At 42.4% G+C, this 141,910-nt stretch overlaps 2 protein-coding genes and 1 pseudogene across 2 annotated transcripts; 2 read left to right on the forward strand and 1 right to left on the reverse strand.

Annotated features, from left to right (window-relative positions):
- Positions 1-2,539: 2,539 nt before the first annotated feature.
- Positions 2,540-3,683, reverse strand: LOC139447995 (uncharacterized; annotated as a pseudogene).
- A 3,710-nt stretch (positions 3,684-7,393) lies between these two features.
- On the forward strand, positions 7,394-109,181 carry LOC139454007 (uncharacterized). The gene is made up of 57 exons (XM_071235479.1): positions 7,394-7,682; positions 10,352-10,501; positions 11,459-11,479; positions 32,082-32,165; positions 32,588-32,719; positions 34,024-34,097; positions 35,003-35,117; positions 35,623-35,742; positions 35,917-36,063; positions 37,276-37,359; positions 38,082-38,165; positions 39,059-39,217; positions 40,020-40,082; positions 46,050-46,133; positions 46,605-46,688; positions 50,576-50,650; positions 51,506-51,652; positions 52,288-52,371; positions 52,928-53,086; positions 55,190-55,336; positions 56,106-56,264; positions 56,613-56,696; positions 58,108-58,170; positions 59,335-59,502; positions 60,196-60,279; positions 61,152-61,235; positions 62,129-62,149; positions 65,930-66,025; positions 66,515-66,598; positions 67,156-67,323; positions 67,634-67,717; positions 68,286-68,390; positions 68,618-68,680; positions 73,997-74,239; positions 74,745-74,975; positions 75,416-75,646; positions 76,234-76,317; positions 76,951-77,118; positions 81,028-81,270; positions 81,787-81,870; positions 83,360-83,443; positions 84,162-84,497; positions 85,103-85,270; positions 86,601-86,768; positions 87,634-87,717; positions 88,030-88,197; positions 88,450-88,533; positions 89,474-89,641; positions 90,986-91,158; positions 93,251-93,283; positions 96,062-96,103; positions 98,249-98,342; positions 98,905-98,975; positions 99,792-99,894; positions 100,470-100,670; positions 102,940-103,029; positions 107,104-109,181. Exons 1-57 carry the CDS (start codon positions 7,512-7,514, stop codon positions 107,209-107,211), a joined length of 6,906 nt encoding a protein of 2,301 aa, XP_071091580.1. The 5' UTR covers positions 7,394-7,511; the 3' UTR covers positions 107,212-109,181.
- A 15,850-nt stretch (positions 109,182-125,031) lies between these two features.
- Positions 125,032-139,886, forward strand: LOC139445821 (5-hydroxytryptamine receptor 1A-like). Its single transcript, XM_071227052.1, has 4 exons — positions 125,032-125,325; positions 134,805-134,937; positions 136,432-136,887; positions 139,672-139,886. Exons 1-4 carry the CDS (start codon positions 125,032-125,034, stop codon positions 139,884-139,886), a joined length of 1,098 nt encoding a protein of 365 aa, XP_071083153.1.
- Positions 139,887-141,910: the final 2,024 nt, after the last annotated feature.

Genomic DNA, 141,910 nt, shown 5'->3' on the forward strand with positions numbered 1-141,910 from the left:
CATATATTTTCGGCTGTGTTTGTTTCAGTCTACGTTACAGAAAATAAACAATATATACTGGTTCCTTTCTCTGAAATTGTCCGTATAAGCAAATTTCCGGATTAAAGAAAACTTGGTTTCTAACTTTGCATTTTGATTGCATATCGAGCAGGAAGTTTCTTATACAGCCTCCGTGCCAACAATAATCGCCCGAGTTAATGGGGTTTTGACATAAGGGAATCTCCGCCTCGTGTTGTGTGGGGAATTTTGGGGCTGTTTGTGAAGAAGGTGTTCTGGCATTTTTTGTAATCCTAGTGAATCTTATACTATTACAGTTTCGCAGAGCTATACATGGAAGTGTGATGTAAAAACGTGTTCAGGCCTTATATATTTTAGGGTTTGGATGAAGAAACCGCCCACATTAACAATCGCAAATTCAGAACAAAACAAATCAGAATGACTATGTTATTTTCACACCGCCAACTGTGAAAATCGATTTGACTAATAAATTAATCCAAGAGATTTAGATGACTATGATATGAAACAGATTGTTTTCCAACGATAAATCGTCATTTTGTATGGCCTTACCGATCCAAATGAATCTATGATTTGTGATTAATATAATCTTTGGCAATCAATTTTTTTCGACTGCCACCTAATTTTTCACTTTCAAATTCCGTATGACCTTAGTTTTTTATGTGCTTTTCACACGAGTTTTTTTTTAAGAAACAAAAACAGGGCAGGATAAGCTACGCATATTATCTAATGTGAAAATAATTAACCATCCGGTTCGGATGTGTCTATTGTCCATTTTCTGGACACTTAAAGATTTAAAATTATATAACAAAGTTTTAAACCAAAACTTGTTTGTTTAGTTCCCTGTTCAGACTGAAATAGTATTCATCGTGTAATATTTCACCGTCTAATTATTTGAAATAAAATCTGAAACATTATCTCTGTAAGTCGTTTAGTTCAATTTTTTCAATGATTACTGAATTGTTGGGCAAACGTCCATCACATTTCGTAAATGATGTCTTTCACAGGAAGTGACGTGAGAGACACACCCGCATGAACATCATCACTTCTTAAATTGATCGACCACCTCCGTGGTCTAGTGGTAGAGCGTCCGCCCGGAGAGCGGAAGTTCCGGGGTTCGATCCCCGGCCGCGTCATACCAAAAGACGTTAAAAGATGGTACTTGTTGCTACCCTGTCTGGCGCTCGGCATTAAGGGGCTAAAACAAGGACTGGTCGGCTTGGAGTCAGTATACTGTGTCTGAGTGGGGTATTCATGTTAAACTGCGGCATGGTATCTCAGTGAGCTAGCACTATAAATCGGCATCAGTCCGGACACACACACACACGTACATGCACGTCGCAATATAAGTGCAATAATCTTGAACGCGACGTTAAACCCCTTTTCACCTAACCTCACCTCACATCTTAAATTGATCAGAACGATTCTATACACAAAGCAATTATCAAGGTCGTTAGTGGAGCCATCTGGGAATGACGTTTTCGTCCGAGGACCAATGAGAATGCAGTATTTGCGGCAGTCAGATCCCCGTACATGCCCAATCTCATTAAAATCAGACCTTCAGAACAAAGATCTGAAGACATGCCATTAGGGGTCACGTCAGAACGACCTTTCATCCGACCAATCAGAGCGTCACTTACCAGATCATGAAAGTGACAGTTGGAATGTGATTTCTAATCATGCAACCTCGAAAACTTTAACACGAGGTATTCCGAACGATAGTTACGGGTTTAACGACCGAATCCATACAATCTAGACCATCTATTAGTCATTCCAGAATGTTCTTTTGTTCAGGTTTCAAATTTGGAGAATTTGTCAAAATATGTTTCGAGGCGTAGTCGCCAATTTGAAATTAGTGCCGTAAAGCTGGAGAAAGCTGCCTTCTGATTGGTCATTCCATTGGTCGGTCAAAGTTCGCGCAAGGTCGGTCTGACGTGACCTGTAATGGGATGTCCTCAGATGTTTGTTTAGCGGTAGCGAGAACTAAGATCTGATTTTAATGCTATTGGTACACGCCCTTCTTCTGCTGGGGCTTGTTTTACTGCAAGAGAGTGAGCGAATGTCAGCAACTGGTATGACGTATCATTGTTGACTGTCAATCTGCAGTTAATATCATAATCACAAGCATTTTATTGTAATATTTTACATCGGATGAACCAGTTTCTATTGACGTGTGTATACTGTGAATCTTGAAATTAATGCGAGCGTAAATTAATTTCACATGCGCGAGGTCTTTTCTCGCATTGATTAAACATCGAATTTATATCTCACAATGATTATTTTGGATAGCAGAAATACCAACTTGGACATGAGAGAAAGAAAGTTGGGGATTTTACGTGCGCTTTCCGACTTCAAGCACACTCACAACATGGACATAAGAACAAAGAACTATATATATTCCACATTACTGTTTATTGAGCAGCACTTGTAACAAGTATATAACAATGTCATTCAAACACTAGAAATGGACATCCTCCGAATTGACACTGCTGGGATCAAGAGTTCTACTCACTCGTATGCATCATCACTGTTTATTCAACATTTGAGACCGCAACGGCTGCAACGCCTTCATCATAAGCCATGTTAGCGGCAGCGTCTTCAACGGACAGCTTAGCTGCAGTTGCCTCTCGGCCTCCTGTGCTGCAGGCATGGCAACAGCTACAGATATACATCCGCCTCCTGTGCTGCGGCAGACCGGGACTTCTCCATGGCAACAGCTACAGATATACATCCGCCTCCTGAGCTGCAGCAGACCGGGACTTCTCCATGGCAACAGCTACAGATATACATCCGCCTACTGAGCTGCAGCAGACCGGGACTTCTCCATTGTAACAGCTACAGATATACATCCGCTTCCTGAGCTGCAGCATACCGGGACTTCTCCATGGTAACAGCTACAGATATACATCCGCCTCCTGTGCTGCACAGACCGGGACTTCTCCATGGTAACAGCTGCAGACATTCCTCCCGGTCTCCTGAGCTGCAGCAGACCGGGACTTCTCCATTGTAACAGCTACAGATATACATCCGCTTCCTGAGCTGCAGCAGACCGGGTCTTCTCCATTGTAACAGCTACAGATATACATCCGCTTCCTGAGCTGCAGCAGACCGGGACATCGCCATTGTAACAGCTACAGATATACATCCGCTTCCTGTGCTGCAGCAGACCGGGACTTCTCCATTGTAACAGCTGCAGGTATACCTCCCGGCCTCCTGTGCTACAGCAGACTTGGTCTTTTCCATGGTTACAGCTGCAGTTATACCTCCCGGCCTCCTGTGCTGCAGCAGGCCGGGACTTCTCCATCACGAAAGCTGCAGCTATACCCCCCGGCCTCCTGTGCTGCAACAGACTGTGTCTTCTCGGCGGCAACAGCTGCAGATATTCACCCCGGCCTCCTGTGCTGCAGCAGACCGGGACTTTTCATGGCAACAGCTGCAGCTGTACCTCACGGCCTCCTGTGCTGCAGCAGACTGTGTCTTCTCAATGACAACAGCTGCAGCTGTACCTCACGGCCTCCTGTGCTGAAGCAGACCGGGTCTTCTCCATGGCAACAGCTGCAGCTATACCCCCGGGCTCCTGCTCTGCGGCAGACTGGATCTTATCCATGGCAACAGCTACAGCTATACCTCCCGGCCTTCTGTGCTGAAGCAGACCGGGACTTCTCCATGATAACAGCTGCAGCTATACCTCCCGGCCTCCTGTGCAGCTGCAGGTATACCTCCCGGCCTCCTGTGCTGTAGCACACCGGGACTTCTCCATGGTAACAGCTGCAGACATACCCCCTAAAGACGTATCCCCATGTAGTTTGGGAGAGGATCTTCGTCGACTGATTGTGTTTCTGCCATCATTGTAAACTGTGGATAAAAAAACGTGTATAGACTGGCTGCGTATCAATCTCATTAAAATCAGATATTAGTTTTCGCTACTGCTAAACAAAGATCTGAGGACATCCCATTACGGGTCACGTCAGAATGACCTTTCGCAAATTTTGACTGACCAATGAAATGACTGACAAGAAATCTACATTAGCCAATCAGAAGGCAGCTTTCTCGAGCTTTACGACACTAGTTTCAAATTGGCGACTACGTTTTGAAACATATTTTGACGCATTCTCGATTAAAAAAATTAAAACTGATAACAAGAACATTCTGGAATGGATGGCCTAGATTGTAATGGATATAATCATAAAACCTGTTACTGTCCTTCGTGGTTGCATGATTAGAAAACACATTCCGACTGTCACTTTCATAATCTGGTAAGCGACGCTCTGATTGGTTGGATGAAAGGTCGTTCTGACGTGACCCGTAATGGGATGTCCTCAGATCTTTGTTTAGCGATAGCGAGAACTATTATCTGATTTTAATGAGATTGATACGCAGCCAGTCTATACACGTTTTTTTTGTGCGTTTAATGGAACGTTTTATTTTATGCACGCCTTATTAGTACCTTATTTCGCCACTGTTACAACCGGCCTGTCACTATATGATGTGTGATGTGCTTGTAGTCGGTTAATACACCACTCGGTTGATTTTAGCATATATTTGATTTTCAATTGAAAACATCTTAAGATAGAGATATTATGTCCGAATAATTTAGTCTACTGCCGCTTAGTCAGCACTCAAATAATATTTATTCGTGTTTTTCATTAAAAATATAATCTAATTTCAAACTTTACCCCCAAAAATTAAAAATTGCAAAATACATAACATTTGATGGATACTTAGACCTCTTATCTTTGAAAATCATTCGATTTGCTATTTTCGGCCCACATTTACAACACTTACTTTTTTACCCAAGTCTTCATTGAACCAATTTATTTTTATACAAACTTACCCAGCCACAGATTACTTTTTACAAATTATTGCAGGAATGGGTGATGGTTAAATACACATAACCAAATTTAACAACAGTTCTTTCAATTACATAAAAACAAACTAGGTATCCTTCATTTTTTGCCCTCAGTATATAATTTTATATATTATATAATCATCCCACAGCATCGGAATATCCAGTTCCTGGTCTGTATCAATTTCACTTCGTTTTTTGTATGCGTTATGAACAAACAGAGTAGCTTTTGTTGTTTTTTCTTTGCCACACGCAGCAATATTCCAGCTATATGACGGCGGTCTGTAAATAATCGAGTCTGGACCAGAAAATCCAGTGATTGACATCATGAGCATCGATCTACGCAATTGGCATACGATGACAAGCATCATCTTATTGACCAGGTTTGTTATCACCTGTTAATTTACCTAAATTCTTTGAAGAGATACAACACAAACTACTTCCCCTACAAATCATGTTTTGCATTACTGGTCTAGTGGTTAAAGTATTCGCTCGTCACGCCGAAGACCCGGGTTCGATTCCTCTCGTGGCTGCAATGTATGAAGCCAGTTACTGGTGTTCCCCGCTGTGATATTGCAGGGATATCGGTAAAAGCGGAGTAAAACCATACTCATTCATGCACTCTTTTCTACTTCGGATTCCATGAGCATAGTGTTGAGTGGGTGAGTTGGTCGTGTTTTACTCCTCTCCAGCAATATCCTTCAAACCCGCGGGGACAGAGCAGACTGGGTTTCCTGCTATGCACCAATGTAGGGAATCGAACCAGGGTCATCAGCGTAACGGGCGAACGCCTTCGCCACTAGACTAACAGCCGCCCATTGGAGCATCTGTCGTTTCCTGCTGTTTAATGTAAATAACATATTTTAGGATGCAAATAATATATCAGATTTTGATATATCTTTTTAAACTTGGATAAAACATTTATGAAAAGTCTAGAATAGATGTGCTTGCGTTAAATACTATTAATCGTTATAGTACTAATACAAAATTGAAGTAAAAGGCGACTTTGCTTGTCGTAAGAGGCGACTAACGGGATCGGGTGGTCAGGCTCGCTGACTTGGTTGATGCAAGTCATCGATCCCAATTGCGTTGATCGATGCTCATGATATTAATCACTGGATTGTCTGGTCCAGACTCGATTATTTACAGACCGCCGTCATATAGCTGGAACATTGCTGAGTGCGGCGTTAAACAACAAACAAACAAAAACAAAAAATGAAATAAACTGCCGGGCAAAAATAAGTTTACACTTGAAAATTGAATTCAATTCGAAACGTTACGTGGCAAACATAAGGTCCAAAATACAACTATGATACCCGTATCAAATACATCACTAATAAATAACCCTTTCATTTTAGCTATTATCATACATGGGTGTATACTTTCTTTTGCTCTACAGTTTATTCTAAATTATGCGCCACCGTGAAGATTAACCGAAGCGGTAATAAAATATACTCTTGAGCTGTGTTAGTTTGTCGCTATTTACATGAAGGAGTGAACGAGTGAGTGAATGTTGCGCTTTGCCGCAGTTGGAATATTTCCAACTGCAACAGCTTCTAAGTAATCGAGTGTGAACCAGACAAAGTATATTGATTGATAGTGCGAACGACTAATAACTTAACGTCGGGGTGCGAGAACGCAATCAGCTAGGTCACACATTAATTGTGGAACCACGCCATGCCCGGTTTGGTCACCTCTTGTGGAAAAGCATGGGTCACCGTGGTCATATTCTGGCCAGAAATCCCTTAAGGAAAAATAATTGCTGCAGTTATGTACAGTTGTTAACACGTATTGTTAAATTGTTATCATGATTAATTAAAGTGAGTCCTTTATATCCGAGGAAAATATACAAAATGTATAAAAGTTAGTAAAAAATCGTTTTATGAACTTTTGATTTTAGATTTTATTTGTAACATCCTATTTATTTATAGTTTTATTCATTCATTCACATGATTGTTTTATTATTCGAAATCATTTTTAAAAAGTTTTATTCGGTAAATTAATTATTAATATCTAGATCTACATTTGGAATTTATATTTATCTATATAGCTTTTATCAAAAGAACATTCATTTTTGTAATAGATAATAAATTTCCTCTTTACGTCGTTTTCACTTAAATACCAACAGCTGAAAATATGTTTTGTCAAAAGACAATAGGGTTCCATTATCAGTAGCACCTGTCGATAAACCGTTGATTAGCATGTTGCGTCTTGTTTCGCGGTCTGGGGTGGTGTTCTATAATGAACGGTTAACTGTATAGGGAAGTAAAATATTAATTCGAAACCATACGATTTGTTTAAATGTATGTGTCCTTTTAACTGCTCGTTTATTGTTTAAGGGAAATTCGATTTAGACACCCCTATCTGCTTGTTGAAAACAGCGATTATCTGTTCCATCAAATGTGCAGCAAGGCCAAGAGCGAGATCCGATTAGGTGGACCAATCGCAATGTTCTTTAACAAGGGTACGTCTGACGAATGAACCAACCGGAATCGTCGTAACATATCATCAAGAAAATCTATCATGGCGACGTTAATGTTTACAAATGGAGTCGGTACAGGGTGATGTTTGAAACTGAGCATGTAGTTGATAGCCTTTGAAATACCCTCCACAAATTTCTATGCGTACAACGAATTGAACTTTCACCACAATGTCAGAAAGATACAGCTCGGAAACATCTGTGGTGAGCAGAAGATATGAAAGAAGCGGAGGTACGAATCGTGGCCAAATGCAAAATTTGCTCGGCGAGTTCAGAGGTCTGTACGAAGGAAAACTGAGAAGACTCGAGGAAGCCGAAAAAACAGGAGAGGAAACATCAAAGGTTAGTATTATACTGATACGTACTGACATTTGAGGTCTTATTTGTCACAAGGGTAGGCAATCTTTAGTTTTACACGGTGCATCTTTCATTCATTGCTTGTCAACATACTGATCACTGAACATGACAGATTACTCTACCTGTTTTCCTAGGTTGTAATTGGTAAATATGTTTTGTAAATGTTACTGAAAGTGGAAATCTGCACATGTTACATACATTGGGCAAAGTTTAGGGCAACAGGTCCGTGTTTATTGAAACTTACATGGTAGGATATATTGTTAGCTGTGTTTGTACTTGTCCCCACTTGTACCATGTGTACTGCTGTCGATGTAATCATGGTCATTAGGGCCCATCTTGATAATTAAAGATTACACTGTAAGGGGAGTTTGTAAGGAGACACAATATATTATACGCATTGCTAATAAATTTGATAGTTTAACGTGTATGATTTTTCACACAAATTATGACTTGAATATGGAATTATCAGAGACGTTTTATTGTTCATATGTCACTACATTTTATCAGTTACCTAGATATGGTAATTCAAATTAAACCAGCATTTAACAATTGACCAGTGGTTTCAGCTGGTGTTGAAAAGAATTTGCCTTTCAAAAACCGTATGCTGTGTTTGTGCAAGAAAACACTTTCATGTCACAGATCGGTTTGACATTTTGTGAAAAATTCCAAACCTTTCACTGAACAAACAGGACACATGATAAGGTATTGGCGGAGTTTGGTACCATATGAAACTGTTCCCTCTTTGTTTATCTGTGAAATGCCAGATTGGAGTATTGATCAGTGTGAATCATATTAATCAGCATAGCACTAATACCTGAGTGAGGTTTGCCTCCAACACGTCCAGTACATGAAAAGTGTCTTTAATATCAGAATAAGAATCTGGATCATCAGAACATTGATCACCAGGCCAACAGAATAATTATGAACTCTTAGTTTTACAATAAGAGACTGTCTTGCCACTGGCCGGGGTTAACATTAGTAGACATAGGGGCACCAGTTTGAGTATATGATCATGATGATAAGGCCGTGAAATTAACTCATGAAAATTATAATGAGTGAGTAAGTGAGTTTGGTTTTACGCCGCTTTAAGCAATATTCCAGCAATATTCACGGCGAAGGACCACAGAAATGGGCTTCACACATTGTGCCCATGTCGGGATTCGAACCCGGGTCTTCGGCGTGACGAGCGAACGCTTCAACCACTAGGCTACCCAACTGCCCCCATGAAAATTATAAGAATACCCTAACCAAAAATATTTGTTTTGTCCCTTGTGCAGAAAGTGAGTTTTTCTATCTTAAAGGGAAACAACACTCCATCTTTAAAAGTATTGAAATGGGGATGGGCTTTTCTTCACAGATTCAGAATTTGCTCAGTATGGGCAATGATTTCGACAGGTTTGACTTTTGTGTGAAGCAACAGTTATTGTATGATCAAAGAATGAAAAGCCGTATATCATAACAAAGGATATTATAATAACGAGCTACAGCCAAACTGACGTGTTGTTTTTGATTAGTGCATACACAACTTGAAAGGGTGAAGCTAACGATCAGCAGCATATTATGCAGTCAGTAGAAACGTACATAGTATCTCTTCTGTGAATTCAGGTATACGAACAGGTGATAACAAACCTGGTCAATAAGAATGTTAAGTTTGAGATAAATTGTCACTAGATATGTTTATTTTCCATTTAAATTGCATTTTCTCTTCTGCTGCCCATTGTTTTATAGTCAGAAGTAAAGATTATTGTTTATATTTCTCGTAAACTAAGCCAGAAATAGCAAAAAATGCAGCTTTTACTATATATATGTAAAATAATAATAACCATAAGCATAGCACTCTGGAAAAAATGATTTGCTATTGCTGAATATGTTTTACGTATGGAACAATTTGATCAGTCACCTTTGCGGCCTCACACATATTTGGTACAGCAAATGAATAAAAAGACATTTGAATATCGTCATTACAACTGACAAAAGTTATATGTATAATAACAGGCAAGAGCCTTGTTGCAATGACTGTATGTCAATATCAACATAAAGGAAAAATATCCCATACATCTGTTGTTTTTTGCAATTCAGCTGATGCTGAAGGGGTCATCGTCGGCACAGGTACTTCAGACATGTACCCCAGGTACCCTAGCCAAAATCAAAATACAGAAAATACAATAATGATAGTAATCATGGTAATAGTAAGCATACTTACTGATGATGATGATGATGATGATGATACAGACATGTACCCCAGGTACCCTAGCCAAAATCAAAATACAGAAAATACAATAATAATAGTAATCATGGTAATGCTTAGCATACTTACTGATGATGATGATGAATATGAATGATGATATCCATCAGTAGGTGTTCAGTGGTGCTGTGCATGCTAAATAAATACATGTTAAAGTCAGAGTATGTTGTGAAATGCTTTGTGGAACAGATGGGCTCTTAGTTGTGTCCTAAACTGGGATTTAGAAGATGATGTTCTTATTGAAAGAATATTTCTTATAGTTTATCCTGTCCCACATTCTGTTCTTGAATTACAACTTTGAGTTCACATGGTGCAGGAGATCCAGCTGTAGATATACCATTATTGACGAGTCCCTATTTGCTGCGTCATGTTTCTGATAATGCTGACACCTGGTTGTCTCCCCTGACAGACGAGGGTGCGTATCCTGCAGTCGTACGTGAATGACCTGAGTGAACAGAATCAGGTGCTGGTGCAGACGGTGGAGGAGCTGGAGAGAGAAGCCAACGAGAGAGTCTCCATCCTGGAGTCCAAGTTGGCCAAGACCTCCGGCACTGCGAAGGTCAGTTGCCTTTCTTGTCTACATTGTCTCAGCTATAACAAGAAGCCAGAAAGCTGACATTCAAAGCAATCTCATTAAAATCAGATCTTAGTTCTTGCTACCGCTAAACAAAGGCCTGAGGACATCCCATTACTGGTCACGTCAGACCGACCTTGCACGAACTTTGACCGACCAATGGAATGACCAATCAGAAGGCAGCTTTCTTGTGCTTTACGGCACTAATTTCAAATTGGCGACTACGCTTCGAAACATATTTTGACAAATTCTCAATTACAAATTTGAAACCTGAATATAAGAACATTCTGGAAAGGCTAATAGATGGTCTAGATTGTATGGATTCAGTCGTTGAACCCGTAACTATTGTTTAGCGATAGCAAGAACTAAGGTCTGATTTAAATGAGAATGACATTCAAAGAGGGTCTATGGTGCAAAATCAGATTTGATCAAGAATGAAATATTTTTCTGTGTAATATTTATTTCATATATTCAAGCACTAGGCATTGGCACTAGTCCTGGAGTCCTTGCCAAACTGCCATATGCATGATATGGTTAAGGTATCATAAGGACTACTAGAAATTTCTAATTTTTAAGGGTTCTGCTATATGTTATCACTACGAGGACTAGTGGATTAAAAGTGTTAGTTTCTACCGCTGTATTCTACATTAAGAGGATGTACCTCATCTTGCCCCAAAATTTATTTTTGTTTTTCACACACATTGTGTTCAAGGTCATGACACGGATCATTGATTTACACATAAATACACCTTCGTAGAATCATTCATGTGTATGACAATATTGTCATGATATTTTGGAATTGTTTTCCCCTTAAACAGAACTTGCAAGTCTGATATTGCACCTGTAAGATGAAAGATAATGAAATCATTTTGATTGTTGATGTTGACGTGAACTTGTTGTGACTTGGAGTCTTGTGTTGCAGTCTTGTGTTGTTGTTTTCAGCTTACAGAGACAAAACATCAGGTAGATTGTGTTACTTACATGTTCTTTAGAAAGACCTTCTGGTCACTCACATTTAACCTAGAGGCTCTATCAACATTCAATCTACATTTTCATTCAAGATTTCTTTGGAGAAAAGTAAACATGCTTGAGACTTTATTTTGATTTAAAGCAACTATGTCATATCACATAAAATCTGACATTGTTTTTTTATATTTTGTAATCATATAGAAGATTACTAACTTATCCTGTGCATATAACATATATAATGCAATCTCAAACAAAAGATTATCGAGCACAGCTTATATTAGATCTTGATAATATTGATGAAACTGTAGCTTGATTGTTGGAATGTACAGCACTGTACATCAGCTGTTAACCTGGCTGCACATTGTCATCACTTGTTCTCCTACTGAGAGGTGGGAAACAACCCACTGAACTACATTAACTGTAGAGTTTATATGACTACTTCCAACTAATGTCCATTTTTGCACTCTGTCATTTTCAAAACCTGTACCTGCAGTAGTTCAAAGTTAAGCATGAAAGGCAATGAGTCTCTTATTTTGAAAATTAAAATTTTATGAATTTGATTTTAAATTTAAATTTTATACATTTGAATTTAAATTTTATACATTAGAATGTATAGGCACCAGTGTGTTACCATGGTTATGGTTTTAGAGCTCTGTTAGGAATATTGTGAACACTTGAGCCACTAAACTAAATCATAAGTAAGGTATATTTCAATCTCTCTTGTAAGCTTTATTGTCAATGTTATCTTGGTTTCGAAACTCCTTGTATTAAACCTGAAATGACTGCATTATAATAAATCCTTGGCAAAGTTGAAGATCAGCAAGAAGTCAAGGGGCCATTTTCATAACCCTTATGTTAAATTTAAGGATTTCAATACACAGCAAACTTCAAGGACCCCCGGATCCCCCAATTTCAACACTGCATAGTGCCTGAAGGGTGCTCTTAGAAATAATATTTTTCGATAAGATATTGAATCATCAATACATGAGATACAACTTTAGATGATAGCAACATAGGACATACCCCATTTCTTGTCATGTTGGTCCTAAGTCTTGTCCATGGTGCGTTGACTACCTGTGCACTGAGGGTAGGCCATCACCGTGTCATCTTGAACATGTTGGTCCAAAGTCTTGTAATTGGTGCGTTGACTCCCTGTGCACTGAGGGTAGGCCATCACCGTGTCATCTTGAACATGTTGGTCCCATCCCAAGTCTTGTAATTGGTGCATTGACTTCTTGTGCACTGAGGGTAGGCCATCACCATGTCATCTTGAACATGTTGGTCCTAAGTCTTGTAATTGGTGCATTGACTCCTTGTGCACTGAGGGTAGGCCATCACCGTGTCATCTTGAACATGTTGGTCCTAAGTCTTGTCCATGGTGCGTTGACTCCCTTTGCACTGAGGGTAGGCCATCACCGTGTCATCTTGAACATGTTGGTCCCATCCCAAGTCTTGTAATTGGTGCGTTGACTCCCTGTGCACTGAGGGTAGGCCATCACCATGTTATCTTGAACATGTTGGTCCAAAGTCTTGTAATTGGTGCATTGACTTCTTGTGCACTGAGGGTAGGCCATCACCATGTCATCTTGAACATGTTGATCCCAAGTCTCTCACTTGATGTTCCGAACACCACTGAATGACACAGACCACCTCTAACTCCCTTTCATCCCATGTTGTTGTAAGTCATGTAGAAACCTATTATGTACTCAAGCTGCCCTGCCCTAAACCATGTGTTACTTCACTGGAGTATGGTGTGCCAGGGGTTTCGATATACAGCACTGATCCCATATAGGAGAGCCTCCTCCAAGTGCCACAGCATGAATCCAGTGAGAGTGCTTCACCATCTCCTGGCAATACTGGACAAGGTAGTTTGGTGGTACATACCCTTCCAGGGGAGACACTATTGGTCATATCCAACTGGTCCATGGCTTGTTTTTGGAGAAGTTGGTTATGTAAAGTAATTAGATTTTGTATAAAACGAACAAGTCACTCTTGATTTCCACTAGTCTTGGTCAAACAGGCTCGTAGCCTTGTCTGACCCTGTCCTCCTGGGTTCGTTCGTCCAAGTAGTGACCTGTGACACATTGGGCAAACACCCCATGCCTAGAAGAGAACTCTCTCCTGATATCAGTTGTGTAATATTGCAATAATCCTCACACAACAACCTTCTATATCCCCACTCTCGCCTCCACTCTGCCCCCATACATCACCTCCATGCACATATTGTGACATGAGTCTCGCACAACTCCCGAGTCTTCCTCTCCTGTGGACCGTCTTCCAAGTGACCGTGAAGTCCCTGTGCGTCTAACTCGTGTTTGAGCACTGACATCTTATGAGTTCCCCCAGAACCACCCCCAAAGATTACACAGAACAGCCCCGTCTCCCCACAACTCTCCCAGCCGGGGACAATGCCAGGAAACTGTCAAGAATTGTAGCTAAGAGTTTATGCTTGAGTCTTTTTATGGTTGGAGACTAAACAATGGGATTACAGTAAATGACAGCTTGGTGTGAAGACGTTTTTGTAGTGCTATGTTTTGCCTTGTGCAGATTGGAGATATTTAGCAATGAGTTTGGATCAATTCGAGGTCATGACCCAAGAGGTGAGATCTCTTTTATGTTCAGATTAGGCTAAAAGTGTTTTTTTAATTATTAACATGTGCCTTATTGTTTGGTGCAGATGCTACAGCTTACATCATTTCTTTATTGAATTTAATGTAATTTTTGTGGTGGAAAAACATTACTGTTAGATTACCTGATGATTGTTTTAAAAATAGCTTCATTAGGAGTTTAAGAACATGTATATCAGTTTATCAATAGCTTATTGCTATATTTTTGAAGAATTACTTTCAGCATTCAGTAAGATTTTAGTGTAAACAAATGATTTCATTATCATTAAGGGGGCACAGATGGCCCAGAAGCGTTGCAATTCGCTTTGCAGAGTTGTGTCCCTTGGGCACGCCAGACACCTATGATTGTGGGTTCGAATCCTGTCAGCACCATAGCCGTGCTCGGGTTTCACCAAAGTAATAAACATCTGAGACCTGCATCACTTCGGACTTTCCTCCCATATATAACTGGAATACTGTTTAACGTAGCACGCACTCACTCTTGATTGATTGATTGATTGATTGATTGATTGATTGATTGAGTATTTTAATTAGTATATTACGCCTGTTGTGCTGAGGTAAAATGAGATTCATTTGAATTTTATTTAACTGGAAAACATAGAAAACAGCTTGTTGATTTGTTGTGTGGCGAGTTTGAAGTAAACATAAATTTGGTATGACCATGATTAGTGGTGACATTCAGCATTTGTCGGAGCATTTCCCTCATCGCTGACACTGGTACTCAACTTCCTCAAGGAATAGAACTTGGTTAGTTATAAATTTCCAACTTGTAATGTCCACTGTTGAATGAATGTAAATTGTCGTCCCACCATGATCCATTGTGAAAAATATGCAACATGGTGAGATGAACTGGTGTTTATTTGTTGTTGATTTTTTTCATGAATATTGATATATGAAAGTACTTAATTTTATGACTGAATTATTAATCAATGAATGAAATGTGTGGTTTAATAGCATAAGACAGCTTGATATTTCTTGCACGAGGCTCAAGGACTAGTGATCGCTCATTATAAACTAGTTCTTAAAAATATTCCTTATCCTGAATCCTGATTTTTAACAGAAAAGAATTTCAATGGGATGGTCAGGTTGGAGAATGTGAAACTGACACAAAATGGTTTTTAAATGAAATCCTGCTAATTGCAACTGGAGCACAGGGAACGAATCTTGAGCGCCAGATAAGCTTTTGGTGTTGTGGGTATTTTACCCATGCATTTTAAAATCATTGGGTATCAGTAATTCTATCTGGGTATTCAAATTTCTGTTACACACAAGTTTTTACACATGTGGGTATTTAAGTTAAATATTTTAAAACACTATTCTAATTAAAATCATCTAGTCCCTGCCAACTGGTGTCGTGTGGGTTTCGAGAGCTTTATCATGTTTATAGGACTCAAAAATACCACGATACTTCCACAAGAAAGTGTGATGGCAAATGATAATGATGTAACTGTCATCGTGGAGTTTGACAAGGTTGATGGAATGCCCGTTTATAATTTCAAAATAAGTTGCTGATTTGCTAATCAAATACGCGGGGTTACTTCACAATATTTTGATGATATGCACAAGTTTTATTTTTTTGTAGCGTATCTGTTATGTTCGTTGCGTTTTTGATACGCTTGGATTTTATTTTACTGCTTATTTCTGCATTTCTGATGCGTATTTTACGCAGATCTGGAGCTTATCTGGAGCTCTAATCAATACTTCTTGTATTCACTTGCAAACCTTTCTTAACATCTGTATGGCAAGAAAGTGAGACGTTGCGGACATGGAAGTTTTCTGTTTTCAGTTGTCTCATTAGACTTTAATATTCATAGATATTGTCAGGTTGGTAGGAAAGACATGTTTCTTACTTTCTCATTTCAAGTTGTCTCTTTATTTGTTTATCATGTTTATAATTAAAAAATTTAAAACTAGTGGCTAATTTGACAAAATGCAATATTGATAATTAGTTGGGCCAGTCAATTGAAACCAATTCCAAGAATATAGGTATTGAATATTTTGTCCTACAATGCTATCTATAACTCTTCGGTGTGTATTTTCTGATTTTTACATTTTTCTGTACCAAAATATTACCTTACCAAATATGGCTTGCAAACTCTCTTTAAGACTGTGTAGAAGGCAAAACATTAATGTAAAACATTATATTCATCAGTTCATGAGATCTGGCAAGAACAGTATAGAGTAACAATATATTAAAATATTATCTCTGTTTATCCTAATTATGTGATGTTTTCACATTTTACTGAAAAAAAATCCTCAATCCTCAAGTTCTAAATATTTTTTCAGAGCAGAAAAGTCTCAATTATTTCTCAAAAATAAAGACAGCTGTCAAACATGGGTAGCTTAGTGAATTTGTCTGTAAGGAACTGAACTCCGACCCCAGGTAATCATCCTGATCGTATCCATCAAGAAGTGTTTTTAAACTGGAGTTGTGAAATTAGTGGACAATAAGATCTGCTCATGTGAACAGAGTCACACAGTACATCAAGACGTCAGGTCATCTGTAATTGCTTCAACAAGAGGGTTGGTTGATCATCGATTTTCTGCTTGAATGATGTGGAGGATTATATTATCTGACATGCAAGCATTAAGTTACACATTCCTTAAGTTTTTTCCACTCAAGTTGTCAGCAGGTGGCTGTTGCATATAAATGTATCAGACTGTAAACGTTTGCACTATAAGACACTGTAAGACACTATAAGACACTTCATCATTTACACCTATAACACACAGGTCATTAGACAGCTGAAGGTTAGGGCACCCAGAGGACAGATCTTCACAATACAATACACAGTACTGACATTGGGGGCCATGTTAACATGTCTATTACACAGAGCTAGTGCTGAGAATGTTGACAATCACCAGCCTGGCGGTTATAGAACTACATGCGGGGACCTGTCTGTTCCCCAAGTCAAACTTTCGCGCTCCACAGCTAAGTCCTGATAAGAGAATCAACTTTTAGCCTATTTATCATGGGCATTGAATAGGCGATTCCGAGTCGCCTGTAGCAACAATGGGTCCGGGCTGGAGTAAGAAGGAGAGTCGGTGAAGCCAGGCTAGGGTAGAACTGTAAAGTAAATAGCTTTACTTGTGTGGGGTACTGGTTCATAGCTAAGCCAGGGACATCAACTTAGCCAACGTACATTATGGCTTGAGTGTGGCTGGACACTGGGAGAGGAGGTCTTTGTTGGGAGTGCTAATTAACAGTGGAGTGATCAAGAGTGTGATGGTCAGGTAACAGGAACTACCTCAATGGATCGGGAGGATAGGTATCGGCTGCGGAGCCCGAGCCGGAGCCCGAGCCGGAGCCCGATACGGAGCCCCTGTGGTAGTCCTCTACTAAACAAGCGAGTCACTTGGAAGGAACCCATTGAACAAGCTAATGTAGCAGTGAGTTGTTGCATCGTCACAATGGCTTGTCATCTGAATTATGCTGTCAAATTTATTTCCTTATCAGTTAACAGGATATTGGTTCAAAAATTATTGGCAGCTTTTTATTATCAATATTATATATTTGTATTGTCATTATTAATATAAATATTATCTGTCATAAAAACACTCCTTGAAAAACACTGATAAAATATTTGTAAAAAATATCAATATTTTTAATAAATATTTTATCAGTGTTTTTCAAGGGGTGTTTTTATGACATAAAATTATATTAATAATGACAATACAAATATAAAAAATATCAATATTTTTTACAATTGTTTTATGATACAAGGCCTCTTAAATCATTGAGCAGTAATACTAGGAATATTGACTAGGGCTCTTTGACTTTCCTTTGTTTTGTTTCGGGCTTTCCTCCCACATTAAGCTGACATGCCTTGATATAACTGGAATACTATTAAAGCGGCGTTAAACCCAACCACTCTCCCTCTCCCTTTGTTTTGTATGCATGAAGCAGTACTGAGTCTAGCGTAGTAGACCCAGACCTGTTAGTGTTACACTCATTAACACTGCTGATGTAAGGCAGCCCAGGTGGACTACGCCAGCCCTAATCAGACATGTTCTTACCCCCTAGACCTGTAATTAACATGATTATCCATATGCTTTAGGTGTGCAATGACTGGACTTTGCATCAAATGAATGAATGGTCTGGATAACTTACATTTCTCCATCAGCACATATATAATGGGAAAATTAATGTTATATGTGTGTCCAGAAATACAAAAACACAATCTGTTTACTGTGTGGTTGTATTTTAAGTGTGAATGCTTAAATATGTTGCTGAAATAGATTTGGTTGGCATTGTAAGATGTGAGGAAATGTAATCATGATAATGGTGTGTTGACTTTGAGGACATACTTTGGTCTTTATTCAAACTGATATCACAAGTTGTAGTGACAATCTTGCCATAAATTACCATGTATCACTTACCATGGCGCTAACACTCTATGTCTACGCTAAAACATATATGACCATTCGTCATGTCATTGCTAAACATGCTTAAATTATCCACTGTGCCTCCGCTTATCCAAAATTTATATCTGAACTCCCTGAGGAGAATACACTATATTCATGACCAGGTTATGGTCATGTTAATTTAATTGTTATCACCAGCCCATCCCATTACGTCTCAATGCCTGACTAGCATGGCCAGTGATACCACTGCCAGACCCAATGTAACACTGCAAGTCTGGTCTTGTTATTGTTTTCCTGTTCCTTGAAAGCTTTAATAGTTAAATATCAACAGCAAAAACTTTTTGTTTTGTTTAAGAATTGTGCCATTGTTGTACTTTTAGTAAGCAACATCCTGATACTGAAGTATATAGTTGTATATGGTTATAGTATGCAAGCGTAATGGGACAGATACCCTTGCAAGGGCTTGTGTGGTTGTAGTACTTGTTACATAGAAATCCATATCAATTGAGCATTAGGTGGATATGTCAGCCATGAAATTTCACAAACAGACCGCCTGTTCTGGATCTGCTATAATGACATTTGTATATCTTGTACTGGGTTGCTGTAGTTAGAGCCTCTGGAACTAAGCCACAATTGTAAGTAGCTTCTTATAATCCGGATGATCCTATGTTTGTTGCTGGATATTGCAGGATATTGCTGGATATTGCTGGATATTGCATGCTTTGTTGTGTAGCCCAACCCTGAAAATTGGAAATGGTAATTTAAGTGTCAATGTTCATTACAGCAGGGGCCAATTTAACTCCTGGCCTTTTGGCCCATGGCCAGTTAAAGTTACAAAGGGCTTGCTGAAATGTGTAGTAGAATGCCTGTCTGGCTAGTCAAAAAATCATTCTCTGTGTATGTTTAATTTCTTTAATTGGATCATCTTGGTAGAATGACAACTGGCCGCCATTTTGTTTATGTTATGTACAACAACTTGTTTATTTGCTCATAAATCACCAAGGAATAAGGAAAATGGAAGCCAAGATCTAGTCTTAGAGTGCAGGAAAAACCTTTAAGGAGGTCTACAATTTTCAGAGCCCTGCTAGGTGTCAATGCAACCTCAGGTTCAGCCACTTTGCAGCCCCACCACTTAAATGTAGGCCAGTTAGTTTGGAAAAGGGCCAGTAACTTTTAAAAGGAGCAAGCCCTGCTGGCGACATACACATTTGTTGTTAAATCTACCTGTTACTGCATCAACATGATGTCAACACGGATAGGTTATTACACACGTTTTATCACATCATGTCAACATTTGGGGTGTCATAGTCACCAGACATTCGGTGCACCGAGATTACAAAATGGTAACCAGGTAACCACATTTTTGATTCTATAACTAGAAGAGTTGGTTTTCATCAAGATGCTATGGCACCTACACCAATGTCAGTTTTGTACATTTTGTTGGACAGCCTACTTCTTTAAAAAACGTGTGGAGATCTGGGTTAGAACTGGTCTTCAGCAACCCATGCTTGTCGTAAGATGTGACTAATGGGATTGGGCGGTCAGTCTCACTGCCTTTGTTAATGCATATCATCATATCCCATTTGCGTAGATCAGTGCTCATAGTGTCAATCACTAGATTGTCTGCACCAGATTATTTATGGATAGACATCATATAGCTGGAATATTGCATGAGTGAGATGTTAAACAACAAACAAACAAACAAAAATTCCTTGAAAACAACTTTCCGGCATCAGCTCATTGATAATGATACCTATCGTGATTCTACTAATTGGCTACACTTGGATTATGGCTTAGTGTATCGTCTATTGACATGATCCACAATGCTGTAGAGTATGTAAAGTCATTACATGGAATAGTATGGATGTGTATAAACTCGTCCATCTTGGACAGTGAGAGAGGCAGTTACATATTCTATACCATCATTTATCAGAAACAAAAAGAACGAACGGAAACTGAATGGTATAACAGGATTACAACTGACTGCCACAGTGAACTGACACTCAAGTACACAGGTATAGAGACCCATGAGGATCCATGTTAGAACAGGTCTTCACCAACCCATGCTTGTTGTAAGAGGTGCCTAATGGGATCGGGTGGTCAGGCTCGCTGACTTGGTTGATACATGTCATTGTATCCCAATTGTGTGGATTGATGCTCATGATGTCAATCACTGCATTGTCTGGTCCAGACTTGATTATTTACAGACCGCCATCATATGGCTGGAATATTACTGAGTGTGGCGTTAAACAACAAACAAACAAACAAACAAACAAACAAACAAAGATGTAGAGATTTAAAGCAGAATGTTAAATATGTGTATTTTATGAATTATTTCTTTGAATACATATAATAAGTTACATATTATGATCACCATGATGAATAATGATTATGGTGTCTACAACTTTCTTCAGCTTTGTCGATTTACAATTCAACTAGCATGATCTGTAAGCAAAGAAATGCCCTTAAATATTTGCTTTATGTATCATTATTAAAATCCTAATGCAAATACAACGGCAATATTGAAAATATGTACTCGGAATACCCATTGAATGTAAATCCCTGGGACATATTCATAACACTGGGCAATAAAGTGACTTAGTGGTGATATGATATACTGATTGACTGATCAGTCTCTGGGCACTTGTATAGGAGAATACATAAGTACAGAGCACCCGCCCACTGCTTGGAGCATAGAGGGATTGTGCAAACAACAGCTTTATGATATTATAAAGAGAAAACATTTGTGTGTTTGTTATCCAGGGATTGTGTGTATAGACGATTTATAACCAGGGACACAATGCAGGCCTGTGGAGCGAACCCTTAAACACAGGGGGCGCAAAAGGAATCTGACAATAAATTGTTCCTTTGAATGACCTTGCTTGCCATTGTGTGGAAAGTTAACTAGAAGCCTGTGCGAGATTGGAAGCATATTAGAGCGGCTTATGGCCATTCTGTTGCAGTGACTCTATGATTTATGACAAGACTGTGTGTTTTGAAGAAATGAAAGGACAACACTATAAGATTGAGGTGACATGATTTATGAATGCGAGTAGAATTAGGTTATTGAACAGTGTAGAAAGGAGGTGTCGTGGGGAGTGCGAAATGTATGTATATAAGGCTGTAATAACAGCTGGTGGTGGGCCAGTAGGCATAACTGACAGTGGTACACTAGTTCACATGACAGCGATACACTATGTCTGTATACAACACTTGTGTAACACCTGGTACTGGTCCAACACGAATCACGCCAACAGGACCGCCTCCATGGTCTAGTAGTAGAGTGTCTGCCCAGAGAGGGGAAGGTTCGGGGTTAGATCCCCGGCCGCGTCATACCTAAAGACGTTAAATGATGTACTTGTTGTTACCCTGTCTGATGCTAGGCATAAAGGGGCTAAAACAAGGACTGGTCTGCTCGGAGTCAATATACTGTGTCTGAGTGGGGTATTCATGTTAAACTGACAGCAATACATTGATTCATATGACAACAATACATTGATTCACATGACTGGATTGATGCATGTCATCATATCCCAATTGCGTGGATCGATGCTCATGATGTCAATCACTGGATTGTCTGGTCCAGAGTCGATTATTTACAGACCACCGTCATATAGCTGGAATATTGCCTTGAGACTGCATTTTGACATCGGTCATGAACTCACTTTGTATGCTCAATGCTTATACAGTCCTTGTAACACCGGGTCGCTGTAATTCAGAACCTCTGCTACCAAGTAACAATTGTAAGTGATTCTTATAATCCTGAAGATCCTACATTTGTTGCTGGATATTGCTGGATATTGCACACTCTATTGTATAGGCCCACCCTGAAAATTGGAAATGGTAATTTCACGTCCGCGTTGTGAGTATTGTGTTCCAACCTCGTACAACAAACACATCTGACAAGCCCCCATTGAACAATCCCACACCGTGGTCTCAATCACTTCAAATCCACTCTCACACCCTGGGTATTAGCCCTGTTGATCCCAGCCAATGTCCCCGAGCCCCTGGATTACTGACTTCCTCAAAGGATCACACTCACACCTTGCTCTGCAGGACAACGTCGGCACCGAGGATTCTTCGAGGTTAGAATGGTCTGATAATTGGTGATAAGCATAGCCATTGTTTGTACACTTGACAGTGTGTTGACCAGCGGAGATAGGGTACGTACACACTGGTCAGTCTGGATAGAGGGAGTGACACAAGAACAGGGTATCATCGCAGGGTGCTCAGGGTGGTAATGGCTTTTGAAGAGGATGTATTGATATGTGCTTGGCATACTTGAAACTGCTGGACATTGTGTAGCCTGGAGCTGACAGAGCTCACCATGGCTGAATATTTCTGCCTTTTGCATGTCACTTCTTTGGACTTATAATTATGATATTTGCCAATATGTTTGAAATGATGAGATATTCTGGTAGAGATAAATGATTTAGCAAACACTATATCATGACTCATCATTATTATCCCCCACCTCAAAGTGGAAGGGGGATATAGGAATGGGTGCTGTCGGTCCGTCTTTTCATCCGTCCATCACATTTCGCTTCTGGAACTGAAAAAACATGATAGATATCTTAACCAAACTTGGCACATGGATAGGTCTAGTGGTTACCTGGTGCCTTTTGATAGTTTGGGATTTTTAAAAAATATATTTTTCGAGTTTCCATGGCAACGACTGAAAATGGCGGTAGTGCTTCACACTACCGGACGTGTCATATTGGCGGGGGATATGAGTATTTCAAGCTGGTTATTATTGCTTGTGGTTCTGTATCCTAGATTTTTCCTGATCATGATTGTGGGTTTATTGGTACTACCCATGCTCATCATCAAGTGGAAGCGCATTGAACTGCGTCACTTTGGCTTTCCTCACACGCTAATTTAATGACCATGATGTCACTCACTCACTCACTCACTTACTCACTCAGCTGGAACTGAATCATTACATATCTAAGTAAGACGTGCTGCCTACCTGACTCACTGAAGCTTGACCCTAAACCAATTTGTCAAAGTAATCTGTTCTGACAAGAGGCAATAAGGTATTAATTGCTGTCAGGGGGTATTTGGTTGACAGATCCTCACCTTTATGGTGTCTTCAGTGCGATGTCAACCTGGTCAATAGGACATTACTGTAGTAGTTGCAACACTTACAAACTCCCAATGACACTGACCCTATACAAGTAGACACCTGCCATCCTGTCACGTTATGTGTTGTGGCAGCCCACTTCTACACAGTGAGGCTGGTTGGATAGCCTAGTGGTTAAAGTGTTCGCTTGTCACGCCGAAGACCCGGGTTCGATTCCCGATATGGGTACAATGTGTGAAGCCTATTTCAGGTCTGCCCTGCCATGATATTGCTGGAATATTGCTAAAAGTGGCGTAAAACAATACTCACTCACTCTCACTCACTCACTCACTCATTCACTCACTCACTCACTCACTCACTACACAGTGGGACATAGTAGGACATGACATCCTCCGCTCTGTGTTGTTGGATCTCTTGCACAACTGAGTTGTGCTCTCAGCCGTCTCTGTATGGATTGGACCCATGAAGATCCGTGGTAGAACAGGTCTTCAGCAACCCATTCTTGCCATAAAAGGCGACTATGCTTGTCATAAGAGTCGACTAATCATGCTAACAGGATCGGGTGGTCAGGACTGCTGACTTGGTTGATGCATGTCATTGTATCCCAACTGCATGGATCAATGCTCATGATGTCAATCATTAGATTGTCAGGTCCAGAAGAATATTATTTTGGTGAAAAAGACAGAGTTGAAAGATAAATTTCGTGGTTTATGCTGACAGCTTGAAATGTTTATATAGGAGAGATACATTTTTTCCAGAATTTAAATGCCCATAATTAAGGGTGCATATAACACACGAGTGCGTATTAAACACGAATAAATAAGTGTTGTGTACATTGATCAATCGGAAGGGTGCTAATTGGGATTGTTCACTAGCCAATATATTAGCAAATATTGCCGTGGGCGCTTATTAGAGCAGGGTGCTTATTACGTCGAAAATGGTAGTCCATATGTCAACTTGTTACAAACTTCAGATCTGACAGGTATTTGTAGATAGGTCATCTTGTACCTTTTTTACAAATGTGGTGAAGCATTTGATATTATTTTGCAATGCAGCAATCCACGGTAATTTTTGCTGAATCTGAACTTTTTGGTTTATGGAAAGTTGCTGCTCATTTGCAATTCAAGGAAATATATTTTCACACGTGTTTTGTCCTTTTGGTCCAAAGGAAAAGGTACCACACTGACTTATGGAAATAATGATGTTTAGTGGGCTCAACAAATCACAATGTTGTATCATTGATGGAGTTAAACCTGGACATTCAACATGATGGCTGAACACATGAACCACTGCACCACTGCAGCTTGTTATAAAAGTGGACATATTCATTGTAGACTCCAAACTCTGCAACTCATTTTGAAATCCAGTTTTGGTTTGGTTTGGTTTGTTGTTTTACGCCGCACTCAGCAATATTCCAGCTATATGACGGCAGTCTGTAAATAATCGAGTCTGGACCAGACAATTCAGTGATTTACATCACGAACATCAATCCACGCAATTGGGATCGATGACATGCATCAACCAAGTCAGCGAGCCTGACCACCCGATCCCGTTAGTCGCTTTTTACGACAAGCATAGTCGCCTTTAACAGCAAGCATGGGTTGCTGAAGACCTATTCTACCCTGGATCTTCACGGGTCTTTTAAATCCAGTAGGACAATGGGTCAATATCTGTGATGTCAGGTTTGATATATGGCAGAACAGGAGTAGCGTGTACTGGTCAACCTTCCGCCATAAATATCCAGACATTCTGTTTGGACAAATTAAGGGTTTGTTTTGCAGGTGAATTTGAGTAAATATAATATACCACATGTAGATGTGAGATATTATACAGGATGGGACAACCCACAGTGTGTATGATTCAGGTTACTTGACCCTGCCTTCCTCTTCCTGTATTATTCAGGGGCGTTATGTGTCACTTACAAATGTGTAGGCACAGCCGTCTAACATGTCTAAGGTGGCTGTAGACGTGTCGAAAACCTGTGATTGTGAGTTCAGATCCCGGTTCACCCTGATTATGTTTCTAAGTATAAAGTGAGCACAATATACATGTTCGTTGGGTCTCACCAAAGTGGTAAATCTCTCAGCTTTCCCCCCCTAAGGTCAAGATGACACGCCGTGATATAACTGAAATACTGTTCAAAGCAATGTTAATGTAAACTCACTCACTCACTCACTCACTCACTCACTCACTCACTCACTTACTCATATTTTACATCTTACATTTTACAACCACAAAGTTTGATTAAAATCTTCAATCCACATCCATCCTTAAACACTGGCACATTGTTCCAAATTTTAACCCTTATTTACTCACTGAAATTGTAGTGCTGAAATACATATTATAGTATAGTTTATAAAGTTAAAATGCTGTTAACATGATTGAAACAATAAATGAAAATCAGGTCATGTACCGTTAATCACAGGCCTGTCAGGCCCCATGTCTATATCTTAGATTGCGTCGAGGGCGCTGGGGTTAAACAACAGTTAGTTGCATAAGAACAAAAGAATTGTTACTTTACAGCATTTGTAATTTTAGCCAAGTTCATTTTTCTTTTATTTATTGTGCTGCATGTGACCGACACCCTCAACTACCAAATATTTCATGGCTAATCCAGAACAAGAATTTTCATTTTGTGCTATATGATATATATCATTTTCACAAAGACTCATTATAAAGCATAAGAAATTAATACCCTATAAATATTCCATGATGTAACCATGGTTACAGGTCATGGGGAACCTGAGTTCCAGCAAGACCCCTGTAAGGAGCTTAAAACATGAGATGTATCAGGTGCATGTGACAACAGCACTGCGGTGAGTTGCTGGGGGTGTGATTGACCACTCACAGCTCGGGCTGGAGATTTGATCTGGCCATGTGTACATGGTGTGCACTCAGTCAATATGTGCACAGCATACAGTCACCATAGTCTGCAGTCCTGGTTTGGAGTTACATGCGTTTTCTTTGTTTGTTCATGTAATGGTCTACCACAATTACAGCTTTGTAATCATAAGGGGATCATTACTTGTTAGGAAGCTATTATGCATGCCATCAAAGTATTTAGGCTGAGGTTTGTCTGTTCATTATGACATACAGGGTAGTGTTAGGTTATATAGGCCCTATTTGTCAAAGCGATCTTTGTGCAACAAATGTCAGACCAGCTAAACCTCAGCCACAGATAGTTTTATTGAATATGCCATGGTCCTGACTCAGTATACAAAACAAAAAGATGGGGATCATTATATGTTTGTATCCCCGTCCTACTATCCCATCAGAACTTTTAGTCTACCCTGTCCTAGAATCCCATCACAACATTCAGTCTACCCTGTCCTAGATTCCCATCACAACTTTTAGTCTACCCTGTCCTAGAATCCCTTCACAACTTTTAGTCTACCCTGTCCTAGAATCCCATCACAACATTCAGTCTACCCTGTCCCAGAATCACAGCACAACAGTCTGTCTACCTTATCTCAGAATCCCATCACAACAATCAGTCTACCCTGTCCTAGAATCCCAACACAGCAATCAGCCTACCCTGTCCTAGAATTCCAGCTCATCAATCAGCCTTCCCTGTCCTAGAATCACAGCACAACAATCAGTCTACCTTATCCTAGAATCCCATTACAACCTTAAGTCTATGCTGTCCTAGAATCCCAGCACAACAATCAGTCTGCCCTGTCCTAGAATCACAGCACAACAATCAGTCCACTCTGTTCCAGAATCCCAACACAACAATCAGTCTACCTTATCCTAGAATCCCATCACAACAATCACTCTACCCTGTCCTAGAATCCCAACACAACAATCAGTCTTCCCCGTCCTAAAATCCAAACACAACAATCAGTCTAGCCTGTCCTAGAATTCCAACACAACATTCAGGGATCCTGCCACAACCTCATTGTATATCCTGAGAGGGTCAGAGGTAGAAATTCACCTGAAAACAGTGTCAGTCCGAATACAGAGCAGTGATAACATATTAGGACATCCCCTACAAATGCTGAAGTTCTACTAGTCCTCAAGATATCTTTAACATTAGATACACTGTCTTGGTGCCATTTTCTGTCCATGACTGGATCATCATCATGATTATTGCAAGTATTGGTTTGACTGCAATGTTATAGATGAAAAGCTGACGACAGCGTCAACCATCATTTTCTTTGTAACACACACATGGCTTTGGAATCAGTTGAAACAAGCATGACAAGTGTCAGACTGATTCTTGCAGAAGGCTATTAATGTCAATCTATGGTGGATTTGAATACGTCTCCAACACTCAATTACTTGGTAGGAAGCCAAACTGGATTGGGTGGTCAGGCATGGTAACCTGGATGATTGTGTCATTATGCCCTAACTGTGTGAGTTATTGCTTGTTATGCCCTGACTGTGTGAGATATCGCTTATTATATCCTGACTGTGCGAGATATATTGCTCATTATACCCTGACTGTGAGATATTGCTCATTATACCCTGACTGTGTGAGATATTGTTCATTATACCCTGACTGTGTGAGATATATTGCTCATTATACCCTGACTGTGTGAGATATTGCTCATTATACCCTGACTGTGTGAGATATTGTCCATTATACCCTGACTGTGTGAGATATTGCCCATTATATCCAGACTGTGTGATATATTGCCCATTTTATCCTGTCTGTGTGAGATATTGTCCATTATACCCTGACTGTGTGAGCTTTGCCCATTTTATCCTGACTGTGTGAGATATTGCCCATTTTATCCTGACTGTGTGAGATATTGTCCATTATACTCTGACTGTGTGAGATATTGTCCATTATGTCCTGACTGTGTGAGATATTGCCCATTATGTCCTGACTGTGTGAGATATTGTCCATTATATCCTGACTGTGTGAGATATTGTCCATTATATCCTGATTATGTGAGATATTGCCCATTATACTCTGACTGTGTGAGATATTGCCCATTTTATCCTGACTGTGTGAGATATTGTCCATTATACTCTGACTGTGTGAGATATTGCCCATTATGTCCTGACTGTGTGAGATATTGCCCATTATATCCTGACTGTGTGAGATATTGTCCATTATACTCTGACTGTGTGAGATATTGCCCATTATGTCCTCACTGTGTGAGATATTGTCCATTATATCCTGACTGTGTGAGATATTGTCCATTATACTCTGACTGTGTGAGATATTGCCCATTTTATCCTGACTGTGTGAGATATTGTCCATTATACTCTGACTGTGTGAGATATTGCCCATAATGTCCTGACTGTGTGAGATATTGATCATTATACCCTGACTGATTTATTCCAGGCGTAGCTTGAACATTGTGGCATCATGTCAAATAATTAATATTGGCTGTTAACATGGCTAAGAAGAGATAATTCTGTATTTTGGTGATAGAGAAATGGTAGACTGAAAGATTCTTGATAGATTGTAGGCTCTTCACAGTAAATATTCAATTGAGTGTCCATGGTATTATCATGATAATCATCACCACAATTACCATGAGGTAACTGACAGCAGGCACAGGTAAGGAGCTGAGATTGTAATCTAGATTCTGTACATCCTGATTGTGTGTAGATCATGCAGACAAAGTGGTCCACTGGAGCTCAGTGCACTTACGCTGTTATGTCATTTGGACTGCTTTGTGTGGCCCTACTTTATCGGTGATCGGTGTTTGCTTCAGAATAGCCTTTACAAAAAGAAAGTGAGTCATTTATTACTGCCGGTGAAGTGTGCACTACCATTTAGTTCCCGTACAGGTTTAAACTTGATCCCCTGATAAGACGGGTATTTCTTGGTGGAGGAATATTTGAAATTTGAAAATGTAGATATGCGAGCACTTTCAGCTCATAATGTAATACTTATTTCTTTTTCAAACAGTTGAAGATATGTATCACCCTTGAATGGATTGTTGAGAGATATGTTAGAAATGAACTTTGTGTTTATGAGGATATGCAAGTCTTCATGTTAAGGACATTCAAACTGGTAGCCTTGCACAATACTTTGTCTCATAAGCCATTTTTTTATTTAATTGGATTACCAATACCATGAATACTGTTTACTCCAAAATAACAAATGGTAAAATATTATCTGAAAAGCCCTAGTTTTATTTCCGTCAAAAACATGCTTAATTTTTCACTACAGAAATATTTTACATACCGAACCTTAGACAAAAGACACTGATAAGATAAGCTAAACTAACATTGAACACATGTGACTATGAATTTTAATATGCATATCATTATAGTTTGTCAAGTTGTAAATAAGACTGTGATATAAATGTTATCATTTTTACATTCATTGTGGGGATATGTTTTACATTCATAAAAGACTAATCTTTTGGAAACCAAAAGAGCACAAAATGTTTTTTAGAAAAACCAAAACAAACTCTAAACGAACATAATATGATTTCAAATTTTTGTAATATTCTACATTTGGAATTTAGGGAAGTGTGATAAAATTGTTTTTACATGAAGAAAATGCCATATATATGAACAGTCACCCTGTAAGCCACATATCAGTGAGATGAACTAAATTGATGACATATCACTGCCAAATTGACCGAAATGATGTGCCAAAGTTATCTAATTGTGTGAATGTCATCATATGGTCATGGACAATGTTCAATTTACTATTACCATATTCGATGTAATAAGCTCCCAGGGCGCTCTCCAAATTAGAAATAGGGGGCTCTTATTAGAATATTATTTTGGTGAAAAAAAACAAAGCTGAAAGTTAAATTTCATGGTTATGCTGACAGCCTGAAATGTTTATATACGACATATATTTTTCCAGAATTTAATTGCCCATAATTAAGGGTGCATATCACACACGAGTGCGTATTATACACGAATAATTTAGTCTTGTGTACATTGATCAATCGGAAGGGGTGCTAATTGGGATTGTTCACCAGCCAATATATTAGCAAATGTCACTGTGGGCGTTTATTAGAGCGGGACGCTTATTATGTTGAATACGGTATATGCTTTTAACTCATTTTTAAATGATACATTTTCCGCCTCAAATGTGTCAAGTACTAATCGGGGCGGTCATGTAGCCTAGTGGTTAAAGCATTCGCTTGTCACGCCGAAGACCCGGGTTCAATTTCCGACATGGGTACAATGTGTGAAGCCCATTTCTGGTGTGCCCTGCCATGATATTGCTGGAATATTGCTAAAAGCGGTGTATAACCATACTCATTCAAGTACTGATCATAAAGACTGTAAACAAAAATATATGTGATGCATAGACAAAATGCATGTGGGTGCAGTCTGCTTGAAAAGTGTTGTGTATAAATCCAATATTATGTGTTGTATGAAACTGCTCATACTTTTTGAGATTTCAGATCATGCCTATAATATGTCCTGTTTGTATGTATAGTGAGTGAGTGAGTACGTTTTTACACCGCTTTTAGCAATATTCCAGCAATATCACGGCGGGGGACACCAGAAATGGGCTTCACACATTGTACCCATGTCGGGAATCGAACCCAGGTCTTCAGCTGACAAGCGAACGCTTTAACCACTAGGCTACCCGACCGCCCCTTTTATGTATAAGTTAGATATACTACTCAAAAGAAGTTAAGGAACACTCAATTTTATCTACTATTACTATTGTTAATCCATCAACACATAACAGATTTAAAATAATCATATGAAAAAAGTGTGTGTTCTTTAAGTTTAACTTCTTTTGCGTAGTTTAATATGACCGTTTATCAATTCACATGTAATTCACATGTTTCCCTACTGACCTTGGACCTACTCAAGCTCCGATGACACTAACCTTTACCTTCACATATTTCTTGAAGTTTTTGTCACACTCCCTATTTGTACTGCAAGTAACAATTTTTGATAGTAAAAAGAGTGAAACCGCCCTAATAAAACCTACTGCCTACCTGGGTTTGGAAGGGTTGACATAGGATACATGTATGTTTTGGGCCTGTGGTACTTACCACCGAGACCGCCTCCGTGGTCTTCTGATAGAGCGTCCGCCCGGAGAGCAGAAGGTCTGGGGTTCGATCCCCGGCCGTGTCTTACCAAAAGACGTTAAAAGATGGTACTTGTTGTTACCCTGTCTGGCGCTCGGCATTGAGGGGCTAAAACAAGGACTGGTCGCCTCGGAGTCAGTATACTGTGTCTGAGTGGGGTATTCATGTTAAACTGTGGCATGGTATCTCAGTGGACTAGCACTATAAATCAGCATCAGTCCGGACTAGTACAAGCAGACACACACACACACACACACACACACACACACACACACACACACACACACACACACACACACACACACACACACACATGCATGCACGTCGCTATATAAGTGCAAAAATCTTGGATGCGACGTTAAACCCCATCTCACCTCACCTCACCTCACCTCACCTCACCTCACCTCACCTCACCTACCTTACCACCGAATTGAATGATAGTGCTGTGTCATTTACATAAGGAAAAAGAGATTGGTTTGTTTGAAGTTGACACTTGGATATATCGACAAGGCTGACCTGCTTTTCAATGTCTGCCTCTGTTTTAGGACTATGTTTCAAAGACACGGGACTTGGAGAGAGAGTTGCGGAACTTGGCGGTTGATAAGACGAGAGCGGAGACAATGTTGGAGGTATGACTCTTAGTGTACAGACGACACACGTTACGACAGGTGTAGGTTACAAGGCCAACAAAGGATGTCTGATAAAGGCTCTTTTTGACCCACAAGAAACATAAAAGTTTTCAGTTTAGAATATCGTTATGAGTGTTATAAGATATGTTCAAATAACTATCCTCATTTTTTCTGTCATTTAAAATTTTGATAATACATTTGTTTAAAAAGTGTTAATTTTCTCAAAAAATTCGAACAATTAACCCACCAAAACCCACCAACCATGAAAGATTAACTTTATTCTTTTACTCCTTTTGAGCTAGTAAAATCTACGTCACTTTGGCATTTCATCCCTCGTTCTGAGCTGCCTTACTGTGGTATAATTGAAATGTGATATGACCATTAAACCCCATCACACACTGCTTTACAATTCCTTTCACCAGGAGCTGAAATCCAGATTGTCCCGGCAGGAAGATGTCAATGGCCAGCTCCGGGACGAGAACAGCAACCTCAACCATGACATGGACCAGCTCATGCATGTCATCAGCGTGGCCCGGTCAGCAGGGCGATGGGAGGTACACAAGTGTTCGTGTTCTTAATGGTTGACTCTGTAGCCCAGCGGGTAGTGTATTGCCTGGTCACATATGTCTGGGTTTGATTCCACCCATTGCCACAATGTGTGAGGCCAATTCTTCATGTACATTGCTATGTTGCGATAGGAATACTACTGAGAACAGTAGTCCTTGCTCTGTTTTGTCCAACGATAGTCTTTTGGACTGTGTTTTGAGTAGTATCTTGTTTTAAGCATATTTTAAGATTTACTGATAGGATATATTTCTTGAATAAGAGCTGCGGTGGTGTAGCTTACTGGTTATAGCGTTCGCTTAATGCTGAAGACCTGGGTTTGATTCCCAACAAGGCTAAAATGTGTGAAGTCCATGTCTGGTGTCCCTGGCCGCAGTATTGCTGGAATATTGCTAAAAGTGGCGTAAAACCATACTCACTCACTCACTCTTGAGAAAACTACCTTTAGGACACAAAATACCTATTAAATTTTTTGTTCAAGTCACCTGTTTTTTATGTGAACATTAACTTAAGTTTTGATGGGTTTGGTTCATGTGAAGCATGAATATTCTGTGGGACTAAGTATAATATATGCATCCTCCACCCCAACAATTTGTCTGAATAGCACTATGTGCCACACTTCAGTAACCACATTTTGTCCAAGTTTCGGTATGTTAACGTTGTTTCTCACTAGTAGGCAAGGTTGTTGAGACGCGTGTGAAGTATCTAAGTTGTAACTGTAGGTATTATTTCTTAGCACTGTCTTTACATACACCATAGGCACTAGTTCGAACAACCTACGTGGCCTAGAGGACAGAGTGTCTGACAGGAGAGTGGAAGGTTGGTGGTTCGATCCTGGCTGCTTCATACCAATAGATGATCTTACCCTACAGGGCGCTCGGTGTTAAGGGGGCCGGTTGGGTAGCCTAGTGGTTAAAGCAATCGCTCGTCACGCCGAAGACCTGGGTTCGAATCCCGACATGGGTACAATGTGTGAAGCCCATATCTGGTGCCCCCCACGTGATATTGCTGGAATATTGCTAAAAGCGGCATAAAACCAAACTCACTCACTCACTCGCTCAGCGTTAAGGGGTTAATGCAAGGACTGGTCTGCCCTGTGTCAGTACACTGTGTCTGAGTGTTAAAACAGTGGCATGGTATCTCAGTGGGCGAGCACAAAGACCAGCATCTTTAATTCTTTGGTTCACCAAAATGGTAGACTTCAGACCTTGACTCCCACATAAGGATGACTGGTGACAATGAACCTATTTTATAGTCTTCACTATTGTCAAGCCTTTTCTATGTTTTATTTCAGATTGACACTGTTAGGTTTCGTGAGCTCACTGTAGATCAAGTTTTTGGTTCAATGCATGAAACTTACACCAAGAGGTATGTATGTGCACTGTTACACTCTCCACTCATACCTTGCCATGTTGCATGTGTGTTATGACTGAGACAGTACTACATTATTTCTGGCATGAGTGAACATTGTCATTGTTTTGATACAAGACACGTGTGATGTATCTAAGTTGCAACTGCAGGTATTATTTCTTAGCACTGTCTTCACATACACCATAGGCACTAGTTTGATCCACCTCCGTGGCCTAGAGGACAGAGTGTCGGACAGGAGAGTGGATGGTCGCTGGTTCGATCCTGGCTGTGTCGAACCCAACTAGACTATAGACCTTTCCTCCCACACCAGGATGACAGATTGTAATGATGTTCTGAAAAAACTGAAATAATGTTCAGCTCACTTGCTCATTCGAAAATAGTACAGGCTCTTTATTAGGACAGATCAAACTTTGATGGAGTGAGAGTGTCAGTGTTTCTGCCACCACTGGTGTTTTGAACACCAAAAGTGGAAAGAATCACAAGATGGAAATGGCATAAATTCCCTTGAATTTAAGATATTGATAGACTACATTATTTAACATCCTCTTTGAGATTCGGCGATTTCAAAACTGTGCTAGGCCCCTGGGCGATCTTAGTGCTACGATGATTGCAACAACCATGTAATATTGAATTATGACATTCGTATTCCTAAAGTCACTTTGCTGACCTAGTTTGTTGCATTTCATCTTATCCCAATTACGTAGATCGATGCTCATGATGTCAATCACTGGATTGTCTGGCCCCAACTCAATTATTTACAGACCACCGTCATATAGCTGGAATGTTGCTGAGTGCGGTGTTAAACAACAAAGTAACAAACAAACACTATCACCTAGCTTTGGCAGGTGAAACTTGTGGAAAGGGGTGAGATTTTGGCACGTCTTGATCGTGTATTGATGCAGGCATCTGGAGGACACCAGCAGCAGCAGCAGCTCGGGGCGTGTCCAGGACCTGCAGGACCAGCTGCGGAGGAAGGAAGACGTCATCCAGGCCATGCAGCTGGAGCTGCAGGACAAGGTGACTAGCCCTCCATGTGTAACCCCTACACGTCGTGTGCCATACTTCCCAGTCACTGTTGGTATCCCGGATAGAACTAGTTCCTAGCAACCTAGGCTGGTCGTAACAGGGTTAGAAGTTAATGCTAGCCCGGGGCTAGGACAAATTCCCAAGTGCACCATTGTGTTAACATTAGGCGACATTTATTTATTTCTTGGTTTAGGGATTTCAAACTCATTTCAAAAGTGAGGTAGGCCAATTTTTAAAAAACAAAACATAAAGCCTCAGAGATTTTTGTTACTTGATTTTTGTCCTAAAAAGTAAGGTAGGTATAACAAAAATATTCTGGTGTAACAAAATTAAAACAACTCAATTATTCAGCAACATTTTATCATATCCCTGACAATCAGTTTGTGTTCCTCATACTGTGATGGCATGTAGAAGTTGGACCTGTAGAAACTGGTAGAGTTTCCGCCACCTTCAAGCTAGCTTTGCAAGATGTGTAACCTGGCGAGTTTGTTTCCAGCGTTCCACCGACTCCCGTCTGGACCAGTATTCTAGTCAGTCCGACCGAGATTACGCTGTGAGCAAGGTCAAGGCCGACCTCAGGAAGTCTGAACAGAAGTTAGATGACTTGCAGTACGAGGTAGGTTCCTGCAGGGGAGATGGCTGCTGAAATCCAAGCTTGTGCATCAGGCTTATAAGCCTCGGAGGGGGACTGTGATTTTTGTTTGCAACCTTGAACAATCCCAGGAACCACCCCACTTGAATATCAATTGTTTGCTTTACCATGCTTACACCTCTTGATGGTGAATTTCAGATGCAGAACCGAGAACGGAAGATCCTGTCCCTCCAGAGCCAACTGACAGACCTGCACAACGAGCTGGCCGTAAAGGAGGCGGAGAACACCAACCACGTGCAGACCATCAAGATGCTGCAGGACAAGCACAGGATGGCTGCCGGCGAGGTCAGACACACCTTCCTTATCACGGGGGTCAGACATGCCTTCCCTGTCCTGGGGGTCAGACACATCTTCCTTACCCTGGGGGTCAGACACACCTTCCTTATCGTGGGGGTCAGACATGGCTTCCTTAACCTGGGGGATTTTATCCAAAAAATATATTTCCCCCCCAAAAAATTGTAAATAGTTATTATGCTTCAAGCTGTTGTAAAAAAAATGCCTGCCACAAACATACCATTCTTGCAAGGTGTTTTCCTGTTATAAAAGAAAGTCATGCTTGTAGTTTTAAGAAAAAAATATCTGATTTTGTAACTGTAATTGAAAAAATATCTAATCTCGCTACAAAATCCCAGGGCCCCCCTAGAATATGGAATGCCTGGTCCCTTACCTTGTCGCCCCATGGTTATCCCTGGGCAGTACCTCATGCTTATGAGAAGTGAGCTAAAACCTACCCTTTGAGGATTTCGGGTTAGAATTGGTCCCCAGCAACCAATACTGATTATTGAAGTGACTTGATAGATGAGGTGGTCAGACCCTGTGACTTGGTTGGTTGTATGCCATTGTACCCTGACGACATAGACTCAGTTATTTAAGACCGACATCATGTAGCTGGAATATTGCCAAGTGCAGCATTAATCAAACAAATATACAACACTGAGGATTTGGTGGTCATCGTACCTCAGTGTATCATCACCCTTGCTATCAACTAATGTAGAGGCCACGGGTGGCCAAGTTGTCTAAGGCACTGCAGGTCATTTATGCAGAGTTGCATCCCTTGGGTGCACCAGAAACCTGTGATCATGTGTTCAAATCCCTTGCTTGTGGGTTTCACTAAAATGGTAAATGTCTGAGACCTGCATCGCTTTGTGCTTTCCTCCCACAGTAAGCTGACACTCTGTGATATCACTGGAGTACTGTTTAAAGCTGCCTTAAAAACAAACTCACTTAACACTCACCAAGTGTAATCAACGATCTTAGCGCTACGATTGTCGTAAGTCAGTGTCAAAGAATGGGAGCTACGATCGACTTAGCTCTAAGATCACTTTGTGGAACGGGGCCCTGGCCCAAATTTGAATGTTGCCAGGCACCATGATCCAACTAGGGTATATCTGATTGTTGCGTGAGAGATTCAGTAACACAATCAGCACGATGATATCAGTACACACTAGACACAACTAGCGTCTGTGTTTCCCAACATGGTAACATGTCTGTGTGCAGGTGGGCAAGTATGAAGACGTGGTGCGCCAACTTCGGAGCGAGATGACGGCAGTCAAAGACCAGCATTCACAGTCCAGCCAAGATGTAAGCAGTACCATGATTCACCTCATCCCCTGATCTTGTTGAACAATCATAGAGTCTTCCTTGACATGTAAACAGAAACAAGTATATCCAAGAAAATAAATAAAAGATGCATGATCATGTATATAATTATATACCATGTATTCTAAACCTAGATAGGGGGCACGGGTGTCCCAGTCGTCTAAGGCACCACAATTTGCCATGCAGAGTTGCGTCCCTTGGGCACGCCAGAAACTTGTGATTGTGGGTTTGAATCCCGGTTCGCCCCAATTATGTTTCTAGGTTTATCAGCACCATACCCGTGCTTGTGGGTTTCACGGAAGTGGTGAACGTCTGAAACCTGCATCACTTCGGACTTTCCTCCAACATTAAGCTGACATGCCGTGTTATAACTGGAATATTGTGAAAAGCGGCATTTAAACCAAACTCACTCACTCACTAAACCTAGATAGTCCCAGTGTTTTACATGTTGCCACAACACAATGAAAAGAAGGTAGGCAGATATGACTCCCAACAATGTTGAGCGTACTAAATAACATCTAAACTTAACCAACTGCACAGACTGGAAGTGACATCAAAGACCAAGTTCTGTGACGGAATAATCGTGTGTCGGTGTGTGAAACTACCATCCGCTACGATCATTATGACATCATGATGTTAAACTGTTTGTGCACCCAATGTGCATATAGTCGTTTTAAGGATACTAATATATTTTGGGTTTTCAGGTATCTCATTTTGAAAGAAGAATAAGGTCGTTAGAAAGTGAGCTCCGTGAAAGTAAAGAATACAGAAGAAAGTCTCTTGATGAGGTAATTTTGTGTCTGTCACAGATGTAATATTACTAATAATAATTCAGCGCTTCAAGAATACATTTTGACCATTTGCTTTACAAGCAGAGGTTATTTATTTATTTATTTATTTTTTTATTATCATTATTATTATTTTTTTTTTTTTTTTTATTATTATTATTATTTCCTGGCATTCCAGAAACACTCGTTTTAGAGTTGGATATGATTAATGGCTAGTAATGGTACAATACACTGCACTGGTGGATCGTGATATTTTACTTCTCGATACAAGTCTTTCTCTAAGTAAAAGATATCGATTCTTTCCTAATGATTGGTGAAATTTAGTGGAGAAAATGTAAATAAACATATATCCCACAGATGAGAGCACATGCAAATATATTGATACGTATCAGATCGCATAATCGATGTATCGTCCCAGCCCTATTAATGGCAGACATGCTGACCTACGCAGGAGAGGTGTGCATTGAATGGGTCAAATTGTTGCAAAGTCCAAATTGACTGAATCTAGCATGGAATATATCAGCCTCTGAGCAGGTCGAGAGAAATATTTGATACCTGTGAAGATCCAGGTTAGAAAAGGTCTTCAGCAACCCATGCTTGCACCGAGAGGCGACTGTGCTTGTCGTAAGAGGATCAGGTGGTCAGGCTTGCTGACTTGGTTGATGCTTGTCATCGTATCCCAATTGTGTGGATGGATGCTCATGATGTCAATCACTGGATTGTCTGGTACAGACTTTATTATTTACAGACTACCGTCATATAGCTAGGATATTGCTGAGTGTGTCATTAAACAACAGACAAACTAGATAAATATTTGAATTGTCTTTGAACACTGATAGATGAGATGCACATACATGTCATGCAGTCTATAAATGTCTGCATGTACTGCACAGATTGGCGCACTGCAGGAACGTTTGCGAGATGGGCAGGTGTCAACCCAAGACCACCATGAAATCCTCAAGTCTGAGCTGGCTCGACGAGATGAGACAATTCAAAAACTCCGTCGGGACGTGTTGTCTTTACAAGAGAAGAGGGATGCAGCTGTAGCCGAGGTAGGAGAGTTGTCTGCTCCTGTTTTCATTACTTCCAACAGATGCCAATCAAGTTCATAACAGAAAAATAGACGTTTGATTCATTCAACAAACATTTGGGTGTCATTTTGAATCCTTAATTAATACATAGTTGTAACCACGGACGATGATTGGCACCCAGGAAAACGGCTTGCAAATAGATGTTCAATCAGTTTCTTTTTACCCCTGTTTTTACAATGACCCTGCACGATCCTTGCCACAATTTACTAACATCAAAATCAGATTTATGGAGCATAGTTATCTATCCTCGTATTATCTTCAAGTGGAAAATATGTAATCGACCAAGTCGCCACAAGATCCACACAAATTGTGCAAGAAAACTTGAGAAAGTCTGTTTTATTTCATATAACATGTAATTGAGAGGTTTTATAGGTATTTAAAAGTTGGATTTAAACATGGCAGGGAGTGTTATTATGGATAACAACTTCTTTATTAGCTCTGAAACTGTGTGTATGATTAAGAAGTTGTTATCCATAGTAATAGTCCTTGTCATGCAATTCTTGGTTTTTGGAGAAAAAAAATCAAGATTGTGTACTAACTACCCATGTAATCTATCCATTGTCTGTAGAAGTATATATATATATATATATATGCATGGATGTCCTATTATCCCCCTTCGTGTAATATTTACCTTGCATGGTATGAGTAGAGAGCATATCCTAGAAGGCCTATTTCCAAGACGGAGTGGTTGATCAGTGGACGACTGCCATCGGTCTCCCTCGTCTCTCCTAGATATCCTCTTTTACAACTATTTGATTTCTAGCTTGACGACAATGTACATCTACTCCACAACTTTGAAGGTCAACATAAGCGCCACCAAGAGGAGGTAACTCTAAGCGGTTTGCCTTAATAACACCCGCACTTCACCCTTTCTTGCTGAGAGCTACTTATTTCACCTTGTCAGTTTAGGAGTCCATTGTTAGTTGTTTCATGTTTCAGACTGCATGTGCTCGTGGTTTCTGTCCAGATGCTTCTTAGGTTGCTGTCACCATGGTAACACATGTCTATGGATGCTATGAAGGCATTGGCAGTATTTCAGTTAGTTTTCTTACACATGGAATGAATCTTGTGAAGATTATTTCAGTTTTTGTCATAAGGGACAACTAACAGGATCGGGTGGTCGGGCTCGCTGACTTGGTTGATGCATGTCCCAATTGCGTTGATCGATGATCATGATGTCAATCACTGGATTGTCTGGTCCAGACTTGATTATTTACAGACCGCTGTCATACAGCTTGAATGTTGCCGAGTGCGGTTATAAACAACAAACAAACAAACAAAAATCAAAAACTGGCTACCACAGGAGATACCACTTGGATGATATCAATGGATATATCCTTGGAGAAATATGAAATTGCATCACACTGCATTGCCGACCTTCGTTAGGTCACAATCAAATGACATCTCTACTTTCCCTGCCATTGAAGCTGGTTATTTGTACTTTATTCACTCCAGACACTGGTTACAAATGTTTACAAGCTGTAAAAGTTGGAAGAATGATTTGGATATTAAATATAATCTCACTGTTGTGTCTTTGATATCAAATCAATAGGAGTCAATAAAAGTTTAAACCTCCAAGGCTTGTTGAGCCAATCCCGCGAGATTCTCAATTTGTTTCCTTCAGCATGGACAGAAACCACGATGTGTTAACATTTTACTTCCAGACTAGACGGGAATGGATCACTTGTAGATAGTTCCAGCACCTTATTCTCATAGACACCCAGGCCACTTGCCACTACAATTCACCCAAGTTGACCGATAGCATGTTGTCAGCTAGTTCCATCACTAGGTGTTGTCCTCACTATCACCGTCACATAGTATGCTCGTCGAGGTGACTAACGGGATCGGGTGGTCAGGCTTGCTGACTTGGTGGATGCTTACCATCGTATCCCAATTGCATAGATCGATGCTCATGATGTCAATCACTGGATTATTTGGTCCAGACTCCATTATTTACAGACCGCTGTCATATAGCTGGAATATTGCTGAGGGTGGCATTAAACAACAAACAAGCAAACACTGTCACATAGCTTTAGGAGGTGCAGTTGTACACACGCTGGTGGAGGAGGATAGGAATAGATTAGACGTCGTGGTGGGTGTCATGATGATGGCTGGTAGCAAGGGGTCCGTTCGACAAAGTGAAGGTAGCACTAAGGTGTACATCACTCCCATACTTGTTGTGGCTTGATCACTTTGTGGAATGGGGCCCTAACTTATACATTCAGGGTATAGTGGGTTGGAGTAGTGTAGTACATTCTTTTTCAACATTTGGATAATGACACAGATGAGTAGAGTAGTTTCAAATACTGATGTCAACTATTTCGCTGGTAGGAATCAATCTGGTTCATGATGAAGATAAAGAAGTGTTTGCTACTTTGCATCTATGGGATTATTGGGATCATATATCCTTGTGCTGATTAAAGCAAAGCTTTGATATGATGGCTAATATTTGTAAATCTCTCAGCAAGAGTGTATCTCCCTGGAAGGTGGTCGGTCAGGAGTGACAATGCTTGCAGATATATCTCAGCTGTAACCTCCATTATCCCACCAGCCCTTATCCTGGTAGTTGACCCAATCGCAATCCTGGCAACAGTCTCAGAACCCTGAGGTTCAATCCCTGGTATAGGTGTCTTCTCCATTATCCCTGCCTCTACCTTGCCCTCAAAGCCGTTTCAGCCATAAACAAGTATGTGATACCCTCCACTGAAGTGATAACACCTAGCACCCTGATTCCACCCCTACCTTGCCCACAAATCTGCTTCAGCCAAGTATGTGATCCCCTCCACCTGTGACACCCAAAACCCAACACCCTGATCCCACCTCTCCCTTGCCCACAGACCTGCTTCAGCCAAGTATGTGATACCCTCCACCTATGACACCCAAAACCCAAAACCCAACACCCCGATCCCACCTCTCCCTTGCCCACAGACCTGCTTCAGCCAAGTATGTGATACCCTCCACCTATGACACCCAACACCCAACACCCAATACCCAATACCCAACACCCAACACCCCGATCCCACCTCTCCCTTGCCCACAGATCTGCTTCAGCCAAGTATGTGATACCCTCCACCTATGACACCCAACACCCAACACCCAAAACCCAACACCCCGATCCCACCTCTCCCTTGCCCACAGACCTGCTTCAGCCAAGTATGTGATACCCTCCACCTATGACACCCAACACCCAACACCCCGATCCCACCTCTCCCTTGCCCACAGACCTGCAGCCAAGTATGTGATACCCTCCACCTATGACACCCAACACCCAACACCCAACACCCCGATCCCACCTCTCCCTTGCCCTCAGATCTGCTTCAGCCAAGTATGTGATACCCTCCACCTATGACACCCAACACCCAACACCCAACACCCCGATCCCACCTCTCCCTTGCCCACAGATCTGCTTCAGCGGAGTATGTGATCCCCTCCACCTATGACACCCAACACCCAACACCCCGATCCCACCTCTCCCTTGCCCACAGACCTGCAGCCAAGTATGTGATACCCTCCACCTACGACACCCAACACCAACACCCAACACCCCGATCCCACCTCTCCCTTGCCCACAGATCTGCTTTCACCATAGTATTGATACACTGGATATGGAACCTGTTTGAACCCCTCAATCCTCCTGAAATATTTGGTTGTATGTCATCTATAACATATCTTACGTCTTTACGACATGTAGCCACTATTTGTGTTGATGAAGTTGTATTTGGAAAATATTTAGTTTTGTTGAAGATAACAAAATCTAACATGATTTAAGGATGCCTGCTGTCTGTTGAAAATATTCAACTTTCCTAAGTGAGAAATGTTTAGAAACATGTTAATCATGCAAGATTAGCACTTCAAGATAGTTTTTCTGTTGAAAACACAGGAAAAAGGTTGATCGTTTCTGAAGAGACTCTATTTGTTCATTTAACCTTTGTCTGTGACTTTTGGCTACATAAAATGTACGCGAGGTACTGATGTTCAGGGTAGTTTATAGACTGAACCTACACTCAGGAGAGTTGACCAGGTGGTCGGGAAGACCAGGGGTTAAAGTTTTTTCTTGTCACGCTGAAGACCCGGGTTCGATTCCCGACATGGGTACAATGTGTGAAGCCCATTTCTGGTGTCCCCTGCCATGATATTGCTGGAATATTGCTAAAAGCAGTGTAAAACGATAGTCACTCACTTACTCAGAAGAGTTGACCAACAAATACAGACTAGCATGCATCCTTTAATGTCCATTCCCTAACATTTTGTAATTTTTCTGAGTTGAAATGATCAGCTGAGTAACCTGCCGTATTCGACATAATAAGCACCCAGGGCGCTCTCAAAATTAGAATTAGGGGGCTCTTATTGGTATATATATAAGTTGAAAGATAAATTATATGGTTTATGCTGACTGCCTGAAATGTTTATATACGACATATATTTTTCAGAATTTAATTGCCCATAATTAAGGGTGCATATAACACACGAGTGGGTATTATACGAGAATAAAAAAAGTCTTTTGTACATTGATCAATTGGAAGGGGTGCTAATTGGGATTGTTCACTAGCTAATATATTAGCAAATATCGCTGTGGGCGCTTTTTAGAGCGGGGCGCTCATTACGTTGAATATGGTATTCGCAGTTTTTAGATATCTGTAGCTTAGATATAAGAGCTCCTTTACGGGTACTCACACCAAATATTTTCGGAAGACCATCAGATTAGATCAAGGATCACTATTAACAAAGCGATCGTAGAGTATGACTGTCATAACTCATATACATTAACATGACACGCCTACGACAGTCATGGCACTTAGATCACTTTGTGAATATGGCCCCTGTTCCCTAGATAAACCTATGAGTGAGACCTTATTTATATGTTGTGTAGACAATTTATCTTTTGTCAGATATATTTTTTAGAGATAACACATTAGCATATTTCTCAATCGTCATTCAAGCATTTCAATCATATCTAATACGATTGTATTTTATATCCATGTTGTGTTTTTTTACTGTTTACATTTTGCTTTGTTTATTGTTTTGTTTGTTGTGTATGGTGTATCACACTGCATGCACACCTGTATTGCATGCACACCTGTATTGCATGTATGTATACTGCACTGGTTGGTCCCCATTGATGTGTCTGTGACGATGCATGTGTCACATTCTGTGTGTGCCCTGAAGGGGTGCAACGAGGTTGCGATGTAGGAGTTATGATAAATTATAAAAATTCTGATGTTTTGGGTCAGTATTCTGCTGTATTATACCAAATATTGAATGTTTTTCACACATGCAGCGATGGAAACTAACCGTTTTAGTCCACTAGTCCTTATAATGATTACATAAAGAAAAATCTTAAAAAAGGGCAAATTTCTACTTGTCTTTAGGATACCTTAACTATTGGGAAGTTTGGTAAGGACTATAGTAGAAGTGCCAAATTCTACCCTGACATGTTTAATAATCTTTGAGAAGTGATGTATCTTTTCTGATGAATAGTTTCAGTTAGGGAGTTTCATGAAGGACTCATGATATAAACGTATATCGCACTGTCGTTACACCCCTTGTATCCTTTATATCACCGCTGAGTATATTATGAATATTCCTGATAAACATCCCTCAGATATATGGACAAGTCACATTGTTTTCAGTGAGGTGCATCATTATGTTAGCTTTGTTACCATTGGTTACAGATCTGTAAGACTGTATTTTTTTATGATATTTTTATACGTACAGTGAAAGTCAGTTAATAATGACAGTACCATCACTGGTGAAATAATTAGTCTAACAAATGCCCTGATTAGCCAACCATGGGTACAGGTTGTCACTTGGTATTTGGACAGGCTTGAGGCAGTTCATACAGACTGTTGTCATTGTGTTACATCTGACTGAGACAATTCATACTGACTGTCGTTATTGTGTTACATCTGACTGAGACAGTTCATACTGACTGTTGTCATTGTGTTACATCTGACTGAGACAGTTCATACTGACTTGTCATTGTGTTACATCTGACTGAGACAGTTCATAGTGACTTGTCATTGTGTTACATCTGACTGAGACAGTTCATAGTGACTGTTGTCATTGTGTTACATCTGACTGAGACAGTTCATACTGACTGTTGTCATTGTGTTACATCTGACTGAGACAGTTCATACTGACGGTTGTCATTGTGTTACATCTGACTGAGACAGTTCATACTGACTGTTGTCATTGTGTTACATCTGACTGAGACAGTTCATACTGACGGTTGTCATTGTGTTACATCTGACTGAGACAGTTCATACTGACGGTTGTCATTGTGTTACATCTGATTGAGACAGTTCATACTGACTGTTGTCATTGTGTTACATCTGACTGAGACAGTTCATACTGACTGTTGTCATTGTGTTACATCTGACTGAGACAGTTCATACTGACTGTTGCCATTGTGTTACATCTGACTGAAACAGTTCATAGTGACTGTTGTCATTGTGTTACATCTGACTGAGACAGTTCATACTGACTGTTGTCATTGTGTTACATCTGACTGAGACAGTTCATAGTGACTGTTGTCATTGTGTTACATCTGACTGAGGCAGTTCATAGTGACTGTTGTCATTGTGTTACATCTGACTGAGACAGTTCATAGTGACTGTTGTCATTGTGTTACATCTGACTGAGACAGTTCATAGTGACTGTTGTCATTGTGTTACATCTGACAAGGGCAGTAGGAGACAGTTCATTGTGTCATATCCGACAGAGACAGGTCGGAGAAAGCTAGGAGTGGAGTCAGTTCATTGTCTCACTGTGTCATTGTGTCATTGTGTTACAGATGCATCGCTACGAGACACGTATGAAGGCTCAGGAAGATGAGATCAGCCATCTGAGACGTCAACTTGATGATGGTGACAATGAGGTAGGAGAAACATTGAAAGCTTTAACAAATCTCACCGAGCACATTAGCTGTGCTTGGAACAAACAAATCACTTGGCAAGATTTTATTGTACTTGGAATGCAGATCTGTCATAATTGTAAAAATATGAAAGGAGAGAAATATTTAAGAAATGACTTTTTTCTTTCCGTCCAGTCTGTGGAGAAATGTCAGTGAAAATAATCACTCTAAACTAGATTTGAATGGATCATACTCTCATTAAAGAAATATTCAAAGCAACAAGGATTCTTATTTTTGTTCTGTTCATCCTTTGGAAGAAATTGAATATTTTTGTAGTTTTTGTTTCAGTTTTATTCCAACCACTCACCCTGTGGTTTTGAAGAGTAAATCTATACATACTTATTATATAGAAAAAGCTATTTGATTGTAATTTTTCTACCTTGACGTTTGCTCCCGTTGTGAAGGTGGTATAGCATGTAATGTGTTGTGCTGTAGGCCAGTGGACTGAGAAACAAGGTGACCAGGTTAGAGGGGGAAATCCAAACCCTAAGGAGCCAGAGCTCGGAGGCGCAGACACAGGTACCGGGACAGTGCTGTCATGCTCTGTTCTAGATGCTTGCTATAGTGCTCCCTGTCTGCTAGCAGAGAGCTCTGCTCGGTGTTGCTTACCCTAATGCTTGTTGCCTACCCCATTGTTTCCTTACCAGTGAATGTGGAGCTGAGCATGCTTGGTGAAGTGATGCCTGTGATCCCTGTCTGTCAGAACTCTGCTCAGTGTTGCTTACCCTAATGCTTGTAGCTCTACCCCATTGCTTTGTGGAGTTCACTGATGCCTGTTAGTGGAGAATTTTGTTCCAGATGGATGCTCTTGTGCTCCCAAGCTGATAGCGGAGAGCTCCGCTCAGAGCTGCTTACCCTTATGCTTCTAGCCATACCCAGAGTTGCTTACCTTACTGCCTGTAGCCATATTTATATTAGGTTTGAATGAATAGCTTCCCAACAATGCATGCCTACAGTTGTATGTTAATTTTATGTAGTTCTATATACTGCTTATGTCACTTGAGTGAAAGATGCTCAGTCTTTTAGGCTGCCATCCTTCGTCAGGCAGTTAATGGAAGACCTCGGGCTTCTGCAAATGATAATGCCCTGAAAAATAGCATTACCGTTATTATAGCTAAAATGGATGGAATTTTCTATCAAATAAAAAGAAACAACAATATCAGGTTTGAAACATTTACTGCAATCAACACAAATGTCACTGACCCACTTTTACAAACATGGAAACGTCATAGAACAAACCAGATGACGTCACTATTGAACGTGATGTCACCTATCCTATCCTATCCTATCCTATCCTATGACGTCACCTATCCCTATCCTATGACGTCACCTAACAATGGGTGTGATAATGGCCCGTCGTCAAGCAATATGAGGGCATTATCAAGTTACAGTGGCCCGCTCATTTCTGATAACATGCATGCGGTTTAATGATCATTCTATCCATTTTAGCTATAATACATGGTAATGAATCTCTGTGAAGACTTCCCCTAATGCTTTTTAGTATGTGATGTAGCTATTATAGAATAGAGCCTGAATGATGCTTTACCCTATGTTATTAGTTAGGTAGCTTACCCGGATGTAGAATACTCATTGATGGAACAGGACATCTTCAACACAGTGCTAAGCATATGGGCCAACCTATTGTCCCCTTATCCTCCACCTTGCTTTTCATCCCGTTCCACAAAGCGATCGTAGAGCTACGACTGTTGTAAGCCTATGTTTTAGAATAGGAGTTACGATCATCTTAGCGCTAAGATTACTTTGTGGAACGGGACCCTGGACTGTTCTGTCAGCAGGGTAGAGGGGGATTTATTTGTAATGTCAGTGCAACCAGATAAGGTTGTGATTTGTGTTAGTTATTGTGTCCTCAGAATTCCAAATCAGTTCTTGTAAGTTGAAGTTTTCAAATTTGGCACACATATTTTGAGCTGTTTCATTTTATTTTGCACAAATCACATGCAAATGTAAAGATACTTTAAACGATTTCTGATTCACAGGTTTGGTGTGAAGTTTTATTTTTTGGCGTGTTTATCACATATTTTTCACACGATCTCATGTACCACTGTGTATCCTTGCTGATCAGTGATCAGGGACCTGCTACTGTACCATTCAAGATCAATAGGGGGGCACGGGTGCCCCAGTTGTATAAGGCGCCACAATTCGCTGTGCAGGGTTTGTCCCTTAGGCATGCCAGTACTTGTTTTGATCGTGGGTTCAAATCCCGGTTTGCCCCGATTATGATTCTAGGTTTGTCAGCACCATACCCGTGCTCGTGGGTTTCACCGAAGTGGTAAATGTCTAAGACCTGCATCACTTCAGGATTTCCTCCCACATTAAGATGACACTCCGTGATATAACTGGAATACTATTCAAAAACTCACTCACTCTCACATTCAAGACAAAAATCTTTATCTAAACATGCTAAACTATGCCACAAATTCCAGTTCAGTTTATGAAAAGTTGCTGCTGAAGGATTATGATAAGGATTGTTATGGATAACAACTTCTTTATTATACGAGGGGCGGTCGGGTAGCCTAGTGGTTAAAGCGTTCACTCGTTAAGCCGAAGACCCGGGTTCGATTCCCGACATGGGTACAATGTGTGAAGCCCATTTCTGGTGTCCCCTGCTGTGATATTGCTGGCATATTGCTAAAAGCGGCGTAAAACCATACTCACTCACTCACTCACCTTATTATATGTACACAACATTTCAAGTGATTTGGCAAGAAGTAGCCCCACACATTTTGTATGTATAATAAAGAAGTTGGTACGTCCAACTTCAAAGTGCCTATACAGACACTCATCCGTGCTGAAGGATTAGTGAGAGACGGCAACTCTGATCCTAGTTGAGCACTAGAGTCTAGACTGTGGACACAAGCCCTCAAGTAATATGTTCAACGCCCTTGTCAAATCCTGGATGTGTGGGTAGTTTGAATATCAGTTAGTGTCAGTATTTGTGTTTAGAACTGAGTCCTGGGTCCACTTGCACAAAGGGATCTTAGCGCTACGACTATTGTAAGCCTATGTTAAAGCATGGGAGTTACGATCATCTTAGCGCTAAGATCGCTATGTGCAAGTGAGACCCGGTGTATCATGTTGGAAAGTTATGTGTAACATTTATTGAATTATGAAACGTCAGGTTAAATATTTTTGTATGCTAGTATTTTGACACATAAAGCCATGATGAGTCTCTAGCCTGCTTGTACAGTCAACCCAGGCCGCAACAAACCTTACATGTCAACAAATAATTTCTGTTTACTTGATTGATGAAGCTACAGATTATCAATGATCAATGTTCGAACTTAAACGTGGTCCTAACTATGTCAAGTTATCTGACATAGTTTTTGAACAATTTTCAATCCAGTCAGCACTATATGTTTAAATTGTAACACTAGGACTCTTCAGACTTTAAACATGAGAGGAATCCTTGTCACAACCCAATAGCTGACAGTTCTGCATTTAAGGCATCCCTAGATTCAACACTACAGCAACAGTTATCACAACCATTGTGACAAGGACTCTTCACTTTCGACATTCATTTAGAACAATGTTAGTGTGCACTCAGTGGTTGTCCTGAACCTAAGTTTGTTGTGACCTGGGGCCCGTTCCACAAAGCGAACGTAGCACTTAGATAACCGTAACTCCCATACTTTAACATAGACTTACGACAATCGTAGCGCTACAATCGCTTTGGGTCCCAGGGTCCCATTCCACTAAGCAATTATAGCGCTACGACTTTAGTAAGCCTGTGGGAATAACAGTTGTCTTAACCCTATGATCGCTTGGTGGAACAGGCCCCTGGGTTGGCTGTTGTGTTGTAGCTGTGTGTTGCTTGACCTTGACATTCCTTGACCGTGTGAAGATGTGCAGTAGCTAATGGTATCCACCTCCCTTGTTCCTTGTGCCGTATCCTGCATGACCTTGCTCTCTGTGTTCCCCTGCAGTGGTTACTGTCTCCCCTTCTAGACTGTATCAAGTCATTATTTTTTTATTTTTTTTAAATTGAGTTGTATGTGACACTTTTAGGAATTTTATCTTCAATTATATTTTGATGCAACTAAATTTGTAGCTCTGAATTAAAATTATGAACATTCCTGGAGACACTATTTCATGGTAAAATGGACGAACTGTAAGTAAAAAAAGCATTTGCGTTTAGATTTTTCCATCCCACATTATGTTAATCCCTGTCATACTCACTTGTGTTAATATGGACTCTTGAGTTGCCTCCCTTATGTAGCTCTCTTTCCCCTGGCTCTCGTGCGCAAACCCTGTATTCGTTTGTATTGTCTGTTTGGTACTTTATGAAGATATTTTTTTGAAAAATATGCCCAAATTTACTAAGCATGGCGTCAAGTTTTAGAGTTGTTCAGTCCACCTCTGACCGTTCCCTGCCCTCTACTCCCCAGGTCAACAAATTGACCGCCAGTCTACAACGACTACAAAACTCATCCAAAGATACTCGTGATGCCCTGACCTCTGAGGTGAGTTTGACAGGTCAAGGTCAAGGACAGGGTCAGGGTCAGGGTTGTAGAGCATTCATAATGCTTGGGATAGCGTTGATGCGGCTTGCATTAGCTTTAGTAACAGCTCTTCTATAGACTATTTTTTTGTAGACTTTTTTCATTTTCAGGCTTAATAATTTTGGTTGTAAGAATTGACAGCAAAGTAGCAAAGATCGTAGCCCATTTCTGAAAATGATTGATTGCTATTTTGCCTTGAAGCTTTACAATTGGGTAACTGCACCTTGTAAAATAACAAAACAAATTAGTGCAGATTGTGATCTGGGTCGTCAGAAAATGAAGATAAAGATAAACATTTGTACATCGATCGAGTGGTCGAGTGAATAGAGCGTCCACCCAGGGGAGTGAAAGGTCATGTTTTTTTCCCGGCCACGTCAAACCTTTTAAATATGGCGCTTGTTTTTACCCTGCCTGACATTCGACATCAAGGGGATAAAACAAGGACTTGTTGGCTCGGAGTCATTATGCTGTGTCTGAGTGGGGTATCCATGTTAAACTGCAGCATGGTATCTTAGTTGGCTAGCACTATATAAGCAGCATTAGTCCTGGCTTGTACAAGCAGCCACACACACATTCTCACACATACACTCATACACATTGCATGCATGTCGCTGCATCAGTGCCATAATCTTGACAGCAGCATTAAACTCCTATCACCTCTCCTTGTACATCATGTCATAGAGTAGGTCGGGGAAGACAGCTTCTTTAGTTTGACATTGAAAGCACTGGCACTGTCATTAAGTGTGTAACAGGTCTTTCATTAAGTGTGTTATATGTACTTTGTTTAATGTTTTGAACTAATCGTGTGATCAACAGGTGTCCGAGAGACATGATGCAATTGTCAAACTCCGCAATGAAAACTGTGAGATTGATGACAAACTCCGAGAGGCTATCTCAACAGCACAACACAGAGGAGAGGTTGTCAAGCAACTCAAGGACGAGATCAAAATAGCTAGTGCCAAGGTAGGTCGTGGACGAGGTCAAAACATCTAGTGTCAATGTAGGTAATTTACTTGATTAAAACATGTAGTAGTGAAGTGGGTCATGGTGACATCAAGACATCTAATGCGGAGGTGTGTCATGGACGAGACCGAAACATCTAGTGCCGAGGTAGGTCATTTATGAGATCAAAACATCTAGTGGCGAAGTGGGTCATGGACGAGATCAATACATCTAGTGCTGAGGTGGGTCGTGGACGAGATCGAAACATCTAGTGCTGAGGCAGGTCATTTACGAAATTGAAACATCTAGAGCCATTGTAGGTCATGGACGAGATCTAAACATCAAATGCTGAGGTGGGTCATGGCTGAGAACATAGCCTTACTCACTGCACAAGGCTGGTGACAGTCAGGGGTCCTGGTTTGTGGGAAAGAATATAGTGTCTGTGTGTATGTGATGCCATTGCTAATGTACTGGAAATAGTGTTTCTTTCCTCTGGGAGGAGCACCTTCATTAAACAGTAGGGAGTTAGTGTTCAGGCAGGAAATCGGTTACGGGTTCTTGCAAAATATTCAATATATGTGGAAAGTAACTCCCTACGCTAAACGTGCCTGAAGTTGTAATGAACACTGCATGTAATCACTACATGTGTCCACCAGACCCAGGACACCCAGCTGAAGATGGATGAGTTGGAGAGGGAGTTGCAGCAGATGCAGAGTCGATACGCTGCCCAAGCCAGGGAGGTAGGTCACAGCGTACATCCCAAGTACCCCATGCTTGTCACGTCACCAGTACCCCATGCTTGTCACAGAGTACATCCCCAGTATCCCATGCTTGTCACATCCCCAGTACCCAATGCTTGTCAGAGAGTGAGTCACTAGTACCCCATGCTTGTCACTGAGTACATCCCAAGTACCCCATCCTTGTCACAGAGTACATCCCCAGTACCCCATCCTTGTCACAGAGTACATCCCCAGTACCCCATCCTTGTCACAGAGTACATCCCCAGTATCCCATGCTTGTCACGTCCCCAGTACACCATGCTCGTCACAGAGTACATCCCCAGTACCCCATGCTTGTCACAGAGTACATCCCCAGTATCCCATGCTTGTCACAGAGTACATCTCCAGTACCCCATGCTTGTCACATCCCCAGTACACCATGCTTGTCACAGAGTATGCCATGATATAGCTGTAGTGTTGCTGCCTGATGTGTACAACAGACACTACCATGGTGTTTCCTTCTGGTAATATTGTAGTTCTAGGAATGTGTTACAGTAAGCTCTCTGTCCTGCTCCAGATTGACCGCCTCCAGACGGAGGTTCAGGAGCGAGACCTGGGAGCCTCCCAGCAGGAGACCATGTTCAAGTCCGAGATGGCCGACAAGGATGAGGAGGTGATGCGCCTCAAGACCGACCTCAACGTGCTTCACGAGAGGTTCTCCCAGAACGAGGGGCAGGTATGTCTGGGCGGGATGACATTGGAAATCGGCTTCAGTACAAAGCTGCAAATCCGCAACCCATGCTTGCCATAAAAGGCTACTGTGCATATCATAAGAGGGAACAAACAGGATTGGGTGATCAGGCTCGCTGACTTGGTTGATGCATGTCATTGTATCTGAATTGCATGCAACGATGCTCATGATATCAAACATTGGATTGTCTGGTCTACACTCAATTATTTACAGACCGCTGTCATATAGCTGGAATATTGCTGAGGGTGGTGTTAAAAAACAAACAAACAAACAATCAAACACTGTCACATAGCTTTAGGAGGTGCAGCTGTACACATGCTGGTGGAGAAGGATGGGAATAGATTAGACGTCATGGAGATGGCTGGTAGCAAGGGGTTCCGTTCAACAAAGCGATTGTAGCACCAAGGTGAGAGTTACTCTCATGCTTTATCATAGACTTACAACTGTATCCCAATTGCATGGACCGATGCTCATGATATCAAACACTGGATTGTCTGGTCCAGACTCAAATATTTATTTACAGATGGCCGTCATATAGGTGGAATATTGCCGGGTGCGTCGATAAACAAGAAACAAACAAACAAATAAATACAAAGCTGCAAAGTGCATAGCTCTAGGTCTGATTCTAGGTCATAGGTTTGAGTCTGTTCAGATGCCATTTACTGGATATAACTAATGTTGCTAATACAGTGTAGATACAAGCAACCAAACCACTACTATAATCATAAAAAATCTCATCTAAAAGCAAAGGCCATTATACAATTCCAACTTTTTCATGAATGGGTTGATGAATCACTATCAAGTAATGATGATACTGGGTGTTCGTTGTCCTGCTCCAATGGTGGCACCCGTGAAAACATTCACTTGTGCTGAAAGCATTCACTCATAATGTGTCCCTTGCATCAGTCCGTTGCATAGTCTTGGTGCTTTGAGCCTGCCTCCGTGGTCTAGTGGTAGAGCGTCTGCCCGGAGAGCGAAGGTCCGTGGTTCGAGCCCCAGCCACCCCATTTCACCTCACCTCACCTTGGTGCTTTGAATTGTGATAGAGTTGGAATATTGCTATAGGCAGTAGGGCTGGGACGGGTAACTCGGGTACTCGGGTCGGGTGGGTACTGAGTAGGGCCCGGGTACCCACAGGACAACCCGGACCTGTGGTTAGTCACGTGATATATTGTTTAATGACAAAAAATATCTAAAACTCTATGGTGACACTACAAGTCACTGATGTTCCCATTTCTTTCTGATAATGCACACATTCCTTCTGACCTTTATAGGTTTGAATAAAGATAAAACTTCAGTCAACTTCAGTGTATGCATGACCAGATCGTTTTATACGTGTATCTAAATACATTTTACCAGGGCTACGGTCAAATTATTCCCAATCGCACATTTTACACCCAAGTCTTGAGACATATAGTGGGTATCCGGGTAGGGTCGGGTAATGCCGTGGTGGGTACCCGGGTAGTAAATTTGGACTTGTCCCAACCCTAATAGGCAGGGGTAACAACTTCCATAGTCAGATCAGTGACAACCGTGGACAACAGCACTATCACTGTCAGTGTGTTGGGTCCACCGAAGGAGGGTATGGAAAGCTCAGATTATCTGGAATCCATTTAATTATGGAATTATATTTTGGCTGGACTAACTAATCTATGCATAGTCCAATGAAAATCGCGTACCAAAATCAACATCCGGTTTGTACACTGCCGTGCAAAGCATGTGTACCAGCATCCACAGATATTTTCCAAATCTTTTCATGATTTTTATCAAGGTGTTCACATGATTTGATGCACTTCACAAAGTAAGACGTTTTATTACAATAAAGACCTTGATCATCAATCAGATCATCTTCACTGAGCTGACACTTTGTATGAAGCTAATTCAAGTGATATGAGAGGTGGAATCTGATTGGTCAATAGGAGGGACATAGAATGGACATAATTCGTAATAGCCACTGGTGGCACTATGATCAAACCCAGAAATTCAGGCCATATTCAGCAAGGGTTGAAACTTAACTTTTACAGTCAGTTAACTCTCTTGCCTCGGTAAGATGGAAACAAAGTGACTTTAATCCTCTCTTTCCTACAGCTGATGTCGCGAGACGAGCAGATCAGCCGGGTCCATCGCCAGCTACATGAGATCCAGGATGAGCTCACCAACAAGGAGACGACGCTGCAGAAGACTGACATTGATCTCATGAATGTTGCCGAGGACAGGCGCAAACTGGAGGACAATGTGAGTGAACCGGCGTTTGGATTCATGATGTCTTGTACTGCTTGGCTGCAAGTTACTAGCAGTTATTGTGGGGATGGGTGGCCGTTATAGAAACAGGTGGTCATGTCACGAAGACATGCTTTGAAGAAGAAGGGCTATGAAAATATTGTTCTATCACTGTACTGCTGAATTATTTATTTTAGAGGACTTGAATGTTCATGAGAAGTGCTTAAAAATATGACCCCAGAAAGGCTGTTTCTTGTATTGTGTATTCACAGAGATAGTAAACGTCAAATATACAGGTCCTATGATAAGTGACTAGTTTATGAATCCTTTGTAGAAATCTTTAAAAATTATTATTCCCCCACCTCAATATGGAAGGGGATATAGAAATGGGTGCTGTTGGTCCGTCCTTCCATCCTTCCGTCTTTTCATCCTTCAATCCATCACGTTTCATTTCCAGAGCAGAACCAAAAAATCGTGAGAGATTTCTTAACCAATCTTGGCATATAGATAGGTCTAATTGTGAACTGGTGCCTTTTGATAGTCTGGGATTTTTTGAAAATTCATTCAAGTTTCCTTTTCAACGACTTTGACTTAGCATGAAAGTGGCGGTAGTGCTCCTTGCCAGAAAAGAACTTAAAAAACCCGACAGCATTTATTGCCTTGCACACAACTGGACATGTCATATTGGCAGGGGCTATGATTGTTTCATGCTTGTTTATGATTATGATATGACTGCAAAATCTGACATCAAGAAATGTAATCATATCTTCCATCTATGTTGTAGTTGTCAAGAAAGGAGATAACTCTTCAACAGTTGTCCCAGGATCTGTCCCACGCCAAGGAGCTGTACAAGGAGGCCGTGGAGGAGAACGGGCGCCTCGAGGCCCGGATACAGGCCTTCGCCATCAACGCTCAGAGTGAACAGGATGTACTCAACACTGAGGTGGGAAAAATACCAGTGTTGTACCTTTTGGCTGTTATTAGGCATGTGTTGTATTGACCCGCATGCTGGCCTTCACTGTGTAGATGTGGAGACAGGTAGAGAGTTATCACATATCCCCATTGTCCTTGGCCCGTGAAGATCCGGGCTGGAATAGCTCTTCAGCAACCCATGCTTGTCGTAAAAGGTGATGAATGGGATCTGGTGGTCAGGCTTGCTGACTTGCTTGATGACAACATGGATTGTCTGGTCCAGACTCGATTACTTACAGACCAATATCATATAGCTGGAATACTGCAGAGTGTGGCGTTAAACAACAAACAAACAAATAAGCAAACTATTATCCTGCAGGTGAAGCGCCGTGAGGAAGCCATCAAGAAGCTGAAGATGGAGCAGCTCAGTCTACAGGAAGTCAACAGTAGATACGAGGAGAAGGTGAGCTTCAGTGACTGGACACAGCTACTATGTTAAACTCTGTGCCTTCCCAGTGGAAATATGCCATACATTTGGTGTTGGTAGTTATTTCCTCAGAATCATCCGCCCGATGAGCGGAAGGTCTGGGGTTTAATCCCCGGCCGCTTCATACCAAAAGACATTAAAAGATGGTACTTGTTGTTACCCTGTCTGGCGCTTGGCATTAAGGGGCTAAAGCAAGGACTGGTTGGCTCTGAGTCAGTATACTGTGTCTGAGTGGGGTATTCATGTTAAACTGTGGCATGGTATCTCAGTGAGCTAGCACTATAAATCGGCATCAGTCCGGACTAGTACAAGCAGCCACACAAACACACACACGTACATGCACGTCGCTATATAAGTGCAATAATCTTGGACGCGACGTTAAACCCAATTTCACCTCACCTCACCCCCTCAGAATCAATTCTTTTGAATCAACACCACATAAGTACAGAGGAAAGAAGTCATGGTACTTCATATTCTGATAACGACCTTATTGCTTGTTTCCCCGTGTGGAGATTATTGGGGGTACTATGGTTGCGAGGTATTACCGGTATATTGGTAAATTGAGATTCATTCTTTCCACAATACATATCACAATATCATTTTTTCATGCTTAATATATCAGCTGATTTCAAATATGGGTTTTTATCATGTGTTTAATGTTATATACTTGCCAAAAGCCTTCACTGCCCAGGAGCAAACATCAGGGTCCCAAAGATGGCTGTGTATTTATTGAATGAGTAAACATTCTGTTGTTCCAGCATCTTGTTTTGTTCCATTTATGAACTTCAGTTTACACCTTAGTGTATCAGATTGATCTGAATTAAGAATTTAGAATTATACAATGTATCGTGATACATATCGCAATACAGCCTTGTGCATTGCAAAATATGGATACACTTCAAACCTCCAATGCCCATCCCTAGGGGGTGCTATACATTATTCATGACTGAACATGAGTGGATCAGATGGTCACAATGGATGATGCATGTTCTCACACTATCAACCAGTGGTTTGCCTGGCCAATGCTCTATGGTCTTTATATCCCACTATGATGTAGACCAGTAAAGATCCGGGGTAGAAAAGGTCTTCAGCAACCCATGCTAGCCGTAAAAGGTGTCGTAAGAGGTGACTGTCGGGATCAGGTGGTTGATGCATGTCATCGTATCCCAATAGCGTGGAATGATGCTCATGATGTCAATCACTGGATTGTCTGGTCCAGACTCGATTATTTAAGGGACGGCCGTCATATGGCTGGAATATTGCTGAGTGCGGCGTTAAACAACCAACCAACCAACACTATGATGTAATTGGGATATTGCTGACTATTTGAAGCCATCCACCATTCACTTGTTCACTTACATTATGTGTCTGTCCTTTTCATCATCAGGTGTCCCAGATGAGCAGAGAGATCGAACAACTGAAGGTACAGCTTCGGTCAGCAAATAATGAGGTATGTACCATGAATCATGTTCCATTTAGTCTTACTTTGACTGGACCGCCTCCGTGGTCTAGTGGTAGAGCGTCCGCCCGGAGAGCGGAAGGTCCGGGGTCTGATCCCCGGTCGTGTCATACCAAAAGACGTTGAAAGATGGTACTTGTTGTTACCCTGTCTGGCGCTCGACATTAAGGGGCTAAGACAAGGACTGGTCGGCTCGGAGTCAGTATACTGTGTCTGAGTGGGGTATTCATGTTAAACTGTGGCATGGTATCTCAGTGAGCTGCCATCGGCATCAGTCAGGACTAGTACAAGCAGCCACACAAACACACACACACACATGCACGTCGCTATATAAGTGCAATAATCTTGGACACGACGTTAAACCCAATTTCACCTCACCTCTAGGCCTAGAACCCCCTATGGACATGATAAGAAGAGGCTGCTTGATGTATTTGCTTGAAGTTTTTGCAGCAAAATTTGTAAGAGATTTCATTCCTGTTATTCCTCTCTTATATACATACCCCTGGGGAACGTTTCTTACACGTAATTGGGTGACATTGAAGGTCAAGGTGACTCAATGAAACAGGCATCAGCAAAGCTTGTATGCATGATGACTTGGGTATTTATGATTGCTACTTTCAACCTAATCCCGAGGGTGGGCTCTCCGTCGCATCAGTTTTTATACCTATATATAAAGTCAAGGTCACCAGAGTTCCCATCGCAAAACTTTGCTCAAACCTCAGGAATATTCAGATTAAATCACAAGTAAATAAGACAATATTACAGTGAAAATTTAACTTTAATGGCTAAGTCAATGCTTGTCATATGTCATAGTTGTGTTGAATGTCAAGGTTACACTATAGATCGTTCCCTATAATGAAATGACTTCTAAACAGTTTATAGCAGATAGTATTGGCATTATGGTATTGAGACTTCAGATGTGTAGAACCTCATATTTTTGCTTTAAGGAACTGTTCTGGCATCTGATTGGTGAATGTTGAAGGTCAGGGTCACTCCTAACACCCAAACCCTGTCTTTGCATACTGCAACATCCCTCACTGACTGTACCAGAAATAATGAGGCTACTGTAATATATGTCTGTCAGATTTCTGTGATATCGCTCACTGACGCCCGCAGCAACATTCCGTCACTCACTCACTCTACTGTTGTGTTCAGATTGACACGAAGAAGGCGGCGATGCAGAACCTGGAAACGAGTCTGGAGGAGGCCAAGAAGCGGAACGTAGCTCACCTGGACGAGGTGGCTCGCCTGGAGGACAGGGTCCGGGAACTAAGCATAGAGCTCACTTCCATCAATGCTCAGGTCGACAACTTCAGCCATACAGTAAGTTGCTTCAGCTCTACAGCAGTCGCATCCTACCTAACTAAGAAAGTGACCTAGTTGCACCTCTGATGTATTCTGCATGTGAAGTATGTGTTTGTTGATACACTGACCATGTAGAAAGTATTGATTTACGTTGCATCTTTACATTTGGGCTAGACAATGAATACAAACATCACAAGACACAAGAAATAATATATTCAGTGGCAACATGACAGCTGTGTTCTGCTTTTCATGTGTATGTCTAAGCATATATCCAATAATAACATATTACAAATTACCAATATTTACAAATTTCAGGGGCAGTGGGTTAGCCTAGTGGTTAAAGTGTTCGCTTGTCACACTGAAGGCCCGGGTTCGATTACCCACATAGGTACAATGTGGGAAGCCCATTTCTGGTGTCCCTCTTCGTGATATTGCTGAAATATTGATAAAAGTGGAATAAAACCATACTTTCTCTCTCTTTCTCACCCATTTCACCTGCTACCAATTTTTGACCAATTTGCTTGTCAATATGGATTGTCCTAGTGTTGGAGGTGAAGGTGTGTTGGTCCTAGTGTTGGAGGTGAACATGTGTTGGTCCTAGTGTTGGAGGTGAACATGTGTTGGAGGTGAATGTGTGTTGGTCCTAGTGTTGGTGGTGAAGATGTGTTGGTCCTAGTGTTGGTGGTGACCCGGTGTTGTTGGTGTTATCAGATTGACACAAAGGACAACGTTATCCAGCAGCTGCGCGGGGATGTGGAGGTGCTGCAGCGGCAGCAGAAGGAGACGGTCAACAAGGTAGGCATCACAGCGTCTCCTGATGACGCATCTTGCTTTAGGTTTCTGTCTTACCATCTGATATCCTTCAGTGTTGGAGCCTGGGCTTTTTTGTCGGCAAATTATTTTTTTAGTAAATAAAATATTAAAGGCTCAGGTGTTACCCAAAAAAGAAGTTCAGTGGATGTTCTAATAAAAAATGTGTTGTGGGTAAAAAAACAGATTTTTTTGGAAGCTCCTTGCTGAAAAGCAATGTCTATCATGAAGCAGTGACCAAAACGAACAACCTGTAGGAAACATCCAATAATCCGTAAGTCATTATGAAGTACTGCTCAGGGAAAAATCTATAATACCAAATATCTGACATGACAAGCCTGAAGGTACCCCGATGTGGCTGGAGTTTCTGCCCCTTAATGTCAAAGTTGCATTGTCTCGTAAATCATCGCAGAAGCAATTCTTTATGCAAAGTAGCAACTTTTGATGGAAACGTAGTCTTGCTACTGCATTACAAGGTTCCAGAAATACTTCTTACATTCTAGTACAAACATTAAACTGGTTGGCAATGATAAAAAAAAATATGAAAAAATATTTATATTACTTTTGCATTTTCTCAGTATTTTGGGTCAGAGGATCCGCAAACCAATTAAACAAAAGGCCTCATGTTACAAGAGTTTCCTCTGTGTAAGGGTGACCAAGTTGTCTCCCGTACTCATGCCAGGATCCGCTATTCATAGGTTCGAGTCCAATATCCACTCTGTTTGACACCATCACGGCTGTCAGTCTGGGTCTAACCTAAGTACTAAACCTCTACAACCTGGCTCACTTTCAAGCTTGCCTCCCCCGTGAGAGTAATTCAACTCATTATGGTTCACTAATTCAACTTTGAATCCCAGGTGTTGGTCCGAGATGAAAACATCCAGAGACTGAATGCAGACATCGGCAAGTTGAAGGCAAAACACCAGGAGAAAGTCAGCGAGGTATGTGTCATTAACCGTAATGTAGAGAAATGGCTGGCTGTGTTATGGACACTATTTGACTCTATTTGTGTCTATTTGACACTATTTAAATCTATTTGACACTATATGAGTCTATTGGACACTATTTGAGTCTATTTGACACTATATGAGTCTATTGGACACTATTTGAGTCTATTTGACACTATATCACATTCAAGCATCAAAGTGTCCTACAGCAGGTTTACCAAATTAAATGCAAGAATTACTGAAAATAAGTTTTGAAGGGTTTTAAGCGTAGGTTTTAGACAAAAGATACTTGTATTTAAGTTTTGATTTAATATTTCAGAGAGTAGATAGGGAAGAACCATTTTCAGTGAGAATTTTTATGAAACATTATTGGCTGTTTTCAAAATCATGTTGCTGTTTTTATATTCTTGTTGCTGATTTCCAATTCATGTTGTTGTTTTCAAATTCATGTTATTAGTTTTAAATTTATGTTCATGTTTTCAAAGATCAATTTACCAAATCAATATGATCAATGGGATTGTTGTAATTGACTCAATAGGATGGTTTAATCAAAAATAATTCTGCATAACATCTGCGCGAAGTGTTTCTTTATCCTTCACTGTCATGATGATTTTGGGGAATTCTAAGTTCCTAGAGATGATCCTTCATAGACACATTTCCTGAGTGTGGACTTTGTAACGATTATGTTGAGATCCACTCAACCTGCTGATCTGTCAGTCAGTCCACCTGAAGGACTTGACCATTGCTACTGGTTTGTCTGGTCCAGACTGGGTTACTGGTAGCTGTGATGTATTGACTGTCACTCACTGTGTATCACTTAATGGGACAGTCAAACCTGTAGGTGCATGTAGAAGCTTCCCCTGGTTAACGTCAACTCTTGATTCCAGTTACATTCATGCTCGACGGAGGTACGTGTGGTTTACTTAGATTGCCATGTATGTGTGTCCATGTTTAATCACCATGCAATACTGACCACTCACCCAGCTGCCACAGTGGCACCTTCTCTGCACAAAGCATTGTCACATGTATGGTAACTCAAGCACTTAGTCTTCACCTAGCATTGTCACATGTATGGTAATCAAGCACTTTGCCTTCACCTAGCATGTCACATGTATGGTAACTCAAGCACTCCCACAGCTTTGCCTTCACAAAGCTTTGTCACATGTATGGTAACTCAAGCACTTTGCCTTCACCAAGCATGCCACATGTATGGTAACAAGCACTCCCACAGCTTTGCCTTCACAAAGCATTGTCACATGTATGGTAACTCAAGCACACCCACAGCTTTGCCTTCACAAAGCATTGTCACATGTATGGTAACTCAAGCACTCCCACAGCTTTGCCTTCACAAAGCATTGTCACATGTATGGTAACTCAAGCACTTTGCCTTCACCAAGCATTGTCACATGTATGGTAACTCAAGCACGTCCACAGCTTTGCCTTCACAAAAATGTCACACAGATGGTAGTAAAAACACAGCCTAAGCTTTGCCCTCATATTAAAACACCGAATGATATTGGTAGCTTGAGCACTCTCACAGCTTTGCCCTCATTAAAACACCCCATGACATTGGTAGCTCAAGCATGCCTACAGCTTTGCCCTCATTATAACACCCAATGACATTGGTAGCTCGAGCACGCCTACAGCTTTGCCCTCATATTAAAACACCCCATGACATTGGTAGCTCGAGCACGCCTACAGCTTTGCCCTCATATTAAAACACCCTATGACATTGGTAGCTCGAGCACGCCTACAGCTTTGCCCTTATATTAAAACACCCCATGACATTGGTAGCTCAAGCACTCCCATAGCTTTGCCTTCATATTAAAACACCCTATCACATTGGTAGCTCGAGCACGCCTACAGCTTTGCCCTCATATTAAAACACCCTATCACATTGGTAGCTCGAGCATGCCTACAGTTTTGCCCTCATATTAAAACACCCCATGACATTGGTAGCTCGAGCATGCCTACAGCTTTGCCCTCATATTAAAACACCCCATGACATTGGTAGCTCGAGCACGCCTACAGCTTTGCCCTCATATTAAAACACCCCATGACATTGGTAGCTCGAGCACGCCTACAGCTTTGCCCTCATTATAACACCCCATGACATTGGTAGCTCAAGCACGCCCACAGCTTTGCCACCACAAAGCATTGTCACCTGTATGGTATCGCAAACACTCCCATAGCTTTGCCCTCATTAAAACACCCCATGTCATTGGTACCTCAAGCACTCCCATAGCTTTGCCCTCATTAACGCACCCCATGTCAATGGTAACTCCAGCACTCCCAAAGCTTTTCCCTCATTTAAGCACGCCCATTTCAGTCTCATCTACCAGAAATATTTGAACATTCTTTAAAATCTATGTTCTTCAGCAGAGATGTACTCATTTTTTTGGCCATGAGCATTACTGTTTTGATTTGGCTGTTTCTAAGAGAATCCAATAAAAAAAAATATAATCTTACACAAACAGGAAAAACTAGATACCAAATCTCACATGAACTATTTGATCATGTAGTTCTGGATCTATATCTGTGTGTCACATGAACACAAGAATGGCCCCTGGTCATAGTCCGTCACTTGGTCCCAGTTTCCACACAATGGTGTTTCCCAAAGTCCTTGAACCCATGGTGATGGTTAGACATTTCAAATTGTTTGTTTGCAATATGTATTCATTATACCTGTATTGTAGTGATTGAGAGTATATATATGGTTACAGCATGTAGTTAGATGATAACGGTTGCTGCAGTATGTTAGATCATTAAAACAGTTGACTCTTGTTATTACAGAAGTAGTTGTCTCGAACTTATTATTTTGTCTCCACACAAACTGACCCCCATGGGGATTCTAGAGAGAGTTGGTCCACAGCAACCCACACTTGTTGTACAAGGCGACGGTCAGACTCGCTGACTGCTTTTATAGAATCACGAAGATCCGGGGTAGAATAGGTTCTCAGCAACCCATGCTTGTCGGAAAAGGCGAATATGCTTGTTGTAAAAGGCGACTAACGGGATCGAAGGTCAGACTCGCTGACTTGGTTGATGCATGTCATCGGTCCCAATTGCGTGGATCGATGCTCATAATGTCAATCACTGGATTGTCTGGTCCAGACTCGATTATTTACAGACTGCCATCATATAGCTGGAATATTGCTGATTGTGGCGTGAAACAACCAACCAACCAACCAACAGCTTTTATAGGGTGTCAATGTTCCCGATTGTGTGGATCGTGGCTCAAAATATTTATCACTGGTTTGTCTTGTCAAGACTTTATTATTTACAGGCCGTTGTCATATAGCTGGAATATTGCGCTGTTGTACAACAAACAAACAAAATGATGGTCCTATCTGCATTCAAATTTAACAAACTTGAGTCCACTGGTTCGAAGGTATCTTGTTAAAAACATATTTAGTGAAAACTTTAATTTTGAATTAATTAACAACTAGATATATTTAGCCTCTGTCACATACGTTTTTGGTATGCAATTTCTAACACAAATGATATATGTGTTTGAGGTAACTTGTTTTGGTTCTGGTCCATGTTGATACCCTGTAGACAGACAGGCTTGTGGTGGGGGAATTACTGCATGTACTAACCGTGTCACAGTATTGCTTGGCCTTTGTCATCTTGTGTCAGTCTCATCCTTGTCTTCACCATATTTATCGTAAGCCTATGTTAAGTATGGGAGTTATGATCACTTTACTGCTAAGATAGCTTTGCAGCATTAGAAATTGGCACTAGTCCTGTAGTCCTTGCCAAACTGCCCAATAGTAAAGGTATCATAAGGAGTAGTAGACATTTGCCATTTTAAGGGTTTTGCTATATGTTATCATTATAAGGACTAGTGGACTAAAAATGTTAGTTATCAATGGCTTCGTGGAACGGGGCCTTTGATGATCCAGGTTAGAATTGGTCTTCCACAATCCTCCATGCTTTTTCTAAGAGGCAACTAACTGGCTAGGACTTGCTGTTTTAGTTGACATCATTATCTTGTGTAAGGGTTTGGTGTCCAGTGTAACTGACGTGACCACTTGAACATAATACGTGTGGTAACAGGGATGTAAGAATAGACATTTGAGAAGGCGTCCATGAAACTGAATATGTCCATGAAGTATGTACTGTATAGTGTTACAACTATTGGCAAATGCTTGTATGTACAGGTAATGGTCATGCTGCCACCTTGATCTCAATGTCATGTAATCAGCTTCTGAGGAGTGAATGTTCTACTACATTTCAGTATTTTTCTGTTGGAGATTAGTTCAGTTATATTAATTCACCTGACTGAAAGTCAAGTGACCTCATTGCCTTTGTTAACATTGTAAACAGTTGAATACATATAGGTGAGCTACAGAACCAGGGCACTTTCATGCCACAACTTTTAAGTCATTGTCATAAAAGTCATTTAATGATACCATGTGTGTAAATTCTGTAATGGAATAGTTAACCCTTAAGGCTTTGGTAACCCAGAATGTTCTTCAATGAACCGGCTTTATGTTTAGTTCAGGAAGGACATTACTGTTTGTTGCATTATTTGTTAATCCAGAAATTTGGAAGATTCCAAAGGCAATGTGTGTTTCAGTGGCAAATGTCCCCTATAAGTGTTTTGATGTGAAGCGCCTGTCTTCATCTGGTTGCCAGGGAGACAGGTGTGTGGAGGAGAGACTGTATTATTTGTTGTGTTTCAGATTCAGAAGAGTTCCGACCTGATCAAGAAGCTGCAGGACACGGTGACCCACTGTCACATCGACCTGGACGACACGCGCAAGAGGGCCGAGGATGATGTGAGTAGAAGTAGAAGTTCTGGGGTTTGAAAATAAATACTACTTGAGGGAGTAAAGAGAAACACATGCCTAGGAATTATGAGTCCCCAGTACCCATGTTTGTCATTAAGGCTGATTGATGACACCCAGTTGCAGTTTGTACCCAGGCTGATTGTGTCATTATATTACCGCCGTTAGGATGGTTGCTCATGCTATCAGTCACTGGGTTACCTTGCTCACTTCCAGGGTGTTAGAATATTGCTGGAATAATGCTGACTATGATGTCATACAGCATTTGCTCATTCAATAATGTCACAATATAGCTGAAATATGGCTGAATCCGCACTCATGGCTTCAAACTCACTAACTCATCTATTAAAAAATTATATCCTCCACATTTTTGGGAGAGCCATATTCTTTACGAGGTCCTGTGGATCAAATATTTTAAAATGCTGCTCCACGCGTGGCCCTGTTGTGTATCACGTGGCTAGTACTGTGTGTGTGCTGCAGGTGCGGGGGAGGGAGATGACCATCAAGCAGCTGCAGGAGGACCTCATGGAGTCCCAGACACAGTACTCCTCCTGCTACAACGAGGTGAGGCCATGCACGCACACATGCACTCATACACACACATACACATGAACATACACACACACACGAACATACACACACGCACATGCACACACATACACTCGAACATACACACACGCACATACACATACACACGCTACAAAGACAGACACACACACACATACATACACACACGCACATACGCATACACACACTACACACACATACATGCACGCACTCTATACGCACACACATATACACATGCACAAGCACACACATGTCTAAGGTGCAGCAATTCACTGTGCAGAGTTAATCATGGGTTCGAATCCTGGTTTGCCCCGATTATGTTTCTGGGTTTGTCAGCACCATAATCATGTTTGTGGGTTTCACCAAAGTGATAAACGTCTGAGACCTGCATCACTTCGGTCTTTCCTCCTACATCAAGCTGACACGCCGCGATATGACTGGAATACTGTTAAAAACGACATTCACTCACTCACTCCAACCTTCTCGCACATTGTAGATGACTATGATACAACTTAGATGTATACGCCACTCACTCTGTGTTTTCTGTGTGGCAGATGTTGAAGCAGGAGGATGACATTGTGAAACTGAAGACGGAGAACTCCCAGCTGAATGACACCACACATCGCAGCAGCCAGGACATCAGCCAGCTGCAGGAACAGCTGCATCAGATAGAGCTGGACCTCACCATCTCCCAGGAGAAACACAGGACCTGCCAGAAAGAGGTAAGGGGCAGTGAGTGAGGGAGGGAGGGAGGGAAGGGGGAAATGGAGGGAGGGAGTTAGAAGATGCATCAAATAGAGCTGGACCTCACCATCTCCCAGGAGAAACACAGGACCTGCCAGAAGGAGGTGAGGGGCAGTGAGTGAGGGAGGGAGGGAGGGAAGGGGGAGATGGAGGGAGGGAGTTAGAAAATGCATCAGATGGAGCTGGACTTTTTACCATCCCCTGGAAGATTGTGGGATCAGATATGATCAGCTAGTATTTCATGATAATGTCATGGATTTTGAATTCTGATTTGTGATTTTGTTACAGGTTGCAAATCGTGACCAGGTAATCCTGAGACTTCAGACAGATCTGGACACCACACAACAAAAATACAGCGGAACCACGGATGAGGTGAGATATCAGACACTCTCTCACACTGTAACACCTACGTGCATGTAGACATAGGAAATCTCAGCAAAAAATTAGAAATGAACTACCTACCTTATTTAGGAGGCGGAACCGCAAGAGAAAGGAACTTCTAAATCTAAGTGTAACACGACTGCAAGTAACTCACCCACACACCACACAGCTGTGACTCACCCGCACACTATACAGCTGTAACTCACCAACACAACACACAGCTGTGACTCACCCACACAACACACAGCTGTGACTCACCCACACACTACACAGCTGGAACTCACCCACACACCACACAGCTGGAACTCACCCACACACCACACAGCTGTAAGTAACTCACCCACACACCACACGGATGTAACTCACCCACACAGCTGTAAGTAACTCACCCACACACTACACAGCTGTAAGTAACTCACCCACACACCACACAACTGTAAATAACTCACCCACACACCACACAGCTGTAAGTAGCTCACCCATACACCTCACAGCTGTAAATAACTCACCCACACACCACACAGCTGTAAATAACTCACCCACTCTTGTATTTCCGCAGCTGAACATCAGGGAGGACGAGGTTCAGCGGCTCAACGCGAAGATCAAACAGCTGCAGCAGGAGATCAGGGGACTTAACTCTCACATAGAAGCCAACGAGCAGCGGGTATGGACCAACTCTGTCCACACATTATGTGTCCTGTATGTTGGATTACCGTATGATTGACAACACAATTACTTGCATTAAGGTGTCCTGGAGAAGATCATGTCAAAATGGTAAAATAATTTGGTGGAGCACCCAGCATGAGATCTGCTTTTTGGGAGGGTTATGTATTACTAGTCATGCCTCGCCTACCTTGTTTGTAGAATCCAAGTACTTGATGTGTGTTTCAGATTGCTAATGATGAGAAGAAGGTGCAGAAACTCCAGCATGACCAGGAGATCACACTGCAGGAGGTAGGTGTTGGGTTGGGTCGGGGTCTCCTCAAGGAGGTTGTGCTCAGTAGGTTTGGGGTAACCTCAAGGAGGTCGAGCTCAATTAGTTGTGTCAGGGGTTGCCTCAAGGAGGGTACCTACAGGGGGTAGTGCTCAGTTGAATCATGGGTACCTTCAAGGAGGTAGTGTTTAGTTGGATAAGGGGTAGCTATAGGTGGTAGTGCTCAGTTGAATCATGGGTACGTACAGATGGTAGTGCTCAGTTGGGATGGTCAGGGTCAACGGCAGCACAATCTCAGGATATGTACATGTCATACAAGACTTTCAACCTTTGGACACACTTTGTTACCAAGGGTGACTGAGTTACTAGCATCTAAACTTGTGCTACGAGGTGAGTTAAATGGGAAATTGTGTGTCATTGTACCCTCTTCGCCACTCTGACCTTGACCTTCTGTTTCCCCTTGTAGGCAGATGAGGCGAATTGAGCTGACTTCAGCATCACTTGCCTCATGCCCTCTTGACTTCAGTTTGTACTTTGTAGATAAATATATATTCTTAATAAATTATTTCTTGTATATGAAAGTGTTTCTTTATTGGCTAAAGAAGTTGCAGTATGATTGTTTTTACCCGAAAGCCCTATCCCTGACACAAGGTTATGGAAACTGCAGATGAGCATGTACAACACTACAGCTATAAGCTACATACCATCAGTCTAGGCTAGCCGGGAACACGGGTGGCCCAGTCGTCTGAGGCCTACATCACTTAGGGCTTTCCTCCCATTTTTAGCTGACAAGCTGTAATGTAACTGGAATACTGTTCAAAGCGACATTAGAAACCCAACTCACTCACTCACTCTTGATAGCCATGCGCTGGTGGCCCTTGTGGTTAGAGGGTGCTCCTTTACGTGCAGAGTTGCATCCCTGCTGTGTCTGAGTCTGGTAAATAGAGGTTCAAATCCCAGATTTACCTCCATTTTGGATCATGATATGCACTCATAGGTAAATTGGTAAATTTTGACAACTTGGGCTTTTGTCCTACTCCATACCACCTCTGTGATCTAGTGGTAGAGCGTTCACCCAGAGAGCGGAAGGGTTATGATCCCCTGCCCATCATACCAAACGACGTTAAAAGATGGTACTTATTGTTATCCTGTCTGGCGCTCGGCATTAAGGGGCTAAAACAAGAACTGGTCGTCTCAGAGTCACTGTTCTGTGTCTGAGTGGGAGTAATAATGTTAAACTGCAGCATGGTATCTGAGTGGGCTAGCACTATAAACTGGTATCAGTCCGGACTAGTACAAGCAATATTATTTCTTTCTGTCTGTGAAATAGAGATATGAATGACCTGATGACTATCCCTGGTGTACCTGGATGTCAGGTCAGACACACCCTTCCTTTCTTCCTTACTTCTCTGAAAACCCACAAAGAACCGGGTTAGACTTGGGTCTTCAGCAACCCATGCTGGTCCCCCATGAAGATTTGGGTTAGAATAGGTCTTCAGGAACCCATGCTGGTCCCCCGTGAAGATTCGGGTTAGAATAGGTCTTCAGCAACCCATGCTTGTCATAAGAGGCGACTAATGGGTTTGGGTGGTCAGGCTAGCTGTCTTGGTTGGTGCATGTCATCGTATCCCTATTGTGTGGATCGATGCTCATGATATCAATCACTGGATTGTTTGGTCCAGACTCAGTTTTGTACAGCCCACCATAATATGGAAGGAACATTGCTGAGTGCTGAACAAACAAAACTTCTCTTAACCAATACAGACAAATAGATACCTATTTCAAGATATTTCATCACCTTTGGTTTGGGCTGATCAACATATTAAGAAAGTATTGTTTTACATCAAGGTCGGTGTGAAATTACTCAACAGGCATTTATACAATCAAATATGGCATTACTGTGGTGTATCATTTAGTAATCATCATCATCATCATCATCATCATCAGCTGTTGATTTGCTTCAACTGTTGTGAGTGCTTGTACCTGCTTAATTAACTTGCACCAAAACGCTGAATTGATTTCTTGGGCAGTAATTGTGTTTTACCTGTGTCCAAATTTCATGTGTTCCTTAACTGTGAAACCTTCAAGCGAAACAACCTTACTTTTATGTAGGGGTGGGGCACGGGTGGGGCACGGGTGGCCAGGTCCACTGGGGTGCAGCAATCCACTGTTATGTCTCTGGGTTTCTCTTCACTGTACTTTTTCACCAAATGTTAAAGGTTAAGTACCTGCATCACTTTGGGATTCCCCCTACCTTAAGCTGACCTTAAATCACAACCATAAACAGGAACTGATGTTGTGGGGACTTGTGGCTGTTTGCCTATTGCAGTAGTAGTGATTATATTGTACTAGACAGTATGATGAAAATCACCATCACAGTAGATTTGAAAACCTCCAACACGGGGTAGATGTTCCTCCATTATTCAACATAATGACAACCAGTGAGAATTGATCCCCAGTAACCTAGGGGTGGTCGGGTAGCCCAGTGGTTAAAGCGTTAGCTCGTCACGCCGAAGGCCCGGGTTCGATTCCCGACATGGGTACAATGAGTGAAGCCCATATCTGGTGTCCCTTGCCATGATATTGCTGGAATATTGCTAAAAGCGGCGTAAACCCAGTAACCAATGCTGGTCGTAGATGAGACCAAATGGATCAGGTGGTCAGGCATGGTGACTTGGTTGACTGTGTGTCATCATACCCTGATCGAGTGGATCATTGCTCACAATACCAGCAACTGGATTGTCTGGTCAAGACTTGATTATTTACAGGCTGCTATCATATAGCAGGAATAGTTCTGTGTGCAGTGTTAAACAACAAAGAAACACTGATGTATTGCAATGAGCCTGGGGACTTTTGTAATGTGTTGGTATAGTTTGGTCAATCATTACACCAATAGTCACGTGTCAGTGAAAGATACTGACTGATAATGTAGGGGTAAGGACAAGCAGAGGGCATGACAGGCAATGTGTGCTGAGAATCTCTGACAGGTAACGTTGTCTACTGCATCCTCCATATGTCTGTCTCACTGCTTGCAATGGTAAAGGCTTGGTTCATGTGGATACTGGTTAGAGTTGTCTCCCCTCATCCTTGTTTGTCCAAGACCTGCATGGACCTGGTTGGCGTACTTGCTATTCTTGGAATCTTTTGATATTACTAATGATATATCTAAATTTCATAGAAATGTGCCCCAGTGAGAAAATGGGGTAGTGTGTCCCCAGCATCCCATAGCCTGTCGTCAGAGGTGACTAATTTGGGAACCCATGGGTATTCAAGGTTAGGATTGGTCCCAAGCAACCAGTGCTGGTCGTAAGATGTGACCAAATGGATCGGGTGGTCAGGCACAGTGACTTGGTTCAATGCGTGTCATTGTACCTCAATCGTTGTGCACAATATCACTCACTGGATTGTCTGGTCCAGACTTTTTTTTACAAGCTGTCTCCATATAGCTGAAATATTGCCGAGTGCAGCATTAAACAACAAATCCCAAAGCAAACAAATCAAAGAAATATATTTTCATTTAGTTTTACTGTTTGGAATATTTTGTTTTGGAGGATGAAACGTATTAGTAGTAATATTTTGCTTTTGCAGTATTACTGAATATTCTCATCTTTCTGAGGCAGGTTAGTTAACTGACTATAAAAGTCCAGTTTCCACCCTTGCCAAACTAGGCTGGTATTATTGAGTTACGTTTTGGCTGGACTAACGAGTCTATGCACAGTCCAATCAAAATCGTGCAACGAAATCGAAATCCGGTTCATAAACTGTCATGCAGATTTTGGTCGATTGCAGGATTTGCAAAGCATGTGTACCGCAGATATTTTCCAAATCTTTTCATGTTTTTAGTCAAGGTGCTCACGTGATTTGATGCGATGTAAGACCCATTTTATCACAATATAGGTCTTGATTATCGATCAGAACGTCCTGACTTGGTGCCGCCATTTTGTTTGAAGCAAATGCAAGTGATACGAGAGGTGAAATCTGATTGGCCAATAGGAGAGGCTTAGAAGGTACATAACTGGTAACAGCCTACGATCGAGCCCAGTAATTCCAGCCTAGTTCGACAAGGGTGGAAACTGGACTTTTAAAGTCAGTTAACTCTCTTGCCCCGGGAAAAAGGAATATTCTTTAACCTGATGATTATGTGATTATTTATACACATAAATTGTGCAGGTCAGAATGAACGGTCAGACAGGACAATCTTCCGCAGAATGTCACTTATGTCCTTATATGCGTTGGTCATTGTGACCTGGTTGTTACTGAACTATATATCAGCCTTTGTGATCCCAGTCATGAACTGCACAGCGCTGAATCAAGCCTAATGTACGTCCAGCACTGGTGTGTCACTGTGAGTGTCCAGCTTTGCCATGCATGCTGTAGGTGCAGTGTATGGAGACGTGAGGTGTTAGGAGGAGACACATGTGTAGCACTCGATGTTGGTGTGTGGATTTTTGTAGCTTATGAGTTTTGTCCTTTTTTTCTTTTGTTTTGGTTTTTATCTTTTACAGTAGTCGTGCATGTGGTGCTATTCATTTCATTCATTTTTTTCATATTGCTGCCAAAATGTCTGAATGAAATGATTTTTTCTAGGGTTGCAAGTCTTGCATGGTTTGGGAATGTTTTCCATATAATTTACCATGTATATGATAAAGTACAGGAAACTGTTCATTATGTCCAGTATATACACAAGTTATCTGATCATGGCATAATCCTTGATATAGGAACACTCATTTTATCTAATCATGGTATAATCCTTGATATAGGAACACTCATTTTATCTAATCATGGTATAATCCTTGATATAGGAAGCGGATCAAGCACAAGCTACTGAATACAAATATGCCTTCAGATATATTATACAGCATAATCCGCACTTTATATATCTGATTTAAAGTACAGCAGATTACACACAGAAACATCTGCAGTATTTTTTTGTCCATAGAAGTAACGTTGAGGGTGATGACTGTAAGCCACTTATTTAGAGGAAGACAACTCTTGCATGATGGATTGTGTCAGTGGATATTTGTACATTCCATTTTAAGGCATTCTCAGTCCTCTGGGAGGATACAATAAAAACTAGATAGCTAAAAATTATACAGAATTTGTAATGCATCATGATTAATATTCCATCCTGATCCTTGTAATAATTGATATATTATTTTTTCTGTTTATCAAATTATGAATCAAAAACCAATATGTAAATTCCGTGTCAAAAAAATGTTGACGAAGTATGATTTAATTAGTTTCTGCTTGTCAATACACCAGTTTTGTAGACAGGTTTTGGATTGGTTTGTATGATTGGAAGTTTTCTGTCAATCACAAAGAACTGTGTTCTCCAGGTGAAGAACCATCTGCGGACCATCGAGCAGCTGAAGTCCGACCTCCAGATGGCCCGCAGTGGCCATTCCCAGGAGGTGAAGCGCCTGAACCAGGACATGGAGCACCTCAGGGAGGACCTCGAGGTCACCCGGGGCGAGCTCACCGCCAGCCAGAACCACAACTCAGAATACCGGGCCACCATCGACACACTCAACGACGAGCTGGACAGGTTCCGCAAGATGCAGGAGGAAGCGTCCATGGAGGTGAGGAGAGTTTGTAGCAGTGTAGTATCAAGTTAGTATCAGATTATCATAGGGCATGTTTGAGACCTCTCAAGGATGAAACACATTCTGGAAATTGAATGTATTGATGAGAAACAGGTCCTGCCTGAATAATGATAGAACTGGAACTATACCATGAACAACATACTCAGCGGGTTACCTAACATCTTCCATAAGAAATTATGAGCTACTCCCAGAATTGATTCTTTGAAATATTTAATTGTTGAGATGTGTTATTTGGTCAGCTTTGCAGCTTACCTGTTGTGTATATGACCATGATAGCCTTGTCCAGTATGTGTGTCAGATGTACAGGATCTGAATTGGAGGATGAGGATTTTGAATTGCTGTAGCCCTGTGAGGTGTGTGTTCACTAGTCCTGCATAAGATGTAGGTTTGATTCTCAATATGTTTACTCTTAACTCTTGTCCCATGTCTGCCATCTTGCTGTAAGAACGTGAAGTAAAACCATCTCTCACTTCCTCCTCAGCTGCGGCGTCAGGCCGATTCCATTGCGGAGCAGGATGTGTGTTTGTCGGAGAGTCGGCAGCAGCTTGTGGTGCTGGAGAGCCAGCTGGACACGGCGAAGCATGACGGCGACCAGCTGCTGCTCAGTCTGGAGAGCTACAAGATGAAGTACAACCAGTGCATGACGCAGATCGACCATCTGGAGACATCGATGAAGGGGCTGCAGGACAAGTTACAGGACAGCAGGGGCAGGGTGAGTGTACAGATGATAGTCAGGAATAAGTAGGACATAAAAAGAGGATATTATATTCGTGTTCATGTCATGGTATGTTACAACATGAGTGTCTAAATACCGGAATTTAGGCACGAGTGTCGTAAACATAGTATGACATGAACGCGAAGATTAATGTTCGCGAACGCGAATAATTAATTTATAACCGAAAAAGATGTCTACATAGATTATAGTGTTTATTATAAAGACGTCAATTTGTTGCATGATGTCAACAATCTTCAGCTATGACGTTGTTTCTAGTGTGACGTCATTCCAACTCACGTCACAATAAGATTCGAATAACGTCAACAATGCCATCCGGATGACGGAAACAATACTCTGTTGTTTTGTGACCCTAGGGCACAACTGATTTTTGTGAACCCTGATATGTTAGCATACAAACAAACTGCATCTTTGTGCAGGAACTGGAGAAGGAGCAGAACATTGACCGCCTCAAGTCGGATCTGGACAACCTGGACAAGATGTACAGCGAGGCCAAGCGGGAGGTGCAGAAGTGTGAGGACGTCATCGAGCAGCTCACCCAGGAGCTGAACGCCACGCAGGAGGACCTCTCCGTCTCCCACAACCGCGTCCGGGAGAGCGAGGAGAACGTCCGTAACCTCAGAGAGAGGCTCCAGGACTCCCAGAATGAGGTGAGTAGTGTACAGCAAGAAGTAGATACATTCCTCATGGAGTATTGGGCATCATAGACCACCTGCACAAAGTGAATGTCTTGCTACCATTTTAACTTCCATTCTCACAACTACAACAGTCACAGCACAAAGAGCACTTTATCAATGTCCAATTGCATAGATCGATGCTCATGATGCCAATCACTGGATTGTCTGGTCCAGATTTGATTATTTACAGACGGCCGTCATATAGCTGGAATATGGCTGAGCACGGTGCTAAACAACAAACAAACAATCTTTGGTCCAAATCCTTCATGCGTATGGTTGCAATGACTCTGATGGCCAAATTTCCTGAAGAGAGATTCCTGGATAGTCAACAGATTCCTTCGACAGCCTTGATACTTAGTGTGTCCTTGACCCTGAGGTTTGATGCACTGCCCTTACTGACCCAGGGTCTCTGATGGCTAAGGTCCCCAAGGTGCTGCAGTTTTCTGTGTAGAGTTATGTCCCTTAGTATGCTCAGGAGCAGGTGAGTTTGAATCCTGGATCCCCCCAGATAAAGTCTTAGAGAGTCTGGAGAGTTATTTGATTGTGTTGTGGTATTTCAGGCTCATCAGAACGAGGAGAAGGCGAGGAACTTGGAGAATGATCTGCTGTCTTACCAGGGAGAACACAGCCACACTGACCAGGAGGTAATGCCTTACTTTCAGTTGATGGTATCAGGCACCTTGTCTTCATACTTGGTTACTTATTACTTGTAGGAATGGGTGCTATTCATCTGTCCGTCATGTTTCATTTCCGGAGAAGAACTCAAAAAGCAGTAGAGATATCTGAACCAAAATAAGCCTGGTGGTGAACTGCTGCCTTTTGACAGTTTGGGATTTTTGAAAAATTTAATTTTTGAGTTTCCATGACAACAACTTGGACTAAAACGGAAAATGGCAGTTGTGCTTTCAGGAGCAGATCTTGAAAACGTCTGATATTTCTTCACCAAACTTGGAACATGGATAGGTCTAGTCGTAAACTGATGCCTTTTGATAGTTTGGGATTTTTGAAAAAATTATTTTTGAGTTTCCATAGCAACCAGACTTTATATGGGCAGGGGATATGTTTATTTCATGCTTGTGCAGGTTGTATTTGGGTGATGAAAAGGGGGAATGGCTTTGTCAGTTTACTTGATGAGAAAACATAAATATCAGAACTCTATCTAACTCATGCTGTATATTGTATAGACTATATATCTCTGTGTTGTGCATAGATATGCATTTAACTCACGCTGCAGTGTATATATCCTCTATATATCCAACCCCTGCTGTGTTGTTCAGTTCCAAGAGCGAGAGGAGCGAATCTCCCGCCTGGAGTACGACCTGGATGACACAAGGAACAACCTGGACAGCAAGGCCCGACACATCGCAGACCTTCAGAATGAGATCAGCGACCTCCAGTCAGAACTCACCATCACGAAGGACCAGAAGGCTAGTGCCAATATGGAGGTAGGCCCTACATACTTTTGTCTCTGTAGTATGTTTTGTGTCACAGATGTGCCAGTATATCCTTGTGTTGATCCTCTTTTCAGCCATCAGTATATCCTTGTGTTGACCCTCTTTTTCAGTCATCAGTATATCCTTGTGGGGACCCCCTTTTCAGACATCAGTATATCCTTTTTTTGGACCCCCTTTTCAGCCATCAGTATATCCTTGTGGGGAATCTCTTTACCGTCATCAGTATATCCTTGTGGGGACCCCCTTTTCAGCCATCAGTATATCCTTGTGGGGACTCCCTTTTCAGTCATCAGTATATCCTTGTGGGACCCCCTTTTCAGCCATCAGTATATCCTTGTGGGGAATCTCTTTACCGTCATCAGTATATCCTTGTGGGGACCCCCTTTTCAGCCATCAGTATATCCTTGTGGGGACTCCCTTTTCAGTCATCAGTATATCCTTGTGGGACCCCCTTTTCAGCCATCAGTATATCCTTGTGGGGACTCCCTTTTCAGCCATCAGTATATCCTTTTGGGACCATCTGGCAGTGATTCATAATATCAACCATTGTTTTTTTCCAACTTTGTTCTTTAATGGCCATCGTGATATAGCTGATATTGCTAACCGTAATGTTTCAATGTCGGAATTCAACACCATGCATTAACGTTTCAATTGGTTAGTGGAATGTAGAAGGATATTTCAACATCACAGTGTTTGACAAGAATGTGGGGTTGACCAGAGTAGCAGGGTCCGAACTAAGAAGGTTTCACTGTACAGAGAGAGGTTGAGAGAGGTTTCAGTGTCAGTAATAAGTATGGATGTGTTTATCAGAAAAATCACACTTGAGGCTACAAGGCATCATTTTGAAATGTTGGGTTTTTTTTGTTATTTTTAGCTTTGAGTGTTGCTGTGATCTAGCTGATGCATTTGTTTTGGGAAATATTGCATTCCAATAGAAGATTGTAAATATGGGATGGATGGATCCTAATTCATGACAGTGTCCTAGTCACTTAACCAGTACAGCTGGCATACTAGGCAAATCTCATGAGACAGTTGAGATTCTGAGGAATGAATTGAGCATGACAAAGTTTTAGGGGCTTCTGACTCCTATTCAGAAACACTCCAAGTGCGTTATCTCATGTGAGAATTCATGTTATTTTGAAGAATACCCAGCTGATATCGCTGAGAGATTTGTAACCATGGATGAGTCTTGGGTTCACCACTATCAGTGGAAGCTGAGCAATCCAATGTCTCCCTGAAGATGACAAAGTCTGTTCCATCAGCTGACAAGGTGATGGCTTTCGTTTTCTGGGATTCCAAAGAAATCCTACTGATGGACTACCTCCTGAAAGATCCGAACATTTATGGCCGATATTGTGCTAAACTGCTCAGGCAACTGCGTGAGAATATCAAGGCCAAATGTCATGGAAAATGTGTTGATTGACGAGGACAGTGCACTTGTGTATATGTCTGTTGTCACCATGGCTGCAGTGCATGAGTGTGGCTTTGAACATCCTCCGTGTTCACCAGAGTTTTCACTGTCACTGCATGATTTCTAGCTCTTCGAAAAGAACTGTCTTGTAGGCATTTACAAATATTAAGGAAATTTCAAGTATTATGGAAATCTCAAATATTAAGGAAATCTCAAGTATAAAGGAAATCTCAAATATTAAGGAAATCTCAAGTATTACGGAAATCTCAAGTATTAGGGAAATCTCAAATATTTCAATATTTTCAACAGTCATAGCACTGTGACTTTTTCATGGTGTCTGTATGGAATCGCCTTTTTGTCTTTCATGTAACAAGCTAACCAAAAGCCTACCCACCACCTGACTCTTAGTCTCAGTAGAAATAAGCTGACTAGTGTCTGTAGATTAATCAAGCCTTCTTCCTTTGTTGTGTTATAATGTGGCACTCGACAGCCCTCCATGCAGCATAATGAGGCCCTTTCCTTCCAGAGGGAGAGGGCATGTTTGACTGGTCATACCCAGTGTCTGGAAAGCAATGATCAGGTTTCCTTACAACTCCCTGGTCATTGAAAACATTCCTTTAACATTCTCACTTATATCTGGCACTGCCGTGACTGAGAAGCGTCCACTGCACCTCATGAATAAGAAAGTGTAGTTACTCCTTGTGGCAGTGTCAATAGAGGAACATTAACACTGCCACTGCCTGTATGGCTGACCTACATCCTTCCCATTGACAAGACAGGGGGGTAGGCAGGTGTTTGTGGTCTGTCATCAAGCAGACAAGAGTGAGATAACAGTCACTGGCTGAAGCACATTAAACAGGGGATATACTGTGTGGATTTATGACAGTTATCACCTTCATATCTGTCACCGATCTCGCTGCTCAAACGTGTCTGGTCTTGCTCACAACCTGACACCCCCTTGTGTTAAATGGTCTTTCCCTAGTATTCAGGAGTTAGTATGAGAATGTGTTTGAAGGCTGGGTCCATTGTTGGTTGTTGGGCAATTGGGATACCAAAATATTTTTTTGCCGAGGTGAACATGTGTGAAAGATGGAACTGGAAATATTTAAAGCTGAAGCTCTGATAACGGTTGGTAGAGCCTCCTCTGCACTCTATTTACACTTTAATGTGAGAAGAAGTTGACTTTAAGACTTCATTTGGTTTGGAAAAGCAACTCTCCAAGGAGTACTTTGTAAACAAAGTGTGTATGTGGGGTTAGCATTGAAGATGTTAGTGTATTCAGGCATGTAGAGTTGTTGAAAACAAGTGTAGTGGTTGCATGGTATCGTGGTTGTTCTCAGTGTTTCCTCTGATGTAGGATTACTTCATGGTAATGACATGTCACACACAGCAGAAAGTGTATTGTGTCTGTGGATGCTGATATTACAACATGACTCTTTTGGGATGTCATTGCTAGTTATGGAGATTCTGTAAGTATTGACGGTGTACATTGTCCCAGAAAATGTATGACAGTATGTTTTGTGTTGTGTTTACTGGCTTTTCCAGGAGGGTAATAGCGTCATCTGTGATGTGTTTACTGACTATTCTCGGGTAATAGCGTCATCTGTGATGTGTTTACTGACTATTCTCGGGTAATAGCGTCATCTGTGTTGTGTTTACTCGCTATTCCAGGAGGGTAATAGCGTCAACTGTGTTGTGTTTACTGGCTATTCCAGGAGGGTAATAGCGTCATCTGTGTTGTGTTTACTTGCTATTCCAGAAAGGTAATAGCGTCATCTGTGTTGTGTTTACTGGCTATTCCAGGAGGGTAATAGCGTCATCTGTGTTGTGTTTACTGGCTATTCCAGGAGGGTAATAGCGTCATCTGCGTTGTGTTTACTGGCTATTCCAGGAGGGTAATAGCGTCATCTGTGTTATGTGTACTGGCTATTCCAGGAGAGTAATAGCGTCATCTGTGTTGTGTTTACTGGCTATTCCAGGAGGGTAATAGCGTCAACTGTGTTGTGTTTACTGGCTATTCCAGGAGGGTAATAGCGTCATCTGCGTTGTGTTTACTGGCTATTCCAGGAGGGTAATAGCGTCATCTGTGTTGTGTTTACTGGCTATTCCAGGAGGGTAATAGCGTCAACTGTGTTGTGTTTACTGGCTATTCCAGGAGGGTAATAGCGTCATCTGCGTTGTGTTTACTGGCTATTCCAGGAGGGTAATAGCGTCATCTGCGTTGTGTTTACTGGCTATTCCAGGAGGGTAATAGCGTCATCTGCGTTGTGTTTACTGGCTATTCCAGGAGGGTACTAGCATCGTCTGTGTTATGTTTACTGGCTATTCCAGAAGGGTACTAGCATCGTCTGTGTGGTGTTTACTGGCTATTCCAGGAGGGTAATAGCGTCATCTGTGATGTGTTTCTATCAAGAATGACATGGTAGTATGTTCCATGTTGTGTTTCCACCAGAAGTGTCATGTATATGTTCCGTTGCTCCGGGTTACAGATCACCCGTCTGGAACAGAACATCCAGCAGCTGCAGCTGAGTTTGGCGTCTGCTCACCAGCGCCACAAGACGGACACGGAGAGGTTAGAGGACACCATCACGTCACTGCAGCGACAGCTCTCAGAAGCCCAGAGCCGTGTCGAGTCGCTGGACCATGAAGTCAACAGGAAGGAGGAACAGATCAAGCGGAACGAGGGCGAGATCCTGGCATGTCGGGATGACATCAAGAACAAGGTGGACGAGGTAGGACATGCTGCTGTCAACTGGGGGGATCAGGTGGCCACAATGGCTACCTAGTGTGGACACTAGATATGCACTTGACATCGATGAAGTTGTTTGTCTCTCATGCTCATGTTTGTTGTTTTGGTTTGAGAACTACATCTATATCACATTAATTGCAGTAATGAAGACATCCATACTAACTTGTCATAAGTTGATACTAACTTCAGTGAAAACGTATTGATATGTTTTTTGGACATCACTCAGTTTAGAGGCCCAATAATCACTGACATCAGATTGCTTTAGGTTGAGGTAGTGCTATCCATGTTGAACACATCTGCTTTGCATTATGAACTTGAATCTGAAACTATGGCCTTGAAGTACCTCTTATTAGAGGTTCAGTCTTGTTTTGTAATTTTGTGAAAAAACATCCTCGTCACATTGTATTCCTTGCTCTGGCAATGGGCATGATGTGGAAGTCATACATTTTACCGGTGTGCTGCTGCCTCCTTGCTGACTGACGGAGTGATGGTGTTGTAGATTGAGAAGCTGGAGCTGGCCATCCATGAACTGAAGATCAGCCTGAACCAGGTGAAGACGGCACGGAGACAGGCGGAGAGCACGGTCAGTACCAGATCCAGTATCACACTCAAACAGTACCACACCCAGTGTACAAGACACCCCTACAGCTCAGCTTCTGTAGCTGTAACACTACCGAATATGGCATAGTGCCCGGAACATACATTCACTCACTCACTCACCCACTCACTCCATCATGCTCTGGGTACTACAGCCAGTGTCATGAACATGCCTACACCACACCTTCTGTAGCAGTACTGCCCTGTACACACACTCACTCACTCACTCCATCATGCTCTGGGTACTACAGCCAGTGTCAGGAACGTGCCTACACCACACCTTCTGTAGCTGTACTGCCCTGTACACACACTCACTCACTCACTCCATCATGCTCTGGGTACTACAGCCAGTGTCAGGAACATGCCTACACCACACCTTCTGTAGCAGTACTGCCCAGTACACACACTCACTCACTCACTCACTCCATCATGCTCTGGGTACTACAGACAGTGTCATGAACATGCCTACACCACACCTTCTGTAGCAGTACTGCCCAGTACACACACTCACTCATACACTCACTCCATCATGCTCTGGGTACTACAGACAGTGTCATGAACATGCCTACACCACACCTTCTGTAGCAGTACTGCCCAGTACACACACTCTCACTCACTCACTCACTCACTCACTCACTCACTCACTCACTCATGCTCTGGGTACTACAGACAGTGTCATGAACATGCCTACACCACACCTTCTGTAGCAGTACTGCCCAGTACACACACTCACTCACTTACTCACTCACTCACTCCATCATGCTCTGGGTACTACAGCCAGTGTCATGAACATGCCTACACCACACCTTCTGTAGCTGTACTGCCCAGTACACACACTCACTCACTTTAAAACAGACAATCTCATTAAAATCAAATCTTAGTTCTCGCTACCGCTAAACAAAGATCTGAGGACATCCCATTATGGGTCACGTCAGACCGACCTTGTGCGAACTTTGACCGACCAATGGAATGACCAATCAGAAGGCAGCTTTCTCCAGCTTTACGGCACTAATTTCAAATTGGCGACTACGCTTCAAAACATATTTTGACAAATTCTCCATTACAAATTTGAAACCTGAACAAAAGAACATTCTGCAATGGCTAATAGATAGTCTAGATTGTATGGATTGGGTCGTTAAACCCGTAACTATCGTTCGGAATACCCCGGGGGTGTTAATGTTTTCGAGGTGATTAGAAATCACATTCTGACTGTCACTTTCATAATCTGGTAAGTCTGAATGGTCGGATGAAAGGTCGTTGTGACTCACCCTTTGTGGGACCCCTAATGGGATGTCTCCAGATTATTGTTTAGCGTTAGTGAACTAAGGTCTGATTTTAATGAGATTGTAAAACAGATGACTCCACACCCTGCTACATACAAATACTGACATTGCCGTAGTTCTTGCCATGGACCTCCTTGTGGGGATGCAACAGTGATGTAACAGTGACATGATGAGAACTGTGTTTGTCTTCAGATCGAGGAGCTGCAGAGTGATGTGGACCGGCTGAAGACGGACATGACGGAGGCCAGGTCCCAGTACAGAGACTGTGCTCAAGAGGTGAGGTCGTGGACCTTTACAGAGTCCACATACCTGTGTGACCTCATTCTGGAGAACTAACTTTGATATACTTCTTCTACTGTCTTTACACAACTAACATACATCCATTTTGTCAGGTACTTGTCAGAGCCTGTGAAGTCAAGTTAATCCATGGAACAACATAATTATTTCACAAGAAGAATGGAAATTTATTAGACCCTGTTTATCTGTTCCAAGTAGACATGTTTCCAGATTAATGAATCAAGGATGTCCTGTAATGTTAAATCATGTCTCGTAAGGGTTTCAGGGTTTTCGTTGCATCTTATTTAGGAGCTCAGCTCAATTACTCAATAGCAATGGTTTAAGCTAGAAGTTTTATTGAGACAATTTCAGTGATGATTATATCGTCACAGAGTAGCAGTATTTTTAGTTCCAAGAGGCAGATCTGGTGATGTAGTGTCCTCTGTTTACCAGTTTGTCAATTATGTTGGGCCCACCTGCCACATCATGCTGTGACGCAACTGAAGTACTGCTCAAACACTCTCTCACCCCTCTTGCCCATGTTGTAGGGCTATCCTCAAACTGAATTTTTGTGATATAAAAGATATTCTGCACTCAGTCTTTCGCGTTGCAGCTCACCCATGACTTTGAGCTTTCTCACACATTTTGATGAGAGACTGTGATGTGCTGCTGAAATGCACTATTAACCATGCACTCCCTCACTTGTATTTGTCCCCAGCTTGCCCATCACGAGGAGAAGCTGATGCTGATGGAGCAGAGCCTCCAGACCACTCAGGACCAGCTGAGTCAGCGCGTCACTGAGGTCGTCCGACACGAGCAGGTCAACAGGAAGCTGCAGGCCGAGCTGAAGACACTGCGAGAACGCTGCGCCAGCTATGAGGAGGAGATCGCGGAGCAGAAGTCTGTGATCGACAAGCTGCGGAAGGACCTGATGGTGTCGAAGGAGGAGCATCATACGGCGGTGCAGGAAGGGCTGGCGTACAAGCAGCAGGCGCACAAGGTGGAGGTGGAGCTAGAGGGGTCGCGGGAACAGGAGAAGATGCTGTCCGATCAGGTGAGCTACTCGTTACTGGGGAGCCACATTTCAGGGTTAGAAATTGACACTAATCCTATGGTCCTTGCCAAATTGCCTTATAGATGTATCATGAGAACTGGTAGAAATTTGCTATAAATTAGGGTTTTGCTATATGTTATCATTATGACTAGTGGACTTGGGCTAGTGGACTGTTAGTTTCAATCACAGGCATTCACTCTTCACCAGCTGGATACACTGGTCACTTGGGTCTCCTGAACTCCTGAACAACTCTTAAATACTTGATATGGTGCTTAAGAATATGTCTCTTCATGGCAGAGTACTAACTGATATTTGACCCTGTTGTAGTCGAAGATGGAGGAGTTAGTTGATCAGATAGAAGGGTGTTATGTTGTATGTTTCAAACTAATAATTTCTTAATCTCAGCTTTCAAAGCGGTGCTAAATCCAACTCACTCACTCATAATCTCAACAGTACCCAGTCTTCAACTTCTATGGTATGTTTCATTTGCTCCCAAAATGGTTAGTGCAGTCACTTGTCATTCATTAGAGTAGAATTTGAATACTCATGATTCAAAATATGTTTCTGTGTACCTTGTCTGGATCTTGAGTTGACTCTTCCACCAGGTGGAGCAGCAGGACGTGATCCTGGGTCAGCTTCAGACGGAACTCCGGGGGGAGAGGGACCGTCACCAGGACACCAGCAGGCAGTTGGGGCAGAGCAAGAAGATGGGGGCCGAGCTGCAGGAGGACATTGACCAGTACCAGAAGCAGGCTCGTGACATGGCACAGAGGGTGAGTGGGAGGTCGGTGACATGGCACAGAGGATGAGTGGGAGGGGCTGTGACTTGGCACAGAGGATGAGTGGGAGGGACTGTGACATGGCACAGAGGTTGAGTGGGAGGTCGGTGACATGGCACAGAGGATGAGTGGGAGGGGCTCGCGACATGGCACAGAGGATGAATGGGAGGGGCTGTGACATGGCACAGAGGGTGAGTGGGAGGGGCTGTGACATGGCACAGAGGATGAGTGGGAGGGGCTGTGACATGGCATAGAGGGTGAGTGGGAGGGGCTGTGACATGGCACAGGTTGAGTGGGAGGGCCATGACATGGCACAGAGGGTGCGTAGAAGGGGCCGCCACATGGCACAGAGGATGAGTGGGAGGGGCGTGACATGGTACAGAGGATGAGTGGGAGGGCCGTGACATGGCACAGAGGGTGAGTGGGAGGGGCCGCCACATGGCACAGAGTGTGAGTGGGAGGGCCGTGACATGGCACAGAGGGTGTGTGGAAGGGGCCGCCACATGGCACAGAGGGTGAGTGGGAGGGCCGCCACATGGCACAGAGGGTGAGTGGGAGGGCCGTGACATGGCACAGAGGGTGAGTGGGAGGGGCCGCCACATGGCACAGAGGGTGAGTGGGAGGGCCGTGACATGGTACAGAGGATGAGTGGGAGGGGCCGCCACATGGCACAGAGGGTGAGTGGGAGGGCCATGACATGGCACAGAGGGTGAGTGGGAGGGGCCGCCACATGGCACAGAGGGTGAGTGGGAGGGCCATGACATGGCACAGAGGGTGAGTGGGAGGGGCCGCCACATGGCACAGAGGGTGAGTGGGAGGGCCGTGACATGGTACAGAGGATGAGTGGGAGGGGCGTGACATGGTACAGAGGGTGAGTGGGAGGGCCGTGATATGGCACAGAGGGTGAGTGGAAGGGGCCGCCACATGGCACAGAGGGTGAGTGGGAGGGCCGTGATATGGCACAGAGGGTGAGTGGGAGGGCCATGACATGGCACAGAGGGTGAGTTGAGGGGCTGTGACACAGCACAGAGCATGAGTGGGCAATGTGTTGCAGAGGATGAGTGGGAGGGCCGTGACATGGCGCAGATGATGAATTGGGGCAGCAACATCAGACAGGGTTGAGTGCCATGACATGGCACAGAGGGTTAGTTGGGAGCCTGTTTATGGTACAGAGGGTGAGCATTGTCTTACACATGTGATATGAAAGTTATCATTACTATTACAGATGTAAATGCTGGGGCACTACATCCCTGTGCTACGATGTACCTGTCATTAGGCAACTAAGTGTGGTTTCAAATATTATTTTCCCCATCTCTCCTCACAGCTCCAGGAGAAAGATGAGATGAACCTGCGACTGCGGGCAGAGATAGACGACCTCCAGCAGAAGTTGCGTGGGCTGAAGGAGGAGCTAGCAGAGCGAGAAGGCCAGCTCCGTGTGGCCAAGATGAACCTCCAGACTGCCCAGAAGCAGAGCGTCCATCACTCACACGAGGTAGGTAGTCCGGCCAGAGACAGAAAAGCAAGCCCACATGGTACCTGATGGGAACAGATCTCTCAGGCCACTAGGCTGGCAACATTAGCCAGACCCTGTCAGAAAGGTTTCAGTCCTTCTAGAAGGGTATCAGCTTACAGCTGGGAAGGTGCTGACTGTAATGCTTGTAACATGAACAGGTGTCAGTCTGCCAGAAGAGGACCCTGTATCATGCCAGTGGCCCTGTCTCATGCATGTGGCCCTGTATCGGGCAAGTGGCCCTGTCTCATGCATTTGGCCCTATATCATGGAAGTGGCCCTGTATCATGCATGTGGCCCTGTATCAGGCAAGTGGCCCTGTCTCATGCATTTGGCCCTATATCATGGAAGTGGCCCTGTATCATGCATGTGGCCCTGTCTCATGCATGTGGCCCTGTATCAGGCAAGTGGGGGGCGATCGGGTAGCCTAGTGGTTAAAGCGTTCGCTCGTCACGCCAAATACCCGGGTTCGATTCCCGACATGGATACAATGTGTGAAGCCCGTTTCTGGTGTCCCCCGCCGTGATATTGCTGTAATATTGCTAAAAGCGGTGTAAAACTATACTCACTCACTCACTCACTCAGGCAAGTGGCCCCTGTCTCCTGCATCTGGGCCCTGTCCCATGCCAGAGGCCCTGTCTCATGCATGTGGTCTCATGCCTGTCTCATGCATGTGGGCATTGCTAATTTTCAACACAGCTGTTTCTGTTGTAAAGTGTCATACATATGGCTTTCCATCTCTGTTATGATATTTGCTTAAAATATTTTTATTAAATGCTGACTAAAGGCTTGTGAAGCCTGAGTGAAGAGGATGGCTATTTATGGTTATACTCATGATTGTGTGCAGGTGACGAAGTACGAGGAGACTCTGTCTCAGCTTCAGTCGGACCTGGAGAAGATACAGGAGCAGTACAGAAGAGCTCATGCAGAGGTGAGGCATCCACATCTACCTGTACCAGAGGATAAGGTCAAACGTAGATCCTCAAACAAGTATCTCACAGGTTGAACCGCCAACCTGATGGTGTTTCAGTGTGTAAGCTTTCATATTCTGGTTTCGGCTTATCATGCGCCTTTTTTGACCAGCTACATACATAAAGATTAAGTCGGACTGAGACTTCATGAACATGTGCATGTGCTCTGAAGGCATCAGGTGTGAACAATAATGAGAACCCTGCTTTTGTTGGTATGATGTTGATTGATTTGTATGGAAGGAAGGTCTAGGTTAGATTGTGTGTTGTTGCAGCTGATGGACAACGAGCAGAGGGTGCATGACCTGAAGGTGCAGCTGACCACAGTTCAGGGCAACCACAAGGAGTCCATGGACCAGTTGGGGGAGAAGTCCCGCCTCGTGGCATCGCTTAAGACGGAGGTGGCCAAACTCCAGCAGCAGAACCAGTCTATGACAGAGGAGGTACACTTACTGGTCACTCTATATTCGTGGGACATTGATACACTTAGAGTTTGCTCAACAAGCAGAATTTCTTATTGACAGAGTTTGATGGCACTGTATGTATGAGATGCACTGCCTTGCTCATATGTGATCCTGGTTAGAGGTGGCTCGTGGGTCCAAGGAGTCATGTGTGATGCGCTGTTCAAAGATGTGATATTCAGTGATATATCTGAATGTTTGCAAAGCCAACTCACTGAGACTGTTCCTCCTCAGATCGCCTTCTATGAAGACCGGATGCGGAAGCTTCAGCATGAGCTGAGGAAGATGCAGGAACTCAACAAGGCCACCGAGGATGAGGTAAGTCCATCTCCACCTGTATCTGACGCACGTCTGGCACTGCCTACATCTGAAGCACATCCGGTATTTGCCGTACTTGAGGCTTGTTCAGACACCGAGCCACATCCAAGACATGTCCAGCACCGCCTGTATCTGACGCACATCTGGCACTGCCTACATCTGAGGCACATCCAGTATTGGCCATACTTGAGGCTTGTTCAGACACAGAACCACATCCTACACAGACTGTATTTACAACATGTATCTGACGCTACGCTGTCACGCATTGTAGAGCTGATATGTTATGATATGATTTCTTCAGCTTGTGAGATATGATAGATCCTCATTGTTATACTTCAAAAATCTATTTCTTTTGAAAAGCTCAAATGGAGCTGGAAGAGATTTCTTAATAGCATCAGAGTTCCTAGAACTTCTAAGGCATCTGAAGGATGTATTGGGTGGTCAGGATGACTGCCAAGGCTGACTAGTACAATGCTTGATGACTGCCTTCAGGTTTCGTCTCAATCTTTCTCTGCCAGTGTGCTTCAATAAGTTGCTGAAATACTGCTGATGCGATGATAAATTTTAGCAACAGAAAGCACTCACACTATCAACAACTATCAGCGGTAGAAACTAACAGGTTTAATCCACTAGTCCTTATAATGATAACGTATAGCAAAACCCTTAAAAAGGGCAAATTTAGTCTTTATGATACCTTAACTATTGGGCAGTATGGCAAGGACTACAGGACTAGTGCCAATATCTACCGCTCTGTGTCATCCAAACAGTGTATCTGTTGGTGGACAGCTTGACTCTGTATAAGATGAGTTGATGAACCTGGAAACAGGTGGGTGAAGGGGTAAAGAGGGGTCAGCCAAGTGGCTGGTTATTGCTGAGGTGGGAATAGGTCACAGGGACAATGATTGTAGTGTCTAGTGTGTTAACACACTGGTGTTCACAGCTTCAGCACTTCGAGGAGCGGTACACTAGTCTGCAGACGGATCTGTACTCTAGTCAGGAAAAGCAGAAGCAGTCGCTCCAGGAACTTTCATCGAAGGAGGAGGAGTCCGTTGTCATCAAGGTGGAGCTGGCCAGTCTACAGGAGAAGTACAAGAACATGATGGACGAGGTGGGTGATTCCTGGGTACATGATGGGGTGAACTGTGGTAGATAGGTCTTGATGGCCAGTCTACAGAAGTACAAGAACATGATGGACGAGGTGGGTGATTCCTGGGTACATGATGGGATGGACTGGGGTAGATAGGTCTTAATGGCCAGTCTACAGGAGAAGTATAAGAACATGATGGATGAGGTGGGTGATTCCTGGGTACATTATGGGGTGGACTGGGGTAGATAGGTCTTGATGGCCTGTCTACAGGAGAAGTACAAGAACATGATGGACGAGGTGGGTGATTCCTGGGTACATGATGGGGTGAACTGGGGTAGATAGGTCTTGATGGCCAGTCTACAGAAGTACAAGAACATGATGGACGAGGTGGGTGATTCCAGGTACATGATGGGGTGGACTGGGGTAGATAGGTCTTGATGGCCAGTCTACAGGAGAAGTACAAGAACATGATGGACGAGGTGGGTGATCCCTGGGTACATGATGGGGTGGACTGGGGTAGATAGGTCTTGATGGCCAGTCTACAGAAGTAGAAGAACATGATGGACGAGGTGGGTGATTCCTGGGTACATGATGGGGTGGACTGGGGTAGATAGGTCTTGATGGCCTGTCTACAGGAGAAGTACAAGAACATGATGGACGAGGTTGGTGATCCCTGGGTACATGATGGGGTGGACTGGGGTAGATAGGTCTTGATGGCCAGTCTACAGAAGTACAAGAACATGATGGACGAGGTGGGTGATTCCTGGGTACATGATGGGGTGGACTGGGGTAGATAGGTCTTGATGGCCAGTCTACAGAAGTACAAGAACATGATGGACGAGGTGGGTGATTCCTGGGTACATGATAGGGTGGACTGGGGTAGATAGGCCTTGATGGCCAGTCTACAGGAGAAGTACAAGAACATGATGGACGAGGTGGGTGATTCCTGGGTACATGATAGGGTGGACTGGGGTAGATAGGCCTTGATGGCCAGTCTACAGAAGTACAAGAACATGATGGACGAGGTGGGTGATTCCTGGGTACATGATGGGGTGGACTAAGTCTTGATAGCCAGTGTGGCCCGTAGATGATGGGATGGTTCACTTCAGGGGTGTTGTGTGTGGGTATGTTACATCTTGATAGCTATAGATTCTGGGTTGGTTAAATTAGTCAGGGATATCAGACCTTGTTCCTTGATTGGATTAATCCTCAGGACATGTAAAACAATTTTGCACCATTCCCCATTTAGTGCTGTTCAGTCTGTTACAGATTACGATGTGACTTTGCAGAACAAAATGTCAACAAACGTCAGTAGGTATTCGCAAGGATGACAGCTCCCCCTAAACCCCACATCCTCTGTTCCAGTCACACAAGCTGAAGAGCGAGCTGCAGCTGATGAAGCAGAACTACCGCAGTGCCAATGAGGAGATCACGGGTCTGCGTGTGGCGTTGGAGGAGTCACGGTCGAACGGAGACCGCCTGCATCGGGAGAGTGAGCTGGTGGTGCAGAACGTCAACACCTGGGTGCAGGAGCAGAAGTGAGTGTCATGCAGCGCGGCCGTGGATGTCAGAAATCAGACTCTTGTTATTCTCTTAGTCTGAAACCTCTCAATTCCCCTTCCATCCTTTTAGAGCAGGAAACTCCCCTTCCTTCTTCCAGAGAAGTGAACTCCAAATTGCCCTTCCTTCTTCCAGAGAAGTGAACTCCAAATTGCCCTTCCTTCTTCCAGAGAAGTGAACTCCAAATTGCCCTTCCTTCTTCCAGAGAAGTGAATTTCAAATTGCCCTTCCTTCTTCCAGAGAAGTGAATTTCAAATTGCCCTTCCTTCTTCCAGAGAAGTGAACTCCAAATTGCCCTTCCTTCTTCCAGAGAAGTGAATGTCAAATTGCCCTTCCTTCTTCCAGAGAAGCGAACTCCAAATTGCCCTTCCTTCTTCCAGAGAAGTGAACTCCAAATTGCCCTTCCTTCTCCCAAATTGCCCTGTAGTCCTTCAATAAACAACGTTAATGTGCCTACACACAGTGTAGGCATGCCATGAAGGTGTGTTTGGTTCAGAGTAACCAGTGTCTGCTGCAGTTTGTTGAATTGTGTAAGAATACGACTTGTAAACCAAACTATGCTACACCTACTGATAACCCAGTAGGAACAGAATACACTACAGTAGTCATCATTTTTGTCTGGCTTTACAAAAATTCAAAATATACTACTCAAAAAAAGTTAAGGAACACCCGATTTCTTCACATGACTGTAGTTAATCTGTCATGACATGACAGATTAACTATATACCCCTATGAAAAAAATTGGAAAAAATAACATGTCATATTAACTAGTCATATGAAAGAAATGGGTGTGAACTTTTGAATAGTAAATAAAAAGTTTAAAACTATGCTGATTTCTCTCACTGTGCTTTCATAAATTATTGCTTAAAAAACAATTTCTAAACCAAGACTTATTCCATTCTCAGCTGTTGATAGTAGAGTGTAAGCTGAAAGGTGTTGTTTAGGGGTGAAACCTTTGGGAACATGTTTGTAAATACAAATGGTTCCTTCTAAATTAACAGGGAACAAAGAATAAACCTGTCTTCTTTCCTTCTTTTTTTGTCTTATTAGGTACATGTAGTCTGTAGTTGATATTTTATGTGAAGGCAGGGTTTGGTGTACAAAGCGGATGTTGAGATGGATTTAGCATGTGTTGGCATCATGGAATGGTTTGAATTTTTCCCCTTGTTTATTAAGAATGAGAGTTTGTTGCAGTTTAAAGCTGATTTTCATGTTTTTATTTTGTTTGTCAGTCCCTGACTGATGGCGAGGTCAGTTGTAATTTGTGTATATATTTTATATTTGCCATGTTAGACTTCTGTTTGTGATACTGGTTCTGAAAACATTTATTTATGTGGTGTTTGCTTGAAATGTTTTATGTTGATTTCTTAGTGGGTGTTTGTGTGAAACTTCAACCATATGCTTTGTTGACTTTAACATTCTCTGCCAAACAGCCTTACTTGGAGCACAGAATCTTGTTATCCTACTCGAAAATTGTAAAGTCCAAATTCTTAATCACTTTGTGATTATATTAATAGATGTTATTATTATTATTCTCCCTGTGAGGATTGTGGGTCTGATTGAGCGGTGGGGTAGCCTAGTGGTTAAAGCCATTAGCTCTTCACGCCAAAGACCCGGGTTCGATTCCCCACGTGGGTACAATGTGTGAAGCCATTTCTTTTGTCCCCGCCTTGATATTGCTGGAATATTGCTAAGTGTGGCATAAAACCATACTCACTTACTTATGGGTGTGATAGGTCCCTAGTACACAGACATGGCTCCCAGAGAGGATCTGGGGTATATCTCATGAACCTCTGCTTGGACTACAAAGATGGCCATCTTGTTTCAATGTGTGAACTGACTGACAGTGTGACACAGATCAGCTCTCACCCAAGGGAATATTGCTAAGGTTTAGGACAACATTAACAGACACCCACTAATCCTGGTGGATCACTAGTTAAGCTCTGTGTAATACTGAACCCATGTAATGGCCGCTGGTTGAAGTTTCCCACCCATTCCTACTAGGCATGCCTTGTGTTCACCTACTGTGTAGGTCTGTTCCTGTGTTGACTCACCTGTGTTGTGTTGCAGAGCTGCCAATGAGAAACTGGGCAACAAGATTAGGTAACTCTCGCTACCATCCTTGTCACTCTGGCTACCCTCCTTGTCATTCTGGCTACCCTCCTTGTCACTCTGGCTACCCTCCTTGTCACTCTGGCTACCCTCCTGTCACTCTGGCTACCATCCTGTTCCTCTGGCTACCCTCCTTGTCACTCTCAATAACCTTTTTGTCACTCTGGCTACCCTCCTGTAAAACTGGCTACCCTCCTTGTCACTCTGTCTACCCTCCTTGTCACTCTTTCTACCCTCCTTGTCACTCTCGCTACCCTCCTTGTCACTCTTGCTACCCTCCTTGTCATTTTCGCTACCCTCCTTGTCACTCTGGCTACCCTCTTTATCATTCTCGCTACCCTCCTTGTCACTCTGGCTACCCTCCTTGTCATTCTGGCTACCCTCCTTGTAACTCTGGCTACACTCCTTGTCATTCTCCCTACCCTCCTTGTCACTCTGGCTACCTTCCTTGTCACTCTGGCTACCCTCCTTGTCACTCTGGCTACACTCCTTGTCACTCTGGCTACCCTCTTTGTCACTCTGGCTCCCCTCCTGTCACTCTGGCTACCATCCTGTTACTCTGGCTACCCTCCTTGTCACTCTGGCTACCCTCCTTGTCATTCTGGCTACCCTCCTTGTAACTCTGGCTACACTCCTTGTCATTCTCCCTACCCTCCTTGTCACTCTGGCTACCCTCCTTGTCACTCTGGCTACCCTCCTTGTCACTCTGGCTACACTCCTTGTCACTCTGGCTACCCTCCTTGTCACTCTGGCTACACTCCTTGTCATTCTCGCTACCCCCTTGTCACCCTCGCTACACTCCTTGTCACTCTCACTACCCCCTTGTCACTCTCACTACCCCCTTGTCACACTCGCTACCCTCTTTGTCACACTCGCTACCCTCCTTGTCACACTCCCTACCCTCCTTGTCACACTCACTAACCTCTTTGGCACTCTCACGACCCTCCTTGTCATTCTCGCTACCCTCCTTGTCACTCTGGCTACCCCCCTTGTTACACTCTCTACCCTCCTCGTCATTCTCGCTACCTTCCTCGTCATTCTCACTACCCTCCTTGTCACTCCTGGTCACCATACTTCCTTCACTGTCTCCTGCATGGCTGTATTGATGTCTGTCATTCTGCTAGTGCTGCCCGGTTGATGTATAGACATGTGCCATCTAGCTGAGTGACATGGGTTGATGGGTTTCTGTGTTGTGGGGGCTGTGGATCCAATGGTGTTTCACCTGTCATTGTGTTCTAGTTTCACTGAAGCACTGAATGTCATTGTTAGAAGTATTTAACATGTTTCTGAACCAAGTAGAACCAAGATTTTTTGATGGAAAGAAATATGGAAATGACATGGTTGTGTATGTCATCTCTGCACCTACTCTTGTCTCACATTTACATCACCATCAAGTCATCGTCACACCATCATTTGACCATCGTCACACCAATATTTCATAATCATCACTAACTTTGCATCACACTTTCGTCATACCATCATCACACATCATCAGACCAATGTCACACCATCATCACACCATCGTCACACCCTCACCACGCCATCACCACACCATTGCTACACCATCACCACACCATTGCCACACCATCACCACACCCTCACCACACCATCACCACACCATTGCTACACCATCACCACACCATCACCACACCATCACCACACCCTCACCACACCATTGCTACACCATCACCACACCATCACCACACCATCACCACACCATTGCTACACCATCACCACACCATTGCCACACCATCACCACACCATCACCACACCATCACCACACCATTGCTACACCATCACCACACCATCACCACACCATCACCACACCATCGCCACACCATCACCACACCACACCACAGCCTCGCCACACCATCACCACACCATCACCACACCATCGCCACATCATCACCACACCATCGCCACACCATCGCCACACCATCACCACACCACACCACAGCCTCGCCACACCACACCACACCATCGCCACACCATCATCAAACTGAGATAAGGTTACAGCAGCAGCTTCAGCTTCAGCTTCAGGAGATGATGATGTTCCTTGGCATCACGTCAGTTGCAGACATACTCTGCACAAATACTGCACATTTACTGCATATGCTTTCTTAACTTCTGTTTCCATTGTATTCTTTCATTTCTTTTACTTGTACCATTTAATCAACCTGATTTAATATTGCCATTTTATAAAAGCAGTGTTAATTCTAACTTGTAAAAGGACTACTTTATCTTAATCGTAATAACAAACCATTTGTGAGAATATTTTCCTGTACACATCTATTTTTTCTATAAGATGTTTTTTGAAAGTATACAGAATAATAGTTGTAGGAGTGCGTTATATTTATATAAACTCATAGTAAGTACATGTGTACCAGGCTAGCTGTCATTATGTCAGTGTACCCATGGGGATTCAATGTGTGAAGCCCATTTCTGGTGTCCCCCGCCGTGATATTGCTGGAATATTGCTAAAAGCGGCCTAAAGCCATACTCGCTCACTCACTCCCCCATGGGGATTCAGGGTTAGAATTGGTCCCCAGCAACCTATGCTTGTTGTAAAAGGCGACCGAATGGATCAGTTTGGTCAGGCTCGGTGACTTTGTTGATTGCATGTGTATCGTTGCTCACAATATCATTAAATGCTTTGTCTGGACCCTCTCGATTGACATTGTCATATAAATGGAAGGTTACTGAGTGCTGGTTAGACAACAAAGAAATGAACTGTGTGGGATGGTGGCTCATGTTGTGATGTGTTTGCAGGGAGCAGAGTAAAGCCATCATGAACCTGACAGCCGAGAAGGAGTAAGTACCTCCATCACCTCAATTCATACCCTCATCACTTAATTAGTGTCAGTAGACCGCAAACCTAATGTCATAGTTTAAATATATTCTTACCTTTTGGTTATGTGCCACTGTGAAATAACTGTATGTAGGTCAATGGTTAATGTGCTGACTGATCTCACAGTAGACTCCAGGTTGACCTGCGATGTTGGTTGAATTTGTCAAGCTCATTTTCTGTTGCCTATTCATGAAAATAGCTAATGCTTGAACACTTGTCATATATGAATATTGTGTCAAGTGGCGCCCTCTCTGAGTGATACGGTTCCCTCTCTGAGTGATACGGTTCCCTCTCTGAATCATGTGGCGCCCTCTCTGAATCATGGGCGCCCTCTCTGAATCATGTGGCGCCCTCTCTGAATCATGTGGCGCCCTCTCAAAATCATGTGGCGCCCACTGAATCATGTGGCACCCTCTCTGAATCATGTGGCATGAGTCAAGATTTGTGTGTATCCAGCAAGGCTTGCACCTTTTAAGAGTTACTGGCCCTTCTCAAAACCTACTGGCCTACAACAAAATGGTGGAGGCCATGAAGTGGCCGAACCTGAGCTCGTGTTCCATCTAGTGGGGTTCTGAAAATTGAACTCCTTACTCTCCATGACGGAGATTAAATCTTGGCTTCCATTTGCCTCATTTGATGGCGATTTTTTATCAAATAAAGAAGTTGTTGTACACAACATAACGAAATGGCAGCCAGTTGTCATTCTACTGAGATGATCCCATTAAAAAAAATTAAACATACACGGAGAAGACTAGCCACACAGGCCATCTACCTTACGTGTCAGCAAGCCCTTTGTTATTTTAACTGGCCACGGTCCTACTGGACAGCAGTTAACTCGACCCCTGTGCCCTCTGTGTCATTTGGCTCCCTCTGTAATGAGGTGCCCCCTGTGTCATATGGCGCCCCCTGTGTCATGTGGTGCCCTCTGTGTCATGTGGTGTCATGTAGTGCCCCCTGTGTCATATAGCGCCCTCTGTGTCATGTGGTGCCCCCTGTGTCATATGGTGCCCCCTGTGTCATGTGGTGCCCTCTGTGTCATGTGGTGCCCTCTGTGTCATGTGGTGCCCCGTGTCATATAGCACCCTCTGTGTCATGTGGTGCCCCCTATGTCAGTTGGTGCCCCCTGTGTCATGTGGTGCCCCCTGTGTCATGTGGTGCCCTCTGTGTCATGTGGTGCCCCCTGTGTCATATAGCACCCTCTGTGTCATGTGGTGCCCTCTTTGTCATGTGGTGCCCCCTGTGTCATGTGGTGCCCTCTGTGTCATGTGGTGCCCTCTGTGTCATGTGGTGCCCCCTGTGTCATGTGGTGCCCCCTGTGTCATATAGCGCCCTCTGTGTCATGTGGTGCCCCCTATGTCATATGGTGCCCCCTGTGTCATGTGGTGCCCTCTGTGTCATGTGGTGCCCCCTGTGTCATATAGCACCCTCTGTGTCATGTGGTGCCCCCTATGTCATATGGTGCCCCCTGTGTCATATGGTGCCCCCTGTGTCATATAGCACCCTCTGTGTCATGTGGTGCCCCCTGTGTCATATAGCACCCTCTGTGTCATGTGGTGCCCTCTGTGTCATATAGCACCCTCTGTGTCATGTGGTGCCCCCTATGTCATATAGCACCCTCTGTGTCATGTGGTGCCCCCTGTGTCATATAGCACCCTCTGTGTCATGTGGTGCCCCCTATGTTATATGGTGCCCCCTGTGTCATATGGTGCCCTCTGTGTCATATAGCACCCTCTGTGTCACGTGGTGCCCCCTGTGTCATGTGGTGCCCCCTGTGTCATATGGTGCCCTCTGTGTCATGTGGTGCCCCCTGTGTCATATGGTGCCCCCTGTGTCATGTGGTGCCCCCTGTGTCATATGGCAACCCTCTGTGTCATGTGGTGCCCTCTGTGTCATGTGGTGCCTTCTGTGTCATGTGGCGCCCCCTCTGTGTTATGTGGCGCCCTCTGTGTCATATGGTGCCTTCTGTGTCATGTGGCGCCCCCTCTGTGTCATGTGGCGCCCTCTGTGTCATGTGGTGCCCCCTGTGTCATGTGGCGCCCTCTGTGTCATGTGGCGCCCTCTGTGTCATGTGGCTCCCTCTGTGTCATGTGGCGCCCTCTGTGTTACAGGCAGCTGCTGGAGCAGGTACAGAAGTATCAGAAGCAGAACAACAAGATCCGGATAGAACTGGAGGAGAGGCGAGCAGAGGGAGACAAGTTCAAGGTCAGTCATGTGATCACAGAGCAGAAGTACGATTGATGTTAAACACACTGTGTTTCAATGTAGAGCAAGGTCACATATAGATTGAAACTTTTAAAACTGAATTTGGAATCATACAGTATCAGAAGTATAATGTAGGTTATTTACTACTACTTATCATTGTTGAGTATCGAGGGATATGCCTGACTGTTCTTGTCCACAAGTTTGTCCACACTCTGTGTCACGCAGGCAGGAAGATTTGAATGTATATTGATGGAAACAAATAAGGGAACAATGAGAAATATAGGGATAGCTCTACTGTCAGTACATTTGAAATAGCGTGCATACAAATTCACCATGTCAAAATCAAAAGTTGAGATGCGATAGTGTGCATTGTTTCCAGCTGCAAACATGACAGCATATCAATTTACTGTGTCTAAACTAAGTGTTTCCTTATTCTTTCCCTAAGTATATTTTCGCTGTTTATCTGTATGTGTATGCATGATCAGCTCGTTTTATGCATGTATCTAAATAGCTAGTGTCCCGACCTGACAGTTAATGTGACCCTGACCTTTGTGTGCTGCAGGCTCTCCAGAGTCACTCCACCCACCAACAGGTGCTCCTCAACCAGCTCAAGTCACGCCTCGAGGAACACGAGTGAGTACAAGCACTTGTCAAGTAGCAGTACCAAACAGTTGTAATTCGTCCAGCCAGTATGAAATAGTTCTCAAGTTGACAGTACCAAGCATTCATCAGCCAAACAGGATTAATTTTCATGAAGCCGACATGATAAAGCATTTGCCAAACCATCTAATGTTTGTCAAGCTGTCCGTTCCAAATGTTTCTCAAGCTGCCTGTTCCAAATGTTTGTCAAGCTGCCCGTTCCTAATGTTTCTCAAGCTGTCCGTTCCAAATGTTTGTCAACCTGTCTGTTCCAAATGTTTGTCAAGCTGCCTGTTCCAAATGTTTGTCAACCTGTCTGTTCCAAATGTTTCTCAAGCTGCCCGTTCCAAATGTTTCTCAAGCTGTCCATTCCAAATGTTTGTCAACCTGTCTGTTCCAAATGTTTGTCAAGCTGCCTGTTCCAAATGTTTGTCAAGCTGCCCGTTCCAAATGTTTGTCAAGCCATTGTATCAAGCATTTGTCAAACTGTAATTACCAAAGATTTGTCAAACCATCATTACTAAGATTCGTCAAGCTTTCAGTAGCCAAACATTTCTTAAGCTTTCAGTAACCAAACATTTCTTAAGCTTTCAGTTCCAAACGTTTGTCCAGCCATAAATACATAACTATGTCAAATTTGTAACTTTGCCTATCCTTTCCATTTTTACCCAACTGTAAGTGGTTTCAACACAAAGAAGCCATTTAATAAACCAATAATGATGTAAACCAAAAATGGAATAGCCTTATGACCCCATCTCTGAACCACATCTCATGATGAATAGAGTTGTGACTTTGTTTCTTTTCTTGCAGAATTGAACAAGATCAAGAACTCAAATCTAAAGTATACACAATAGAAGACCTCCATGCAAGATTAAAATCAAACATAGAAAATATTCAACAACTCAGTCAGCAGGTAGGTGGCACAAGCAACAGGACATGATTACCTGTCTTGTAAGGAGTTGACAGGTCTATTGTACTCACGTTTTATCTGTGTTCCTGCTTACAGGGGGCATGGTGAAGTTGCCTGAGGTGCAGCGTCCCTTAGGCATGCCAGAAATCTGTGATTTGGGGTTTGGATCCCAGGTTTTCCCTGATTAGGTGGTGAGGTTTGTCAGCACCATACCCATGCTCGTGGGTTTCACCGTAGTGGTAAACGTCCGAGACCTGCATCACTTTGGGCTTTCCTCCCACATGAAGCAGACTAGCTGTGTATGACTGAAATACCGTTCACAGCACCCTGTGGGGATACTGGGTTGGTATTGGTTGCCAGCAGCCTATGCTGGTCAAGAGGCGGCAGACTCTGTGACTTGGTTGATTGTATGTCATCTCATCTCGACCGCATGATTGTTGTTCACAATAATGATTTCTGGATTGTCTGGTCCAGACTCGATAATTTACAGGCTGCTGTGAGAGAGCTAGAATATTGTTAAGAGCAGCGTTAAACAACAAACACACTAACTGTTGAAAACACATCCTCCTTGCCTACAGTTGAGTGCGGTCCAGAAGGAGAATGTGCGACTGCGTGGTGAGCTGGACCGCGAGGTGGCGACGAGGCAGACCCTGGAGCTGCAGGTGGAGAGCAAGGAGCAGATGCTGAGCAGCATCAAGTCACACAACGACACCAAGATGCATCAGCGGATGATTGGAGAGCAAGGCCTGCTGTACCGCGGCAGCGACATCGAGAAGGCGGTGAGTACCTTACAGGGATCAGCTGCTAGTCCTTGAATACTGCTACATGGGAAGAAGTACCTTTAATTGTTGGGGTAGGATTTCAGGGAGTCATGCTTGTGTCATGATGTATGTTCCTACTGCGTCTTCCTGACAGGTTTTGTGATAAGTGTGACCATGATGAACTGACAGCCAAACCTTTTTGAGAATGGATTATCAGACTATCACAGAACTCAAGTAGTAGCCAAACAATCTCAAATGTTGGACCTAGGTCACATTATTTTGGGGCCTATGTCCGGTTAATGTTACGTCTATATCAGGCTTATGTTGAGCCTATGTCAGGCTTATGATTGATCTATGACAGGCTCATGAGGGCCTATGTCAGGCTTATGTTGAGCCTATTTCAGGCTTATGATGGGCCTATGTCAGGCTTATGATGGGCCTATGACAGGCTTATGAGGGCCTTTGACAGGCTCATGTTGGGCCTATGTCAGGCTCATGTTGGGCCTATGTCAGGCTTATGTTGGGCCTATACAAGACTTATGTTAGGCCAATGTCAGGCTTATGTTGAGCCTATGTCAGACTTATGTTGGGCCTATGTCAGGCTTATGTTGGGCTTATGTCAGGCCTATGTCCGTCCTGTGTTGGGTCTGTGTCAGGCCTATTTCTGGCCAATGTCGGGTGTACATCAAGCCTATGTCAGTTCTGTGCGAGTAAATAGAGGGGCCGGGGTACATGTAACAGCTATGTATTTCAGGAGAGACTCACAGACGGAATCCATGTGTCCCCAGCAGAACGGGACTGGGAGGACAGACAGGTAGAGAGGGAGTTGTTGCTATGGTAACACTAGGCTGCTAGAGGGAACTCCCTAACCTATGTGAACGCTGTCCAACTCTCTGATCTCTGATTAACCTTCAACCAGAGCTTGTCACTTGTCACTTGAAACTCATTGTGTGTTTTTTCATTAATACTTCATATATGAGGGGGAATATGCTGGAATAAGGGTACCTTTCTGTAAAATGGCTTGCATGACTGTGGAACCATTAAAAACGATTGCTAGGAATAATGGTATTATTTTGTATAATGGGTTGCATGACAATGGTACCATTTGAATCATTGTCTCACTCTGTCATTGCTTCACATACAGTTGTACCAAAAAGTGAGTGAGTATGGTTTTACGCCACTTTTATCAATATTCCAGCAATATCATGGCGGGTGACACCAGAAATGGGCTTCACACATTGTAACCATGTGGGGAATCAAACCCAGGTCTTTGACGTGACAAGGGGGGCACAGGTGGCCCAGTCGTCTAAGGCACCGCGATCTGCTGTGCAGAGTTGCATCCCTTGGGCACGCCAGAAACCTATGACTGTGGTTTGGAATCCCGGTTCGCCCAAATTATGTTTCTAGGTTTGTCAGCACCATACCCGTGCACGTGGGTTTCACAGAAGTGGTAAACGTCTGAGACCTGCATCGCTTCGGGCTTTCCTCCCACATTAAGCTGACACGCCGTGATATAACTGGAATACAGTTAAAAGCGGCGTTAAACCCAACTCACTCACTTGGACGTGACAAGCGAACACTTTAACCACCAGGCTACCCTCTTGCCCATTGTACTAAATAAGACATAATGTCTGTTCTATGTTAGCCTGAATCAAATGCTGCTATATTTGATCAAGACTTGATTACTTTCCAGCTGCTGAGATATGGTATCACATGTGAATGGTATCTATATGTGTCCTGTCTGGTTGTTATGGTAACTTAATAGTGTAGATATCCGCTCCCACCGTCAACCATTCCTTTTATCAAGACTAGAAAAATTTCAAGCTGCTGTGGTATGACTGTAATATCGCTGACTAAGCACTATGGGTGGGACGGGTAACTTGGGTACCCAGGTCGGGTGGGTACTGAGTAGGACCCGGGTTACCACAGGACTACCCGGATCCCTGATTAGTCATGTGATATATTGTTTAATGACAAAAATTATCTGGAATTCTAATGGTTACACTACACGTCACTAATGTTCGCATTTCTTTCTGATCATGCACACATTCCTTCTGACTTTTCATATGGTTGAATAAAGACACTTCAGTGTTTGCATGACTGGATTATTTGAGACATACGTTTTGCCAGGGCTATGGTAAAAAAATACCCAATCGGACATTTTGTACCTATTTCTTGAGACCTACCGTGGGTAACCGGGTAGGGTCGGGTAATAAGGTGATGGGTACCCAGATATTGAATTTGGACTCGTCCCAGTCCTATTAAGCACATTGTTAAACCTTTGCAGACCCAGGCAGCGCTGAGTCGTGCAGCAGACGAGATGGGGGCCGACCCCCACAGTTTGGACAAGGCCTACTGGATACAGAGAGTGGGCGAGGTAGGTCCAACTCCCTAGTTCACACCTTGTCACATTAACATCTATTATAGATCGCCATCAGGTCCATTGCTAGATGGCTTCATGAGAAGTTGCTAGTTTGTAATTTGGAGTTTGGAAATTTAGAAGTAGCAGTATTATTATAAATATTATTAATCAGTATATGATTATTTTCATTGTATATACGTGTTTGTTGAGCCTGCAAGCTGTCATATTGTATTAATGGCCTCCCAAGTACTCCTGTGTGATAACCAGCTTGCTTCTTGTTTACCTCAGTGCAGATGTTAGATGTATGCTTAAAGGTGTGTAATGTAACCAATGCTTCTAAATTATATACTTCTATTTTGAAAAATTATTTATGTTCCTGTAAAATATGGCTATATTTCTATGGTCATGTTGTTTGTTGTTCACTTTTAATTGTACACTGGTGTTTTCTAGAGAAATAAGTACAATTTTTGTTATAAGAATAACATTGTCACTTAACATGATTTTTTCAACTAGATATTAACATGTTGTTTGATTTGTTTTCTGCACAGAAACATAGCCCATCAGGGAAATAATGTCTAGGTTAGTGCAATGTCTGTCTGTCTGTTGTGTTGTCTGTTGTGTTGTTGTGTTGTGGTGTTGTGGGGTGGCATGGTGTGAATGCTGTCAACTAAAACGCCATTCCTCTGTCGGACATCGCCTGTACTTCACTAACAGCTATTACTCATGTTATGTGCTACTCGCACTAATGTCGACCTTTCCCTGTCTGTGCCTTTAACTCACCTGGAGGTTACACACCACCAAATGTTTTCCCATAAACTTCTGTGGTAATGTTATGTTTTAAAAAAGATATATTTAGGGATTCAACAGCCAATCCATGTATGCATAGCCTGGCCTTAAAGCTGCAATAAAATATTGGTATTGTTTACCAGCTCGAAGCTAAACACACCAACCCCAGTACCAATTTAAATGCCACTTACCTGAAACTATCTGTGGACACACTGAGTATAAGTAATAATTTTAAAGAAAACAAAGACTAAATACAGAAAAACATGGTCTGTTTTAATTACTGGATGGATGTATATTTGAAAAACATAAATGTTACACAATATCATCCAATCACAGCTGCAGTTTCTCACTGCACTTTCTACGAAGGCAGCTGGCCGAACAACTGATTCTGATTTGGTGGAGTGGAACCTGAATACCGTATTTGACGTAATAAGCGCCCAGGGCGCTCTCTAAATTAGAAATAGGGGGCCCTTATTAGAATATAATTTTCAGGAGAGAAAAAAAAACAGAGTTGAAAGATCGTAAATTTCATGGTTTATGCTAACAGCCTGAAATGATACAAAAGAAAAGTCTGTGCGTATTATACATGACAGATATTTTTTCCAGAAATTAATTGCCCATAATTAAGGGTGCATATACCACACGAGTGCGTATTATACACGAATAGATAAATCTTGTGTACATTGATCAATCGGAAGGGGTGCTAATTGGGATTGTGCACTAGCTATTCAATATATTAGCAAATATGGGCGCTTATTAGAGCGGGGCGCTCATTACGTCAAATACGGTATGTCAGTAGGCTGTAATCTGAACATTTGGACAATAACTGGTAGATCTTACCTGACCATAATAAATTAAGCTAGGCCCATGCTACAGACTAGTGGCTAAAGTCACAGACTGATATCATATATAACTGTTTATGGAAGAGGTCATGCTCCTGAAGTAAAAACTACACTAAAATGTCTGCATTGTTCTATACAAGAAGAAGGCAAAAAAGGCTGTCTCCTAGATTTTACTGCATGCATCAAGTCTTCTGTTGATGGGACTGCAGCACCTTCTCCCCCTTGTCCCATCATCATCCACGATTATGTTTCTAGGTTTGTCAGCACCATACCCGTGCTCATGGGTTTCACCGAAGTGGTAAACGTCTGAGACCTGGATCACTTTGGGCTTTCCTCCAAAATTTGGCTGATATGCCTCGATACAACTGGAATACTGTTCAAAGCGGCGTTAAACCTAACTCACTCACTCACTCTTGGTTGAATGTAGCTCATCCAGTATGTTTGATTATTAAGGCCGACTTGACTTACATAGAAGCTCCCACTCCTGTAGTACACTGGTGCTGTACTCTCCAGAATGAAGGAAGGTTGTCATCTGTTTTAGAAGGTGTAACTTCTATCTTGTCGTATAGTCTAACCATGTAACAGATTTGGCCCAGGCATATTGCTGTGTGCTTGACCTTGTGAGGAGTCCAGCTCTGAATACGTCTCTGGTCACTGATGCTTGCCGACTAGATGTTTGGTGGTCAGTCTTAGTGACTTGGCTGATTGTGTGGTGAGGCTTGTTGACTTGGCTGATTGTGTGGTGAGGCTTGTTGACTTGGCTGATTGTGTGGTGAGGCTTGTTGACTTGGCTGATAGTGTGGTGAGGCTTGTTGACTTGGCTGATTGTGTGGTGAGGCTTGTTGACTTGGCTGATTGTGTGGTGAGGCTTGTTGACTTGGCTGATTGTGTGGTGAGGCTTGTTGACGTGGCTGATTGTGTGGTGAGGCTTGTTGACTTGGCTGATTGTGTGATGAGGCTTGTTGACTTGGCTGATTGTGTGATGAGGCTTGTTGACTTGGCTGATTGTGTGGTGAGGCTTGTTGACTTGGCTGATTGTGTGGTGAGGCTTGTTGACTTGGCTGATTGTGTGATGAGGCTTGTTGACTTGGCTGATTGTGTGATGAGGCTTGTTGACTTGGCTGATTGTGTGGTGAGGCTTGTTGACTTGGCTGATTGTGTGATGAGGCTTGTTGACTTGGCTGATTGTGTGATGAGGCTTGTTGACTTGGCTGATCCCGTTAGTCGCCTCTTACGACAAGCATGGGTTGCTGAAGACTTATTCTACCCCGGATCTTCATTTGCCTTCAGTTTGACTGCTTATTTCAGACCAGTAGTTTATGAAACAAAATTATATTTAGGCCAAAACAATTAGTCCCTCAGTAATCACAGGCTAACAGACTAGTTGTAGTCTTTCAATTAATTTTTTGTCCATGACTAACCAACCTACCAACCTACTATCCCGTCATTTCTTTTAAAACTTTAACATTGAGACTAAAGCTAGTGTGTAGACAATTTGTTTCAAAACAGGTTGAAATCAAGTTGTATGATGTGTGTAGGTAGTGTCATGGCTTCTGTGATCCTGGAGCTGTCCCTCTCACAGGAAATGCTTCAACTGTTCTCACTCCCTGCTTTTCTGTCCTGTGGTGGTTTTTGCATGATCAGCTGGTGAATATTGTGGCTTGATGCTTTCTTGCAGAGTGTAACCAATGTGTATACTAGTTCAGCCTCTCCGTTTCAATATATTTCACCTCCATTTCAAACAGAAACCTGGAATATAGCGTAGAATCATATGTAGAATTCTGGGAGACTGACATATGAAAAGTGGAATTAATTTAGACTTTGTTCATTAGTAACTTTACTGTATTGGGATTGAAACTGGAAATGATACAATGAAATATCAGTGTGACCACTGTGCTAGTTACCTTGGAAAACACTCTCTTTTAATAGTTGAATAAACTTGCATTAAAAGTATCATGTTTGCCAGATAGAAGGGACTGTGTGACTCACTACTTGTATCGTGGCCAGAAGCACCAGCTGCGGGACCGAGTGGCCGAGTTCGTGGAGTAGTAGTAGTATCTTCCTTTGTTACATCGTTATGTTCCCTTATTTGTTCCATCAGTATATGGGTTGTTCATTTTCAAATTTTCTAAATGATCATATATAACATGACAAAATAAATCTGACTGACCTGCAGTTCATGTGAGGGTTGAGAGTGTTTAAGGTGGGATTAAGCACACTCTATTATGTTGCCTGTGTGAAAGGAGTGTCAGGATGACCTCTGTTGTACTGACTAACCTCTGTTATACTAACTGACCTCCGTTGTACTGACTGACCTGTGCTGTACTGACAGACCTCCTTCATACATACTGACCTCTGTTACACTCACTCACTGTTGTACTGATTGATCTCTGTTTACTGAGAGACTTCTTTCATACATACTGACCTCTGTTATACTGACTGACCTCTGTTTTCACTCCAGTTGTCCATCCAGCTCCAGGAGAGCAGCGAGTACTGGTCAGACAAAGTCCGCGACCTCACCTGCCAGGTGGAGAAACACAGTCTCGCCCGCTCACCCAAACCTCGATGAGCCATCACCCATCTGGTCATGTCTGTCCGTCCATCCATCCGTCCATCAGTTGGCCTGTCCAAGCAGAAGCAGTGGACCAGTGTTGTTTTACAAGACTTCATGCTGACCTGTGTAACTATGGTAACCCATGCCAAGTTGTCATGGTTACATGCTTACATAATGTAATACCGGAGCATATCATCATATAAATGTATTATTTTCATTCAACCCAATGTATATAGCATTGTATAGAATATGTTTCTAAGTATTATTATTCTTGAAGGATGTTCAAGTTGAATCCTCATTCTATGCACAGCCATAATCAAGGACTGAAAATTTGAGGGGAAAGATTTGGGCCATTTTCTGTCTGTTTTTTGGCCTTAGAGACTTCCTATGGCTATGTATGGCTTGTATTGGTTGTATGACACGTGTTATTGTGCACCATACCAAAGCCATTATCTATGTCAGTAGAAACCTCTCTAGCTAAGTGTAGAAATGTGTATATTTATTTATTTTCATATTGGTGACTGTAGTATGGTTATGACCATGTGTCTCATATGAACAAATGCATCTTGTGTCATCTTTCGAAGTTTCGACTATTTTCAAGAAGTTAGGTATCTTGTTTTAATCCAGTGCTATGCCCACAGACACGTATCAGTTGATCCTGGGATGTTCTCCAGGCTTGTCTACCATCCATGCACATAGACAAAGTGTTCTTCCTTTTGAATGAGTACATCTACTGCTTTAGATGACTCGCATTACTATTAGAAGGAAAACTGAATTCATTCAAATGGGGCAACATTTCTGTTTTGGCTTGTTGAGGAGGAATAACCTTAGAGTCCTCCGGAAAGTCTGACAGTTATGAAGAGGAACCAAACTAGGAAAGCCATCTTTCCCTAACTATTTTCAGAATAAACAACATTTATGAAGAAGACACTCCATTGTTTCAAATGGATTTAATCTTGGTACTGTCGTCTTTTCTTTCTCAGAAATATTTTCATTGTTGGCAGGAATGAAAATACTTTCTATTTTAATTTTACATTAAGTAAAATGTTGAAAAACAGAAACACTAATAATAATAAACCCAGTTCCTTATGCCAGCTAAGTCTGGATGTGTGCTAGGATAGCAAGATGTATGTGTTCATATGGGACTTGAATGATGTTCTACTAGAATGTTGTATGCTAGTTGTGTATAGAGACTCTGCTGTATATTCATCTGTGTTATTTATATTGGAGGACCCTTCAGTATTGTAGTGCCCAGCAGCGGGCCATGCAGTCCTCTTTCACCAGCTCTTGCTGAAGTGTTCAGTAAGGGCTGAAGTGTTCAGTAAGGGCTGAAGCAGGAGAGATGACTGCTGCAGTGCTGCTGCTGGATTAGCAGGACTGGTGCCAGGTACGCTACACTGGAGGAGAAGAACTTGATTCACTGCCAGTCAGTAATTGGGAAATGTTACTGTGTTACTATAACTTGTAATCAGTTGACCATGGGAATAAGTGGTACACTTTACTCTGATAACAGTAATCTCAACTCACCACTTCTAAAGAAAAACCTTGAAAGATTGAACCTCAATTCACCGCTTCATAGCAAAATCCTTGAAAGATGGTATCTCAGTTCACTACTTCATTGCAAAAGCCTTGAAAGATGGTACCTCAGTTCACCACTTCATTGCAAAAACCTTGAAAGATGGTACCTCAGTTCACCACCTCATTGCAAAAACCTTGAAAGATGGTACCTCAGTTCACTACTTCATTGCAAAAACCTTGAAAGATGGTCCTTCAGCAAAGTTTGAACATATCCATGTCATGAGAGCAGCCATGTGACACAGTGTCTCTTTTGTGAGATACTGTTCTGTGTGAGGTGGCTATGCGTTGAGGTTTTGACTCAGAAGTGGCAAGTTGGGATAACTCGTTGGTGTAAGAAGGAAGTATGTGATATAACAGAGAATCCAGAAAGTTTTCAGTTTTACCTTACAAGGAGAGACTTGATTGAAGGTTTGGGACAGCTGACAGCCATTTTAGATCATCTGAGGACAATGAATTAAATGCTGCTTCGTCTGTGATTTGTTAGTTTGTTGATGTCCTCAGTCACTTTTGGTTTTAACTTCTACACAATCATGCTTTAATCTTGTCATTTCTTAGACTTTCCTTTTGGAAGTGTGCTCTTAATGTGTAATGAAATAATGTCAGACAAGGAATATTAAACTAAGATGTGCTCTCAAGCTGGATCTGATGCCTTCTTTGCCACTAGTTTTAGAAGGGAGTGGAATTCAGTGTTGATTTTGTCCTGATCCAAGTACAAAGTATTTATGTTGGCATCTACCATTCCATTCTATGTGATATCAGCCAGCTGTTGTGATGTATCGTACTGCTGACAGTGCTGGGCTCTTGTACCAGTGTCTGGTAGACTAGTCCTTGTAGCGGACGACGGTGGCTGTCCGACATAGCTCATGCATGTACATACGGATGCTAGGATGTCCGTGGTCTGTCGTGAGTGAATCTGCACTGTGATATTGCCATTATTATATATACTATACAATAAAAACTTAAATGTTGATATTGTTGTTTTGTGTTTGAATGCGGAAAATGGTGGTTTGGTTTGAGCCTGTACAGCTCCTGTGTGATTTGAAAGGGTTGTGATAGCTAGAGTGAGTGAGTGAGTGAGTATGGTTTTACGCTGCTTTTACCAATATTCCAGCAATATCACGGCGGGGGACACCAGAAATGGGCTTCACACATTGTACCCATGTCGGAATCGAACCCGGGTCTTCGGCGTGATGAGCGAACGCTTTAACCACTAGGCTACCCGACCGCCCCAGGTGATAGCTGGAAGTCACCATGATATTATTATGCTGTTCCTCTGGAGTGTCATATGGAGGGCAGGTCCAGATGGCCCAACAGATTAATAGGTGGAAACAATGTGCAGAGTTGCATCCCTTAGTTGCTCAGATCCGAAGCTCCTCACAGCAACGGTCATTCGGGGGAGCTCTCTGTACAATCCCTGCCATCGGTCACAGCTCCCAAAAGTGATTTGCGCCCATAAAAGGCATTGAGTTGAATTCGCAACGGACAGACCATAATAAACTATGCAAAAAATGTACGGGATATTTTGTTTTGAGATGAAACTACAGGAAGATACACCAATGTCAATGAAAGTGATTTATTTGTCAACAACATTTCCGAAGAAATAAAGCCCCCAAACATGACCTTACAACAGTGATGAAGCACATGACCTCAGACATCATGTGCAAGTGACCATTGTCACTCGGTTGTGGGGGCGGTTGGGTAGCCTAGTGGTTATCGCTTGTCACGCCAAAGACCTGAGTTTGAAGCCCATTTCTGGTGTCCCAGTCGTGATATTGCTAGAGTATTGCTAAAAGCGATGTGAAAACCATACTCACTCGGGTGTGAGCTTACGCATATTGTTTTCTTGGAACCAAATGCTTAAGACACTTGATTCAACCCATTTAATCATTAACTAAGCAACAGCATCGATCATGTGACGTTTACAACGTGCTGAACCTTTACGTGACATGGGCATGTTGCAGGTGGGCACACGTCAGAACATTGTTACCCAAACACTGCATATTTCTCAATCTGTCAACAGCAGATTGTGGGCCTGATCCATGATGCCAACAAACACGACAAATGATCGACCCCACTCTGTTTGGTTGGTTGGTTTGTTATTTAACGCCGCACTCAGCAATATTCAACCTTTATGACAGCGGTCTGTAAATAATTGAGTCTGGACCAGACAATCCAGTGATTGACATCGTGAGCATCGATCCACGCAATTGGGACAGATGACATGCATCAACCAAGTCAGCGAGCCTGACCACTCGACCCCGTTAGTCGCCTTTTACGACAAGCATAGTCGCTGTTTACGGCAGGCATGGGTTGCTGAAGACCTATTCTACCCCGGATCTTCACGGGTCACCCTAATCTGGACGCCCAAGGGCAACAACTCCAGCCCAGGACAGATTAGTCAGAACGATTGCATCAGGCAACTGGTGTAAGAGTACATGACCAGACGGTGCGAAATCGTCTGCGGAATTTTACAAAGGACTGTATAGAACATTGTGCGATATACTTTATACCTTAGAGATGAAACGCATCCTCTAGTAAATGTAAATTACATTTGGCACATAAGCGCTGAATCTTATTTACACCGGCATATATTCCTTGTTCCACATTTAATTTGGACACACCTGTACGGAATTTTGTCAACTCGCGACGACATAACTCATATGAACGATCTATGCCATAGAACTCAGGTTCTAACTAAATGCCGAGTAAAAATCATAGCTACTACTAGATTGTAGACAACATAACCACTCTTGAGGTAACATATCGCTAACTCTTTGTTTTAAGGGGACACGGGTGGCCCGGTCGTCTAAGGAGCCGCAATTCACTGTGCAGAGTTGCGTCCCTTGGACACGCCAGAACATATGATTGTGGGTTCGAATCCCGGTTCGACCCGATTATGTTTCTAGGTTTGTCAGCACCATACCCGTGCTGGTGGGTTTCACCAAAGTGGTAAACGTCTGAGAACTGCATCACTTTGGGCTTTCCTACCACATTAAGCTGACACGCAGTGATATAACTGGAATAATGTTAAAAGCGGCATTAAACCCAACTCACTCACTCACTCATTCATTTTGTTTAAAATCCATCAGAACACTGTCCACTTCCTGGAAGATTCAAACAAAACGGAAACTGTACAACACATCCTTGACAGAGTGAGTGAGTATATCTATTGCTGGGCATATGTATAACCCTTATCCAAAGCTTAATACACCTCCGTAAAGAAGTATTACATATAGGGTATATATAGGGCATTTAATGCCTTTTTTACACATTTTTTATGGGGCGACAATGCGACAACGCGACATATTTTGACCTTGACAAATGTCGCGTTGTCGCGCTTTGGTAAAATAAAAAAGATTACTCAAAGCGCGACAATGCGACAAATGGCCAAAATGTCGTGTTGTGGCATTGTCGCAATGTCGCGCTTTTGCTAATTTTGACACTTTTTGCTTGTTTTTGGAAGGGCGACAATGCGACAATGTCCCTTGTAGTATTCCATATAATTGGGTAGATACTCATCTTACACCAGAGCCAAACGTTGATGACCCTCGGTGTTTATTATTCAGTAAACGTATTTATCCTTCTAATTCACGATATTGATTAGCAGATGACTTCAAACAACTTAATCGAAAATAACAGTTTGTAATTATGGTGCTGCTGCATGGTAAAATAACGTCTCTTGTTTCGCGTGGCTTCTACATCCTGAGGTAGATTGTTTATGTGACCTAAGAGCGTATGCAAAGGACTTGTGTTTGTAACATCTGTGTACATTAATGGCTTATCCGACAATACAACAATGCTGATTTACCTGCACCACGGCACGGGCGCGTTTGTTCAAACACTCTTTGCGAAAGCCTTCCGTCAATTACAAAACTTGAAAACTTGACGTTTCCATAATGACGCTGCAACGCATCAAAGCCAGCGCCGGACTTGCATGAACATGGCGACAATTACAGTGCCCTGTGTTGCAATCTAAGACATGTTGTCTTGCTACAAGTATAATGAGTCTTCAAAGAAACACCCATTGAATAAGTTCAAAGAGTGTCTACGTCATACATCTGACCCGTACATCGCCGAGTTTGACGTCTTTGTGTGCCAAGAAGCTAGTAGGTACATAATTATTTAAAAAAACACTGAACTTCTCAGATGTACTTATAAAGAGAAGCATTGCACCTTTCGCTCTTCTATTACAGAAGAAAATATCAGAAAATTACAAGAAGCACTGATTGTTGGTTAACGTTATTCAATTAAGAGGGGTGGTGGGTGGCCTTGTGGTTAACGCGTTCGCTCGTCACGCCTAAGACCCGGTTTCTATTCCCAACATGGGTACAATGTGTGAAGCATGTTTCTGGGGTCCCCCGTCCTGATATTGCTGGAATAATGCTAAATTCGAGCAATCAGTCGATGGTAAGCACGAAATTTTATCAACGGGCCGGTGATGCCAGCATCACTTTTTATATTCATGAAAACATGTCATGAAAACAATCAGACAGCGGGATGTCTGCAGTAGCGACATTTCAGCAGACAATTCAAAATTATTGTAAACCGTTGACCGCATCGTGACAACTTTGTTACCACATCATAAACATACTGTTAACTATTTACAGCACCATGACCAGATTGTTATCCATCAACCGCATCGTGACATCAGTGTCAGGCATTGATACCAACCTTCCAATTTTTCGTTAAAATGAGGTCGTTACCTCCAATACCATACTTCTCTGCGCAAAGATCTGACAAACAATTCAGAGGAGGTCGTGTCAGGGGAACCTAAAGCAAACTTTGACAGTCCAATCTTTATGAAGAGTGCGTAAAATTTGTTTAACCAATCAGCTTTCAGGGTTTTTTTCCCTTCTTTTTCCCTTTTTGCCCACACAGAACACAACTCGATAGTACACCCTTTCAGTGTAGATGCCATGGCGCTCAGAAACGACAACATATCCTCAACAATGTTATAGCACGGCCTTTGTTATCTTCCCTTCGGAACTTCCCGTTTACGTTTTCTAAACACAAAAATATGATGTGCTGCACTCTCGTGTTGAGATTAAAGAATCATCGACGCTGATGTTGAGAGAAAGTTCTCTCAACGCGACCTCTTACGGGAAGTTTGTCAGATCCTCCCGCAGAGAGGTATCGTATCAGACTAAAAGACGTGATGATAGATACCTAGAAGATGCAAAGATATTGACTTATTATAATTATTGCATATTATTCATACGTCCATGAGGGCAAATAACAAGGCCCAAAACGTCATCTGAAAAAGAAGTACGGAATACGGAATAAGAAGTATGGAATACGGAATAAGAAGTACGGAATACGGAATAAGAAGAACGGAATAAGAAGTACGGAATACGGAATAAGAAGAACGGAATAAGAAGAACGGAATAAGGAATAAGAAGAACGGAATACGGAATAAGAAGTACGAAATACGGAATAAGAAGAACGGAATACGGAATAAGAAGTACGAAATACGGAATAAGAAGAACGGAATACGGAAAATAAGAAGTACGGAATACGGAATAAGAAGAACGGAATACGGAATTTGAAGTACGGAATAAGAAGTACGAAATACGGAAAATAAGAAGTACGGAATACGGAATAAGAAGAACGGAATACGGAATAAGAAGAACGGAATACGGAATAAGAAGTACGGAAAACGGAATAAGAAGTACGGAATACGGAATAAGTACTTGAGAGTTGCCCGGTACCTATTGTTCTCTAGTTAGATGATGGGTAGATGGGATAACACCTAAACAATAGCATGCGGGGTATAGTCCATTCCACTTAACATACACAAAACACTTGTACAAGGTAAAGTGACAGCATTTGGTTATTTGTTTAGCCATTTATTCTTACATTTATTTCATCTTCACTTTTTATATCATGCAAGTGTGGGTTCGAATCCCGGACGGGACTCAACCCAAAAAAGTACGAGAATCCTTACTTTTCTAAAAAAGTATTATCCCAAATATAACATTTGTTACATTTGACCATATTCTAAATGGCATTGTATGTTCGTGAATGGCACCTGCTGGATGTTTCGCACAGTTTAGTCATCCAATAATGGCCGTCATATTCATCACTATCAGCTAATGAAACACACGTTCGGTATATTCCGATTACATATTGTATCATTTATACATGTTGATATAAAATGGTAATCATTTATCAATAATGCTCGCTGGTTCATATCGACTGAGCCACTCCTGTGTCCTGCTTGATTAAAGCTGAGGGGTAGACAGCAAAATATTGACTTCAACCAACATGAATATTGACAAACAAAGAACCATGACGTACATCCATTGCCAGATAACGAAGTGCAGTTTAGTCACTAATGCATGTTCAATTCCACTGTATAAACAGTTTATTACAAAAAGCACTATATGATCAGCAACACTCCATTGATACGCCACTGTTTCGTTAATCATTGTACTGACGATGTAAGCGGGCCATTACGACTCATGAACAAGGCTTAATGGCTTGCACTGTGTCACTTAACGCTGCTCATCACCGTACTGGTGATAGCCTGGCCGTAGTCTGTAGTTTTCTGGGGTCCCGTTTTCTGGTCTATCAAGTTAGGGTTGTTTTATTGGGTGGATAAATTCGACCAAAGTTCAAAGCCTGTTTCTTCCATAGTGGTGTGTTCAATTGCTAGCGGTTATGAGGAAAGAGTTTGTATTTGACGGAGTGACGTCCGAGTACGAGGAAAGGGCTTGTATTTGAGGCAGTGTCGCCCGGGTATGAGGAAAGGGCTTGTATTTGAGGCAGTGTCGCCCGGGTATGAGGGAAGGGCTTGTATTTGAGGCAGTGACGCCCGGGTATGAGGAAAGGGCTTGTATTTGAGGCAGTGGCGTCCGAGTACGAGGGAAGGGCTTGTATTTGAGGCAGTGACGCCCGGGTATGAGGGAAGGGCTTGTATTTGAGGCAGTGACGCCCGGGTATGAGGAAAGGGCTTGTATTTGAGGCAGTGACGCCCGGGTATGAGGGAAGGGCTTTTATTTGAGGCAGTGACGCCCGGGTATGAGGAAAGGGCTTGTATTTGAGGCAGTGTCGCCCGGGTATGAGGGAAGGGCTTGTATTTGAGGCAGTGACGCCCGGGTATGAGGAAAGGGCTTGTATTTGAGGCAGTGACGCCCGGGTATGAGGGAAGGGCTTGTATTTGAGGCAGTGGCGTCCGAGTACGAGGGAAGGGCTTGTATTTGAGGCAGTGACGTCCAGGTATGAGGAAAGGGTGTGCATTTGACGGAGTGACGTCCGGGTATGAAGAAAGGGCTTGTATTTGACGGAGTGACGTCCTGGTATGAAGAAAGGGCTAGTATTTGAGGCAGTGACGTCCGGGTATGAAGAAAGGGCTTGTATTTGACGGAGTGATGTCCGGGCATGAGGAAAGGGTTTGTATTTGACGAAGTGACGTCCAGGTATGAAGAAAGGGCTTGTATTTGACGGTGTGACGTCCTGGTATAAAGAAGGGGTGTGTATATGACGGAGTGACGTCCTGGTATGAAGAAAGGGTTTGTATTTGACGGAGTGACGTCCGGGTATGAAGAAAGGGCTTGGATTTGACGGAGTGACGTCATGGTATGAAGAAAGGGCTTGTTTTTGACGCAGTGACGTCCAGGTATAAAGAAAGGGCTTGTATTTGACGGAGTGACGTCCGGGTATGAAGAAAGGGTGTGTATTTGACGGAGTGACGTCCTGGTATGAAGAAAGGGCTTGTATTTGACGGAGTGACGTCCTGGTATGAAGAAAGGGTTTGTATTTGACGGAGTGACGTCCTGGTATGAAGAAAGGGTGTGTATATGACGGAGTGACGTCCGGGTATGAAGAAAGGGCTTGTATTTGACGGAGTGACGTCCTGGTATGAAGAAAGGGTGTGTATTTGACGGAGTGACGTCCTGGTATGAAGAAAGGGTTTGTATTTGACGGAGTGACGTCCAGGTATGAAGAAAGGGTGTGTATATGACGGAGTGACGTCCGGGTATGAAGAAAGGGATTGTATTTGACGGAGTGACGTCCTGGTACGAAGAAAGGGCTTGTATTTGACGGAGTGACGTCAAGGTATGAAGAAAGGGCTTGTATTTGACGGAGTGACGTCCTGGTATGAAGAAAGGGCTTGTATTTGACGGAGTGACGTCCAGATATGAAGAAAGGGCTTGTATTTGACGAAGTGACGTCCGGGTATGAAGAAAGGGCTTGTATTTGACGAAGTGACGTCCGGGTATGAAGAAAGGGTGTGTATATGACGGAGTGACGTCCAGGTATAAAGAAAGGGCTTGTATTTGACGGAGTGACGTCCTGGTATGAGGAAAGGCTTTGTATTTGACGGAGTGACGTCCAAGTATGAGGAAAGGGTGTGTATTTGACGGAGTGACGTCCAGGTATGAAGAAAGGGTTTGTATTTGAGACAGTGACGTCCGGGTATGAAGAAAGGGCTTGTATTTGAGACAGTGACGTCCTGGTATGAAGAAAGGGCTTGTATTTGACGGAGTGACGTCCTGATATGAAGAAAGGGCTTGCATTTGACGGAGTGACGTCCAGGTATGAAGAAAGGGCTTGTATTTGAGGCAGTGACGTCCTGGTATGAAGAAAGGGTGTGTATTTGACGGAGTGACGTCCAGGTATGAAGAAAGGGTGTGTATTTGACGGAGTGACGTCCTGGTATGAAGAAAGGGCTTATATTTGACAGTGTGACGTCCAGGTATGAAGAAAGGGCTTGTATTTGACGCTGTGACGTCCAGATATGAGGTAGGTGTCCGTCATAGCAGCAGCACATCACCCCACCCTATTATACATAATCATATTAGAAATAAATTCAAGATATCTTAAATTCAAATTCAAGATGTCTTGAAAAAAGTTATACATATCCACAAATGCATTACAGATATCATTAATTCGTTTCAGATATCTTTAATTCAGTTTGAGATATCTTTAATTCAATTCAAGATATCATTAATAATTTTGAAGATATCTTTATATCAACTGTTGATATCTATAATATTATTTAAGTCACACGAAGGAACGGCAAAAGAATTATTCCGATCCCCTAAATGATTCACAGATATCTTCAAATACTTCCGGTCTGGCTACATATATCCGTAAATTCTTCCGGTTCCAAAATGGCGGCAAACCATGCCCCACTTGTGCAGGATCTAGTCTCAACGGCACGCCAAGCAGTTCGCGGAGGAGTTGAGGGGATGGCCTATGACAGCAGTGATCAATTTCAAAACATGGTCTCCGAAGTAAGAAGAAATTTTCCGCCATGGTCAGAAACATTACCCACAGACGGAAGTATTTGAAGATATCTATAAATAAGCGGAAGTCTTTAATAATGGCAACAGTTGTATTTATTTCCAAAATATCAGGAACTGAATTACTGATATCATAACAAAACATGACTTTTTGATATCTTTAAATCATATTTTGATATCATTAATCGAATTTAAAATATCAGTAATAACCTTCACCATATCCTTAATTCATTTTGTAATATCTTACATTTTATTGCAGATATCTACTATTATCTGTATTTAAGATTTCTTCAATTCCATTCAAGATATCTTCAATTCCATTCAAGATATCTTCAATTCCATTCAAGATATCTTGAAAACAATTGAAGATATCAGTAATTCCATGATAAATGTGAAAACGGCTTGCCATACTTCCGTTCTCAGGGCGGACGACCTACCACTAGACCACGGAGGCGGTCTCAATAGATTAAGAAACAAATGATGGGTTTGTATAATTCTGTATAAATCCATGTCTAGCAATCTGTACAATATAAACACTGGTCTAAATACCGAAGAAGATTAATCATTGGAGAGAATTGGCTGTGTTGATACAACTTTCCCCAGTGTTGTTTCACGCAGGAAGACCTTGATAGATGGCAAATATCCGAGTTTTTTCGCTGAAAACATTTCCCAGATTGCTTCCTGACTGAGTATACCTACCGGAAATCCTTATCCATCTTGATTATCGATCGAAGGACAACGGCGCGAATAGATCACACGTGCCAGTTGTCACACGATGACGGAGTAAGTTAACTAGACTTTATCAAACCTGGATGTGGAGTGGAACAATGGCCGCCTTAGTATGGCAGTATTCCTGTGCGGATTTAGACAATAAACACTTAATAGGTTTCGGCCATGGGAGCCTGGGCCGGTGTGTGTGTGTGTGTGTGTGTGTGTGTGTGTGTGTGTGTGTGTGTGTGTGCGTGCGAATGGGGGGGGGGGGGGGGAGCCTCGTTTGCTGAGTGGGTTAGATAGCTGACTTTGTGTGCTGGCGATTAAGTGCCTTATTCTGGGAGTGTGGGTTCGAAAGTACGTGATCTTGGCAATCACTTTCGTGGAAGCCTCGTTTGCTGAGTGGGTTAGATAGCTGACTTTGTGTGCTGGCGATTAAGTGCCTTATTCTGGGAGTGTGGGTTCGAATCCCGGATGAGATTCAACCCAAAACAAGAACTAGAATCTGTACTTTAATGAGTGGAGGTCAGAGGTCAAAGTTGTGTAAGTATGGCCTGTCAACCAGCGAAACGTAAGCGACACGCAGCTACAGCACGCGAAAAAAGGGAAATTTGTCTGTTTAAGGAAAAACACCCGTCAGCAAGTTTAGAAACCATCAGTAAGCATTATGGCACTGAATTTGGACATACCATAGGAAAATCGACAATGGGTGACATTTTAAAAGACAACACAGGCGATCTGGACAATTTGGTATTATTGTTTAAAATTCAAACCTCAAAATGTGTTAAAGTTCAAACTTCCATGACAGACTTTTTGAAACGTGTATGAATAAAGATTGAGTGGATGTATCTGTTTGTTCTGTCATGAGTTGCATAATTGAAGGGAAGTAACTCTTCCAGTAAGAAGCTGGTTTCAGTTATACGGAAATTCGTTTATACGGACGAATTGTGAAATGACGCAAGTGTCCGTATAAACGAGGCACGACTGTATTCCAGTTATATCACGGCGTGTCAGCTTAATGTGGGAGGAAAGCCCGAAGTGATGCAGGTCTCAGACGTTTACCACTTCGGTGAAACCCACGAGCACAAACCTAGAAACATAATCGGGGCGAACCGGGATTCGAACCCACAATCATAGGTTACTGGCGTGCCCAAGGGACGCAACCCTGCAGAGCGAATCGCGGCTCCTTAGACGACTGGGGTCCCTGTACTTTAATAAGAAAGTGTTATCCCAATTACTCGTCTCACATTTGTTAAATATTTACGGTTTTTTATGAAAGTTGTGTGAGCGAGGGGTGTTGCCTCAAGATCAGGACATCCTCTTCGCGAACACCGGGTGTCAACACTGATTTTCAATGATCAATTAATATATAACTTATACCACTATTTTGGCTGTTACGACCATTCGGCAGATAATCGCGATTGATTATTCTCTGGTGTTGACGTTTTATAGTCCTTGGTCTGAAGCGTGTTCCGGTGTTGTTTATAGACAGTGGTAGTCAATATATGTACGAGAGTTGTATTCTCGTGTCAAATAACATGTTTGTCTAATCGAATGACCTGATGAAAGTTGATGTTTCATACGTGAAATGTCAGATTTGTTAGGTCCCGATATAAAAAGCTTTACTTGAAAAGAAAACATACGTTACATTTATCATGTTTTTTGTTACTAAACGTCACGTCTTTACTCCATGACTTTAACCACTTTCCTCCATGACTTTAACCACTTTACTCCATGACTTTAACCACTTTACTCCATGACTTTAACCACTTTAAACCATGACTTTAACGACTTTACTCCATCACTCCATAACTTTAACACTTTACTCCATGACTTTAACCACTTTAATCCATGACTTTAACCACTTTTTTCCATGACTTTAACCACTTTACTCCATGACTTTTACCACTTTACTCCATGACTTTAACCACTTTACTCCATGACTCCATAACTTTAACCACTTTATTCCATGTCCTTACCCACTTTACTCCATGACTTTTACCACTTTACTCCATGACTTTACCCACTTTAAACCATGACTTTTACCACTTTACTCCATCACTCCATAACTTTAACCACTTTACTCCATGACTTTAACCACTTTAAACCATGACTTTAACCACTTTATTCCATGACTTTAACCTCTTAAACCATGACTTTTACCACTTTACTCCATGACTCCATAACTTTAACCACTTTACTCCATGACTTTAACCACTTTAATCCATCACTCCATAACTTTAACCACTTTACTCCATAACTTTAACCACTTTACTCCATGACTTTAACCACTTTACTCCATGACTTTAACTACTTTACTCCATCACTCCATAACTTTAACACTTTACTCCATAACTTTAACCACTTTACTCCATGACTTTAACCACTTTAATCCATGACTTTAACGACTTTACTCCATCACTCCATAACTTTAACACTTTACTCCATGACTTTAACCACTTTAATCCATGACTTTAACCACTTTTTTCCATGACTTTAACCACTTTACTCCATGACTTTTACCACTTTACTCCATGACTTTAACCACTTTACTCCATGACTCCATAACTTTAACCACTTTATTCCATGTCCTTACCCACTTTACTCCATGACTTTTACCACTTTACTCCATGACTTTACCCACTTTAAACCATGACTTTTACCACTTTACTCCATCACTCCATAACTTTAACCACTTTACTCCATGACTTTAACCACTTTAAACCATGACTTTAACCACTTTATTCCATGACTTTAACCTCTTAAACCATGACTTTTACCACTTTACTCCATGACTCCATAACTTTAACCACTTTACTCCATGACTTTAACCACTTTAATCCATCACTCCATAACTTTAACCACTTTACTCCATAACTTTAACCACTTTACTCCATGACTTTAACGACTTTACTCCATGACTTTAACTACTTTACTCCATCACTCCATAACTTTAACACTTTACTCCATAACTTTAACCACTTTACTCCATGACTTTAACCACTTTAATCCATGACTTTAACCACTTTACTCCATCACTCCATAACTTTAACCACTTTACTCCATAACTTTAACCACTTTACTCCATGGCTTTAACCACTTTAATCCATGACTTTAACCACTTTATTCCATGACTTTAACCTCTTTAAACCATGACTTTTACCACTTTACTCCTTGACTTTAACCACTTTACTCCATGACTCCATAACTTTAACCACTGTATTCCATGTCCTTACCCACTTTACTCCATGACTTTTACCACTTTACTCCATGACTTTACCCACTTTAAACCATGACTTTAACCACTTTACTCCATGACTTTACCCACTTTAAACCATGACTTTTACCACTTTACTCCATGACTTTAACCACTTTCCTCCATGACTTTTACCACTTTAAACCATGACTTTAACCACTTTACTCCATGACTTTAACCACTTTACTCCATGACTTTAACCACTTTACTCCATGACTTTTACCACTTTCCTCCATGACTTTACCCACTTTACTCCATGACTTTTACCACTTTACTCCATGACTTTTACCACTTTACTCCATGACTTTTACCACTGTAAACCATGACTTTTACCACTTTGAACCATGACTTTTACCACTTTACTCCATGACTTTAATCACTTTACTCCATGCCTTTAACCACTTTACTCTATGACTTTAACCACTTTAAACCATAGTGTCACATAGCTGTCGGAAGTAGTTTCACATTGTATTTATTCAGATGAATACGGTATTTCATTATTAAAGACATAATAAATGGTTTTAAGACGCGTTGTTTAGCATTGTACCTATGTCGTGTAACCAAACCCAGGACCTCGGCTTGATGAGTTGACGCTTTAACCTCTGGCATACCCAACCACCCACAGACAATATTTGACCGCCACCGTGGTCTAATGGTAGAGCGTCCGCCCGGACAGCGGAAGCGTTCGATCCCGACCGCGTCATACCAAAAGACTTTAAAATATTGTTGTTTCCCTACCAGGCGCTCGGCATTAATGGGCTTAAAATTTAAACAAGGACTTGTTGGCTCGGAGTCAGTATACTGTGTCTGAGTGGGGTATTCATGTTAAACTGCGACATGGTATCTCAGTGAGCTAGCACTATAAATAGGCATCAGTTCGGACTAGTACAAGCAGCCACACACACACACGTGCATGTACGTCGCTATTAAAGTGCAATAATCTTTGACGCGGCGTTAAACCCCATCTCACCTCACCTCACAGACAATAAATAGGAAAACCTGTTAATTATGTTGAAAATTATATTAAGTTATTGTATATAAATGATGAAAAAATGCAATTTATCCTCGTATGTAGTAAAATAGTATATTAACGTGTATTGTCTGTTATTTATGATTTTACTATTTGACACGGAATGTGTAACTATGTAACCTGTATGGAAATGGCTTCGTTTTCACTTTGAGACAATGATTTTACCTATTGACATGAAATGTGTGGCCACGGACTTAAAGGGAAATGAGTTCGATTTCACTTGAAGACGTTAATTACATGTAGATCAATTTGTATATCCTGTCTACACATTCAGTAATGCTGTATCTATTTCCCCAACTCCAGTGTTACCCCTCACCACGGGGACGGCATTCTGTGCCGGCAACTGCAACATCGCAGCGGCGAGGAACTGCCTCGTGAGATGAAACAACGCGCACCTGCAGTGTCCGACACAGGTATTCGCTTCCAGACACTAGCGCTGTGACGTGCTGGGAGTGTGTACGGCACCAATGGAGTAGCGCTAGTCTGTAATGGGTAGGTAGGCAGAGGTGACCGTCCTGGGCGGAGTCGGTTACAGTGGTGCATGCAGTTGGGCTGCTCTGTAACAGTTAGCTAATGCAGAGGCATTATGGTGTAGATGCCAGGCCGACGGTGTCCTTTCTTGGAAATATATTTGGGATACGGACCTTCCCAGCTGATATCGAACGGTACGTATATCGGATGTCTGACGACGTCTATGTGGAATAAGACATATAGAACTGATATCAAGCAATACGAATGTGGAACATCAATGATATATACTGATACGAGTGTAGAATGAGGACATATATCTATTATATATAATGACACGGTTGTAAAATAAGGACATATATCAGTTATATATGCCCACACGAATGTGGAATAAGGACATATATCAATTATCTATACTGACCCGGGTGTGGAATAAGGACATATATAAATGATAGATACTATCAAGAACGTGCAATAAGATATATACCAATGATAGATACTGACACGAGTATGGAATAAGGACATATATCTATTATCTATACTGACGCGAGTGCAGAATAAGGACATATATAAATAAATAGATACTAACAAGAACGTGCAATAAGATATATACCAATGATAGATACTGACACGAGTTTGGAATAAGGACATATATCTATTATCTATACTGACCCGAGTGCAGAATAAGGACATATATAAATGATAGATATTACCAAGAACGTGGAATAAGGACATATATTAATGATATATACTGACACGAGTATGGAATAAGGACATATATCAATTATCTATTCTGACCCGAGTGTGGAATAAGGACACACATAAATGATAGATATTACCAAGAATGTGGAATAAGGACATATATCAATTATCTATTCTGACCCGAGTGAGGAATAAGACATATATTAATTATTTATTCTGACCCGAGTGTGGAATAAGGACATATATAAATAATAGATACTGACCCGAGTGTGGAATAAGGACATATATCAATGATAGATACTTAGAAGAACGTGTAATAAGGACATATATCAATTATCTATTCTGACCCGAGTGTGGAATAAGGACACATATAAATGATAGATACTAACAAGAACGTGGAATAAGGACATATATCAATTATCTATTCTGACCCGAGTGTGGAATAAGGACATATATCAATGATAGATACTGACACGAGTGTGGAATAAGGACACATATAAATGATAGATATTAACAAGAACGTGGAATAAGGACATATATCAATTATCTATACTGACCCGAGTGTGGAATAAGGACATATATCAATGATAGATACTGACACGAGTGTGGAATAAGGACATATATCAATGATAGATACTAACAAGAACGCGGAATAAGGGCACATATAGAACTGGCGTCAAGTGACATGCATTTTACGTGTATCCTTGTGATGCATGAGGAAATGGAAACTGATACCAAGACAACGTTATGTGGAGAATCGTTGTTTTAACGCGTGGTGTGCCAACGTATAAAGGATGAGAAGTTTCTGTTTGGGATGACTTTCCCCTGAGGACATAGTCACCATGTCTAACGTGACGACGACAGTAACGACAGACGGGGAAAGCACGGCACAGAAGTACCTTCAGACGGTAACACTGGCACTTCTCATCCTGTTTGGTCTGGGCTTGAATCTCATCGTCATCGTCACCTACATCTCCAGCAAGCTGCTGCGGCACAGTAAACACAACGTCTTCATCATACACTTGATGCTGTGCGACATGATCTACGTGCTGTGGGTGATGCCGGTGTCGGGGGCGGTGGTGGTCTGTCCACACGACGCCTGCTTCCCCGCGCTCAGACAAGGATTCTTGTGTGAGGTAAGCATTTAATTTTGTATCGTTTGTATTTTAACAGTCAAAACTGTATTCATGCATAAACATGGATCCCTGGCGCTTGCTCTTTGAAGGTGTTGGGTTGGCGGTAAGATAACCGCCACTTTTGACTTTGAATGGGGTAACTGTGACACAAAACATGGGATTGTAGATTGTAGAAACTGTAGGCGGGCTGAAATTATATGAGCAAGACTGGCATTCGTCTTTCGCAAATTTGCTAGAAAATATTCAAACATATTTTTGTAGTTGAACCATAATCCAACATTGTAAAATGAATAGACATGGACAGGCTTTTCCTTAATGTAGAGACCGTGAAGATCCGGGGTAGAGCAGGCCTTAAGCAACCCATGCTTGCCGTAAAAGGCGACTATGCTTGTCGTAAAAGGCGACTATGCTTGTCGTAAAAGGCGACTATGCTTGTCGTAAAAGGCGACTAAAGGGATCGGGTGGTCAGGCTCGCTGACTTGGTTGAAGCATGTCATCGATCCCAATGGATTGTCTGATCCAGACTCGATTATTTACAGACCGCCGTCAGCTGGAATATTGCTGAGTGCGGCGTAAAACAACAAACCAACCAACCAACCTCAATGCAGGAGTATGTAGTATTGTCGTATAAGCTCAGGATAGAGTCCTGCAGATATATTGGGGAAACAGGACTGTTATACTGGTAGACTGGTAGACAGGACTGATAGACTGGTAGACAGGACTGATAGACAGGACTGATCGACTGATAGACAGGACTGATAGACTGGTAGACAGGACTGATAGACAGGTAGACAGGTAGACAGGACTGATAGACTGGTAGACAGGACTGATAGACTGATAGACTATGTATTTTATGTAAGAAAAGCATATGTTGAAGATGAATATCATGTTTTACTTGTTTGTGATGCAGGTATCTGTTCAGGGGGAACATATTCCCTGAGCCTTTCTTTCATGATAATGGTCCATATGTGGGATTCGGATAAAAACACATTTTTCCTTGTGGAGGCTGTTGGTAAAGCCAATTTCAAATTGATAACATTTTTGTGATGTTTTTTGTAGTTAATCGTTGTTGTTATTTATTTTGTATTGTTTAGATTTTTACATACTTTTCAGGTGGTTTCTTTAGGATAAATATACATATTTAATATGAATCCACTAAAGTTCCTTATCGGAGAAATATGACATTCACAAGAAGTGCCAAAACAGCACTATCTCTTATCTTAAAGTACATTCATTGTTTTGCTACATGCAACCTTGGCACTTTTAGTACAAGGGACATACGCCACTGGGAATAATAGAAAATGTGATCTCTTGGAATACTCCTTCATCGTTTAAGTCTGCCTTTTTGGTCAAGTGAATAGGGCGCCAGCAGCACGGTGTCAGCTAGTATACTGTGTCTGAGTTGCAATTTGGTATCAAAGTTATACTATGGCATATCGGCACCATAAAACCGGCATAAATCTGAGAACCCATCATTTACGTTTGCTGTACTGAGTTGCGTCCCTCAGATATGCCAGGATCCGATGACCAAATCCCAGATTATGATCCTTGGATTGTCAGCAAGTTATAAACATTTTAGATAAGCGTCCCCTCTGCTGACACGCTGTGATAGAATTGTAATAGTGACCCAAGCACCAATAACTCGCAATGTTCCTCGGTGAAATATACCTATTGTAAGTACTCGCAACCGTGTTAATCTCTCAACCACTATACACTTAACACTGTCTAAGAGAAATCATCGACTATAGGAGCTGTCAAAATATATCTATTGATTGCATGCATCTTAATGCTGCACATTGTTGTTCTATATAGGATAAATAGCAAAGAACAATATTGACAGTACTTATATAGCAGCTGACCTCGCCTAGGTGAACACTAGCTGACTGTCGTTCATTTCTCGATGGACGTCAGTAACGTCAGTATGTCACGTGATTACGTTGTCAATCGAGCGGAGACATACAAAACTGCTTTAGGGGAATTCAGTGTCTAAAAATAACGCCAAATGGGGAGGGTAACATCTTTTAGATTGTGCACATTCCACCCAAAGGTTTCATGGCTGAGGTTTCCAAATGTTCAAAGTGTTCAAAACGGTACACAGCCCACAGTCTGAGATTCAGGCTATGAATGATGCAGGCTTTGAAGCCAAACAGATCATGTATATGTCGGGGCACCGAAATGAAGCGTCGATTCGAAGCTTATTTATAACAGAGAATACTCGACACACCAATAGAAATCACTGAGCTCCACACTGTCGTGTATTGCTTCGGGAAATCCGAATGACTCAAACACACACCCAAAGGTCACAGAACGTTAATATCAATCCATTTTCGGCATCAGCCGGTCTGGATTTCTTTCCAACGGCAACTTTACCGGGTGAAACTTTTATTTCAAGTGAATGACATTGCCGTAGCCGCCATTTTCTGCCGTTTGTTAAACAAAGGGATGTCACTCCAAATGGAGTTTGGGACGGATGACGTCACGACCCTACGCGTTGATATAGTTCCATTTAAATTTAAAAAATAAAGTTTGGATTAATGGATTCTTTGTTATGATCTATAGTTTCTGTCAGTATAAGGATTGAAGGTGCATTTGTTGACGTTCATCAGCTGATGAAGACAGTGACGTCATATCCTGGACGACGTTATTTTTTAGAGGGATGTGTCTGGTAAGTTGTTCCATATAGATGTAACTGGGCTACGAAGACATATACGCAGTGGCCAAACGGTCGAAGCCAAACATTGGAGATATATGACAATCGGTATTAGGAGAAAGGGTACAGATAATCGATGTGAGGATAATGACAATATGAGGGAAATACCAAACTTAACCCACCTGTTTATAAAATGGACTCGTCTGACATTGCCAAGGTCGGATTCTACTCATGGAGTCATCCTTTTTTAAAGCTTGTACATTTTAGCATTAAAAACATCCTTAAAGATGCTGTACATAATATTGATATATCATATAAGAATTAATCCATTCATTGTCTTTGTTTATCGTACAATAAAACACTGAAGAGAATGAAGCACTCTGGTCTGCAACCCTCATGGCCTACAACTATTACTCGTGGATTTATTTCTTAAATAAAGGCCACATCGATGTCTGTCCGAGAACTGTGTATCCATTACCATGGCCCACAGTGTACAAGACGGTGATTAAACTCTTTTGTTGACTTTTTTTTAACTACAAGAAGTCATCGACATCAAAAGACTCCAACCGTTAATCAACCGGTAATCAAGCCAATTACATACCCCGGAGTACCATCAACCCATCAAAGACCCCGATCAGTCACAATCCCTTTGTTTATATTCCTGGCTTCACCTGTTAAGATGTTTACCGTATATCCCCCCTTTTGTGTACATACAGGCTTCTCCACTCCAGTGTAACTACATTCCAATCTACTCAACTGTATAAACACTGCCTCATACCTCACTAAACTCCAAACAGGACACACCAACCTAAATAACCACCTAAAAAAATTAAAAAACACACTACAGGTAACTGCCCACACTGCAAACAACCAGAAACCCCAGAACACGCACTCATCCACTGCACACACTACCTAACACATCGAACCGCATTACAAACCACCCTCAATCTAAACAAGGCTCTCACTCTAGAAGCAATACTAAACCCACAAAATAAACTAGAAAACTTCAAGGCCTTAGGCGTATTCTTAATAAAAACGGAACTAATAAAACGCATCTAAAACCATAATAACCTACCAAATCAAAATCACATAAACAAACAATCATCCACCATACCCAGCTCCCTTAGTTCTCCTCCCCAACCCCATCGGCATCTGTTCCAAATCTCAAAATTCCCAAATTCTATATAAGCAACCCTTAAAGCCCCCTCTTGGGTTGCACAGACCACCCTCGCCCCTTTCGGAAACACATTAAATGGCCTGGCCGGGCCCGTGTGCGAAATACGCATCAGTCGGAAAGCGCACGTTAAATCTCCAAAGTAAGTAAGTAAGTAAGTAAGTAAGTAAGTAAGTAAGTAAGTAAGTAAACGATGTTGTAAACTTCTAAATGCCACTCAGAGAAGTTGTGTAATCGTTATTTTTCAAACTAAACACATCATCCGAAGATATCCATTTCACTGAGATAACAGAATGTTTCGATCAATGGTCATTCATACAAATTAAATAAATGAGTTGATATTAAACAAACCCCATGTTGTGTTTTTTTCTTTACTTAGTCCTCCAACTTCTAAATGCCACTCAAAGAAGGCATGGAATTATTATTATCACCCGAAGGTAATCCATTTCAAGGAGTTCAAATCGACTGATTCGATCAATGGCCATTGTAACTAAATAAATATCTGCGGGTCACCTGATGCCTTGCATGTTGTTGTAGAGTATTAAGTTGGTACTAACATATATCATGTATCACACCCAATACACAGGCACATGATGTAGGTCGGTGATATACATGAAAAGGCATGGGTTCACGCGTGGGTGCCTCGATCGATTTATCGATCCGAATAGAGAGATCAATCATCAAAGAGACACTGATATTTTTTCGAAGGAATCAATTTTTGCCACGCTGTGCGGGTAGTAGCCTCATTCACTGGAGGACAATCAGACATTGTATCAGCTTTAATAAACGTCACAACAACACTGGTATGAACAACTTTGAATGAATGAGCGGTTCTTGTGTCAGGTGTTGCATTGCGCCTGTGATGAGGTATTGGTAATTAAAATAAAAATACCGTGAAACGCAATGCTCACCGGTACGCATCCAGTTACGACCGCTCTGAATAAAGTGGTAAAGCTGGCCTTGGAGCGATGGAATTTGTAATCTGTATTACCAGGTTACAGGTTCCAGGTTACAGGTTACAAGTACTCAATCTGTAACTGTGACCTTCATCAATACAAAAATATGAAATAATACCTGACATGCATGTTTGTGAGCATTTATCACCTGAAATAAAAAGGAAGTCGTCTTCAGAACGTCATAATGTGAGAAACCTTTTTCAAGGGGTGCAGGTAATAGGACGTTGATCAGATGCTAGATCAATAAATGACGAGTCACAATTACAGCATAAGCAAGCCTAATAAAACTGCCAACACACTTTAAGTACTCCAGGTCGGAGGTGTATATAGTAGGTATCTTAGTTCGCTAAGTGCATCAAATCATGTGAGTGAGTTGGGTTTAACGCCGCTTTTAACGGTATTCCAGTTATATCAGGAAAGCCCGAAGTGATGCAGGTCTCGGACGTTTACCACTTCGTTGAAACCCACCAGCACGGGTATGGTGCTGACAAACCTAGAAACATAATCGGGGCGAACCAGGATTCGAACCCGCAATCATAGGTTTCTGGCGTTCCCAAGGGACGCAACTCTGCACAGCGAATCGCGGCACCTTAGACGACTGGGCCACCCGTGCTCTCTGGGGAACAACTCACTAGACATTTCACTTCAACAATAACGTCGTCCAATATATGATGTCATCAAGTTACGAGCGCATGCGAATCTCCAGAAATGAGGTCATAATAGAACATATAGGATATTTCAAGTGTCGAAAATATCTCCTTTCCCCCGCCACTCGATGTGAGAAACATGATATTTCACATGGAATATCCTATTTATTATATACTTATACACTTTCATATTATAAATTCTTTCTCATACATTTGGACGGATTACATACAAAATCAAACAAAAAATATTCTTGAAATCCACAAGACCGCTGTTGGAAGCGAAAGCATACACGCTGGTCAAGTAACAAAACATGGGGCTTTAAGAAACGATCAGTCTCGATTGACGAATTGAATGAGAAATTTACAGTTTATTACGAAACATTTTCAAGAAAATGACACACGGCAAGAAGCGACATTAACTGCATAATTGACCATCTGCGATTATTTTCATTGTCAACGTGGAACTAACTTTAAAAAGAAGTCAACAGTTTGTGTACGGGCTAGACATTGACGATGAAGGGAGACAATTTGCAGGGAGGTAACTCTTGTATGCCAATAGTTCCGCCCAAGTGTAGAAGTGTAATGTTCACTGCAGTGACATATCAAGTGTTATGTTCTGTGCAATGAAAATATTACTTTTCTCAAAACTCAATCTTTCACACTGAAGTATATATATATACTCACACGCAAAAGAAATGCAAGTCGAGTATGCAGTATACATGTTATAATATCAGTATAGACAAGAAATACTAATAGGGCAAGATTGACAAAAATGTGACTGAAGACAGTTTAATGGATTAAAAGGCAGATGACATATTGACTTTTTCAAATGTTAAGGACTTACACAGTTTCGGGTCAATACCCAAAATGTCAGTCAATACCTGGTGTGACCACCATTAGCATTGATCACTGCCACACATCTCCTGTACATTGAGTGGATCAGACGATTTGTGAAGGCCCTTGGGATACTCCTGCACACATACAGAGCAGCTGTGCGTAGTTCATCGGCAGTTGTAGGGACTGGGCGCACATTGTGCAGACGCCTTTGAACCTCATCCCACAAGTGTTCGATGGGGTTCAGATCAGGGCTGAGGGCTGGCCATGGTAGAACACGGATGTTGTGTTTTTGCAGAAAGGCCATGGTAGTTCTCGCAACATGGGGACGAGCGTTGTCCTGCTGGAAAATGTGTTCTTGATATTGTGCAAAAAATGGAACAACGTGGGGTCTGATCACTTGGTCGATATACCACTAACCAGTGACGCCGTGTCCCCGACCTTGACCAACATTCAGAAAGCACATGGGTCCAAGTCTCGCATTAAGTCCAATCCCTGCCCATATCATGACGCAAGGTCCACCCTATGGGTCCCTTTCCACAACGTTTCTGTCAGCGAAACGATCACCTCGACGCCGCCAAATTTTTACTCTTCCGTCTGCATGGGAAGCACAAAAGCGACCTTTATCAGAGAAGATGACACGCCTCCACTCACGATGACGCCAATTGCGATGACCCTGTGCCCACTGAAGTCGTGCTTGTCGATGCCGTGCTTGGAGAACAGGACGACGTGCTGGTCGGCGACATCTGAGGTTGTTTGAACGGAGACGTCGGATCACAGTGTCCCGGCTAATGTGTCGATTATGTGTTCCTATGGTCTGTCGAGCACTTTCACTTGCAGTTAGGAACGGATGTCGCTGGTGTTGACGGATAATCTGCCGGTCTTGTCGAGTTGTGGTGACCCTAGGACGACCGCTCCGAGGAAGGTCATCTGTGATCTGTGTAGCATTGTATCGATGCAGGAGACGGTAAATTGTGGTTATGTTAACGTTGAAATGACGGGCTACATCTTGGACAGACTCTCCAGCTTCCAAACGTCCGATAGCCTGGTTTCTCTGAATTTGAGTTGGGCGTGGCATTGTTAACCAAGGTGTGGTAGGTCCAAGAATCGGCCACAGTTTTATACCCACTACAGTTCGTGACAGTACGTGCATTTTCGATTTCGCGAGAAATGGGTACATGATACCCACATATTCATTGAAATGGTGCGTTTTGGCGATTCGTTTTTTATGTTGCGTTTTTACTCGGGGCTTCCAAAATGCAACCAAAACCAATGCAACACCATCAGGTTTCACTACATGCTAAAACTCGTATCAATTTATGGTTCCGTGTTTGTTACCTATTTGCATAAAACCACTTACGTTTTTTTGCGTGTGAGTATATATATGTACATAATAAAATGTTTTAATCGAAACAAACCACGCTTCGTTATTCATTGTTCTTTGCGATTTTTCGCGTAGCTAACCTATAAAGAAGATAAAATCAATAATCCATTTTAATTACACATGTGTTTACTTGAGTGTAACTCCACACTGAATAAAATACATCAATAGAAATGTTAGGATAAAATAAACAAGGTTAATCTGAAAACACTAAGTATGTCTACAATGAATACATCATTTCGAGTAAACGCCAGGACGTAATTTTCTTTCAGACACATTTTAACCACGGCGTTTAATCGAATCCCAGCGTCTAATCGGGGAAATACGGTTATATTTGTATGAAGCATAACTATGTGAAATTATTTCAAAACATAGCTATCCCACGGGTGCGGATTTATACTGTAAATCAAAGCCACATCAGCATAAAAAAAATCTATGCTAAAAGTAGAGTCGTTGTACGATTCCGACTATATCATAAGCATGCGTGTTCTATGTAGAGTGTTGTATTCAGTACTAACTGTAACTATATAATATATGTGTAACACTGACGTTAATATCAATTTATAGCGGATGTTTCCGCGTGAAGATCCGGGTTGGAATTGTTCTTCACCAACCCATGCTTCTCATAAGAGGCTATTAATGGGATCGGGTGGTCAGGCTTGCTGACTTGATACATGTCATCGTATCCAAATTGCTTTGATCGATGCTCTTGATGTGAGTCCCTGTATTGTCTGGTGGTGACCCGTTCATAATTTTACAAAAGAACGACCAATTTACTGGATTTTAATTGTGGAAATGGAGATTCCTTCTTGTGGCATCTCTGATGGAAGAGCCTATTGAACCACCGGAAGAGCTTTACATTGATAGGTTTTAGCAACTCAATTCAAATGTAGAATTTAAGTGTGTTTAAGAGTTCAGTGTTTAAGTGCTTGAGCCAAGCAAGTGAAGGTGTGGTTTGGTTACGAACTTCTCAAGAATTTCTACCTTAAGATCTTAAACCATTTCGTAAGGAGAACCCTTGCAATGGTGTTATTGAAACCCAGTAAGGATAACACTTGCTATGGCGCTATTGAGACCCAGTAAGGGGAACCCTTGCAATGTGGTTATTGAAACTCAGTAAGGGGAACCCTTGCAATGGTGTTATTGAAACTCAGTAAGAACCCTTGCAATGGTGTTATTGAGACTCAGTAAGGAGAACCCTGGCAATGGTGTTATTGAAACTCAGTAAGGAGAACCCTTGCAATGATGTTATTGAAACTCAGTAAGGAGAACCCTTGCAATGGTGTTATTGAGACCCAGTACGGAGAACCCTTGCAATGGTGTTATTGAGACCCAGTACGGAGAACCCTTGCAATGGTGTTATTGAGACCCAGTAAGGAGAACCCCTGCAATGGTCTTATTGAAACTCAGTAACGAGAACCCCTGCAATGGTGTTGAAACTCGATCGGATTTTACACATGGCCACAGCGGTTGCCATCTTGAAAATATTTGCGAAGTGATGTCTCTTTCGAAGTAAAACAACGGACGTAAATAAAAGCGACGAATCCCTTTCCACAATCATATCTGCTAAAAGCAGATTCGATTGTACTATTTGGACTATATCATGAGCATGTGTGTATCTATACCAGTGATGTGTTCGCGAAAAGGTGAGCGTATCCTGCCTTACCTGTGGCACCCATCACACACACACACATGCAAAGACAAGTCAATTGTTCATATAAAAATCTGCTCATACAGCTGACGTTAGCATCAGTAAAAGTAATCATAGCATACAGTAGCATCTTGTTCACGAATATAGTTATGTACACTACATCAGTAATATCCCTCTTATTGCTAGGTGACGGGCTTCCTGTCCGTGTTCCAATGTACACTAGCCAGCCTGACGCTGGCCGCCATTGCCATGGACCGCTACGTCGCCGTTCTCCACCCCGTGGGCTACATCACCGACTTCACCAAGAACAAGTGTTTAGGTAGGTATATGCACTGTCAACACTCCTGTGTAAACCTAAACTCGAGTTCAGCAGCTGAGCGGCTCACATTGCTTGTTGTATGTAGCTCAAGAGAGTATTGGATGGTCACAATGAGTGTCATGGCTGACTGCGTCATCGTAGCCCGGTGAGGTGGTTCGTTGCTCTTTAAGACCGCCTCCGTGGTCTAATGGTAGAGCGTCCGCCCGGAGAGCGGAAGGTCCGGGGTTCGATCCCCAGCCGCGTCATACCAAAAGACGTTAAAAGATGGTACTTGTTGTTACCCTGTCTGGCGCTCGGCATTAAAGGGCTAAAACAAGGACTGGTCGGCTCGGAGTCAGAATACTGTGTCTTAGTGGGGTATTCATGTTAAACTATGGCATGGTATCTCAGTGTGCTAGCACTATAAATCGGCATCAGTCCGGACTAGTACAAGCAGCCACACACACATACATACACGTGCATGCACGTCGCTATATAAGTGCAATAATCTTGGACACGACGTTAAACCCCATTTCACCTCACCTCACCGTTGCTCTTCATATCAACCACGAGTTTGCCTTGTTTAAATCTGGACTGCACTTAGCAGCTGGAATATGGTTGTTAAAGAACATTACCTCACTCACTAACTTGGTATGTCAAATATACGATGCGAAAAAGTAGAGAATAGTTGGTATCATCAAGACATATCTTGTGATCTATATGGTATTGGCGAATTGAAATGATATGGTCATATCTACTGGGCATTTTGCAGCCAACGTCACCAATCGGGTAAAACCACCTCTGTTGGCCAGACATACAGGAATTCTTCGAGGCATGCTTCTGATGAGTCGACCAATGTCAGCTTGACTCATGTTGTTTTACTCAATAGGGAAAGCATCACCGAGTTCAATGAGAGTGGTGGGTAGATTTTGACGTTGACGTACACGTCTGCAATGACGTCCCAGACGTGTTTGGTGGTGCATAGGTCGGGACTGAGTGCTTGCCATGGCGTGGTATGGGTATTTTGCTGTTGGAGGAATTGGGTCACACTTCTGGCACGATGACCACAAGCATTATCACCTGAAAGGACAAAACGTTGTCCAAAACGTTGTGCAAATGGCACAACTCGATTCCTTCGGTCATGGAAGTCAAGAGTGAACCTCGATTCAGAAAACATGACATTAGCCCAACTGTCTTTTTTATCCCAGGTCTGACGTTCCCCAAGGCCACTGACGCCTCTGAACGACCCGTGAACATCAAGCTTAGAATTGGTCTTCAGCAACCCATGCTTGCCAAAGAGGCGACTAACGAGATCGGGTGGTCAGGTTCGCAGACTTGGTTGATGCATGTCATCGTATCCCATTTGCATGGATCGATGCTCATGATGTCAGTCACTGGATAGTCTGGTCCATACTCGATTATTTACAGGCCACCGTCATATAGCTGGAATATTGCTGAGCGCGGCGTTAAAAAACAAACAAACATATCATACAACTGATCATTTCTTCCAACAAGGTCTTTTAACCATCTGCTGGCTGTGGGCGGGCCTGACCGCCATGCCGCCATTGTTGCCGACCAGAACTGCCTACTATTACTTCGAAGATGGCACCAAGCACTGTTCGCCTTCCTTCAGAGTCAGCTGCTGGTACTTCTGGTACGCCATTGTCATGGGATACGGCATCCCGTTACCTACAATGGCGTTCTGCTATTTCAAAGTGTCCAGGACTCTTCGTGCTCACAAGATGAAGATATTTGCAGCGTCAGTTGTCCGCCCGAGGTCGGTGAAGGGAGGCGCTGAGGTCATCGGTGTTAAGGAGATATCCGTGTGCCCAAACACTGCCATAACCCATGCTGTGACTGTCAACGATGGCGGCACGATGTACAGCGACAACCACAACAACGATGAACACACGCCGTTACCTGCAAAGAAGGCACAGATAAGCGTCATAGACAAGCAGATTGCAAAACGAGGTAAAACGTTCAAATGGTAGTGTTTGCTTTAGGTCAGATTCAGAAAATCAGAAAATATTTGTTCCAAAAATAGCACCTACAATAGTCAGGCTGAAAAGCGTTTTGTGTATGGGTGAGTGCGTGCGTGCTTGCGTACGTGCGTGTGTGCGGGAGGGCGATAGAGCACTGAGATACCATGCCGCAGTTTAAGATGAAAAACATGCAAGACAACATACACGTCGCGGTCAAGATTTTTGCATTTCTTTTCTGTTATCAATATTCCTTGAACGGCGCGCGCGTGTGTGTGTGCATGTTGTGTGTGTGTGTGTGTGTGTTTATATGTGCGGGTGTGTTTTGTGTGTGTTTGTTGAGTGTATATGTGGTGTGTGTGTGTGTGTGTGTGTGTGTGTGTGTGTGTGTGTGTGTGTGTGTGTGTGTGTGTGTGTGTGTGTGTGTGTGTGTGGTTGTGTGTGTGTGTGTGTGTGTTTATATGTGCGGGTGTGTTTTGTGTGTGTTTGTTGAGTGTATATGTGGTGTGTGTGTGTGTGTGTGTGTGTGTGTGTGTGTGTGTGTGTGTGTGTGTGTGTGTGTGTGTGTGTGTGGTTGTGTGTGTGTGTGTGTGTGTTTATATGTGCGGGTGTGTTTTGTGTGTGTTTGTTGAGTGTATATGTGGTGTGTGTGTGTGTGTGTGTGTGTGTGTGTGTGTGTGTGTGTGTGTGTGTGTGTGTGTGTGTGTGTGTGTGTGTGTGTTATAGTGCTAGCCCACAGAGATACAACATGGACAGCTCACTCAGACGATGTATACCGACTCAAGTCCATGTTTTACTCCCTGAGTGCAACAACGCGTCGGGAGGACATCAGAAATGAACTTTACACATTGTTTTCATATTGGGAATCGAACCTGGCTCTTCAGGCGCGTCGAGTCAACACCTTTACCATTAACCTACTCCACCAACCCTCAATGTTTCATCAAACATATTCGAAGTGGAACACAATAATTCTACGCGACTACAACATTACAAAAGTTGCCTGGAAATAAGGGAGGAAAAGATATTTAGTCCAAATTTCTAAAGAAAACAAACTGTAAAATCCCGTTATAGCAATTCAGTTGACGTGAGGCTTCGCAAATTTCTTTTCTGGCTTTAACTGAATCTTGTTGGCATACGAATAACATCGCCAGCCTTTATTTTGCTTTGGAAAAACAAACCTTGGAAGCAAATTATCGATGTTTTGGTAGGACTGTTTCTTAAAACCTGTTAGCACTGAAATAACCGAGACGTATAAATGATGCTATTCCAGCAGCAATGAGGCCCTATGACGTTGATGCGGCGTTCTTACGTATGTTCATTTGTACTGAGCTGATCGGATCGATATTGGTTGATTAAGAAATCACGTCATGGACAATTTGTAATAGGTCTGTAAATGTGATCGATAGATAATTACAAACATGTGGTAGCAAGATGTTAGAAGTTTTGGGACGCTAATATTTGTCGACGATAGCACTTATTGCATTACTATCGAGGTCTTCAGCAATCCATAATTGTTGTAGGATGTGACTTGTTTGTTTGTTTGTTTGTTTGTTGTTTAACAGCAATATTCCAGCTATATGACAGCGGTCTGTAAATAATCGCGTCTGGACCAGACAACCCAGTGATTAACATCATGACCATTGGTCATTAACATCATGACGCAATTGAGATACGAAGACATGCAACAACCAAGTCAGTGGGCCTGACCACCCGATCCCTTTAGTCGCCTTTTACGACAAGTATAGTCGCCTTTTGCGGCAAGCATGAATTGCTAAAGACTCGTTTCAACCTGGATGTTCACGGGATGGTCTTTGCATGAATTTATTGGAGATTTTCTATAGTGCGCCATGTTTGTAGTAAGATCGGATCGGAAATAGTGTACCCTGAGGTTGTCAATCATCCCCCGTATTATCAACGAGTCAGATCCAAACTCGATCATCTTCCGTGCGCCGTGCTATCGCTGTGATAAGGCTGTGATATGGATGTGATATGGTTGTGACGTGGCTGTGTCAAAATTTATTTCGAAGAAAAAAGTATATATATATATATATATATATATATATATATATATATATATATATATATATATATATATATATATATATATATATTTGGAGGTAAGTAGATTGGTATGTATATTTGTATACATATTTGATTTGACTAATCGGACATGTCGAAGTGCGCTGTAAATCCTACAGCGCTCGTTGGCTTTTTCAGCGGTCGATCCGTAGCCCCCAAAAGCCACATCATCTTCCCGTTAACTGACTATAACGAACAAGGCTGGAATTTCTGGGCTCAACCGTAGCGCCATAGCGGCTGTTACGAGTTATGCCCATTCTATGTCCCTCCTATTGACGATTCAGATTCCAGCCCTCATATCACTTGCTTCAAACAAAATGGCGGCGCCAAGTGAAGACGATCTGATCAATAATCAAGATTATTTTTAAACAAAACGGGTCTTACTTTGCGAAGTATATCAAATCACGTTAGCACCTTCATTAAAAACATGAACAAATTTGGAATATATATGTTCACGCTAAATTGGCGGTAAACATGCTTTGCAAATCCTGCAATCGAACGAAATTTGATTTTGATTGGGCAATGCACAGCCTCGTTAGTCCAGACATATATAACTTCATAATTCCAGCCTAGTTCGGCAAGGGTGGCAACTGGACTTTTATAGTCAGCTAAATCCCTTGTCTCGGGAAGATGTAGTCACAAAAAAACGTATGTTAAATGATACGGGAACTGCAGGTAACGGACTCCCTGATTGCAGGTGCACTGCTGATCACCGCCTACTTCTTGTGCTGGGGCCCATACGCCGTCACGCACGCTTGCCCCATGCACGTGCACACGCCGCTGTGGGTGGACGTGGGCGCCATGTGGCTCGTGTACTCCCTCACCGTCATCAACCCCCTCATCTACGTCTTCAACAACAGGCAGTTCAGGACCGAGCTGAAGAAGATATTTGTGAAATGTCCCAGGTGTTGATGTACAAAATTCGTTGTCAAGGAAACGTCAGGCTGTATTACGTCAACGTGAAACAATTTGGAAGCAAATGGAAACGCGCTGGAACGCAGGCAAACGTCTCTGGAACACTTGCAAACTTGTTTGAACACTGACAAACGTGTCTGGAACACTCCCAAACGTGTCTTGATCTCTCCCAAACGTGTCTCAAACTCTCCTAAACATGTCTGGAACACTCCCAAACGTGTCTGGAGCTCTCCCAAACGTGTCTGGATCTCTCCCAAACGTGTCTGGATCTCTCCCAAACGTGTCTGGAACTCTCCCAAACGTGTCTGGAACATACCCAAACGTGTCTGGAACACTAACAAACGTGTCTGGATCTCTCCCAAACGTGTCTGGAACACTACCAAACGCGACTGGAACACTCCCAAACGTGTCTGGAACACTACCAAACGCGACTGGAACACTCCCAAACGCGTCTGGAACACTCCCAAACGTGTCTGGAACACTACCAAACGTGTCTGGAACACTACCAAACGTGTCTGGAACACTCCCAAACGTGTCTGGAACATTACCAAACGTGCCTGGAACACTACCAAACGTGACTGGAACACTACCAAACGTGTCTGGAACACTACCAAACGTGACTGGAACACTACCAAACGTGTCTGGAACACTCCCAAACGTGTCTGGAACATTACCAAACGTGTCTGGAACACTACCAAACGTGTCTGGAACACTACCAAACGTGTCTGAAACACTCCCAAACGTGTCTGGAACATTACCAAACGCGTCTGGAACATTCCCAAACGTGTCTGGAACATTACCAAACGCGTCTGGAACATTACCAAACGTGTCTGGAACATTACCGAACGTGTCTAGGTGTTTGATCGGACGGTAGCGAAGCTTTTCGACAACTAGTGTTAATGTTGGAAGTGGACGAGGGCTCTGTCGTACACACTGTATGAACATATATCCGGATACCCTTCACTGAGGGAAGGTCAAGATGCAGAAATATTGAGGTAATTACCTTAAGCGACAAAAGAGCTGAAGGCTGAAACATCCTCTATCTTTAAGGGGCATTTTAACTGTCGTGTAAGTTAAGGCAGAGTTGACATTACATTGAAACAATAAATAAATTGAAATTCACGCTGTGTTCAATGAAAACTCCTCGATTATTCAGTGTATTTTATCTCCATTCTACTGAGATGAGTACCCTTGGCCATTCGCTCCGAATGCTTCTTTTGTGCCCAAATGGAAAAGCCGCTCAGTCAAGTAGCTCTCATGGGCGAGAGAATTGCTCAGAGTTAAGGCAATGGAAACGAGGCTTTAGTACACTTGAAAATCGGGGATGAGGCTGAAACGCGAGTGTCTTGTTTCTTGGTGCCGATAAACTCGTGTCTTTATGTGTACAGCACGCGAATTACGGGGCACTCCAAAACGGTTTAATTTCAGTCATGTGTATTAATGGTGTCAAGTACACGCTTTACATTTGTCTGCAATAGCTGTGGGATTGTCACAATCCATTTTAATAATTATATATTACGAGTGATAATTTCAATAAAACGCTTCAGTCTGTATTTATTAACAATGTGCGGATTCCCAACAATAAACATATACCGTGCAGATCGGCGTTAACAGTCTACGTCCATCAGCTTTTTTATGATTGTTCTGTGTACAGTTTCAAATACATCACCATGCACCCCCTTCTCAGCAACAACTGGCAACTCTAATTACGACGTGTCACACAGGAGATTAATTACTACATGTAGATCCACAATGAGTACCGTGGGAGCAAGACCTTAATGACCAGAGGATCACAGGATGTGTTGATGTCATACAGAGTATATAATAAATTGATTTGTGTTGCCATTTACAAACTTTGTGTGATGAGTCATAAATCTGTGTAATAAATACAAAGTGGCGGACAGACATACGTTAAACATTATTGATGGAGGCAGGGGATGTGGAGAGGCTCAACTGCTCTGCAAATACAGCCAAATGGTTCATCAGGGAATGGACTTCCGGTTAGGGCGCGGCATGTCCTG

Source organism: Haliotis cracherodii, unplaced genomic scaffold (assembly GCF_022045235.1).
Source record: "Haliotis cracherodii isolate W230 unplaced genomic scaffold, xgHalCrac1.p SCAF_10, whole genome shotgun sequence".
Lineage (NCBI taxonomy): Eukaryota > Metazoa > Mollusca > Gastropoda > Lepetellida > Haliotidae > Haliotis > Haliotis cracherodii.

What these genes read in the sequence shown, in the direction of transcription:
- LOC139454007 (XM_071235479.1), top strand. Translation starts at nt 7,512, where the DNA reads ATGTCAGAAAGATACAGCTCGGAAACATCTGTGGTGAGCAGAAGATAT. An exon ending in TTACAGAGACAAAACATCAG is followed by an intron (nt 11,480 to 32,081) that starts GTAGATTGTGTT and finishes CCTCTGTTTTAG; the next exon opens with GACTATGTTTCAAAGACACG. An exon ending in GCAGCGACATCGAGAAGGCG is followed by an intron (nt 100,671 to 102,939) that starts GTGAGTACCTTA and finishes AAACCTTTGCAG; the next exon opens with ACCCAGGCAGCGCTGAGTCG.
- LOC139445821 (XM_071227052.1), top strand. Translation starts at nt 125,032, where the DNA reads ATGTCTAACGTGACGACGACAGTAACGACAGACGGGGAAAGCACGGCA. An exon ending in CACCAAGAACAAGTGTTTAG is followed by an intron (nt 134,938 to 136,431) that starts GTAGGTATATGC and finishes TCTTCCAACAAG; the next exon opens with GTCTTTTAACCATCTGCTGG. An exon ending in CAAGCAGATTGCAAAACGAG is followed by an intron (nt 136,888 to 139,671) that starts GTAAAACGTTCA and finishes CCCTGATTGCAG; the next exon opens with GTGCACTGCTGATCACCGCC.